This window comes from Adiantum capillus-veneris, chromosome 8 (genome assembly GCF_014529385.1).
Source record: "Adiantum capillus-veneris isolate H3 chromosome 8, ASM1452938v2, whole genome shotgun sequence".
Classification (NCBI taxonomy): domain Eukaryota; kingdom Viridiplantae; phylum Streptophyta; class Polypodiopsida; order Polypodiales; family Pteridaceae; genus Adiantum; species Adiantum capillus-veneris.
Genome location: NC_140938.1, coordinates 80,151,395 through 80,288,390, shown reverse-complemented (window position 1 = coordinate 80,288,390; position 136,996 = coordinate 80,151,395). Strand labels below are relative to the sequence as shown.

Here is a 136,996-nt window from a genome sequence, read left to right as displayed (position 1 = left end):
TTTAAGTAGTCTCACAAAATGAAATCACTTATGCCTACATCTTCAAGGAATATGCAAGATGCTAATATGGGCAAAAGAATGCATGATGATAGTGAAGGGTCGTTGAAAGAGAAGACGTTAAGAATTCATGATGATAGCTAAATCTCTAGAGGTGTGCCAAATCTACAACAAATATAAGTGTAGACAAACCTGCTCACTGTTTTCACATTTACCCTTGCCACACTTTGAGCCTCTACCCACCTAGTCATGTAGTCTACAGCCACTAGAATGTAGACTTTACCATTCTTTGTTCTATGCAGAGGACCCATAGCATCAATGCCCCACTTTTCAAAGGGTCCATTTGCAAGCACTATTTGCCTCGGACCATGCACCAGCCTTTTATTTCCATTTACCTGATAGTTGTGACAACTTTTATACCAATGTTGGACATCCACCTGCAAGCTTTGCCAAACATACCCCACAAGCAAAATCTTCTTCACGGTTAATTCTTGGGCAAAATGACCGCCACATGCCTCCATGCAAACCTTTTAGAATGGCTAGAATTTCCTCGATAGTTGGTACTCTTTTGCACACTTGATCCTTCCCTCTTTGATAGAGGGAGCTTTCTAGGAAGAGATAAAAACTTGCCTTCTTCATAAGTCTCCTCTTTTGAGATTTTGTGAAGTCTTGTGGAAACTCGCCCTCCAAAATGTAGTCAATAATGGGAGCCAATGACTCCAATCCCTGGTATCTCGGTTGCTTGACAGCTGCTGTCACCATGACCTGCACTTCTTTCTCAACACATGTAACTACTTGTTGTGCAAGTAGATCGGCATCTTCATTTTGTTTCCTAGGAATATGATATAGTTGTACTTCTTCAAACTGATTAAACAACCTAAGAATGGCATGAACTTTTGTCCTTAGGCTTTCATTCTTGCATGCCCAAATGCCTAAAATTTTCTTCACAATGAGAAGTGCATCCCCTTTACCATGAGACGTTGTATACCTTGGCCAATGCACATCTTTAAACCATGAAGTAGTGTGCCGTATTCTGCTTCATTCTTGCTAGTTGAACCTGGTAGATTGACCTTCTCTTTCATGACCACCTCTCCACTTGGGTTGAGCAACACTAGCCCTCCCCCTGCTTTTCCTATGGCTCGCTGAAAAGCATCATGAGTTCTGCCTCCATGTAGCCTCTTTGCAAAGCATACATGACTCTACTAACAAAGTAGATGGGTCACATCCTGGTACTGTGGGGATCTTGTTGTAGCAAAACAGCCCCAATTGTTTCTTTCCTAGCACTAGATCTAACAAAGAATGTGTACTCCCAACAAGGAGGCTTAAGTGTTGGTAGCTCTGATAGAATGATTTTGATGTTACAAAAATATTCTTCAAGCTCATCAGACCAAACAAACTCTACTTGTTGTGTCAACTTTTGCAAAGGGTGAAGTAACTCCGAGGCTAAGTGAATGAAGCGTGACATATACTTCACCTTTTGAATGAATGAGATGACCTCCTTAAGACTCTTGGGTGATGGTAACTCAATAAGATCCTTTGCCTTTGAAGGATCCACCTCAATACCTTTACAGAAAACCTTGTGACCAAGCAAGATCACTTCATCCTCACCTATGTGGCACTTGTCGGGGTTGAGTTGACCTCCCATATCGTAGAGTTTTTTTAAGCCTTCTTCTACCTTTTGTAGATGCAATGATTTTGAGCTATAAATACAGAAATCATCAATGAACATCCTAATTGACTTTCCAAAGAATGCTTGAAACATCATGTTCATGAAACGTTGGAAAGTTGCAGGAGTATTTGTCAGTCCAAATGGCATGACTCTGAAAGCATAACAACCCCAAGGAGTGATGAAGGTTGTTTTAAATTGGTCCTCCAATGCAATCCCTATTTGAAAGTAACCTGAGTAGCCATCACACACAGTGTACTTCTCATGACCAGCTACCTCATTTAGTATCTCATCTTGAAATGGGAGGGAAAAGTGATCTCTTTTTGTTGCCTCATTGAGCAGACGGTAATCCACACACACCCTCCACTTGCCGTTTTTCTTGGGAGTGACAACCACGGGAGAGACCCACTCTGAATTCTCCACTGGATAAATGAAACCTGCTGCTAGAAGCTTTCTTACCTCCTTGAGTAGAGCCTACTCCTTGATGACTCTAGCCTTCGTAGCTTTTGAGCCTTAGGTGGGGCTCTGGCTTCAACTCAATCTTGTGTTGAACAACATCTACTCCACGCATATTGGTGTATTCTTTAGCAAAAAGCCTAGGAAACTTCCTTAGCACACATTTGAATTCCTCTCTTTCGTCCTTTGTAAGTGTTGTGGACAACATACCTTTTAACGTTCCTTCATCTTGCACATCTTGGTTCTCTTGGGAACCTACCTCTTCCAAACCCGGGCAAGAGGTCTCCTGGTTGGTTGGATTAAACCTTACCCCCATGACTTCAATGGAAGACTCCTCTTCGGTAATGCTCCCGCTACTTTCTTCTTCTAAAGTGTTATCGGTCCACTCTTCTTCCGTCTCACTTTGAGATGATTCTTCATGGAGCTCCTCTTGGCGTTTCTCCTTCATGTCAAAGACAACCTTCTTATGATTGTCATTCCCGCAATTTAATTTTCCACTCTCCCAATCCTGCAAAGCTCGCATTTTCATTAGCCATGGTCTTCCTAGGATAAATGGGTAACCATTTCCTTTGGTAGACATAACATAGAAATCCACTACCTTCTTAATGCCAAAGGCCTCCACAAAAACATTTTTGCAAATGCCTACACACCTAGCCTTGCTATTGTTTTCCATTTTCACTTTAATTTTAGGTGTCTCATGGATGTGCATGCCTAGTATTTGCATGAGTCCCTCTGTCATCATGAAAATTTGTGCACCCCCATCCACTAAACCTTTCCCGATCAATATTCCTTTGATGTAACAATCTAGCACAGGTGGAATATCCTCATTCATTTTAGCGTGTGCAATTTTTACAACAGGCACACTCTCTTTTATCTTTCTCCTAGTGCTAACTGCTTTTGTTAAATCTCTCCTAACTTGTGGGAATAATGCAAGAAACTGAGGCCATGAGATATTAGGACCCTTACCTCCAACAAGTTGTATGGAGCCATACCATGTCCAAGGGGGAAGTGTTGGAGATGTCGAGTCCTCTTAGCTTCCTTGGTCTCCTTTGCCTTCTTGCCTCGTCCATGGTCACTCTCTGATGTGACTCCTTCTTTCTCTTTACCTTTTCCTCGGCCACGGTTAATGCCATTTGCTTCCATGTCAACCTCATTTGAATTTTTCACCTCTACCACATGCACATTTGGATCTGGCAAAGGTGGAACTCCTTCTACCCCTTGTGGAGGTGGTCGTGGTCCATTTGGCTTTTGTAGAAGCCTTGGTTGTTGACAAGTTCCTTCACCTACATTCATCACTGGGTAATTCAAGCTAGGTCTCCCTGGCTCCCCACGGGGCCAAGGACAATTATACATCCCATGTCCAGACTCTCCGCAATTCCAACATTGCAAGACTCTCCTAGGTCGTGGCTCTCTCTCTCTTTTGACTTCTTTGCTTGTCCCTTTGGAACTACAGCTTGGGCAAGGTGAATTGATAGGCTACTTAAAGATTCATTTAACTTCTCAATCACTTCAGTCGTTACCTCAGGAAGCTCTCTAGGTGTTGATGCGTGTGACTTACCTTTGGGTCTAAGACCTTCAAATGTAACCTCTCCCCTTAAGCACTTGAGTTTCCTATACTTCTTAGCAGCCCTAGTTTTCGCTGCATCAAAGGTAGCAAGTGCACCCGCCTCAACTTTTACCTTAAGGTCAAGAAAGAGTCCGGCTATGAACCTCTCTTTCTTTAGAAATTCTGCACCATCACCAGGATTAGAAACATTTAGTATCCATAGAGCCCAAAGACGTAGAAACTCTTGCTTGTACAAGTAGTAGTCATCTAAGTCCTTTTTCTTATGAGAAACAATGTCTTGCCATAATTTTTGAGTGTTTTGGGGATCAAACACTAAAACAAAAAAAAAGGTGTCATCGACGCAGATATCGACGCCCCGCGTTGATATCTGCGTCGATATCTACGTCCCTGTGAAACTGTCGCTATTTGCGTCGATATCTGCGTGGAAAGGCTTTATTTGCGATGCAGATATGGACGCAGTTATAGACGTAGATAGCGACGCAGATATGGACGGATATATAGACACATATATCGACGACCATAACAGAAAAAAAAAATTGGGCAGAGGGCAAGGAGCCTGGCCTGTGCCCAGTGAAAAGATGGACACAGCCACCACAACCAGACTTCCTACCCTCTGCCCAAGAAAGCGAGCAGCACCAAAATCAATCGTGCTCCCGCAGAAATTTCGGCAGAGTTTCCTTCGTTTTTACATAAACTTTTCAACAAAAAAAATCATGTATACGCCTCCTACATGCTATCCATGTAGGATCTCACATGAGATTTAAGGCCAATGACCATAACGAACCATAACCATAACGAACTATAACCATAACTTAAAAGCATAACCATAACTTAAAACCATAACCGACCAATATAACCACTTTGATCATAACCAGAAACAAAATTAACAATAACCATAAGCATAACCAGAAAGTTAAACATAACCATAAACAAAACCTGAACCATAACTATGTCTATACGAGAATAGGAGAAATAACCATGTCTATACAATGACAATGACAATAACCATAACCATAAGGAAAACAATAACTGTCTGAACAATAATCATAACCATATATATATGGAATCCGGTCCACTGATGATGAGGCGTCACAACCTGCACATAGGACAACTCACAAAATTAGTATTGATATTACTTCACATATACTTACTTAATTCAATCAACTCACACATATTAACGTCTCACCTCAAGCGATCAGCGAGACTGTAAGGCCGCCCAGTCTACAGGCTCTCCTGAAGCATCAAGATCATTCAATACTTCATAGATACCTCTGCGATATCCATCCGACTCCTCCTGACGTGTCGGGACTCCATGCATTGCAAGATTCTACGTTTATACAAAAATCAGAGTAATAACAATACATGATTCATCGCGTTTTAAAAAACGCCATAGTTAAGATTGGATTAGAAACTCACAAACTCATAGCGAAAGGTGTCGAAGCCTCCGCTGCCAAGATGAGATGTCCCCTTGGTCATCTGTCGTATCTGCCTGGCCTCACGCTGCTGTCTAAACCGCGTGGCCGCTGTCCGCTTATCCTCCCTGATCTGCAGCCACATCTCGTGTGGGATGCCCGAAGGCTTCGGCGAGTCGGTCCTGAAAGCCTTCCGAGATGCATCTCGTCGATGTTTCACGGTGTCCCGTGCAACACACTTGATCCACCTCCTCAGAACAACTTCAGAACCCGGAGCAGGCTGATACTCTCTCAAGATGGTCTCCACTATGTAAGTGACTTTGTCCTTTTCCTACTGATCCGAAGACGTCATAATGCTGGTCGAAAACTGTAGCTCCGCGAGCTAGTGAATCCGCTGTCTCATACTCAGTCCCGACTCTATCCATGTCAACAGAACCATCTGGCCGTAGAGTATAGAGCTTGGAGGCACTAGGATCGTGTGTCCCCCAAGGTGTCCGAGGTGTGCCAAGAGGTGTGTCGAGAGGTGTGCCTGGGTAGGACGGGGGTCGTGAGCGAGGAGGGGTCGAAGCATCTGTGGACCCTCCTCCACAGCAACCACCACCTCCACCTGATGATCGTCGAGATTGGCAAGTGCGCCTGTGCTGCGGAGATGAGTACGTACCCGCCTCTGTCCCACCCCTAGGTGTCGAAGCGGCCGTGATGGGAGAAGCAGGCGTCGTACCCATAGGCGTCCCCCCCCCCCCCCCCCCAATAGGTGTCCCTCCCTAGGCATCGGACCCTCGGGTGTGAAGCCCGGAGGCATAGTACCCGTGCCTCTGGCTACCCAGTACTGAGAAGCCTCTGCCATCTGAGCAGGCGTCATCCGTGTAACGAAGCCCATGAATGCATATGCACTCATAGAAGCGGGATCTGGAAATTGGTATGCCATACTAAAGTCCTGCAGAAAGAGAGTAAAATAAAGCGTCAGAACACAGTTGTTTAAATTAACTTTAAGCTTAATTTTAAATCAACATCTTCACACAAACACTTACAGGCCTAGGCCTCGACGAGTGAGGCATCATCGATAAGATCTTGCACCGTTTTATCGTCTATCTCTAATTGCAAACATAACTCTGCCCCAACTCGTTCTGGCAGATTGTCTTCATCCATTGCATCTTCATCTACAAGTGTCAATTCTGGCTCGTCTACGTCATCCCTCGTATATCTGTCAGCTTCCTCTGCCATACCTTCGTCCATTTCATCTAATGTCACAGTAGTATGGACGTCGTCTGACTGACTTTCCTCCAAGAGATCTTGCCCTTCAAATACTTGTTTATTTCTTGGAGCAACCTGAACCACAAACCACCATTGTCGCTCTCGAGGGTCCGGTACAAAGACCACTTGCTCGCAATGCTCGGGGAGAGCAAATGTGTCGTTCGCATCTGTCCAAACCTTTGTAGAATCTATTTGCACAAGTTTGTTTCCATCTCTGCATACCGTTGCATTGCGACCAGAAGTAATCACCTTGAACCACTTCACATCCAAAAAAAACATCTCAAACCGCCTGAAGCTTACTTTCAGGATATCTGACACCAGACCACAGTAACACCAGACCACAGTAATCTAGGTTGCTAGTGCTCTCATTCGTGTCTCTGGCACTAGCCTTGCTCTTTTGCATGAAACTAACCATTACCCCACTGTCAAACGTGTTTCTTCTGCTGTCAATTTTTTGTGTTCTGAAATGCTTTCCATGCGACCACACTGCCATGTATGTATGGTACTTCCAGTCACATCCAATAGCTAGCTCTTTCTCTTCTAGAGATATGGGTTCTCCGATCTGTTGAGCTGCTCTCACTGTTTTGTCCAACCATGCCATTGTAGGGAATTCATGTAGAGGAGCGAGATAGTCTGGCAAGGGTAAACCTCTAGTCGTTCGGCTTCGCCTGAAATCTTGTCGCTCCCTATTGAGTCTCTCTTTCTCTTCTTCGTACCTTTCAAGCCATTTTTGCATCGGCGTTGAATTTAGTATACAGAACTTCATGATCTTTTCTCGCATGACGTCGTTCATTTTCTTCGGCACCCCTTGCCCTTGCGGTTCCTCTCCCACCAGTCTTGCATCCTCCTCATCGCTCCACAATCGAGGCCTTTCTGGGTCAGAAACGGATAGAAATTCGATCGTCAATACAAGAGACTTTTGCACCAGCCATCCTTCTGCCATGCTCCCCTCTAGATGCGCTTTTTGACGAACAAAACCTTTAAGTGTTTTCATGAACCACTCTAGAAAGAACATCCAAGGACTGTGGACTGTGCCTGCTCTTGGAAGTTTTGTTTGGCCAGCTACATTGGTGAAAGGCCACAGCTCTGGCATCTTTCCAACTGATTGCAAATCATCTCATGAACCTCGATTGTCTTTCATTCCCATGATTGTCTTCCAGAGGAGCTCTCCCACATTCTTGAATATATGCATTGGATCCAGCAAATGGTTAATTAGTAGATCACCCCAATACGGCAACGTATGGAGAATGGACAAACGTTTCATTCCTGGAACAGTTTGCCCCTCATGTTGCTCCCATCGGCAACGCCACTCTTGTACATGCATAGGACGACATTCGATGTGACCAAGCTGACCTTCGCGCAAGTGATGGCCATCTGGAAGATAACGGTGGTGGCCTTGATAAATTGTCTTTCGAAGAGAGGCAGAATAGCGCACATCCAAAGACTGCCCGCAAATTGGACATGCATTGTATTCCGAAGTTGTTAGCCCTGCATATATTAAAGCATGAATCAGGCCAAGGCAAAGTGCTTGCAAATAGCGAGAATTTTGTAAATCAAGAACCATTACCAGAAGCCTCTCCGTATCCTGGCCAATCATGCATAGTCCACATAAGAAGTCCATGGATCCTTGCATGTTGTTGTCCTACTGGTTCAACCGCATCTGCTATGTCTATCCCATGCCATAACTCCTGGAGCTCGTCAACTAGTGGAGCTAGATAAACATCCATGTTTTTTGCCTTGAACTTACCAGGTACAATCAAGCTTAATATCAAATGACCCTTCTTGATGGCAAGCCACGGCGGGAGGTTGTAATTAATAAGGCCAGGTATCTTCAATGTGCCTCCAGGCCTTTGAATCAGCAGGCACCCTAAATGTTGTGTCAGTGGATCTATTCGTAGAATGCCACCGCATCAACTTTGCAATGGAACCACAACGAAACATGCTTTTTATCCTAGGAATAATAGGGAAATGCCGCAACACTTTAGCTGGCACTGTCTCGCCAACTGCATCTTGTTTGTAGAGCATTGCTCCGCACTTAGGACACGACAGACAATCTGCCAATTCATTGCGAAAAAGAATGCAATCATTTGGACATGCATGAATCTTGTTGTAGTCCAAGCCAACTGAGGTCAATAGTTGCTTTGCGTCTGGCCTGGAGGGGGGCATTTCATTGCCAGCCGGGAGAAGTTGCTCCCACAACAACCTGTTTAAGCCACATTAAATTAAAAAGCTCTCCAAGCACGTCACTGTTGCAATCGGAAAATCTCTTTTGTAAATTACGTACCTAAACAAAGCAGCAACGCTTGCATCTGACCACCCGTACACTGACTGAAGATTCAAAAATGCTAGATAAGTACGAAGCGTCGATATTTCGGCGCCTTCATAAATTGGTTGACGTGCCAACTTCCTCAACATGTCTTCAGGAGATAGGCGCACGGCTTCTTGTGCTGCTTCGTTAGCGTTCTCCTTGCTTGTCTGGAAGAAGGCATCTAGCATCTCCTCCATGCCGTCGTCTTCTGTCCGTAAGTCCTTTTCTGCTTCCATCCTTGGCTCTATATTGGTCGGACCTTCACGCATAATCCTTTTTCTCTCTCTCTCAGATATAGGTGCTATGTCGTGAAAATCAATGCCCGTTCCGTAGGAGTCGTATCGTAGATTCTGTACAGTTTCTTTAGCAAACTCTCCGTACTCGTGCACATGCTCATTACATATCCTACGCTTGCGCAGGATTTGATACTTGCAGAGCGTGCACGAGCATGCAATCTTTTCCTCCATGTTAGTTGATGACGTTGTCATCTACAATGATTATGAATGTTGTTTTAATATATATACTCCTCACAATGTAAACTACCTCGCATTCTCTAGTCTTGCCCAATCTCCGTACACCTCGGTCCAGAGGTGTACGGAGATCAGGACCACCGGGTCAAAATATCATCTTTATTGGTCAAATCCTATATGGGTAGACACATACGTGCACTCCTAGGTGTACATGGCAATGCATGTAGCGGACAAAACCCCTTTGCCTCTTTTAGTTCCATAGTTTCTTCAACATCCAACGGCTATCTCCCTTTCTCTCTCTCGATCTCACTCTTGCTATCTCTCTTTCTCTCTCTATTTTCCTATTTCCCTATCTCTCTCTCCGTCTCGCTCTCCACTTCTCTATCTCTCTCTCTTTCTATTTCCCTATTTGACCTACGGCTTGTGTATTTGGCGTTTCTTCTATCCGTTTGATCGACGGCTTGCCATACGTGCTCTTGACATTGCTTTAAGACTACCTAATGGACTACGGATGGTTTCAGTAGGCATAGAAGTCATTTCCGAAATCCGTTTGCGTTTTTCCGTAGAAAAACGCAATCAGATTTGACCTAGGGCTTGTGTATTTGGCGTTAATTCAAACCCATTGACCTACGGCTTGCCATACGCGCTCTTGACATTGCTTTAAGACTACCTAATGGACTACGGATGGTTTCAGTAGGCATAGAAGTCATTTCCGAAATCCGTTTGCGTTTTTCCGTAGAAAAATGCAACCGGATTTGACCTACATCTTGTGTATTTGGCGTTGTTGGGAAACAAGCAAACTGAAACACCTCTATAGCGATGTCACCCAAGAGCGTTGAAAGAGAACTAAAAGACACCAAAAGCTTTGCAAAATACCTTTGAAACACCACAAGCCCAATAGGAGTAGACCCTTGGGAATTTATTAGCCGTCGCCCACCCAAGAGACTATGTCACATAGGAGCAAAACCCTGCCAAAGCATGGATTTACAGCACACGCCGACCAATGCATATGAAGACAAGAGCCTCTCCTTTCACAATAAATCATCACAAACCCACAACTTCAACATCAATTCCACAATTCATACATACATGCCCGCCAATTCTGTCAGTACACAATTTGCCACTAGACTGCCATAGCCATAACCCTGCAGAGAACTAGTCGTAACCTGATGAGCACAACTCCAATTGGGGCACTTTAAAGCTTGAGAGAAAGCTTGAAAAATGACAGGCGAGAAAGCTGAAGATGACCAAATTTGATTCCATACTCCGCCATGAGCAAAATTGACACGAACAGAAAGCTGTCATAGCACGACTACACGTAGACAAGGCTAGTCGGGGCAAAAAACTGCATCCAAAAGCATCAAGAAGCCACAACGACCCAAAACTTGCAAATTTTTTATGTTTGGCTGAACTTTTTTTAGTTTGTACATGAGTTTTAGTTATATACAAGTCTCGCTTCAAAAAACTCACTCACGGGCACTTACAGTAGCCTGACAGTTGTCACTAGACTAGCGACTTGCAGTGCATGTACATGTGCTTGCTAAAGCAAGATAAAATACCCACAAAAAGATAGCCCACAAACACTTTTGACATCGAGATTCATGTCCGTATGTACAAATTTACAAAAAACGGGGTGTCAGAAATGCGTCCAACATAGTTTGCCAAACCCCCAGTCTGCTAGAGCATTCATGCTCAACAGTAGCATAAACATGTTGTCCACCTGGATCAAAAGGCCATACAACATAAGCAAAAAATACATGAAGAAACACCAACCATAGCAATTGTGTCACTCCCAATATCAAAGCATAAACCATATGTAGAATCCAAATCCTGTTTAGGCATAAAGTACTCTCAACAAATACAACAGAGAAACACCCTTTCATCATTATAGCATGTAAGGAATCCTTTAACATCTCATCCAAAAAGTCTTCAACTTTTATCTCAGCCATTTTTATATCCTCATGCATATCCATTTCATTCTCCCCACTCTTCATTAAGCCTCTATCCAATTCAACCATATCATGCTTGATAGGTAAGCCATCTTCCATATATGCCTTAGGCTCCTTAACAAGAGGATCAAACAAGGTAGCATCAACCATATTCACATAAGGCATAACAAGAGAATCTCCCTCACTTTCCATATCCTCTAAAACCTCAATATTCTCTTCATCAATTAAGGTAGGATCACCCATACCATCATGCACACCATGAAGCTTCTCATTGATAGGGTCCTCATCAACAACACAAGTAGTATACTTAGTTGCTGCATCACCCTTTTGCATACAATCACCCAAAGCAGATACTCGAGAGCCCTCGTCATACACATCACCCTCTTTGTCATTTTTATCTTCCTTGACCTCCATCCTGTGATCCTCAACTACCTCATCTACAAGAGAAGAACTCACAGCAATAACATTCGTACCAAAAGCATACTCATCCTCATTGTAACCTATATGAGAACCATTAGCCATGTGACTTGGACATTCAAAATGATCATCTCCTTGCATTTGAGACTCATTCATGACCATGGTAGCCTTCTTGTCTACATCCACCTTACTAGCATCATCATCTTTGACATGAAGGTTGACATCAAATCTCTTAAACAACAAAGATGGCATACATTGAGCATTCTTCTTGATCTCATTATGCATATGACATTCTTCTTTCACATGCTCAAGAGAATGAGAAACATGGAAGTCTTCATTGCATACGTTGTCCATATTTATGTTTAAAACATAAGATACATTTGGCTTCACATCTTCTTGCAATCCAAGCTGCCTCACTCTCTCTAGCTTCCATTCCTTATGCTTTGCAACCTTTACTGCATCATCAAATGTAAGTGGCCTTTTAAGATCAACCTTTCACTTCAAATCAGCTCTCAAACTTTGCATAAACATACACTTTTTAAGCATAAGAGGAGGAGCATCACTTCCCAAAGAAAATAACCATCTTCTCCACAAAGCATTGAACTCCTTGACAAAGGCATCTACACTTTGACCATCACATTGTACAAGTCCTTCAATGGAGTGCCATACATCCATTGGGTCCTCTACCTTTTTGAACTTCTCAAGAAAAGCCTTCTTTAATGCATCATAAGTCATCACCAATGGAGGTTGAGATGATTTCCACCAAGACTCATACTCATCATACAATATCCTTGCATCTTCTTTCAAGCAAAAGAACAAAATCTTGAGTATAATCATTGGATCTTCCTTATTTGCCATCAAACAAGAAAACTCCATCTTTTCAATGCATGCATCAGCATCCTCACCTACATGACCATAGAATCTTGGAAACTATGTCACCATAGCCATCAAAGCTGTCAATTGAAGGTCACTTGAAGAAGATCCTCCGTGGTGGGCACCAAAACACTGTTGGGAAAAAAGCAAACTGAAACACCTCTATAGCGATGTCACCCAAGAGCGTTGAAAGAGAACTAAAAGACACCAAAAGCTTTGCAAAATACCTTTGAAACACCACAAGCCCAATAGGAGTAGACCTTTGGGAATTTACTAGCCGTCGCCCACCCAAGAGACTATGTCACATAGGAGCAAAACCCTGCCAAAGCATGGATTTACAGCACACGCCGACCAATGCATATGAAGACAAGAGCCTCTCCTTTCACAATAAATCATCACAAACCCACAACTTCAACATCAATTCCACAATTCATACATACATGCCCTCCAATTCTGTCAGCACACAATTTGCCACTAGGCTGCCATAGCCATAACCCTGCAGAGAACTAGTCGTAACCTGATGAGCACAACTCCAATTGGGGCACTTTAAAGCTTGAGAGAAAGCTTGAAAAATGACTGGCGAGAAAGCTGAAGATGACCAAATTTGATTCCATACTCCACCATGAGAAAAATTGACGCGAACAGAAAGCTGTCCCAGCACGACCACACGTAGAGAAGGCTAGTCGGGGCAAAAAACTGCATCCAAAAGCATCAAGAAGCCACAACGACCCAAAACTTGCAAATTTCTGATGTTTGGCTGAACTTTTTTTAGTTTGTACATGAGTTTTAGTTATATACAAGTTTCGCTTCAAAAAACTCACTCACGGGCACTTACGGTAGCATGCCAGCTATCACTAGACTAGCGACTTGCAGTGCATGTACATGTGTTTGCCAAAGCAAGATAAAAGACCCACAAAAAGATAGCCCACAAACACTTTCGACATCGAGATTCATGTCCGTATGTACAAATTTACAAAAAACGGGGTGTCAGAAATGCGCCCAAGAGCGTTAATTCAAACCCATTGACCTACGGCTTCCATACATGCTCTTGACATTGCTTTAAAATTACTTAATGAACTACGGATGGTTTCGGTAGGCATAGAAGCCATTTCCGAAGTTCGTTTGCGTTTTTTCGTAGAAAAACGCAACCGAATTTGACATACGGCTTGTGTATTTGGCGTTTCTTCTATCCGTTTGACCTACGGCTTGCCATACGCACTCTTGACATTGCCTAAAGACTACCTAATCGTTTACGGATGGTTTCAATAGACATAGAAGCCATTTCCGAAGTCCGTTTGTGTTTTTTCGTAAAAAAACGCAATCGGATTTGACCTACGGCTTGTGTATTTGACGTTTCTTCTGTCCGTTTAACCTACGGCTTGCCATACATGGTCCTGACATTGCCTTAAGACTACTTAATGGACTACAGATGGTTTCGATAGGCGTAGAATCAGTTTTCGAAATCCGTCTACGTTTTTTCATAGAAAAACGCAATCGGATTTGACCTACGGCTTGTGTATTTGGCGTTTCTTCTATCCGTTTGACTTACGGCTTGCCATACGCGCTCTTGACATTGCCTAAAGACTACCTAATGGACTATGGATGGTTTCGGTAGGCATAGAAACAGTTTCCGAAGACCGTCTGCGTTTTTTAGTAGAGAAACGCAACCGGATTTGAACTACGGCTTGTGTATTTTGCGTTAATTCAAACCCATTGACCTACGGCTTGCCATACACGCTCTTGACATTGCCTTAAGACTACCTAATGGACTACGGATGGTTTCGGCAGGCATAGAAGCCATTTTCGAAGTCCGTTTGCGTTTTTCCATAGAAAAACGCAACCAGATTTGACCTACGGCTTGTGTATTTGGCGTTTCTTCTATCCGTTTGACATACGGCTTGCCATACGCGCTCTTGACATTGCTTTAAGACTACCTAATGGACTACGGATGGTTTCAGTAGGCATAGAAGTCATTTCCGAAATCCGTTTGCGTTTTTTCGTAGAAAAACGCAACCAGATTTGACCTACGGCTTGTGTATTTGGCGTTAATTCAAACCCATTGACCTACGACTTGCCATACACGCTCTTGACATTGCTTAAAGACTACTTAAATGAACTATGGATGGTTTCGGTAGGCATAGAAGCCATTTCCGAAGTCCGTTTGCGTTTTTTTGTAGAAAAACGCAATCGAATTTGACCTACGGCTTATGTATTTGACGTTTCTTCTGCTCGTTTAACCTACGGCTTGCCATACACGGTCTTGACATTTTCTTAAGACTACTTAATGGACTACGAATGGTTTCGGTAGGCGTAGAATCAGTTTCCGAAGTCCGTTTGCGTTTTTCCATAGAAAAACGCAACCGGATTTGACCTACGGCTTGTGTATTTGGCGTTTCTTCTATCTGTTTGATCTACGGCTCGCCATAAACGCTCTTGACATTGCTTTAAGACTACCTAATGGACTACGGATGGTTTCAGTAGGCATAGAAGTCATTTCCGAAATCCGTTTGCGTTTTTCCGTAGAAAAACGCAATCGGATTTGACCTACGACTTGTGTATTTGGCGTTTCTTCTATCTGTTTGACCTACAGATTTCCATACGCGCTCTTGACATTGCTTTAAGACTACCTAATGGACTATGGATGGTTTCAGTAGGCATAGAACTCATTTTCGAAATCCGTTTGCGTTTTTCCGTAGAAAAACGCAATCGGATTTGACATACGGCTTGTGTATTTGGCGTTAATTCAAACCCATTGACATACGGCTTGCCATACACGCTCTTGACATTTCTTTAAAACTACTTAATGAACTACGAATGGTTTCGGTAGGCATAGAAGCCATTTTCGAAGTCCGTTTGCGTTTTTTCGTAGAAAAACGTAACCGGATTTGACCTACGGCTTGTTTATTTGGCGTTTCTTCTATCCGTTTCACCTACGGCTTGCCATACGCGCTCTTGAAATTGCCTAAAGACTACCTAATCGTCTACGGATGGTTTCAGTAGGCATAGAAGCCATTTCCGAAGTCCGTTTGCGTTTTTTCGTAGAAAAACGCAACCGGATTTGACCTACGGCTTGTGTATTTGACATTTCTTCTATCCGTTTAACCTACGGCTTGCCATACACGGTCTTGACATTGCCTTAAGACTACTTAATGGACTACGGATAGTTTCGGTAGGCGTAGAATCAGTTTCCGAAGTCCGTCTTTGTTTTTCCGTAGAAAAACGCAATCGGATTTGACCTACGGCTTGTGTATTTGGCGTTTCTTCTATCCGTTTGACCTACGGCTTGCCATACGCGCTCATGAAATTGCCTAAATACTACCTAATGGACTACGGATGGTTTCGGTAGGCATAGAATCAGTTTCTGACGACCGTCTGCGTTTTTCCGTAGAAAAACGCAACCGGATTTGACCTACGGCTTGTGTATTTGACGTTTCTTCTGTCTGTTTGACCTACGGCTTGCCATACATGCTCTTGACATTGCCTTAAGACTACCTAATGGACTACGGATGGTTTCAATAGGCATAGAAGCCATTTCCGAAGTCCCTTTGCGTTTTTCCATGGAAAAACGCAACCGGATTTGACCTACGGCGTAAAAGCCGTTTATGAAGTCCGTTTGCGTTTTTCTGTAGAAAAACCCAACCAGACTTCAAAAACGTCTTGTATTTTGGGCGTTTCTTCTATCCGTTTGACCTACGGCTTGTTATATGCCCCCGCCCAACCTTTTTTGAGGAGGAAGCTTGTCTCGAAGAGCAACGACGGCGCTGTTGTTGCTCCCTAGAGGACTTTCATGTGTAAAGGTGAGAGTTGAGCTTCGAATGTATTTTGAGCTGGTCAAATGAAGTCATAGGCTGCATCAGACGATCCTGGTCACTTTGGCTCGACATGCACAACGCCCGGTCAGACTACCACACATGGAGGAGATTGATGAGATCCGCCAAAGACAAATGCTGGATCTCTAATGATCTACCTATCCCAGCTAACTGTTTTAGCCGTTTAGTCCACACCCAGCAGTTTAGGATTCCATAATATTTTATTCTGTCATTTTGTCATCTTTTTACTCTGACTTTGTATCAGATCCACCACATTGTAACATTCTTGTCTCATGGGTCACTTTGGCCTTTTGAAGACGTTAATATAACATTTTATTTCATTTCTCTCTTTAATTTTAATTTCCTACGCATACATTAATTCTCTCTCTCTCTCTCTCTCTCTCTCTCTCTCTCTCTCTCTCTCTCTCTCTCTCTCTCTCTCTCTCTCTCTCTCTCTGAGATTACCTACACACACACATCTCTCTCTCTCTCTCTCTCTCTCTCTCTCTCTCTGAGATTACCTACACACACACATTTCTCTCTCTCTCTCTTTCCTACACACACACACACTTCTCTCTCTCTCTCTCTCTCTCTCTCTCTCTCTCTCTCTCTCTCTCTCTCTCTCTCTCTCTCTCTCTCTCTCTCTCCCTCCTACACACACACACACCGCTCTTGGAGTGGTTTTTAGCGGACCTACATTCTCACTCAGAAGAGCAGCAGAAACCAGACTTACTAGAGCCCACGCAGCATTGGGTAGATTGGAGAGGATGTGTTCGCAGGTTCAGTTTCAGGGACCCCGGACGAAGCTCTGGCTCTTTGACACCTTGGTGGTTTCAGCATTGCTCTATGGAACCGAGATATGGGGACCTTCAGTGGATCACCACGGGAGGACGGGTCGCTCAGACGGATGGGGGAACATGGAGAAACCTCTCATCTCTATGATCTCGCGGCTCATTAGAGCCAAGGCATCAGTACCACAGGCCATTATCCGAGCAGAGCTAGCGGCCCCCCCACTTGTGGTGGAGGCGCACACCAGATCAATCTCCTTCATAAACCGCACATGGGAAATTCCTAGAGACAGATATGCTCGCATAGCACTTGAATCCTCTCGACAGTTAGCCATACAAGGGGATACAACATGCTGGTATGGGGAGATGACATCATGGTTTCAGGCACATGGGTTCAGCATAGACCGGCTGCCACCATTCCATTACTCATTGGATGCACCATCTCTCACTCTTACACAGTCAGAGATCACCAAGCTCATACGCCAAGACCTGACCCAGCTAGACACCAGAAGGACATGGATACAACCAACACAGGAATTGGGCACGAAGATGGCTTTCTACAAAGACCACCTTCTCCAGCTTACGGAAGATGGTTTTGTGGCAAGACCCAGATACATAGATACCCACTTGTCTCATGGGATACGATGTGCTATTGGCCAGTTACGCACATCTTCTCACCAGTTGTGGATTGAGACTAGGAGATACAGCGGAGTACCAACAGAGGACAGGACATGCCCCTTGTGTAACATGGAACCTGAGACAGAGCTACACTATACATGTCGTTGCCCCGTCTACTACGAGATACGAGGCCGCTTCCATTGCTTGTTCAGAGAAGGTTTTGGACCACTCTCAAGAGTCATGAGATACGAAGATCCGAGATATCTGGGTTTGTTATTGCTTGAGCTGCGCTGACACAGAGATAGCCTGATGAATGGCGAGGCTAGCCAGTCTCAAAGACGGATCACAGACTTCTTCAGAGCAGACACGGGACAGCCGCATGAGCCACTCCCACAGCAGAGCCCCCCTCGTCTCACACCAGAGGCACATTGATTGACCGAGCGAGCGATTGAATTGGGGAAATCCAGGCGCCCGCGACTGCGAAGAACTACACAGCATCGACGGAGGCTACGACAGAAAATTCGGAGCACGCTAGCCAGGCATGCACATCACCCGGTCAGACTACTAACCATGGAGGAAATTGATGAGATTCGCCAACGACCGATGCTAGATCTCTTGTGATTCAGCTTGTGATTCGCCAACGACCGATGCTAGATCTCTTGCTTAGTCTTTTGCTTGGTTCACATCAATCAGCTTAGCACCCCATAGTATATATCTTTGTTTTGTACAATTGTTAGGTTATTTTGTTACTCTGACTTTGTATCAGATCCACCACTTTGTACCTTTCGGGTCTCATAGGTCATTATGGCCTTCTGAAGACGTTAATATAACATTTCATTTCATTTCTCTCTCTCTCTCTCTCTCTCTCTCTCTCTCTCTCTCTCTCTCTCTCTCTCTCTCTCTCTCTCTCTCTCTCTCTCTCTCTCTCTCTCTCTCTCTCTCTCTCTCTCTCTCCTACAGACACACACGATGTAGAGAGAGAGAGAGAGGGGTTGGGAGGGGGGCGAGTGACATAATACCTCCGCAGCAGGTTTCGACCAAGATTTGAGCATGCGAAAATGGCCCCTATGCGCGCGGGTTTCCCTTTTTTCTCCCAAATTTTTTTGCGTCGCAAACAGCGTCGATATACCCGTGGGAATTTGCGTCGATATACGCGTGACAAAGAATGCCTTTCCACGTGTATATAGACGCGCATTGCGACGTGTATATCGACGCCTATATCGACGTGCTCTAATTACGTCGATATACGCGTGGAAAGGCATGGCCGTCGAGATATGATGTGTCGATATCTTCATGTTATGTTGTAGTGAAAGAAGTATTTCTTGAAACGATTCAAAACTTCCGTGTAATTCCCCTTAACTTCCTCAGGCAAAGAGTCAAACCAAGTGCTAGCATCTTTCCTAAGGACCACCTCAAACATTTCTACACGTTTTTGATCAGTTACTATCCTCTTGATACGGCAAGACATCTTGAAATTCGCTAAAAATAATTATGCATCCTCTCCAAGCTCTCCAAAGAAAAGAGGATATCCAAACATTTGGCGTTGTCTTTCCATTGAATTGATTTCAAAGTGACGCACGTTTTTTTTTTCTTAAAAAGATCTACACAATAAGGTTTTCTAAATGGCAATCTACTTTACAACAAAATAAAAATATGCACATTAAATGATCTATGATAATCAACAAGAGGCAGGATGACAGGGTTTGGTGATGCAAGAATTTCTCCTACTCTTTGGGCACCAAACATGAACACCATACGTTGTTGAAAATGGATATTTCTATTAATTACAACGTTTCTTCTAATGTGTAGAGTGAAATGGAAGGGGAAAACCTCTATTCCTGGGCCATTATCAATTGACTATGCATGACCTAATGCTTAAAATAAAACAAAAATGTTCACGTCCAAACTAAGGTCGTATCTAATGAGAGGCAAAATTAAAGGATTTACTGAAGCGTTTATCTCGGCCAACCTAAGAGGACCTAAAATTCTACGAATTACACGTTGAAATTGCAACTTAGTACTAACAATTATGTGTACCTTTTGCCTTGCAATGGGAATGAAAGGATCATACAAATTCTCGTGATTCATGCAAACTACTTGACTATGCTAAAGGTTGATGCTACACAAAAATACACAAGCCCTCTTCAGTGGGGACACCAAAATTGAGGCGATCCGGGGTGGGGCAACAAGAGAGACGACCTCTAAACACCCCTCAAGGCTCCCGTGTTGCTCAATTGGGACTGGGGCAACAACAAGGACAAACACAACAACAAACCCACAGCCAAACCCAAACAAAATAGGGGCACCACCTAGTTGAGGTATGCAAACTAGGACGCAAGAGAGATTTTGTCACAACCAAGAAGATGCGCCACAAAACACACACAAGCAACCTCACAACAAGACACACAGAAAATGGACCAAGGAGAGCTAGGGCAAATGGAAGAGAGAGAGGAAGGGATCTTTCCTTATACCTTATTTGTGACTTGCACATAGAGATGGTCTATTATGATGCTATCATTGAGCTTGTACAAAACTAACTCAATGCTTAGTGAATGCTTAACATTGCCAACACACACACATTGTCTTAGGGTGTGGGAGACCTCTCACCACAATACCCTGTTACAATGGACACAAAATTGGCAATGAAAACACACTAAAACACTTTCTAAAAACAAGATCAACTGATAGAAACTCAAAATATAGAAGTCACCTTGAATTCACCAAACCGTATTGCACAAGTGGAAGGACCAAGATTTGAACGTCGAATCATGTCTTTGATGCACCAAACCTCAATTTATTGATGATGGAGGAGCATATACAATATTGGTTTTGAGATTTTTGAACTCACACTCTCTCACTTGCAATGTGTAGCGTGAAAGCTTCTCAAACACCAAAAGTGAAGCTCACAAAGTGGTTGCTACGCCTAAGTCTCTCCTCACGCATAGAGTGTTGGGTGCTATGTGAGATATTGGAGGTTGTTTTATATGAAGGAGAGGGGCCTATTTATAGGTTGGAGACCCTCATTAAGATTATTTGAAAATCTTAATTTACAAGCTAACAAATCAAGATTATGATTTTTTTTTTAATATCAAAACATTGTGGGCCTTCTTTATCTGCTTGAGTCATGGATGTGGGCTTAAAAGAGAGCATTATTGATGGTAGATAAGGTGAAAGTAGAGTTTTAAGTAAGGGGGGAGAGAGAGGGAGGGGGAGAGAGAGTTACTATGCAAATCTATTGAGGTGAGGTGTCTTTTATGGTTAGGTCAATGGCTATTTTGTATTAGTATATTAGCGGTTAGTGTGTTAGTAATCACTAGAAAGTTAATGATATATTTACAATGGGTAGAATGAGGTGGATGGTTGAAGTAAGATGGTTGAATGAAGCGAGGAAATCCTTGTGATGGTGAAACTTAAAGAAGTACTTACTTGTGTAGGTTCCCAAAATGACTATTGATCATCTTCTTCTTCTCTTCTTTATGCCACCACCATCAAGGTTGATTACCACGATGAAAATGGCAATTTGGTTGTACTTTGGAAGTAATAGAGAGAGGCATAGAGATGGTGTATGTACATGTAGAGCTCATATGAAAGCTATGGAAATAAGAGGAGAGGTTAATGGTGAAGAAGGTGAGAGAAACCATGTAAGGTGCAGGTTTTAGTGAGAGATTGAGAGGAATGAGTGTGTGTGTGTGTGTGTGTGTGTGTAGAAGTGTGGAAAGAGGTGAGAGAAGACTATGTGCTACTAGTGAGAAAAGTGGGCAGATTGGGGTCCACTCAAAAAATCCTAGCTCATTGGTGATTGCTCCAAAAATCACCAAAATGTTTGAGGTGATTATTCAGCTCTTGGTCCACATTTTCTCTTTTGACCACCGCTTCAAATTCGGAGTGAAGATGGATATAAAAAATCCCACCAAAATACATGTTTTTCTTCACAAAAAAGTCTTCAATGGCCTCCCTTTTGTTGAATTTGCATATGGCTCCAGAGGTGAGCCCCTCCTTAAATGAGAGCATGACCTAATTGATTCTTAGGGGTTTGAAAATATGTATGGTTGTGAATTATGCATAAATATAATACATGGATATGATGGGGGAAAAACAGGCTAGTATATATAAACTATTCATGGAATATAGAATAGTGTCAACAATATATAAATAAAATGAAAAAAGAGACATATGAAAATATAAGGAATCAAATAAGGGGACCCTAATTTGTTTTTATTGAAGTATATTTATTTACAAGAGATAAGAAAAAATACCTCTAGGAAATAGGAATTTAGTGAAAGGCAATGACTGATGGTGAAAAGTATTTTTGAGCTTTTTCCTTGGAGTGGATTCTCACCCAAAAATAACTTGCATGAAATATTTCTATATGAATACATAGGTAAGAAAGATTATGGTAATGGTGAGTCAATGTACATAGCATACATAGGAAAATAACGCACACCTAGGTACAAATATTCAAATAAATACCAAAATAATTATGAAAATTTCTTATATTTAGGCCCTATGTACAATGAAATATTTACACACAAATGGGCCATAATATATTTTAGTTTTATTTTTTTATCTTTTTTTTGGCTCAACTAGCACAGTGACTAGCTAGCTGAGGGTTTTAAGAAGATATGGAAAAAGTCTCCTAACTCACACAAGCCTATGTACAATGAAAAGATAAGAATAGCCACAGTGTTTAGGCGACTTTGGTAGGGTGAGGTAACTCACTATGGCAATTACGGAGAGCCGAAAAATGGCTATCACTACATGAGCTCTTTGCTATTAGTACTAATAAGAGTCTTCTAGAGTACCAACTTGTGGTCTTTTGTAGCACCAGTTTTGGTACCTGAGAGTACCAACATTGTATCCAATGTGATTTTGTTAATAATAAAGTTATTCCTCTCATTATACCATTGTCTCTCTTACACATATGATTACATATTGGTTCTCCTCTCTCATATATATTGGCACAAATATCCACACACATTCTTCCACACTTTTTCACATGGTATCCGAGCAGGTTGCAGTGCTTAAGTAGAAAGATTTTGAGTAAATTTGAGTGGGAGCAAAATTCCTCCTTCATCACATTGTTAGTGAGAAGCCAAAGATACTACCTATATGAAGACAAGCTATTCTTGGAAGGAGTGAAGAAAGCATGGAGGACAATATGTCTCATACATCACCATGAAGGATTAAGAAGAAGATGAGTTCAACAATCTTGTGAAGAAAGAGACAAAGGCTGATTTGCACAAAAAATCAGCCACCTATGTGCATGGAGATGAAGTTTCACAACATGCAAAATCAAGAGTCTTCAAAGAGGAGACAATCAAGCTAAATCAAAGCTACATGAAGGTCTCAAATCAAGGAAAATACCAGCCATGGAAGCAGCAAGGATGACACTTCAAAGGACATGGAGATTATAGCATTTGTTACAGCCAAAGTCAAGGAAAGATCAGCCTCTCTTTCCCTCATGAAGTGTGGCAAGCGAATGCCACTTGTTCCTTTCTCAAATCTCAGCTTGAGGAAGAGGAAAAGCAACCACAATGATGTGTTGTTGTAGGTAGGAGATGCAAGCAATGGAAGATTTTGCATGAAGGCTGCAGCGAGACAAGTTGGAGATGAAAGATAGGATGCCCATCCCACAGAAAAATGGAGGCAAAGAAGCTATGGTGGACAATGGATCCCATCAATCAATCTTGAAGAGATACATAGTACTAGAAGGACTCTCAAAGAAAGGACATGGAATCTTGGAGACGTCTCATAGGAAGTAGACAAGGCAAACCTTTGAACAAGTTAAAGTTGGAGGTCAACAAGAGAATCTCTCAGAGAACCTAGGCACCAACACACAGTTTGTACCTATGGCTATAGAAAATGAGGCCTAGTATTGGTGCCTAGTTCCAAGATGATATTGGGCTAGGTCAAGGATGCCACGATAGCCAAAGAGGCCTAGTATGGGTGCCTAGTTCTAAGATTATATTATTGGGCTAGAGCGAGGATTCCACTACAACTTAGGTAGTGAGCTTAGCAAGGTTGTCAAGTGATGCTACTGGGAAGCACACTCACACCTTAGCAATGTGAAGAACAAGAGAGAACATAGTGAGAGACATTGTGAGGCATTAGAACATCTTGTATATAGAGTGTTATAGCTGGGAGACACACTACTTGTAATGGGTCTATGGATCAACCTGCCAGTATCTCTCTTAGTACCAGAACTGAGTATCTAGGTGGTTCACAATGCCTGCATTGGTACTTACAATACCAAACATTTGGTACTTCCAAATTATCTATTTGGTATTGTTATTGCTACTGTTAAGAGTCTGTTACAGTACCAAGTTTGGTGGTCTCTCTATAGCACCAATTTTGGTACTTGAGAGTACCAACATAGTATCCAAAGTGGGTTTCTTATTAATAAAGTTATCCTCTCACTATACCATTGTCTCTCTTATACATATAATTACATATTGATTCTCTCCTCTCATATATCTTGACACAAAGATCCACGCACATTACTCCACCATTTTCCACAGCTTCAAGTAGTCGTGCATTTGTGTGTATATCCGTCAAGTGAAGAATTGAACGATGCTCCATACTCTCCATGTAAAAAGCACTGTGAAGCATGCTTATTACCTTTTCTTTGAGCTCAACTAGTATTTCTTACCATCTCTTCATGAGGTGGTGACATGATTCCTCTAAGTAAAAGTTATGCATGATAGTAGTCACCTATTTACCATTCTCATCTACATGTTTTTCATATGCGGTAGGGTCTATGGTTTAAGAAAGCTCCAACCGTGTACTGCCTACTCTATCACTAGAGCACTGATCTTGTAATGACTCACGTGAGTTCCTGGTGGAGACGGATGGCTCAAAGCTCTATAATCACCCTGAAGATGTAGAGTGTGAAGGAGATGGATGAAGTGAAGAGCCATCACTATGGTAGTAAGTTGAAGGGGATAGTTGATGTGAAAGATCAGCGTCATGTGATGGTACTATTCATGGCATTTGTGATGGGCCAACCCCTTGAGGCAATGCAAAGTGAATGTCCTCATACCATCTCCTCTTTGTGGGTGATAGAGATGCTAAAAAATCATCCATGCCTCTTAACCATAGCCCCCCATGCGTGAATGTGTGTGAATGTAAAAAAAGAGAAAGAAATAAAAAGAAAGTGCAAGAATGAAGGCTAGCCTTCATAATAAACAATTAAACTTAAAGTTCAAAACCATTTTGCTTCAAGCTCTGAGAAACTATCATAACTTTGAATTGCATCAATATTTTAAACTTATTATTGAAACTCAAACTTGTGAAAAAGGGAAATATATGCTTTCATTGCACTAAAACATATTTAGCTAGTTACAGCAATAATAGGCCCCGTGTTTCAAATATAATGTATTGGCATTTTAAGCAACCTCTCTCTCATCTTGTCACAAGTCAACATTCTAAGCAGCATTTTAAGCAGCCTCTCTCTCATCTTGTCACAAGGGAACATAAATCTCTAAATCTATGAAGATCTCTCCCCATGATTCTCTAGAATATGTGCTCGATGTCCTTCATATGTTATTGAATGGCGTGTGGCAAGCCTTGGACCACACGTGATGCATGCATTGTAACCGCTATATTTAAGTCCTACACATGACCCAAATTATAATCTTCACACACATTAAACTAACATGAGAAAACCATAATTCATGGTTATCGTGCATTTCATGGTTTCTTGAGCATTCTCCAAAACCAAGATTCTCATGCATCGTCCACATTAGAATGCCTTTAATGAATACATTGTGTCAACCTACATGTCGACTAATGTCCACTACTATTCTTGTTCACAATTGTTGTAAATCTTCAAGAAGGGGACAAACATAAACATCCATATTCTTCACTTTGTACTTCTATGCATGTCCACAATGGTTGTAACTCAAAGTAGGGGACGAAGATATACATTCATATTCTTCAGTTTGTACCAACTCGGCACAATCAAGCTTAAGCATAAAGGTCCTTTCTTAGTTGCTAGCCATGGTGGAATATTGATTTTGACAAAGACAACTAGCCATACATTGTAAGATGATCACTGCTTGACTGGGTTGATGCCATCCATATCCAAGCCAAGGTGTATATTCCTTGAATGCTATGAAAAATTCAGCCACTCAATGTACTTCCAAGCCGCATGATCTGCAAAAAACTTGCGTGCACCATCTGAAGATTGGTTCTCCTTATGCCATGATCCGAGAGCGGCCACCATTGATTTGCATTAGAAGTAGTTCTTAATGCAAGGTAAAAGAGAAAAATGCATGAGCACCTTCTGCAACATTTTTTGTCTTTGAAGGTCTTTTATGTCTGCTTCACACTTAGGACATTTCTCCATGTTTACATACTCTTCTCTAAATAGAATGTAATCATTAGTGCAAGCATTAATGAAATTATAATCCATCCTTAATTTTTGTAGAACCTTTCTTACATCATCTCTCAAGGCTGGCATTAGGTTATAACCTAAAAATATGTGCTCTTTAAGTAGCTTACATACAAAGAAGCATCAATGCACTTTTGAAAAATCTTCATTACATAATTTCAATTTAAACAATATAAACACTCACCTAAAAAGTTTTGCGACACTTGTATCACTCCATCCAAACTTTTCTTCCATGTTGAGAAGAAAAAATAGCATCTACGATTTAAAACTCTAGCCCTTTCATACAGTGGCGAGTCGGTCCCATGTTTCATATCATCATAAACAAGCCTTTTTGAGTCCATGATTTTTTCAATCATTTCATCAATTTTTGTCTTATACATCTTGTGATCAGGGTGATGCTCTGTGTCATCACCTTCCAAGCTTGATGATGCTTCAAGCATAGCCGTCATGGTTTTTGATTGAGCGAATCACATGCTAGCATGCCTTATGGGCTGCAAGATTGTTGCATGATGTCCATCATCTGAGTCCTATAGAAATGAGAACTTACGGTTTTCAGTATAAGGTAGGTTCAACAAGCAGCAAGTGAAAAATACATGTTTTATAACACTCATTCTCACGTATCGATGCTATAATTTGATTTATAATTGATGGATCAAACTCGCTTTATTCACAAATATGCTACTTTGCAACACGTCGCATTTGACGCATAACCTATTTGCATTGATTGCAAGGGCATGAAACCTTGGTCGAGGGATAGGCATCTCAATCAGAAGATCTCACACTATCATCACTACTCATAATGCTTGTGTAAACAACCCTAAACATAAAGTTAATTTCAAACTCATAGCTAACGCAAAAAACACAACGGTAAATTTAATCTTGCAAAAAATGCAAACAAACTTCAGAAATGGCTTGTCCTCTTATTTCTTGTGCTAATTGCTTTGCATACACCTTGCCCAAACTATTAATAAGCAAGTGGGAAAGACGTATGCAAAGCGCGAGAAGAAATGGAGAAAGGGCAAGCCGTTTTTGAAGTCCATTTATGTTTTTTTTGTAACTTTAGAAACAGTTTGCGCTCTCATCATTTGTGCTTGCCACTTCACATACGGCTTGCTCTTGTACCCAATGACGGTTAAGGCATTCCGTATGCAAAGTGGAATATACAAAGGGAAAGTTGTTTTCAAAGTACCTTTGCATTTTTTAGATTAACATAAACAAACTTTAGAAATGGCTTGCCTATCAACTATTTTTGGTTGTTGCTTTGCATACATTTTGTTCAAACCATCAATAGGTATAAGGGAAAGCCATGTGCAAAGCAACAAGCACAAGTGGTGAGTGGGATGTTGGAATTAGGATTGCAGGGAAACACACACGGCTTGAAGAAGACTAAGGAAGCTGAAGGCACACAACAGAGAGTGTCACTTAGTGTGCAATGGAAGATAAGTTAGCCCTAGAGTGATGGGTGTATATACAATGCACGGGGAAAAAAGCCTCCTAGTGAGGGAAAAAATGCCCCGGTAGTCCTAGGTGTGTTCACACATCACTACCACATGTATATGGTAACAAATCCCCCTTGGAGTGATGCGGTGAATGAGAGATGGCACATAGAGTAAAGGGAAGTGCCATGCCCTGAGGACATGATCAGTCCACAAAGGGGAGTAAGCCCAATTTTTTGTGAAAAGCTTAGAACTTCTCACAAGACAATGCTTTTTTGTGACAAGAGATGTAAGGTTGTCTTGCATTGGCACATAAGCCAAGCTGATCTCTCCTACTGCTGAGAGCCTCTCCCTGCATGAAAAATTGGGTTCCTCGCAACTTCCAATGCGCTCTGACTGTTAGTGTAGATAGTGTTGGCAGTGTCCTGTCCAACACCCAAATTAACAATAAGGTGTCTGAGCCTTACACACTCAACCGTAGCTGTGAAGATTGCCATGTACTCAGCCTTACAATTGGAAGTGTCCACAGTAGGTTGCTTCTTGTTCAACCATGATATGCATGAGCTGCCAAGCATGAAACAAAAACCACTTGTGGACACTCGTGTGTCAAAACAAATAGCCCAATCGGAGTCCAAAATTTGAGCTATCGTATCCCAGTTTTGGAACATGCATCTATAAATCCCTAAGCTAATGTATTTAAATCCATGATTGACCTTGGTGGAATGTTTTGGAACCATGTCAAAGCTTTTCCTTCTAATGTCATTCCAAATCCCTCAAATTGAGTGTGGAAATCAAATATACGTTTTGCTTTTAGCACTTGCTTGAAGCTTGCTAAGTGGTCATATGGATCCCCAGATCCACTGTATTTTCTGACCCATTTTTGAAAATCAGCTGGTCTCACGTCTGTTTGGCTCAGCTCCAACTCTTCCGGCAGTTGGTCCTGTCTCGAGTCCTTCAAATCAATCTGTTGGAAATAATGACTCATGTAGCTCTGGATTGGCTTTAATGTCACTCGGTTTTCTTTGTGATGAGGTAGGTTCGGTTTTTTTAACATTGCTCCCAAAGATCTCTCATGGAGTTCTTCTCTTGAAATAGTTTCTGGTCCCTGTCCCAATATCCAATCTCTTATGGAGTACCCTTGGTATCTGATATGTTCCACCTCCTTAGGACTCATCATAATAAAGTTATTGTTATAACAATCCCTAAATAGATAAGTTGGTAGATTTGTTGAATCCTTGTTTTTTATTTTGAAGATATAGATGATCTTCATGGGTGTTAACTGGTCCATAAAAGATCCTTGACGTTCCTATCCTCCCAACAATAGACTCCAATCCTAGGATTATCCGTGCTAAGCCATTTCAAAGGTTTTAGATCAACTTGATCGTATCCCTCAAATTCTAAAGTTGGTGGACCTTCTTTTGATACCATATCTGGAATTATTGTATTCACTTCTAACCCCCATTTGTCTATTACATCACGATTTTCAACTTTAACATACTGAGTCCCGTTTTTATCCATATACATTTTGTTTTTGTTTGTTTTCTCTGATTTCCTCTTGAAACTCTATGTCATGGTCATCAATGCAAATGGCATACTCTTCATTAGGATCCAAGTAAACATGAGCTCCATGGACATTAGTCTTACAAAAGGTGAGTATCTGCTTATATCGCATTGTCGTTCCGGTTCTTGACTGAGTCGAATAAGAAGACATTTCGGATATTGAGTATAAATAAGTGTTTGAAACTTCTTCAAAGATAGTGCCCAATTGATCACCTTGATTCACGCTCTCTTCGGTGGATACCCTACTGGCGGTCTCTCCAAATATGCCTTGATTTACTAATATACGACCAGATCTAAGGTTCACATAGACTTATTAAGCCTTGGATAGAATACTTACCATCGGATTGACTTGTTATCCGTTTCTCCACTTGACTTGAATTCAACTCCTATCAAGCTCTCAATTCTTTGCCTAAAACCTGGTTCATGTATCAGTTTTAACCAAGTTAATTTCTCTCAAAAATTGTACAATTTTTGCTAACTATTGTGATTGGTATGTGAATATCACTTCAATCTGAGCTAAGTGAGTTAGCAAATGAGACTTTCAGATTCTACCCTTACAAAGAGCTAAAGGACTAATCTGCAACTAGGAAACTGAGTTAACATGTACTAATTTGGACCTGATGGAATCCAAACTTGACCAGTGGCCTTGTATTATGTTGTTCTAACACTGTACAAGCTCAAAAGTCCAAAAATCCTGTCTCAGGGTCTCAAAAGTAAATAATCTAATTATTTACTTTTCTCAGTTTTTCTCACTTTTTAGGCTTTTTTTTCCATATAAACACCTTGTTCAAGTCTCTAGACAAGTTTCACTGAGTTGAACAAGATTTGTCCAAGTTATCAATTGTTTAGTGTTCGCGCAGGCTCAGTTTTCAAGAATCTGGCTTAAGTCTCATTTTTGCTATCCAAATTTCACCAAATTTGATATGTGGAGTCTACTTGATATGCTTGACCTTGTGGTATACTCAATTGTGCAAAAGTTTTCAATTCTGGAGCAGATGTAAATAATCACGATTATTTACTTTTGGGATTTTTTTGCAACTTTTGTCAAAATGTTGATACAAACTGGTAAAGCAATTCAACTTAATCTCCCTAGCCAAGTTTCACCAAATTTGGATAAACTCTGCTAAAATTATCAATAGTTTTGTGTGTGCAGATTGACATTACAAATTTGGCCACAATTTTCACTTTATAAATCCAAATCTTACCAAATTTGATGTGAGTGCTCAATACAACATGAGAGAGCTAGTGGTATGCCAAATTTGATGTGAGTGCTCAATACAACATGATAGAACTTGTGGTATGCTTGGTTGGCCAAAAAAGTTTAAAAATTGGACAAAAGTAAATAATCATGATTATTTACTTCTGACAAATTTTAGCATTTTATCATCTGAGCATACACACATGTTCTACACCTTAAACTAAGCCTCTGAGTCAAGTTTCACCAAATTTGAACAAGATTTGTCAAGTCAAACTCAATTTCTCGACAATCAGTACAGCTTTCAATCTTTATCAAGTTTTAATTTGGTCTATTTTGTGATCAAAATTCTATGAGCCTTCACAAAAGAGGTTTGTAATCATGCGTAGAGTCTTTGGTATCAACCTTGGTCAATTTTGAGCTGAAAGTAAATAATCGCGATTATTTACTTTTGGCCTAAAATGAACACCTTTTGCAATTTTTTCAATGGTCAGTCCTTTTGTGACATGTTTTAAGCCTCTGAGTCAAGTTAAATCTTAATTTGGCCTAAATTCTCAAGAAAATATAAATAATATGAGTTTTTGCAAACTCTTGAAAATTTACCTCAAATGCGTCCTTAAGCTTACCCGTCATACAACATTTTTATAAGCATAATCTCGAGATGGATTCAGTGGTTTTGGTGTTGTTTCAAGCCGTAGACCTGAAATTCTCAGCTTCACATAAACAACTCACAAATGATTCTTTTGGAGTGAGCAATGATTTGAGATCCACCTCGGATTCTACTTACCCTACTCCTAAATTCTACTGCAATTGGGTTATAAAAAGTGTCCACAAACACTTGTTTTCTTGTTTTTTATGGTTTGCTGAGCATTGATCTTAAGACTTGTCTTGTCCATCAATCATTCTCAAAATCCTTACCTAATCATACAATCCTGCAAGGTACTTAGAAAGTACAATCTACTCCCAAGCTACCTCTACACAGCAAAAGAAACACTCTTAAGCTATGCGGTTTTAAAGAGAAAGTTTTACTATAGGTGATCCTAGAGGAAGTTAAAGCTCTTGTTTTTTCCTAGTTTAGGTCTATTCGTCCCCAAGAGTGGTGCCAAATGTGGATGGGTTTCCTAACCTCACTCTTATCTTATTGCAGACATAACAAGAATGACAAACATAATTGTCAATTTAAGTCATCAAAAGACCGCAAACAAAACATGACCGTTACAGCATCAAACAACATCCAAATGTTACAAGACTTCTAAGACAAGTATATAAGACCTAAGCAGACATGCTTATGGTCTCAAATCTCACTTTTGATGAAGTGCAAAAAACGTGATTATTAACAGCAATGAGATTTTGACCTACCTGTTTTTGACCCCAAATGCATCTTAATGCTTAGCAATGATGCCCCAATATCCCGCCTATGCTTACTTTGTGATTTTCTAGCTTAAATTCCTACATATATTGAAATTAGGTCACGGGTTGGTGACGTCAAAAGCTATAGTTTACCATGATATGTTTATGTCGATGCGTAGAGCTCTTATCTGCGGTTGCAATGCAACAGACGTCACTGCAATGTGACAACCGACAAGGGAGTAAAAGCATGAGAAGGAGAGAAGTGAGTGCCATTAGCTCACGTTGTGTATTACGTATCCAAAACTTGATAATAACTTTACAAATTGGCTTTTATACCTTAGCCAAGGTTTCTTTGGTCAAAAACTAATTATTTGGGAGCTCTAACTAGGGATAAATTGATACAATCTGGAAGCTTATAGGCCCGGCTCATCGATTACAATATCCACCTAGAAAATAGGAGTTACAATATTCTCAATTTATCAAAAGAATAAGTGTTTTTACAATAAAAGCTCCCGAAAAAGGGTACATGGGCTAGCTTGATGCTAACACAATCTCTTATCCTCACTAGCAACAAGGGAAAGAGATGGTGGTAGCAGTAGTTCATCGTTTGCAGCCAATGCATACTAGTTAGCCCTTGCAAAGTTTGTGAGCTTTGCACTATTGTAGGATTTCAAGCAGAGGTTGAGACACACGCATACACACACACACACACACACACACACACACACACACAGTGCACGGGCTACAAGATGGTGCTTGTGCAAGAGCAACATAGGGTAGGTGGTGTAGCTTGTGGCAAGGAGGGAGTCTAGGTAGGCGTGCGCAGGTGGTCAACTTGATTATGTGTCACATGTCAAGGTGGGCCATGTTTGCATAGCTGGTTAACAAGGCTTCCGAAGAGTGACTCTCTTGTTTTTGGCAGAGTGGAGAGACCCAAGCCCTCATGCAACTTTGCCACACATGTCCCGCAACACCAGAAGAAAATTGCATGCGGGGTAGCCCAAGGGTTGTGCCTGCTACATCAAGAGTGGACGCCCTATATAATCCATAGTGTCATAAAGTCCAACAACAGAGAGAGAGAGAGAGAGAGAGAGAGAGAGAGAGAGAGAGAGAGAGAGAGAGAGAGAGAGAGGGAGGTTATTTGTTTGACTTTATGTTTATAACCTCGTTTATAATTTATAATTTATTTCTTCTTTTGCTTAATGTAAAAGTCAGACTATTTATGGGTGAGCCTAACATCCTTTTTTGGCTATTTGAGCCCAGAATCAGCCATATTCTCCACTTCTTTGACGTCGAATCTTGCTAACGCATCCTACGATTACTCTGCACAAGTTTTCCAAATGCGTTCGCTTTTCATAGGACCCGCTTTACGAAGCTTATTTAATTGGACAACTAAGCACATCCGCTCTCTTTTGTTGTTTGGAGATGAAAATGTAGGTGTGCAAACCCATTATAACCTTACCCACTACGAGCTAGTTCACATCATGCTTGAACCTAACAGCATTGCAATCCTGTTCCATTATCATTTCCAATAACAAGATTGCACGATATACTCCAACTCACTGCGATGTTTTTTGTGTACTTGCCAACCCAACAAGACCTTCACCCATTTACCATAGCCACTCTAGATGAAAATTCAATTTAGTTGGGAAGCTTGTAGCAATTGAATTCTCCTGAGAGAGAAGAGATCTTGCCAACCAAGTAAACGACGTCACCCCCCTTATCATTGGAATTGATCATAGCAGACACTCAAGCCGGGTGAGAAAGCACAACAGAGAGGACGATGGTGGGCAAGCCATAGTCAACACAATGAATAGAGACAAGGCTCCATTGACGGCCAAAGTACTACTGGACAAATTAATGGTCGAATGAAACCCATGCGGACGTTGAGCTCAGATGATCTCGAGGGGTTGCTCACTTTGCCTAATATTGTCCTTGGCATCCATGATTTTCGACACACTGCACTTTGACATTTTCATGAAGTCTCTCGAGCCTCAACCCACTTTGGTTGATGCTTGGTGGTGTTTGCAAAAATCCATTGTCCGCCTCCATGACATCCTTGTGGTAGAATTGTTGTCATCCAGTAGAGGAAGCTTTGAACTACAATCAAGTAGCATGGGACTTTCACATGTTTGAAAACTTGACAAAGACATTGAAAGCCACATTTTAGTAGGCAACTTGAGACGGCTTGTGTCTGCCGATGACATAATCAAATATAGCAAAGAGAGGTGAGAGTTGCAATAGTAATAGCAAAGGACCGTACTTGATTACTTGGTTTGTGAAATGAGCCAACGAATGCTTTCTGTAGCGTAATACCAATCATTGGATACAACTTAACTTTCAAGAAAGTCAACCTTAAGTCAGTTGCATAATCTATAGAGCAGGGAGTGTTGGATATTACCACTAAGGAGAAGCATTGATTTGGAAGAGAAACTGGGCGTTTCGAACAATTCATCATCTGTAGCATTTATGTTGTTCTTAACTTGTTTCCCCTAAAAGCAAGAGTGCGGTGTTGAATGCGATAATACCTCAAGCTGTATGGGTCTTGTGCCCAGTTTGTATGCATGTACTAGTTGCACGGGTGGTGGGGACCAAGAGGGGGGCCATAATGCAGCAATTCAGCATTGAACCATTGGGGTGATGACAGTCAGATGGGCACAATCAAAAGTAGAATACATTTGCAACAATATGAATTTGTTTTAAGGAAAATGCATGTTGTTGTCTTATGGCAGCCATGCATCCAGTTTGTTGGTGGAAGCATGGCAACGATGAACACAAAGATTAAGCGGAAGCAATTGAGGTGCAACCACGACTCCAGCTCGACAACACTACAAGGCTCGTTATCTGCATCCAATCCCCCATGCCTATACATTTGCTTGGCGCAACACATAAATGCTATGGGGTAGGGCACGACTTTCGTTTCTTATAATTTGTAGAGAGACCACAATGCCAACTCTCCACCATACTTTTGTATGACACTTATGCATGACGTGCACTATATAATTAGCACTTTCACATTGCACCTGACTGTAAGACGTAGCGTTCAACTATTCACATTGCTTTTATGTAGCTCGACTCAAACATTGTCCTCCAGCTTGCACAATTGTACGACACCCATACACGATTATCAGGTTGATAGTGCATTTCAATTTTTATAGTCTATTGATGCTTTCTATATTTTTTGAGTTTGTAAAGGCTTCCTTAAGTTTAGTTTAGCTACACATTTTTCTCATTAGTGCATGCTCAATCTCCATCATCGTATATATTTATCAAATACACATGCATTTCTTTTCTCATAGTTTGGCAATTCAACTAATGTATTGGAATACTCAATGCACTCTGTACAAGTTTACTTTATTCCTAGGTGGTTGATGTGAATCTACGTATGTCCTTTTTTGGTTTGGAAATGCACATTATATATTGCAACCCAATGTTCTCCTCTGCATAACTATTTTGTAGCACGAGGACAACCCTTTACCCAAACATTTTCTTCCTCAAATATGTTTTGCACCAGGTTATGTGATCGATAGCCGGGACTCCTTTCTCCCTCCAACTGTGACAACACGTAACTCACACACTCTCTCTCTCATGTTTTATGAGAAATAAAGGAAAATTGACTACGCTTGATCGACAATAAGATGGATGTCTCAACGATGGGTCCACGGTGTAGAGACTAAATGGTCGATATTACTAGGCCGAATGGGTATCTGCAAATGCTACCAAAGTAGGTTAAGGAGTAGGTTAAGTTGCAATCCTTTTGCTTGATTCAGTTACCCTCTTTAGTGGCCCTATGTTGTATAGGGAGAGCTATGGGACACAACTTGCTTCTTCCCAATGCTCATCGAGTCTGAAGCTGAGCTATTATTGGTGCCTATCAATTGGTTCTACTCAGCTGCACAACAAAAGCTGAGGCGATAGCAATCACAACCTACTAACCAAGCAACCAATTCCGCTCCAAAATCTATCAGATCATGTACGACAAAGGCGCACCAAGCAAGGCTAGTTACCTTGATTGTGTAATATCAAATTGGAGAAAGGAGCAAAGTTAGATATGCCATGTGGCAAGAAGTGATTGGTCTCCTAGAATCAAAATTCAGAGAGGCATGGTGAAGAAAGCAATGGGGTAGAGCTTCCTGGCCCTGCCCAACGCAGAGCTTCCCGGCCCTGTCCCTGGATAGAATCTCTCTCTCTCTCTCTCTCTCTCTCTCTCTCTCTCTCTCTCTCTCTCTCTCTCTCTCTCTCTCTCTCTCTCTCTCTCTCTCACACACACACACACACACACACACACACACACACACACAATTGTTGCAGTGTGTGTAGGTGATCGAGTAGGTATGTGCACGATGAGCTCAAGAAGGCCTCTTCACAAAAAACCCTAAAGCCTCTCAAAAACCCTAGAAGGAGGCAAAACTCTCTCCTCTTGGGTCTTCTTCATAATCGGTGGGTGCCTCTGCTTTTCTTCAGGTCTCCTTCATCTTTTTATTATACAACAGTAGAGATTGCTATCACTTTCTGCTCTCAAATCATCACAGATTGTAATGGAATTGGCCTATTTAACTTGAGAGTAGCGGAAATTAATGAGAGTAATTTTGAGAAATGACTTTGTGAGCATAGAGGGTGAACATAATTGAAGATAGCAACATAATCATAGCAATTAGTTAACTTGGCATGAACAATACTTTTGCAAGAGAGAGAATTTAGAGAACATGACAACAGTTGAGGACCGGATTTATGTGGAGCCGGTCCCCCCTCTAATAGGCATTTGTATTATGATTTCTCCTATTAAGAGAGACTTGTTACAATACAATCTTTGTGTTCCTTGTAACTTAGGTGATGCAATGAAGATGGAAAGCTTCATGCATCACACAGATAATTCTGCAAGCTCTAGCTTTGGAATTTATATAGCAGGTTTTGCTTTATGTTGTGGGTCTTTACCGCGATGAGGTCTCCCTCCATTGTGTTGGCATCCTTGTAGTGGATCCTTTGAAGTGTGCACCTCTTTTGCAATTGGGTTTCCTTATTCTGTTTGCGGGGCCAACCACTCAATCAAAATCAGGTGAGTTTTGTTGATTATAAATTCCTGATCACTTTTGCAGAGAGATCGATCTCTTTAAGAACATTGAAATTCATTGTCCCATGCTATCATGTTCATCCCCCATGGCCAGGTGGCCCCATTAAGCTTGGAATTTCTTTAATGTTGACCATTTCTAGCTATGCACAAAACGTGAACAAGCCATTGAATATTGGAGGGAAAGCATAGGCGCAAACACACACACACACACACACACACACACACACACAGATCATTTACCAAATGGGCTAGAGAAACACCAAATGGGCTCAACCAACTTAGAGGTCTTCCCCATGGGCCCTCCACTCTATAGGGCCCTCTTCTAGAAGATGCACCCGCTACATAACTTTGCACACCCCATAAACCCCTCATCATCAAGTGGACGCTCCATGCATCTTGCCCATGAAGATGGTGGGAGCAACCTAGCAAGGTGAGGAGGAGGACCAGAAGTTGGTAGGAGTAGAAAAATTGGTAACATTCATGGACGGCAACGAGCTACAAGTCATGGGGCTTAAGGCATCGAATGCGGCACGTTGTTTGCAGGTCATGAGCATGACTCCACATCTAGGTTATTGTTCGCTCCAACCTAGCAGCAACTATCACCATGCTCGTCAAAAGACAACGTGTGCCCTATTAGGTGCACACACTTGACATACATACTGACCAACATGTTCCCCAAGTCGTGCATGTGCACTTGATTACCTATGGCCAACGACAACATAAGGCATAATTTGCAAGAAAGACTACACCCCTTGTCAACATACCAAGCTGAAGAGCTTGCCCTCTACAAATTCTCGAAGATTTTGCATGCAATTCAAGGGAAAGAACGTTCTGTGTGGTATGCCATAGAGGCCTCCTCCATGAGCCAACTTATGAGGAGGAGCTTGAGCATGGCAGGACATCAAGAAAAGACATTTTTAGTCAGGAGCTATTGCCAAAATTGGTGTGCTTAGCAATGCCTTGGTCGATATGTATACCAAATGTGGTGCTCCTATGTAGGGTGTCATCTCTTGGAAGGCACTGATTGCAGGAATGCCCAACAAAGGCAGGGTGAGGAAGCTCTGGGCTATTTTCAAGAGATGCGAAGCGAGGGTCTTTCTCCAGAATCTATCACCTACACATGCATCATGAAGGCATGTGTCTCTATACAAGATGCTATTGAAAAGAGATGTTGTACTTCTCATTTCCTTTGTCGACATGTATGCCAAATGTGGTGCACTTCAGAAAGCACAAAAAGTGCTTGAAGAGCGATCTGTTTGGAACGATGTGCACTGGTGCGGGATACACACAACAGAAGCAAGGACAAAAAGCTATAGGCTGTTTTCAACGGATGCAAAGTGAGGGTCTCTGTCCGATGCAATCACCTATGTGTGCATCTTGAAGGCACGTGGCTCTACGCAAGATGCTGATATGGGCTTAAAAATTCACTATGATATTGTTAGTCAGGGGCTGTTGCAAAAAATTGGTGTGCTTAGCAATGCCTTGGTCGATATGTATGCCAAATATGGTGCTCCTTTGCGGGATGTTATCTCTTGGAACGCATTGATTGGAGGATATGCCCAACATGGTTAGGGCCAAAAAACTCTCGGCTATTTTCAGTAGGTGCAAAGCGAGGGCCTCTCTCCAAATGCTATCACCTACGTGCATTTTCAAGGCATGTGGCTCCACGCAAGATGCCGATATGGGCAATTACACTAATATTGTTAGCCAGGGGCTATAAAAGATGTTCTTGGCAATGCCTTGGTTGACATGTTTGTTAAACGGTCGTGCACTTTAGAGAGCTCCCAAAGTGCTCGAGAGAGGCTCTTTTTGCTTTGCATCTCATCAAAATAATTCAAATCTTCCTTGCCATGTTGATGTTGGCCAGATACACTCAAGTTAATAGAGCATTTGGTTTGGACATTGATGGGTTGTAGGCTTGCTAGCTCTACTCTCGCTCTACTACACATTATGGAGTCTAGAGACGAGTGTCAGTTTGGGTGCTTGGTGCTTCTTGCTCCAAATACATACAAGCACTCATGCACCCTACAAGAATACTTTCAGAGTGGGGGAGATAGTTACAACTCAAGGATTGAAAGTCTTGAGAGTACACAGTAGTGGGCACAAGTTTGAGGGCTAACATAGGGGATGCAGAATAGGGACTAAGATGAGGCCAATGGCAACAAGGATTGCAAGGGCTGGATTGGTCACTAGAGCACCACCAGTGCGGGCCCAATGATGAGGTTACTGAATAGGGGTTGTTGGAGAAACATGGCCGTGACAAGGAAGGTATGGATTGTTTTCACAAGATGCAAAACAAAAGGGGCTCCTCTAGATGCAATACAAATGCATGAACCTTGAATGCATGTGGCATTGTGCGAGACATTGTCGTGGACAATAGTATTCATGATGAGGTTGTCAGTCAAGGGATGGTGGAGAAACATGTTGTGCTTGGAAATTATTTGGTCAATATGTTTGCTAAATGTGGTGCCCTCACAAAATCTCGAAAAGCTCTAGATGCGCCCATGATGTTGTGTTTTGGAGTGTCTTGATTGCAAGCTATGCCCAACATGGTTGTGGAAAGGAAGCTCTCGATAGTTTTCACTGGATGCGAAGCAAGAAGAGCCCCTCTAAAAATGGAATCACCTATGCATGCACCTTGTGGGCATGTATCTTGTTGTATCATATGCGAATTGAACATGATGTCACTCCATTTACAATCACCTATGTAGTGCAAGGCATCACCTTGGGAAAGTTTATTCATGATGAGGTCGCTAAGAAGGGGCTCTTGGTGAAACATTTTGTGCTTAGAAATGCTTTGATTTGTATGTATACCAAATCTAGCACTCTCACAAAATCTCAAAAAGTTTCAAATCATCTTTCTACATAGAAAGTGGTCTCTTGGAATGCGTTGAAACTTAACAGTGGTGTGCGGATTGAACAATCACGTGGCTATTTGTTAGCGCTAGGTGAAGGTGATCTATTCAAGAGTGAACAAGAAATCAAGGCTAGCTAAGGGGCATGAGTTGCCATCTAGAGCAAGAAGATTGTGGTTTTTAATAGCTAGGTGGGTTGCAGATTCCTCCTTTTCTCATCAATAAAAAAAGCAGGGCGTCCATCAATCAAAGGAGTAGGAGGCAAACCATCACATGCGCTATTACAAAGGGAAGTAGAAATGTCAACAACCATTAGAAAATTAGCTGAGTAGTGAGGATGAGGGCAAGGCTCCGGGCTTCATGAACAAGGCTACGATATGCCAAGTCGAAGGCCACGTTGCATCTTGAAGGCTTGTCACCTTACACAAGATATTCATTGATCACATGGTTGAGAACATTCACGATAGCATTGCTCGTCAAGGGCTGTTGGAGAAAGATGTGCTTGTTAGTGCTTTGGTCTATATGTACGCCAAATGTGGTGTGATCATGAAAGGACAAGAAGTTCTTCATGGGATTCTTCCTTGAAATGTCATTACTTGTATGTCCTGATTTCAATATATGCCCAACATGACTTTCTCCTACCTATGCTTGCACCTCGAAAGCTTGTGGCCTTAGGGACTCTTGAGAAAGATGTCGTGCTTGGCCGTGTTTTGATCGATATGCATGCCAGATGGGGCGGCCCAAAGACTGCGAGTTTATGTGTGTGTGTGTGTGTGTGTGAGCCTACGTACGGACAATATAGCAGTGCAAGTAATGGTAGGTATGATAGCAAATGTGAATGTGTCATTTGACATGTTGGCAAAATTTGTGGAAGGGATGACGATCACAGGACACATACTAGTGGGAAGGTGGTGGAACAATGTAAGTGTTATGAGCTCGTATAGAGCTAGAAGAGAGCAAGTGGAGGTGCTCACAATCTTGGGACTTGATGATAAGCTTAATCTTGATTACAAGACTTAATACTTTATCAAGAGAGCTAGATAGAAGACTTTGATTACATGACTTGAGTACAAGACAAGGCTTGATTGCAAGGACAAAACTTGAACATAAGACAAGAACTAGAAGAGGGATTTCCTCATAGGAGGCTCACAACTGGTGTTGGCAAGACTGAGGGGCTTGTGGCCCAAGACCCCTATTTATACTAGTGTTTGAGGAGGTTACTTGAGGAGGTTAGGACTTTCTAGGTTCTTCTTGAGGAGGTTAGAATCTTCGAGAACTTTCTTGATCCTTCTAGTTCTTCTAGAACCTTCTAGATCCTTCTTCAACTTTCTAGAGCCTCCAGAAACTTCTAGATTCTTTCGGAATTTTCTCCAAGCTTCTAGAAACTTCTAGAATCTCCTTGATACCTTTAGAACTTCTAGAATCTTCTAGATACTTCTAGATTCTTTTAGAGCCTTCTAGCGATGATGTAGGTGATGACATAGGCGACGATGCAGGCAGCGACTGACTCTCAAGCATCCATGACATTACCCCGAATAAATTGGTTGCATGCATATAAACAGCTCCGCTTGTTGGAAGAAGCCTCTAAGCTTTGATCCTATCCCATCATACTTTTCAGGTAGGTTGTCCCCATGCTCCTTCCTTTGTTGTGGTGAACGAGTTGAAACCACGACCAAATTTTGGCACATATTGGCTTCTTGGACTGGTGGTTGAGGCTCTTGCACCACTGGACTTGGAAAGCGTGGTTTCTCTACTTGAACCATTGGACTAGCCAAAATCATGGGTGGATTTTGGCACATAGTGGCTTTATGGAGTTCTTGCACTGGGGGTTGAACCTCTTGGGAATGGGATGGGGGTTGAAGCTCTTGCACCACTAGACTTGGCAAGTGCGATTTCTCTTCTTTCCGTTTTGCGTGTAGCTCTTGAATTTGTTGTTGCACCTTTTGCAAGGTGGATGCAATGCTTTCCAAAGTAGATTGTTGCATGGCTAGGTAAGCCATGATGTCAGTCTTCTAAACTATTATGAGCGCGTATAGAGCTAGAAGAGAGCAAGTGGAGGCGCTCACAGTCTTGGGACTTGATGACAAGCTTAATCTTGATTACAAGACTTAATACTTTATCAAGAGAGCTAGATAGAAGACTTTGATTACATGACTTGAGTACAAGACAAGGCTTGATTGCAAGGACAAGACTTGAACATAAGACAAGAACTAGAAGAGGGATTTCCTCATAGGAGGCTCACAACTGGTGTTGGCAAGACTGAGGGGCATGTGGCCCAAGACCCCTATTTATACTAGTGCTTGAGGAGGTTACTTGAGGAGGTTAGGACTTTCTAGGTTCTTCTTGAGGAGGTTAGAATCGTCGAGAACCTCCTTGATCCTTCTAGTTCTTCTAAAACCTTCTGGATCCTTCTTCAACTTTCCAGAAACTTCTAGATTCTTACGGAATCTTCTCCAAGCTTCTAGAATCTCCTTGATACTTTTAGAACTTCTAGATCCTTCTAGATTCTTTTAGAGCCTTCTAGCGATGATGTAGGCAGCAACTGACTCTCAAGCATCCATGACAATAAGGAAGGTTTATGAGCCGATCCATCCAAGATTGCACTTTGAGATAGACGACCAATACCAAAAGTACACTTATATTCCATATTTTGATTTCCTCTATGTGATTTCAAAAGTACTTAGATTACATCATGTACACATTAAAGCAATGAGAAAACATTATTTTCATTGAAAAGATTGTAGATGAAGGTGATAAGAACTGAAGAGTTTTTGTTATGTCCAACAAAGACACACATGGATGATACACTATGATATGGCAATGTGGAATGATACATATCTTTATAAAACATCGATAATGAGTTTTTCTTTGTATAATTGAAATATTTTTACAATTAAAAAGTCCTTCTTACAGTGGAAGAGAAGCATAAATCCCCTTTCAACACTGAAGTGGAGAAAAGTGATGAAAGAAAGACATTTTCCCTACAATATTATTATAAATGTGGAGAACGATGCCAACTCTTTTTTTTGAAACACAAACATCGCATTACAGTGAAATACATCTCTCTCCATCTTTATCATAATCCATACCAGTGTTACTCTTTTCTTTCTTACCATATACATAGTTACAATATACAATTAAGGCAAACTAATTGAATTTTTAATTAACTTGATTATCGGGGTAATTCGTTAGTTCACGCATTATAGTCAGCTCGGGCGATTGGGAGCTCGGAAGCGAGGATGCGGTGGGTTCAGTCTGCCCCGGGGGATTTCCAAGGCACTCCTCCCTCCCCAAGAAGGTCTCTCTCTCTCTCTCTCTCACACACACACACACACACACACAACACACACTCGCTAAGATTTTTTCAGTCGCATGCCCATGACATGTTAGTCAATTTGCACACTGTCACGTAAACATAATACCCGCCCGCTCTCTCTCTCTCTCTCTCTCTCTCACACACACACACACACACACACACACACACACAAGTAAAATCCCAACAATTGCCGTGCCATTTCATGATTCTGCCTTCTGATAAATTCAAAGTCACTGTCTCTTCCGTTGTTGCATGATCATTGAAGAGCATTTGAAAACTTCGTTTTCCTGATTGTATTCTCTTAACTGCATCTTTCTTCCTCAATGAAATGCGAGCAGTGGGCATTCAGCTGTGAAAATTGGATCCTCTTATGTGCTTATTTTTGGTGGTCTTGTGGACAAAAAGTTCCTGAATGATCTCACAGTGTATGACATCGGTAAGGTTTTCTCTGCCGCTGATCAAATGGTTTTATTGTCCTACATGCTGTAAGTTAATTTTGTTCTTACATGCATGAGAGAGAGAGAGAGAGAGAGAGAGAGAGAGAGAGAGAGAGAGAGAGAGTATCAACGTCCTTTGAAGCTGAAGTTGACTTATAGGACAAATCAAGTACATCTGATGGTTAAATTCAGCTCCGGGTATCTTGCCATAGAAGGCATAAAGAAAAGAAAAGTGTAACTAGCTTCTGGAAGATTATTATGACTCATAAGAGACATATGATACACCAAAGTGACCATGTTTATCTATATGTGAGGGATGAGATTATGTTGATGATGAATTTGGGGGTGGATTCTTAAACTCTTTGATAATTGCTTTGCCACATCATCACACTTGTGACATACCCCCCTCTTGAAAGAAAAGTAATCGCCCTCGATTTCGCCTACGAAATAGACAGTGGATAAAAACTAGCTCAGAGGACACTAACTCTACGCTCCCATGCGCTCGAGTGCACACATCTAGCACTTGCAAAAAGACACCAGCCATTGAACAATCACATCACATTTCCGACGATATCTTAGATACCATTGTAACTTATTTAGCAATCACATCCAAACAGAGTTGTGTTCATGGATGTCTTGATCTGCTAAATCTCGTCACTGTCACAATTTTGTGACGTGGCATGCCCAACTTAAAAGATGGGCCGATGGGACCAAGGGTGCTAGAGTTTAAAAACTCTTAACTTGCTAAAGCTAAAAATTGTGTGAGCATGATGACGTGGAGACTGGCCCGCGTTTTGCGCTGAGAATGTTGAGGTAGCAGCTATATGGACTTGCAAATTTACGGCATCAGGAGTAGATGCTGGCGCAAAAGCTTTTGGAGGCCAGAGCTTTTTGAAGAAGAGCTTTTTAGACTTGATCCTTTTGGGGCTGTGCATTTGGCATTGCATGTACTCTTCATAAGAGTCTCTGGGAGGCCACTCTGGAGAGTATGGGTACGCAAAGTCTCGGAGAGCTACCCTCTGGGAGTTGTACCTGTGTGAAGCAATAATAGAGAAATATCGGCGGAAGGGGTGCCAGTCTTTGGGGCCAGTGCATCTAGGGACGGAAGTCTACCGTTTGGTGTTGACTCTCCTCTGTCTCTATTCAAGTCCAGTTTGGTTATTTGCAATTTCTTGTGGCTCTTGATCTTTGGCTTGGGGTGTCCAAGTCTATTATTGTGGTATCATAGCTCATACGATTCTTCTTTTACGGAGGATCAAATCCTTTTCATAGCATGCATAGGCTCTAGCAGTGAATCTGACAAACACGACACCCCTTCAACTACTTGTCTACGGGAACATGAAGAAAACCCGAATCCCTGCGAAGGAACATAAGAAATCAAGGGAGATTCCAATAGAAGCAAGGCTCTTTCCGATGATTTGGGTGAGCATAGCAAATTTCCGGCGGGGGATCTCGACAAGACAGACTACCGACGTCAATTGTAAGTTGACAAGTGTGAAAAGTACTTGTCACAAACGGGAGCGCATAACAATATAAAATATACTCGGACAAATAGAAGTTATCACTTAATAGTGAAGCCAATCGATGTAGAGGGAGAAATAGAGAGAAAGAGTGAGAAGATCAACACAGTTCTGGACTAGAAGGTGGGTTGGTCATTTCTGGGGAAAAGTCTTTACAAGCACTTGAACTGAACGTATTACCATGTTCGTTCTAGAATCATACTTGGATGGTTCCAGAAGCCTCAACTTCCTATTCCTAGGGCAAGATCCTATTCCAAAGAACTTTTGTTTCTTATTCCGAATCCTCAAGAACCAAGGTTCTCGCCTCTGGATCTCACCTTCTAGACTCACGGCATGGCATCCCTACAAACTTTTTCTCGACTCTACTCTGAGAGTCCTCTTCTTGTGTCACGTGACACATCCAACCCTATGTGTCCGTGGACAAGCTACGACATGATCAGGGTTCAGTCAGTCCAGTCAAGTCTAGATTAGAAGTGATTTGGCACTTTTGTGAGTCTATTCGTAGATCGTGCATGCCTAGTCACGTGGTATAGATGCATATCCTCTAGTTGCACACAACATGATCATCAGAATTCCCATCAGAATCCATTAGGATCAGTTAGGGGAATTTTCCAGTGCATTTAGCCTATTTTTGACATTTTTCACTTATTATTTTTAAGTGACTTTCCAACAAAAGTAGGCAGGGCAATTTTGCTAAGTTTGTATATAAGAAAACCCAAGTTAGCACTAAATGGCAGAAGAGGCAGCAGGAGCTCCCCGCTCAACAGGCATCTTCTCAGCAAGAACCCCGCAGCACCCACAAGACTTGGCGTTTTCAGCTTTGCCGTCATCACCAACATCAAGCCTAGCGTTTTGGTGTCGCCAGCAGTCCCCAGAAACCCAGCGTTTTTCACTAACGCTACAAGGCAGATCAGCGTTCCCCATTTTCAGCCTTCGAAAAATGCAGCCAAAACAGTCATTTTCAGCCACCGAAACAGCCCCGAAATTCAGTAGATAGAAGACCACAGATTTCAGCCCTAAAGTCGTCGTCGTCATCCTCGTCGTCGTCACCAGCATAGTCCCAAGTTGCATCAATCCATTGCATACGCATTGTGCCACTTTGTGCAATCAAAAGTAGACCACTCTCGCCGACGAGAGTGGGGCCTTAGGAGGAGGGTTTTACAACGTCTGGTGTCGTATCTCTCTTCTCTCTCTCTATCTCTCAGTCTCATACACTTGCACGCACAGTGTCCATTCACTTTGTTTGTGGTCATAGCACTTTCCATTAAGAACGGAAGGCTCTCCCTTCCATAAGAACTAAAAGGAACCTTGAGCACAGTTCGGAGCACTCATCTTGAGCAAAGTGCAAACAATCATTTCGCTGCACCTAACATTGGTATTGGAGCTTTGGCAGTGTTCTGTATCACTCAAGGAAAGAACCACAAGAATTTTTTTTGCTTGTTGAGGTCGCACGAACCCAAGTTCGCTTGGGTGTGTCGATTCCTAATCGTGTTTTGTTGAAGAGTGTCAGGAATCTCAAGAAAGAAGGGCTTGTCCAGCCTCCCCTTGTGTCTCTTTTCACTCATTGAGAGCGGACGGTGCACTTAGCAGCCAGCCAATCGATGCGAGGTGGGAAGTGAGCGCAAGGCCGCCAAGGGGTGCGCCCGCGGAAAAGAGTAGAACTCGGGTGAAGAGAAGATCCTTCTCAAACGCGATTTGCAAGCGAAAGAAAACCTCAAGAACCTCAAGACCCGCAAGAACCTCAAGAACTCAAGAACCCCAAGAACCAAGACACCCAAGAACCCAAGACCCCCAAGAACCCAAGTTCCTCGTGGACCTAAGAACCCAGGACCACAAGAACCCACGACTTCAGAATGGTCATCACCCGAAGCGGCATGGATACTTCGCTTGGAGGTGATGAGCATGAGAGAGGTGAAGAAAAATTTTCCCCACTAGGAGGTTTTTCCGACCCTCCCCCTTTTCCATCTACAACAAGGATTGCACTAACTCCTATGGAGGCTTTGGAGCAATTGTTTTTGAAACAGAATTTAGAACGCCAAGCACGAAACGCAGAAAGAAAAGCAGAAATGGAACGAGACAAGCAGAAAGAGAAGCAGAAAGAAAGACCTACGAAGAACAAAGGGCAGCCATAGATCGTGACCACAAAGAAGGAATGGCAGCCATACAGCGTCAGTACGACTTGAAAGCAATACAAGAACAGAGCGATCGACAAAACAAAGAGTTCTGGCGACTCTATTCTCAAGTTCAGGCACAGATGCAAGAGATTTGGGAAAGGAGACTCTCTGTCTCTTCTTCTCCAAAGTAAGACACACAGGATTTGCATGATTGTGTGAAGCCTGATGATGATTTGATTGACCATGATAAGCATGATGATTTGAATGACAATGATGAGCATGATGATTTGAATGCCAATGATAAGCATGATGATTTGGATGATAATGATTTGCATGATGATTTGAATGACAATGATTTGCATGATGATTTGGATGATAATAATTTGCATGGTCAAGATGTGATTTCTCACAAGCATGATGATTTGCATGATCAAGATGTGATTTCTCACAAGCATGATGAGTTGCATGAAGATGATGTGATTGTTCACAAGGATGATGTGTTAGTGGATGCTTTTTCTAGCGAAGCTAACCTCGTTGTAGATTCGATCAGTCACGAAGAACCGATTTTGGCTTTCGAGTCGAGGTCCAAAGAACCCCCACAGGACGATTCGATCATTCAGGAAGAACCGATCTTGGCTCTCAGCCTAGGTCCAAAGAACCCTCACAAAAAGTATCGTGTTCGCATGATTGATACGCACGCATTGTTCGAGTGTTTCATTCGTGATCGTTTTCTGTATTTTAGTCAGCATCTTTATGTGATCCCTTTTCCTAGGCATGACATAATGTATGTTGAGCACGTTTCTCTCATGGATGAGCACGAATGTATGCGGATTTTTCATGAAATGCTGAAAAGTATGTATGTAAGGAAGTCACATTCCATGTCTGTTCCTTGGCATGACACAGTTTCCGAACGAGCACACGAAAGTATGAGCACCAAGCGTGGGCATGTCCATTGTCAGTTGATTGCTCTAGATCAAAAGACAAAGATTCGATCTCATTGTTTGCGTGTATGTGGTGAACGGTTTAGCACTCCGTCTATTTGTTCATCTACGTTGCATGCACAGTCTTTGAGGAAGACAAGATTTTTTCCACTCACTGTACATGGAATGGGTATGTTCATGGTTTTGTGTTGGAAATGGTTTCAGGAATTTTCAGCCATGGAGATTCTTGAAGATGGAAGAAGCACGACTCTATACGAAGTTGAAGCATCGAAGGAGCCACAAAAGACTGTCGCTTTCGGCGCGGCCCAAAGAAGCAAGCGTTGCAGACCTTTATGAAGTTAAAGTACTGCATGATCCACATATCAGAGTGGGCCGGCGTAGAGTCTCTTCCAGGATTCTGGATGCTATTGGCAATCTCCCTTGACGCCATACAGTTCGGTACCAGTACCTCACTTTGAAAAGGAGGGGATGTCACGTGACACATCCAACCCTATGTGTCCGTGGACAAGCTACAGCATGATCAGGGTTCAGTCAGTCCAATCAAGTCTAGATTAGAAGTGATTTGGCACTTTTGTGAGTCTATTCGTAGACCGTGCATGCCTAGTCACGTGGTATAGATGCATATCCTCTGGTTGCACACAGCATGATCATCAGAATTTCCATTAGAATCCATTAGAATCAGTTAGTGGAATTTTCCAGTGCATTTAGCCTATTTTTGACATTTTTCACTTATTATTTTTAAGTGACTTTCCAACAAAAGTAGGTAGGGCAATTTTGCTAAGTTTGTATATAAGCAAACCCAAGTTAGCACTAAATGGCAAAAGAGGCAGCAGGAGCTCCTCGCTCAACAGGCATCTTCTCAGCAAGAACCCCGCAGCACCCACAAGACTTGGGGTTTTCAGCTTTGCCGTCATCGCCAACATCAAGCCTAGCGTTTTGGTGTCGCCAGCAGTCCCCAGAAACCCAACGTTTTTCACTAACGCTACAAGGCAGATCAGCGTTCCCCATTTTCAGCCTTCGAAAACGCAGCCAAACAGTCATTTTCAGCCACCGAAACAGCCCCGAAATTCAGCAGATAGAAGACCACAGATTTCAGCCCTAAAGTCGTTGTCGTCGTCATCCCCGTCGTTGTCACCGGCATAGTCCCAAGTTGCATCAGTCCATTGCATACGCATTGTACCACTTTGTGCAATCAAAAGTAGACCACTCTCGCCGACGAGAGTGGGGCCTTCGGAGGAGGGTTTTACAACGTCTCTGGTGTCGTATCTCTCTTCTCTCTCTATCTCTCAGTCTCATACACTTGCACGCACAGTGTCCATTCACTTTGTTTGTGATCATAGCACTTTCCATTAAGAAGGAAAGGCTCTCCCTTCCATAAGAACTAAAAGGAACCTTGAGCACAGTTCGGAGCACTCATCTTGAGCAAAGTGCAAACAATCATTCCGCTGCACCTAACATCTTGTAGAACAACTCTGCTGTCCTGGATGCGAAGTCCTTCCTTGCAAATCCGGATCCCAACTCGAGAGTCTACCACTCTCATATCAGTGGGTCTACTCCCAAACTCAGGGTGCGAAACCCTTGGGCTGATCTTGCTCTAGTTCCTGAGAGCGCTTTTCTCCTGTAGAGGCTTATGCCTTCCTCTGTCCTACTCCCTCACAAAAGAGGAAGTACTCGTGCAAACAAAGACTTAGACTTCTTTGCAGAAAAAATCGTCGTATTTCTTTAGCTCAATCTGATCCTTCAAAGTGATCCTTGAAACGAGGACATTGGCAAAAAGGTATCCCAAAACCTATGGCAGTAGTCATCCAAAGTGTCTTCCTTCTTCATTCTCAAATGGCGCAATGCCACGAAGACATCTTCCTCATATTCTTCTGTGCAGAAATGAAAATTCTCTTGAATTTTACTCACTTCTTTGATGCTTCGTTGTGCAACAACAAAGTAGACCACCATATTGTGTGTTTCCTTTCAAATAAGACCCCACCCTTTGTACTTTGGAGTGTTCCGAGATATGACCTTCCGAGAAGGCGATGTCAAACTGTTGTATGAAGTCTAGGGCTCGATGGGTGTCCTAATAGCGTGAAAACGTATCAAACTTGACTGCTTGACCCTGATCCTTGGAATTCTTGGTCTTTTTCTCACTGTCTAAACTGTTAGAAGAGGACCATATCTCCTCCTCTGAATTGCTAGATTGCTTCTGTGCTTTCTAGACTCTTCCTTAGATCTACTTTTTTAGATCTACTTTTCTTGCTTTTTCTTCGCTTCTTCCGCTTTTTCTCATCCTCACTGGAACTAGAGGACGATAAACTGTCAGAACTCTCTGAAGACGAAGAAAAATCGGGGTCATCTGCGAAACAAACATGCTTCTTGTATCTTCTAGCAACCTTGAAAGTCGATTTCTGGCCCAAATAACTAGGGAAATCTATTGATGTACTCTTCTTTCGAGAGTGCTTTAAGCTTTTCATCAAGTGGTTTGTCTTCTTTTCAAAAGCTTCGTCAAACTCTTCCTGCAAGTACAGTTTCTGCTTTTCTGCAAGTCGGCTTTGCTTTCTGTTTCATTATTGACTTGACAGGACAATGGATGGCCTCTCATCATTTGGAAAAAACCTCATCAAGCGGGTAATTCTTCGAGTGATTCACATATTACGGGTCTTTGGAGTACTTGATCAATCTTTTCATACCCACGTCAACGTACAGTTGATATTTGTACTCCACTTTGTCAAGATTCCCTGTCGGAACTTCTCGAAAATTTTTCCAAAATCTCCGTTGGTTTCTTCTATTCCCACGTTGGGATTTAGCTTTTCTTCATCTCCCGGCAGACCAACCGTTGAAGGGGACACGGGTGCCGTATTCTCCACGAGAACTCATGTGTGTTGCAGAAAGGATCGGATTTTCCGTAGAAGAAGAATCGTTCTGAACTCTGATACCTTTGTAATAGACTTGGACACTCCAAGCCAAAAATTTGATGCAACACACGTGAGAAACTGCAAAGAATTGAGCAAAACTTGAAGAGAGAAGAAGAAGAAGAAGAGAGTTTTAATGTCGTAGGAAACTATCCCAAGAGACCTTAAAGATCTAGCTGAGGAGGAGTTGAGAGAGAGAGAGAGAGAGAGAGAGAGAGAGAGAGAGAGAGAGAGAGAGAGAGAGAGAGAGAGAGAGAGAGAGAGAGGAGGAGGAGGAGGAGGAGAGAATTTCAACGTCGTAGGAAATTATCCCACGAGACCTTAAAGATCAGAGAGAGTCGACACGGAATGGCGTAGTTCCGTCCCCGGATGCACTAGCCCCAAAGACTTGCACCCCTTTCTGTATTTCTTGACTACCGCTTCGCCAAGGTACAATTCCCTTAGGGTCCCCAACTCTGCCAAGACTCCCCGTCCAGATGCTCTCCAAAGACTGGCATTCTGGGCACTTATAATAGTACAAGGGATGCCCAAAAGCAAAGTCCCAAAATCACTTGGCAACAAAAGCACTTGCGAGGGGTAGCCAAAAAAAGCCAACTCAAAACACGGAAATCTGTACAGCCTACCACGTCAGCATGTTAGCGCAATTCGTAGAGGTTCAGCCGAGCCTTCACGCTTTTTGGCAAGGGCTTAGGTTTTGTAAACCCTAACCCCTTAGGCCTCTTGGCCACATCTTTTGGGCTAGACTTTTTAAACTCTAACATCTTGTCCTCTCGGCCATTTCCTTAAATTGGAAATGCCATGTCACCAACTTGTGACATCTTTCCCGCATTGAACCTCTCTCCTCTTGATCCAACACCATTGGAACAATCTTGAAATAGCATTCAATCTACCACTCATAATCAACAAAGAATAGATATTGGAATACGAAAGGTAAATGGGCCAAAAGCTGGATGGCCATGTCCTCTGAACCGATCAATTTTTCCATATGAAGTATCTCCTGTTGGAGTTCCTGCATCTTGTTGATATTATCCCTCATGGATGATTGCTTGGCATCCAGGGTCCACAACTACACCTCCAAAGCAATTTGCTTCATCGAAGAAAATCGATCATATAAAGATGAAAACTGATTTCAAATCTACTTTGCATCCTTCATCAAGCGAATGGGACCAATGACCAATGATATTGTGTTGAGGATGATAAATGATCAAATTCGAGCATTGGCTTTTGAAAGTTATTGTTGATAAAGTCTCCAAGCGCGTAAGAGTCGAAAACTGCCGTCATGGTTGCTTTCTAAATGGTATATTTTTCCCATCGAACAGCCGATCCAAAGGAAAGGTAGGTATCTTAATTGGTTGATCCTTGCGCCAGAGCAGAGCTTGGACCAATCTTTCCACTCCTCGTTGAATCATGAACTTCCTCTCATAGTATTTCTTCATCACGGACCAAGTTAAAATTAGAATCCTCACCACTCTCCATTGAATGAGAGAACTTGGGTTTGTGTCGAGGCTACTTCAAGATGGATGAAGCGAACCTTCAAATCAGGCCACTACAACCAAAATCAGCCCCAAAAGAGTGAAAACAGCAAACCATCTCAAAGGTGAGCGGAAAAGGGTGAATTCGGTGATGATCTTGTCTGCAACCGCGAGCAAACCTCTCGGGACCGGGCAACCAATGGATCTCAGATCTATCATGACATATATCCTCATAAACGTCCTATCACATACCGCCCATCTAATGAGCACCGGCACTTTGATTTGCAAGTGAACCTGTAAACAGGGGAGAGGGAGTAGAGAGAGAACCTAGCTCTAGCTAGAGATAGATAGATTGATAGATTTTATTCTCGTTCCTCGGAGGTTAAATATGACCTATGGGACCAAAGTCACATGTGATGTAGTATGTGTGCGGCTGATGAGTGATTCTCGATGCTCCAAAATTGTGGTGATGAGAGTCGCAATGGGGAGACCACATTGTGACAGAGAGAGAGAGAGAGAGAGAGAGAGAGAGAGAGAGAGAGAGAGAGAGAGAGAGAGAGAGAGAGAGAGAGAGAGAGAGAGCAGTGCATGAGAAAACGCTACAGAGAGGATAGACATTAACTCCAAAACACTAAAGAGAGAGGATGTGGCCCAAAACGCTGGCAAGCTCTGCAAACACTGATATGCAAAATATACGAGGGGGAGTCCTCCCTATGTAGGGAAGGCATAAAAATGCCTACTTAGCTAGAACCACCCCACGACCCTCATGAATAATGCTAGGCCTAATAAAATGTGTAAAAGTCACTAGTGACATATTGCCCACATTTTAGTAGGGAAAATGCAAAACACTAGATATTGACCCGGGAAACCCTAGGACCAAGGGTCCCACCTCATGCCAGCTAAATGAGTGAGCAATACAGTGCAGTTAGCAGTCATCGCGATTTACGGCGGCCTCAGCCAGAGTTCAAGTTTTTGGCGTTTGGGTATTAGGCCCCTCGGCCGCTACTCCATAAGTTCTTTAAGATAGAAGGGGTTAGGTTTATAATTTCTAACCCCTTCTAGGCCTCTCGCCTAAATTTTCAGGGTTTAAAACTTCTTCTATTCTTCAGTTTCTCTTGTCCTTTCAGCCTTTTCTTTCCAGTTGGGCAGGCCACATCGTCCCTTTCTGACATTACCCCCTCTTGAGAGAATTGTAATCGCCCTCGATTACGCCTACAAAATAGCCAAAGGTCTGAAACTTTCTTCAGTAGACACAGACCCTATGTACCCATGCACTAGACTCCACCAAATTAAAACTTCTATAAAGACATCAAATTAAAACTTCTACAAAGACATGAGGCACTGATCAATCACATATCTGTCAAGGGTCTTAGATACAAATCATGATAAGACCACGGTGATCTTTTCATAGATGTCTTGATCTATCAATCTTGTTAGTATTGGATTCATATCCTTTCTTTTCACATTTCAATCAATCCAACCATGCCCATGATCATCCCCACAAGATAGTACATCCATATGGTGTTCAATTCACAAAATCACACACTTAGTTCACATTGAACACCATGTGTCACGTGCACATCTAACCCTACGTGCATGTGGACAAGCTGTAACTCCTATTACTAGGGTTTAGGACATCCTATGCAGTGTTCTGGCAACCTTGTGAGCCTGTACGTAGGAGGTGCATGTCCAGGCACTTAGAGTAGTTGCATACCCTCTGATTGCACAACCCATTAGCATTTAGCATCGGTATTTAGCACCTAGCATAAGCATATTCACCGCATATGAACCCATTTCCTAACTACGCGTGAACCACCTCCAGTAGGGCATTTTTATTATTAAATGACCCTTGGATGTTCAAATCGTGGAGATTATTGGCAGCCTGCTCGACCTAGCCTTGTACACCTATATATGCAAACCTTGGGGCACCAGTATCAGGCAGAGGAGCAGTGAAGAGAGCCTCTACCAACAGTATCAAGCACCTGGTGTTGCCAGCAACACCAGCGTTTTCTCAGCCCCTTGCATCAGGGTTTTTAGCCACCAAAACGCCAGCATCCTTTTAGCCTCGATCAGCGTTTTCAGCCTCATCATTGCCGTCAGCACTCCGTCGCCACAGCAGAGCATCAGCGGTCAAATTGCAGCCCTCAAACACCTCAGCGTTTTCAGTTTTCAGCCATCGTCGGCATCGGCGATAGCAGATCAGCCCTTAGCCTCATGAGCTCCCGAGTCGACTATGGGCTGCCCTGATTTTCTTGCTCAATTTCGAGCTGCTCCCTGTTGCTTTGCTTCCAATGCTAGCAAGCTTCTCAAGCTTTGCTACTTGAGGTCGAGTTCCGCTCTGCCTATATTCTTGCTCGATTACTGCTGTGGCTGCCCGCTTTGCCTTTGACTCCTGCTGTGCCGATTTTGCCCACCTTCAAGCTCAACAAAAAAGCTCTACAAAGCTCTCGATTCTGTGCTACTCTCGTAGCTGCTCAATCTGCAGATCCGGATTGCTTTGTAGACTACCAAGCTGGAGTTTTCCACGCTGCTCGGTTCTCTGCTCGATTTGATGTGCGCTCTCTACAGGTCCACACTGCAGGTGCTCTCCAATGCTCTCATTCAAGCTCGATTTTGTGCAGATGTGTTGTTGCCCGCCTTGGAAGATTCCAATGCTCACTTCACTTGATGCCCGCAAGCTCCTGATCTCCCAATTGAGCTTCTGATGCTTGCTCTCAAGCTCAATTTCTGCTGCATAGAGATCTACTTCTTCGTTCCTACTTGCTCTATATCCTGCTGAGATGCCTCAAGATTCCATTGCATCTCCCCAGCTCCAAGATCCACCAAATATCCTCCTGGTGCCACCAATCCTTGTTGGATCCGTGCTGAATTACCCCGGATCCAATGGCGCTGAGGGAGCACTGTCGACCGCCGCGATTTCCGCCCCGGCATGATACCAGTTGAAAGAGAGCATGGTGTGCAGAATGGTGTGTGCACAGTGTGGTGCGGGGAAGAGAAGAGGAGAGGAGAAGAGTGCACGGTGCCTGTGTGGGTGGAGCAAGCCTCAAAGCGAGGATCCCCTTATTCATTGTGTATACGTACATGAAGAAGGTAGTGGTCAGTGGGCAATGTCCGGCCTCGGGCAATGCCTTTACCCCAACAACACCGCACAGATTCTACCTGTTGATCGGTAACTTTTGGCAGACATTGCTTATATTCCAAAAGCTTCAAGGTACAGCTCTCTTTGAAGAGAATTTGTGATGTTCTTCTCCTCCATCCACTTTGCATCAAGGGCCAAAAAGTACCCTTGACCAAATTATCCGGTGGACCTAGCTTACCTTTCTGTTCTTTTTTCCTGTGGCACGTGACCTGTAGCCTATTGGCCTCCCTTTTCCTTGGCACCTCAATTTGGATCTTTGGAATTCTCTGATCTACCAACTGATTCCCTTTATGTTTTTTCCTTGTGCCTTGGGACTTGTTGGTAGCCTTGGTGGCCTCTCTATCCGCTGGCATTTCAATCTCAATCGTCGGAACCCTCAGATGCACTATCGTCTGATTCCCTTTCTTCTCCGGAATCCTCTGATGAAATGGCATTTGGTTCCCTTAGTTTGTCGGAACCCTCGGATGCACTACATTCTGATTCTCTTACTTCTCCGGAATCATTTGATGAACTTTCATCCGGTTCCCCCGGTTCATTCTCTTCACTGGAAGACTCTTGCCTTGTTGAGGTGAACACTAGCCCGTTCGTAGGATAAATCAATGAGCCGGCATGCATTCCAAAACCTTGCTTGGCATTTCCCATAAGTCTCTGAATAGAGTCAGACTTCTGTTGCAAACAATAGTGTCGAATCTCTTTTGGCAAACCACAACAAACCGCTCAATGTGGTCCCTCAAATTGACCCTCTGAAATGAGGACACTGGCAGAAAGGTATCTCAAAACCTTTGGCAATAGTCATCCAACCTGTCTTTCTTAGTCATTCTCAGGTGATGCCAAGTCATGATGACATCTTCTTCAAATTCTTTTGATATCCAAGTTGAAGTGAAAATTCTCTTGAATTTTACCCACTTCGTAGGAGCTTCTCTGCGTAACAACAGAGTAGACCACCATGTCTGTGCATTTCCTTTCAAGTAGGATGCCGGCCTTCGTACCTTGGAGCGTTCCAAGAACCGACCCCCCGAGAAGGTGTTGTGGGAACTCAAGGGCTCTATGGGTGTCCTGATAGCCTGAAAATGTGACAAACCTGACTGCTTGACCCCATCCATGAACTCGATATCTTGTTCTTTTGTTCACTGTTAGAAGAGGACGAGCTTTCCTCCTCTGAACTGCTAGATGGCCTCCCATGCCTTCTAGACTTTTTCAAAAATCTGCTTTCTTGCTTTTCAAACTTTTCTCTGCTTCTTCCCCCTTTTCTCATCCTCTGTGGAACCGAGGACGACGAACTGTCAGAACACCGAAGACGAATAAAATTCTGGGTCATCCTCGAAACGAATATTCTTCTTGGTTTTGCTTACCACCTACTTGTGGCCCAAATATCCAGGAAAATCCCTTGATTTCCCCTTCTTCCGAGAGTGCTTTAAGCCCTTCCTCAACCGGTTCATCTTCCTTTCAAGAGCTTTATCAAACTGTTTCTTCAAGTATAGTTTCCGCTTTTCTGCACTTGGCTTTTCTTTCAGCTTTCTTCCCGCTTTGAGAGGAGAATCCACAACCTCTCACGATCTCGAATGAATGTCATCAATTGGGTAATTTTGCAGATGCTTCACATATTTCAGGTTTTTGGAGTACTTAATCAATCTTTTTACACACGTATGAACCTGCAATTGATGTTTGTACTCTGATCTGGGGAAATTCCCCATCGGAAATTCGCCTAGATTGAGAACTGAAGAAACCAATTGGGATTTGGAGCTCAACTTTTCTTCATCTCTTAGCAGAGGAGTGTTGTCTTTTCCAGATTCTTCGCGAGAACTCATGTGCGCTAGAGAAAGGATCTGATCCTTGTAGGAGAAAAGTTGTTCTAAGCTGAGATACCACTGTTACAGGCTTGGGCATTCCAATCGAGAAATCAATAGCCACACACGAACAAAAACTGCAAAATCACTGAACGTGACGAGCGAGAGAGAGAGAGAGAGAGAGAGAGAGAGAGAGAGAGAGAGAGAGAGAGAGAGAGAGAGAGAGAGAGATGATGAAATGAAATTATATTAAACGTCTTCGAAAGGCCAAAATGACCTATGAGACCAAACAGATACAATCCTGGTGGATCTAATCCAATGTCTGGGTACAAAAATAAAAAAGAAGTGAAGTAAAGCGAAAGGCTAAAATCATCATCATCATCATTATCATCATTATCAATGCCCGAGGATTACCGGCATCAGGCGTAGTCCGAGAAAGTATTGCATCGGTTGCTTAAGAGCTTCGTCAATGTCCGTCTTTGTAAAGAGTCGTACTGGGCGTCTCTCATGTCGTGCTAGAATAGTCCTGATTACTGATCTAGTAAGAGCCAAGCTAGTAAGCAGCAGCTAGCTCGGCTCGAATAGTCTCATGTGGCACTGAGGCCTTAGCCTGAAACATCGGAGAGATCATAGAGACTAGAGGCCTCTCCATGCATCTCCATCCATCAGTGCTACCAGATCTGCCATGGTGGTCCACCGAGGGTCCCCAAATCTGAACCCCATAAAGCATAGCGGAAGCCACTAGAGTGTCAAAATGCGACAGCTTTGGTTGATTTTCTTGAAACTGAACATGCGAACACATCTTCTCCAATCCTCCCAAGGCTGCATAAGCTCTCGTCAATCTAGTTTTTGCTGCTCTCAATGATGAAAACACCGGTCCACTGAAGACTACCCCAAGATAGGTATATGCATCTGTATAGTCCACCGTCTTCTGGCCATACGTAAAAGTGGGTGCTGACCTCCTGACCACTGTGGTGTGGTGTTAAACACCATAACCTTGGTTTTCCCCAGGTTAACAGACAGTCCACTATCGTGGGCAAACGTGTACAAATCATCCAAATGACGTTGCATCCTCTCCGGGAGTCAAAAATCAACACAATATCATTAGCATATAAGAATAGTGGGATTCCAACTGTGCTCCTCTATCACCATCCCTCTCAATGTAGTTAGCCACCTCATCCACATACATGCCAAATAGTGTAAGAGATGCGGGTAGCCCTGTTTCACCCCAATAGTGGAGTGAACCAAATCAGAATTCCCCTCTAGAGTGCGTACATGTCCCACTACGGACTTGTATAGAGTCACGATCCCCCAAATCAACTCTTTGGGTACCCCCATCTCCTGTAGTCTACGCATCAATCTAGCTTTGGGCACTGTATCGAAGGCTTTGCGGAAATCCACAAAGCAACAATAGAGCCCTCTCCCACGTGATCTCCCCTCCTTGATAAGGGCTCTGAGTGTCACAATATGATCAAGAGTAGAGAAACCTCTCTTGAAACCCACCTGTCCTGCTGCCCGTACACCCTCTCTCTCTGCCCATCTACTCAATTGTTGCTCAAGGATGGATGCGTACAACCGTGCCAATGTGTGTCCAACCATGATAGTGCGGTAGTTCCCAGGCTCCATAGGATCTCCCAACTTGAAGATAGGTACGATAGTGGACAAAGCGCCAAGTATTAGGTAGGCCCTCGCACTTGGCATGATTGAACATCACTGCTAGAAGTTGTGCAAGCAGATCTCTGGTACTAGGCCATCGTGATCATATGCTCTTGTAACAAAAACTTGGACACTCCAAGTCAAGATTCTACCGCGACACAGCAGAGATTCACTTCAAAACAGTTCAGAGTTCACAATTGATTCGACACGGTCCGGCAGAGCTCCGTGCCTAGAGATATTGGCCCTAAAGACTGGCGCCCCTTTCGGTATTTCTTTTTGTATTAATCTGTGCTCAAAGTACAAGGGAGTGGGAGGGGTCTCACTCTCAGACTCTGCGTCCAGATGCTCTGCAGAGTGGGAGCCCAAACCACTTATTTATTTGTTTACAAGGGATGCCAAAAGCAGAGCCCCAAAAGCTGCCATTTTTTAAAAAATAAAGCAATTTGTCTCATAAGCCTTGCTTGAAAATTAAAGCAAAGTTCAAAAGCTACCCAAAAATTGTGTAGAACTTCCAACTGCTTTTCCCAATGCAAAAAGCGGAAATTCTGCCGTACAGTCCAGCGTGAAACGCGCCGCGTTTTCTGGATTCTGTCGTACGGTGCCATGTCATCATGTCTGCGGGTTTTTCGGGATTCTGCAGCCAGCCAGGGGGTGTGTGTATCTGCTGCCCACTAGCCACACCACGTCACCGGTTTGTGACATACCCCCCTCTTGAAAGCATTGTAATCGCCCTCGATTACGCCTGCAAAACAGACAAAAGCCATTGTCTTAGCAGACACTGACTATTAGTACCAACGCGCTAGGAACACACATCTAGCACATGTACCAATCGATAGAACATCACAGGACAAATCACATTCAAAATTCATTCGGATCTCAGACCATGATTAATGGGCAACGTATTTAGCAATTGCATCTAGATCCACTCGGGACCTCATTGATGCCCGATTAACTAATCCTTATTGCAACCATGTCTATCGAGATCTTTCAGACGGAAATGCTGCAGACATTTCGTATATCAGCTCCTGCACTTAGACAAGTCAAGAACAAATCAGTATCATATTATCGGGAATTCCAGTTCATAAAGTCATACAGCAAAATATTGTCAGCCCACAGTATCCTTGAAACTCCAAAAGAAACATCAATGACTTTAGTATCAAAAATCGGGGTAATCTGTTGACAAAGGAGTGGAGCGACTCCCCTCTTGTGCATACCCGCTGCACCAAATTCCGCCCAAGCTGAGTTCGGGGTTCTATTTGGAATAGACTATGCTGAACCAAATGCTTCAAGGTAAAGGTTCATAATCTGAGGAGTATCTGCCAGGTCCTCCTCCATCACTTTGCATCCAATGCGGGATAGTTCTTGAATTTAACCAAGAACCGCCTTATCATTTTACCTTTTACCTTTCTATCTTTATGTGCTAAATTCTGTTCTTGAACGAGTATCTCCTCGTTTTCCTCCACTTCGGGTTGCTCATCAAGCTCCCCATCATCGGGCACATCGCCTTTAAAAGGCTTCAGGAGACTCACATGAAAAGTATTGTGAATCCTCCAAGTATCAGGCAACTTCAGTCTAAAGGAGACATCATTTATCTTTTCGGAAATCTGGAAAAGTCCATAGTATCTCATGCTAAGCTTTGGAAAAAGATGCTCCTTTCCCTTTTTCTTTCTCAGACGTGCCTTCTCAAAACGTAAGAGCACCTAATCGTTCTCCTTCAATTTCAAATCGCGACGATGTCGATCTGCTGCCTTTTTGTGTCTTTCCTGAGATTTCTCCAAAGCTTCCTGGACCTTGGCAAAAGTAGTGTCCAAGTACCGTGTATACTGGTCAGCTTCAAAAATCTTATCTTTAGTGCTTAGGAAGGGTGGAACCTTCGTAGCACCTTCAATAATCTGAAATGTGCCTTCCCCGTCGAAGAGCGAATCGTGTTATTGTAGGCAAATTCCACCCAGGGCAAATACTTTTCCCATTGAGTCTTCTGATCCGAGATGTAAGACTTCAATAAATCCAGTACAACTGAATTTGCAATTTCCGATTGCCCATCTGTCTACGGGTGGGAAGATGACAAGAACTGCAACCGCGTGCCAATGTTCTCCCAAATAGCCTTCCAAAACAAACTCGTGAATCTGGGGTCTCTATCGGAGACAATTGTCTCAGGCATGCCATGTAATTTGAATATCTGGGCCACAAACAGTCTTGCTAAGTGATCTGGCTTGACTGTTTTCTTCATTGGAATGAAATGAGCTTGCTTGCTAAATTTGCCAATAACAGTCCAGATACCATCGTGCCCACTCTGTGTTCTTGGGAGATAAAAAATGAAATCCATTGCAATACTTTCCCAGGGGCAGGTGGTATGGGTAAAGGCTGTAACAGTCCCTGTGCTTTATGCGTGTCAAACTTGACCTTCTGGCATACCAAGCAACTGCGTACAAAATCGTCCACGTCCTTCTTGAGTCTCCGCCAAAAGAAGTATCTCTCAAGGTCGTAGCAATGCCACGGTGACCTGTAAATGGTGGACAGTGGCATTCGGTTAGAACCTTTTCCCTCAACGGCTGTGTAACGCACAACATCGTTTTCTTCATCAAGTAGCCATCCCGAATGGAATATCCCGCTACCACCTCTCCATTCTGTATCCGAGTGAAAATATTTGCAAAATCTGTATCTGTGGCATACTGATTGGCCATATCCTCGAAGCTCCTATGATGTATCGTGGAAATAGCCAGAACCAACGGCTTCCGGGACAAAGCATTTGCCACCAAATTCTTTTGTCCCTGCACATGGACAATCTGGAAGTGAAACTGTGACAAGATGTTCGCCCACCGCATTTGCTTTTCTGATAGCTGCTTCTGTGACAAGAAGTAGCGTAAACTCTGGTGATCTGTGAAGACCGTAAAATCGGCTCCGAGTAGGTAATGTCGCCACTAAGTAAGAGCATGGATAACCGCCAAAAGCTCTGTCTCATATATCTGTGCTGTCAATTTCGGCCTTGAGAACAATCGGCTCTCGTAGGCAATGACATGGCCTTCTTGCATTAAGACCGCACCTAGACTACCACCACAAGCATCACAATATTCTTCAAATGACTTCTGCAAGTCCGGCAAAGTCAAAACTGGTCCTGTAGTCAATTTCTCTTTCAATGTCTGAAAGGCAGTCACCTCTGTGGGTCCCCACGAGAAAGGGACTCCTTTCTGTGTCAAAATATGCAAAGGGGAAGCAACCTCTGCAAACTTTCTAATGAACCGCCTGTAGTACGAACATAAGCCCAAGAAGCTTCTAACTTCATGGACATTCTTCAAATCGTGCCAATTACAGATAGTCTCTATCTTGGCCGGGTCCATTTGCACTCCTGCTGTGCTGAGACGATGTGTCCCAAAAAGTGTATCTCTGGTAGGAAAAATTCACTCTTCTTTGCATTGATCACCAACTTGTGATCCTGCAATGCCTGAAAGACCTGTAGCAGATGTTCTCTATGTTCTGTCTCATCTTTGGAGGAAGACAATAATGTCATCAAAGAAAGTGCCAACAAAAGATCTGTACTTTCTGAAAATTATGTCCATCATTCGGTTAAAGGTCGCTGGAGCATTTGTAAGCCCAAAAGGCATCACCAAAAACTCGAATAAACCGAAGGTCGTCCGAAAAGCTGTCTTGTAGACATCTCATGGCACGATTCGGATCTGATGATATCCGCTCTTCAAATCGATCCTACTGAAACAAGAAGATCCCTGTAGAATATCATCGATCCTTTGAATCGGAAATTTGTCCTTGATGGTGATTTTGTTGAGAGCTCTATTGTCAATGCACATTCTCCAAGATCCGTCTTTCTTCAAAACCAACAACACTGAAGAGCATAAGGTGAAGTACTCGGCTAGATAAGACCCTTTTCCAAGAGGTCTTTCACTTGGTTCATAATCTCTTCATTTTGGGTTCGGCTCACACGGTAAGATGGCCGGTTCGGTGGTGTGCTTCCAGGTATCAGATTAATGGTATGATCCTCAGGACGAGCTGGTGGCAACTCGCCTCGCAAGCCCTCAGAAAAGCAATCGGCATGAGTGTGAAGAAAATCTTGGTGTTCTTTTTCTAGATCAGACATATTTGTTCTATGATCATCATTCAACTCTTTCAAAAAGATCGAGTAAACAAACAGACTTGATTTCATTAATTTTGAAACGGCCGAAGCCAATACAATAGGGACAGACTCGCCCTTAAGTTTCACATCAAGTACAATGGTTCGGCCCTTTTCAGTAGTTAGTGTCACTTTCTTCGTCCGATAATCGACCACGGCGTTTTCCTTATGGTACCAAGGGACTCCCAAGAGAACATCACAACCTTCCAAGGGCATTATGTAGAAGTCTCGTGCCCCAAATACCCCTGACAATGCAACCGAAGCTTGCCAATGACAAGTGTAATGGCTACATCCCTGCCGGGTGCCGCTAGAACTACCTATGCTTGTGGTCCCATCCGATCGGGTGTAATCTCGAGCTGCGCTGCTAGTTCAGGTGAAATGAAGTTGGCCTTGGCTCCTCCATCAAAGAAAATCAGGGCTTCTTGATCTTTCACTTTGCCCCAAGCTCGGCAAAGTTCTGTACTCTCATCAATCGTGCTTGGGTCAGTACCCATGCAATGTGGAACCAGTCCTGCTTTCATCTTGCCTTTTCGTCCACGTTCCTCAGCTGCTTTCGACCTCTATGGCCTTTCTTCATCTTGTTCTTTCTGTTCCTTTTTAGGGCATTCGCGGAGATGTGTTCTTGTTCCCCGCATCCAAAACACTTCCCCTCTTTGATGTAGTTGGCTCTCTCTGGAGGAGTGAGCCGGGGTCGTGCATCCTTACCTTTCTGATCTTGGGGGCTCTTCTTCTTTCTACTTTCATTTTTAGAAGTTTGTTTTGTTTTCTGCGTCATGATCTCATCTGTGGGGTAAGTCAAACTGCCTGAATGTATGGCAAAGCCCCGTTTCGCATGACTCATCAGACTTGAATAGAATCTGACTTTTGCTCTAAGCAGTGATCTCGGATCTCCGTAGGAAGTTTGCAGCTAAACCGCTCAATCTGTTCTTTAAACGAGATCTTCTTAAATGAAGAAGCAGATAGAATAGAGCTCCAAAATCTCTCGCAGCAATTGGAAGTTCTATGCAATTTTGGGAAGCTTTTGGACTTTGCTTTAATTTTCAAGCAAGGCTTATGAGACAAATTGCTTTATTTTTAAAAAGATGGCAGCTTTTGGGGCTTTGCCTTTGGCATCCCTTGTAAACAAATAAATAAGTGGTTTGGGCTCCCACTCTGCAGAGCACCTAGACGTAGAGTCTGAGAGTGAGACCCCTCCCACTCCCTTCTACTTTAAGCACAGATTAATACAAAAAGAAATATCGAAAGGGGTGCCAATCTTTGGGGCCAATATCTCTAGGCACGGAACTCCGCCGGGCCTTGTCGAATCAATTGTGAACTGTGAACTGTCTTGAAGTGAATCTCTACTCTGTCGCGGTAGAATCTTGACTTGGAGTGTCCAAGTTTGTTACAGTGGTATCAGAGTGCGGTCGATTTCTCTTCTACCGGGAAAATCGATCCTTTTCTCGCGACATTTATGGATTCAAACAGAGATTAGTCGACTTCCTCTGCTTCTGGGGATGCGGGAGGAGATCATGATGAAGATTCTCACGAGGAGTACTGCCCACCTTGGCCTACTCAGGCGGAGATTGAGGAGATGGAACGTCGACAATTGGTTGACGATGCGAGAAAGATGATGATCAATCTTGCGAAGGACCCGAAATTTGCGAAATTTTTTACTCAGACATCCTTCGACGAAGTGCACTCTCAGTGGGGCAGAAGGCCACAGAACCACCCCTCAAACCGGCACTCAAGGAACCTCCTACTCCGAGGATGTTTACAGAGCAAGAATTAGAAGAGGTGGTTGATACATGGATTACCCAGCTTTTTGACGCAACCAACAAAGCCAAAAAGCACGACAAAAAGCAAAAGAAAGGAACTGACTTCCCGGGGTTTTTGGGTCGTCAATCTACTTTTGCCTCGGCACGAAAGCAGAAGCATGTGCGATTTGAAGGAGTATCCAATTCTTCTTCTTCTTCTTCTTCTTCTTCTTCTTCTTCTGACAGCTCTACTAGCTATTCTGACTCGAGCGAAGAAGATAGGAAAGGAAAAAAGCGAAAAGCTTCGAAAAGGGCAAGAAAAAGGCAAAGAAGCCTAAGTTTCGCCCAGTTTCTGACAGTTCTACAGAGGACTCGTCTTCGGATAGTTCGGACTCCGATGATCACAGATTTTATGCAAAGAAGAAGAATTTCTATGAAGCCAACCACTATGACTTTCTAGAGGATAAAAGCAAGAAAGTTCGAGAATTTAAAGAAGGTGGACAGTCAATTAAATTTGACACTTTTTTTGGATTCCGAAATGCTCGAGGGCTTGGCCTTCATACAGCAGTTTGATATAGCTTTCTCTGGAGGGAATTACTCAGAGCACTCCAAGATTCGGAGGGCTACCTCTTACTCTAAGGGAAATGCTCGAACATTGGTGGTCCACTCTTCTATTGAACAAGAAAGCGCAAGTTAAATGGCTGAAATTTAAAAGGCTTTTTATTTCTTCTTGGTTGACTCGGGAGTATGAACGATACGAACTGCTTGGAATTATCTCCGGATGACCAAGAAAGATACCTTGGATGCTGAGCTTGGGGCAAAGTGAAAGATCAAGAAGCCTTGATCTTCTTTGATGGAGGAGCCAAGGCCAACTTCATTTCACCGGAATTGGCGGCGCGGCTCGAGATCACTCCCGATCGATGGGACCACTAGCGGAGGCAGTTCTAGCGGCACCCGACAGGGACGTAGCCATAACACCTGTCATTGGCAAACTTCGGTTGCATTGTCAGGGGTATTTGGGGCATGAGGACTTTTACATAATGCCTTTGGAAGGTTGTGATGTCCTCTTGGGAATTCCCTGGTACCACAAGAACAACGCTGTGGTCGACTATCGGGCGAGGAAAGCAACATTGACAACAGAGAAGGGTAGAACCATTGTACTTGACATTAAACTTAAGGGCGAGTCTGTCCCTATTGTATCGGCTTTGGCCATTTCAAAGTTAATGAAATCCAGTCTGTTTGTTTACTCGATCTTTTTGAAAGAGTTGAGTGATGAGGATAGGACAAATATGTCTGAACTTGATAAAGAACGCCAAGATTTTCTCCACGCTCATGTCGATTGCTTCTCAAAGGGCGTGCCAGGCGAGTTACCACCTGCTCGTCCTGAAGATCATACTATTGATCTGATACTTGGAAGCACACCACCGAACCGGCCACCTTACCGTGTTAGCCGAGCCCAGAATGAAGAGATTATGAACCAAGTGAAAGACCTATTGGAAAAGGGTTTTGTCCAGCCTAGTACTTCACCGTGTTGCTCTCCAATGTTGTTGGTTTTGAAGAAAGACGGATCTTGGAGAATGTGCATCGATTATAGAGCTCTCAACAAAATCACCATCAAGAACAGATTTTCGATTCCTAGGATCGATGATATACTCGACAGATTACAGGGATCCTCGTGTTTTAGCAGGGTTGATTTGAAGAGTGGATATCATCAGATCTGAATCGCGCTGGAAGACGTCTATAAGACAGCCTTTCGGACGACTTTTGGGTTATTTGAGTTTTTGGTATTCCTTTTGGCTTAAAACAATGCTCCTGCGACATTTAACCGGATGATGGACAGGATTTTCGAGAGTACAAGCTATTTGTTGGCACTTTCTTTGACGATATCATTGTTTTCTCCAAAGATGAGGCAGAACATAGAGATCATCTGCTTCAAGTCTTTCAGGCATTACGAGATCACAAGTTAGTGATTAATGCGAAGAAAAGTGAATTTTTCCTACTAGAGATACACTTTTTGGGACACATTTTGTCAACAGCAGGAGTGCAAATGGATCAGCCAAGATAGAGACTATCCGTGATTGGCCCGATTTGAAGAATGTCCATGAAGTTATAAGCTTTTGGGGATTGTGTTCGTACTACAGGCGGTTCATTTGAAAGTTTGCAGAGGTTGCTTCCCCTTTGCATGTTTTGACACAGAAAGGAGTCCCTTCTCGTGGGGACCCACAGAGGTGACTGTCTTTCAGACTTTGAAAGAAAAATTGACTACCGGATCAATTTTGACTATGCCGGACTTGTAGAAGTCATTTGAAGTATATTGTGATGCTTGTGGTCGTAGTGTGGGTGCGGTCTTAATGCAAGAAGGCTATGTCATTGCTTACGGGAGCCGATTGTTCTCAAGGTCCGAATTGACAGCACAGATTTATGAGAAAGAGCTTTTTGCGGTTATCCATGCTCTTACTCAGTGGCGGCACTACCTACTCGGAGCAGATTTTACTGTCTTTACAGACCATCAGAGTTTACGCTACTTCTTGTCACAAAAGAAGCTATTGGAAAAGCAGATGCGGTGGGCGAACATCTTGTCACAGTTTCACTTCCAGATTGTCCATGTGTAGGGACAGAAGAATTTGGTGGCAGATGCTTTGTATCGGAAGCCGTTGGTTCTGCCTATTTCCGCGATACATCATAGGAGCTTCGAGGATATGGTCGATCAATATGCCACAGATACAGATTTTGCAGATGTTTTCACACGGATACGGGATGGGGAGACAGTAACGGCATATTCCATTCGGGATGGCTACTTGGTGAGGAAAACCATGTTGTGCATTACACAGCCGTTGAGAGAAAAGGTTATGATCGAATGCCACTGTCCACCTTTACTGGTCACCGCGGCATTGCTATCACCTTGAAAGGGGTAGAGAGATACTTCTTTTGGCCGAGACTCAGGAAGGATGAGGACGAGTTTGTGTGCAGTTGCTTGGTTTGCTAGAAGGTCAAGTTTGACAGGCATAAAGCACAGGGATTGTTATAGCCTTTGCCCATACCCACCCGCCCCTGGGAAAGTATTGCAATGGATTTCAATTTTGATCTCCCGAGAACACAGAGTGGTCACAATGGTTTGGATTGTTATTGATAGATTTAGCAAGCAGGCTCATTTCATTCCAGTGAAGAAAACAGTCAAGCCGGATTATTTAGCGAGACTGTTTGTGGCCCAGATTTTCAGATTACATGGCATGCCTGAGACGATTGTCTCCGACAGGGACCCCAGATTTACGAGTTTGTTTTGGAAGGCAATTTGGGAGAACATTGGTTGCAGGTCTCGTCATCTTTCCACCCGCAGACTGACAAGCAATCTGAGATTGCCAATTCAGTGGTTTTAGATTTATTGAAGTCTTATATCTCGGATCAGAAGACTCAATGGTAAAAGTATCTACCTTTGGTGGAATTTGCCTACAACAACATGATACACTCTTCGACAGGGAAGGCGCCATTTGAGATTATTGAAGGTGCTGTGAAGGTTCCACCCTTCTTGAGCACGAAAGATAAGATTTTTGAAGCTGATGAGTATACGCGCGACTTAGACACGGCTTTTGCCAAGGTTCGCAAGGCTTTGCAGAAATCTCAGGAAAGACAGAAAAAGGCAGCGGATCGCCATCGTCGCGATTTGAAACTGAAGGAGGATGATTGGGTGCTCTTACGTTTTGAAAAGGCACGCTTGAGAAAGAAGAAGGGAAAGGAGAGGCTTTCTCCAAAGCTTAGTATGAGATACTATGGACCTTTCCAGATCTCTGAAAAGATCAATGATGTCTCCTTCCGATTGAAACTGCCTGACACTTGGAGGATTCACAATGCATTTCATGTGAGTCTCTTGAAACCTTTAAAGGTGATGTGCCCGAAGATGGGGAGCCTGATGAGCAACCCGAAGTGGAGGAAACCTTGTTCTTGAACAGATTTTGGCACATAAGGACATAAAGAATAAGGGTAAAGTAAGAAGGCAGTTCTTGGTTAAATTCAAGAACTATCCTGCATTGGATGCGAAGTGGATGGAGAAGGAGGACCTAGCAGATACTCCTCAGATTGTGAAACTTTACCTTGAAGCTTTTGGTTTAGCATAGTCTATTCCAAATGGAACCCAGAATTCAGCTTGGCTGCAGATCTGGTGCAGTGGGATGCACAAGAGGGGAGTTACTCTCCTCCTTTGTCAACAGATGCCTTGATTTTTTAATACTAGAGTCACTGATGTCTCTTTGAGCTTCAGGAATACTGAGAGTTGACAGTATTCTGCTGTATAACTTTATGAAATGGAATTCTTGAATATGAAACTGATTTGTTCTTGACTTGTTTTTAAGTGCAGGAACTGATAGACGAAATGACTGCAGCATTTTGGTCTAAATGATCTTGAATAGACATGGTTGCAATAGGAGTTAGTCAATCGGGCATCTATGAGGTCCTATGTCACGTGACACATCTAACCCTGTGTGTTCGTAGACAAGCTACAGCATAATCAGGGTTCAGTCAGTCCACAATCTAGACTAGAAGTGATCTTGCACTTTGAGTCTATTCGTAGACCGTGCATGCCCAGTCACTAGTGTAGATGCATATCCTCTGGTTGCACATAGGATGATCATAAGCATTCCCATCAGAATCCATCAGAATCAGTCGGGAATTTTCCGGTGCATTTAGCCTATTTTCCCTATTTTCCCTATTTTTGACATTTTTCACTTATTAATTTAAGTGACTTTCCAACAAAAGTAGGTAGGGCAATTTTGCTAAGTTTGTATATAAGCAAACTAAAGCTAGCACTATTTGGTAGAAGAGGCAACAGGAGCCAAGCTCAGCAGACAACTTCTCAGCAAGACAAACAGCTTGGCGGTTTTCCCCCACCAAGCAAGAAGGACCTCCCTTAGCGTTTTTGACAGAAGCATCTCAGGCTGGCGTTTTTGCATCATCAAACCATTGCCAGAAGACCTCAGCCAATCGCGTTTTGCATCACCATCCATCGCCAGCAGAAGAAGTCACAGGCAAGCTAGCGTTTTTGACTTCAGCAGCTCTAGCGTTTTTGGTCCAAATCTCAGCCCTTTGCAGATCCAGCATATGCAGCGTTTTCCATCATTAGAAGACCATCAAGATCAACCATAAAGAAGTAGCAGATTCAGCCCGGATAGACCTCAGTTTTCAGCCCTAAACCTGCAGATTTTCAGCGTCAAAGAGCCCTTGGGCAGTCTATGCCTCACGTCAGTGGATACAGATGGGAGACAACCTGCAGTGAGAAGAGATGATCAGAACACACTGACACAGAGGGCATGGCGCAGGGGGAGTGGCAGTGTTATTCAGGGAGGAGTTGCAGCCATTGATACATATAGCCCGCAGGGACGAGCAGGCTAGGTACATGTGGGTGAGATTGAGAGTAGAGACAAGTATATATCTCTACATTGCTATTTGGAAATTCCTCCCAAGTACGTCAGTATATGCACCCACCTAGAGGACAGTCCCCCTTTGCTATTTTGGATAATGACACATGGGAGTTCCCTAGAGATGGTGACATTATCATCCTAGGGGACTTCAATGCTAGGACTGCCCACCACCAGACAATATTTTATGATACTTCAGAGGAGATGCTAAGGGAGCTGGATGTTGCAGAGACGAACCTGTTTAGACTATCACAAGATGTGGAGCATACTGAGTATGGATGACACTTGATAGACATGGGGACTGCACATGGACTGGCCATCTTGAATGGCCTATAGAGATTTCCCGCTGTGGAAGGTTTTACATGCTTTCCACACAGACACGGAGCAAGCACAGTGGATTACGTCATGGCACAACCGAGCTTCATCTCTAGTATCCAAGATCTCATGGTTGGATCTAGACCTGTTGGTGTGGCAGTAGATCATGCCCTTGTGTCGATGACCATCTCTTTCCAGTTTAGTGCAACACAGAAGCCATGGGTAGTAGCCCCTACTCACTACACCTTCATGCGGGAGACGGACTTTGTATACATAGATGTGATCTACAAACGCCTGTGCACGGAGGAGCTAGTGCGACCTCTGGAGGAGCTTACTACTATACTGACACAGACATAGCATGACGCAGCAACAGAGGCATACCCACACACCCAGCCTGAACAGAGATGGCGTTCTAGGAGCATGTCTCAAAACAGCTAGTATGATGAGGAATGCCGTAAGATGAGCAGACTTCAGAGAAAGATGCTTCTAGGGGACATCACTCACAGACAGTCACGGATTGACTTTCGACGCTTAGTGCGGAGGAAGAAACTGTCATTTTTGGCTCGACTAGAGCAGGATCTATACCAGCTATTCTTGAGTCAGGACTCACGTGAAGCATTGCGACTCTTTCATGAGCACTCCCCACCCCCTGCCATTACCGCTATAGAGGCCTGGGGCTAGTACGCATCATCTTTCTACACAGTTCTTGGACAACTGCCCCTTCTCGACCCCCTCGATCCATGCCCACACACATGTGCTTTTTTTCACCGCTGAGATGGTGAAGAAGGCCATTGATAGGATGAGGATTGGGAGAGCATATGATCATGATGGCTTAGTGGCTGAGCATTTTATACATGCCACAGATCTGCTCGCAGAGCTTCTAGCAATTATGTTCAACCGTGCCATGTGTGAGGGCTTGCCTGATACTTGGAGCTTATCTACTATTGTACGTATCTTTAAGTCAGGAGACCCTATGGAGCTTGGAAATTATCGCACTATCATGATTGGACACACATTGGCACGGTTGTATGCATCCATTCTTGAGCAGTAACTGAGTAGATGGGTAGAGAGGAAGGGTATACGCGCAGTCGGGCAGGCAGGGTTAATGAGAGGTTTTTCTACTCTTGACCACATCTTGACACTTAGAGCCATTATTGAGGAGAGCAGATCACATGGGAGACGAATCTATTGTAGCTTTGTGGACTTCCGCAAAGCATTTGACACAATACCCAGAGCTAGATTGATGCGTAGACTACGGGAGATGGGATTACCCACAGAGCTGATTTGGGGGATCATAGCATTATACACAGGTCAGTAGTGGGGCATGTACCCACTACAGAGGGGCTATCTACATTAGTTCACTCCACTATTGGAGTGAAGCAGGGCTGCCCGCTCTCTCCTACTCTATTTGGTATGTATGTGGATGAGGTTTCCGACTATATTGAGAGAGATGGTGATAGAGGTGCATAGCTGGCAGGGACATGGATAATGGATTCCACTGTTGTTGTATGCTGATGATATTGTGTTGATCTCCGACTCTCCAGAGGGGATGCAACGTCACTTGGATGCTCTACATAGGTTTGCCCATGAAAGTGGTTTGTCTGTCAACCTTGGTAAAACCAAGGTTATGGTGTTTAATACCACCCCACAGTGGATCGGGAGGTCAACACCCGCATTCACATACGGCCAGGAGACAATGGAGTACACAGATACTTACAGCCTTACACCTACCTCGAGGTGGTCTTTAGTGGACAAGCATTTTCATTGAGGAGAGCAGCAGAGACTAGACTGACCAGAGCCTATGCGGATCTCGCGGCTTATTAGAGCCAAGGCTTTAGTACCACGTGACATTATCCGAGCAGAGTTAGCTGCCCCTCCACTAGTGTTGAGGCGCTCACCAGATCAGTCTCCTTTATATACCGCATGTGGGACTCAGAGACAGATATTGTCATGAGGACGTGGCAACTGCTAACCTTGGTTGTTGGTTTCTTTCCGATGATTTTTGTTTAATTTTTGAGACCCTCTTTTTGAAGTTGCAAATGGCCGGACATTGCATGGCCAGTGTGAAACGGTAGTTTCACCCGCAGACGGGAAGTTGGTCGGCACTGGAATTCTAGTAGTAAAAGGGCGTCTAGGCTCAGTTCAAAGTCATCTAGGTCTCCTCGTCACACTTAATAAGTTGGTGGATACTAGGAAACTAACTCAAATGAGGCATAGTGCCAAGGTGGGGTCACCCAGAGAAAATCACATGAGAACTGGGCTACATTGCATTTTTAGACGTGGTCCCAATGGTGAAAGATGGTCAGATGACCAATGAGAGTCCAATGGAAGCATCTCCTAAAATTTAGGGAACTTTTATTTTGGGCTACGAAATTTGTTAGCATCATTAGCTTCAGAATGACAAGGGGAATATTTTATTACTCTGTTGCAAAGTCAATTGATGCACGAATTGAGAGAGTTTTAAGCGGGAAGCCCAATGCGGGGAAATTGCATGCATGAGTGCCAAGTGGCACTTTTTGGCCAATTTATCAAAAATGTGAAAAGGGGGCGAGTAGAAATTAGCAGGGGCCTCATTATTGAGTTTCCTATCACAGATTAAGAGCTATTGTGTGCAAACTTTCCCTCTCATGTGCAGTGTAGTGCAAGAAGTGATGTCCTGTACACTCTACACTGCCCTCTCTCTCCCCTACGCGCAGTAACGTGATGCCCCACAAGAGGGCTCTTCATTTGACCTATGTACAGTTGTGTGGTCTTATGCTTCTGTGCTGAGGCAAGAGCCTCTTTGAGTAGGCATAGAAGTAGCTAACTGCTACTCCAAAAGCAAGCACTGCTTGTCATGGTGATAACCTCACCTTACAGGCACATTTTCAGCACTGGTTATGCACTGTTTTTGGACTGTCTTGCAGCCGTATGGATGCTAGAAGCATTGGGAACAGTGCCCCACTGTTTAGGGCTGAAAACAGGGTAAAAACCAGTGAATACAGCGAGCTGTAATTGCCGTTTTTGGGCTGAAAACAGAGGGTTTATGTCTTTAGATGCGAGTTCAAGTAGGGGGATTTATTCAGGGCGAGTTTTGGAGCTGTTATGTTGCTGAAATTTTACCAGAACAAGTGTGATCCAGTTGGATACAGGTGAAGATCCCCAAGACTCTAGTTTTGTAACTTTACCCTCTAAAGGAATAAAGAAACACCGAAAGGGGCACCAATTTTTGGGGCCTACAGGTTGTCAGCACTCGGAGCATTCTAGCTTCCGAGCCGTGTGTGCTTTGAAGTGTTAATTCTCGTTACAAGTTCCTTCTGCAAGGTTTCTCTGTGTGTCAAAGCTTTAAGTAAAGTTTCTGGTGAAACCAAAGTCTACCGCCCTACAGGCCCGTTTCAGATATGCCCGCCTAGCACTTGAGTCCTCCCGACAGTCGGCCATGCAGGGAGATACAGCATGTTGGTATCGGGAGATGACATCATGGTTTCAGGCACATGGGTTCAACGTGGACAGATTGGCCCCCTTCCAGTACTCATCGGAGGCACCCTGTCACGTGACACATCCAACGCTATGTGTCCGTGGACAAGCTACACCATAACAGGGTTTCCGTCAGTCCAGTGAGTCTAGATTAGAAGTGATCTGGCACTTTTTGTGAGTCTATTCGTAGACCGTGCATGCCCAGTCACTTAGTGTAGATGCATATCCTCTGGTTGCACACAACATGATCATAAGCATTCCCATCAGAATCCATTAGAATCAGTTAGGGGATTTTTCTAGTGCATTTAGCCTATTTTTGACATTTTTCACTTATTAATTTAAGTGACTTTCCAACAAAAGTAGGTAGAGCAATTTGGGTAAGAAAATATATAAGCAAACCAAAGTTAGCACTAAATGGCAGATGAGCTAGGAGAACAGCAGGCCATTGGCGACAGGTCCTCCCCTCTCAGCAAGAACCATCAAGCACCCACTGCCCTTGGCGTTTTTCCTTACCCTCAGCCTAGCGTTTTTGTTGCATCCTCACCAGCCCTTAACCTTGGTGTTTTCAGCATTTGCCGCGCAGTTACACACCCTTGGAGCCAGCGTTTTTCAGCATCGCAAGGCTGCGTTTTCAGTACCAGATCAGGCTGCGTTTTCAGCCATCAGTAGCATCAAATCATCAGGCAGCGATTTCAGCCCTAATCACAGCAGCAAAACAGCGTTTTTCATCACAGCATCTCAGCGTTTTCAGCATTTGCCGCGCAGTTACACACCCTTGGAGCCAGCGTTTTTCATCATCGCAAGAGGCTGCAGAATCCAGCGTTTTTCAGCATCAGAAGGCTGCGTTTTCAGTACCAGATCAGGCTGCTTTTTCAGCCATCAGTAGCATCAAATCAAGCAGCGATTTCAGCCCTAATCACAGCAGCAAAACAGCGTTTTTCATCACAGCATCTCAGTGGTTTTCTGTTTTTCAGCAGCCCAAAACAGCCCCGAATTTCAGCACTTCACCCGCAGCAGATTCCAGCAGTTAGCGTTTTTGGACAGCAGTTAGAAGCATTCCATTTTCAGCCCTATTGTCGTCATTGCCATCCCGGTTGTCGTCGTCGACATAGCCTAGATCTGCATTAGTTTTATGCATCATCATTGTACCCGTTGGTGCAATCAATCGTAGACCACTCTCGCCAACGAGAGTGGGGCCTTCGGAGGAGGGTTTTACAACGTCTCTGGTGTCGTATCTCTCTTCTCTCTATCTCTCAGTCTATTACACTTGCACGCACAGTGTCCACTCACTTTGTTCGTGATCATAGCACTCTCCATTAAGAACGGAAGGCTCTTCCCTCCATAAGAACTAAAAGGAACCTTGAGCAAAATATGGATCACTCATCTTGAGAAAGTACAACATTCATTCCGCGGCACCTTACATTGGTATCAGAGCTTTGGCAGTGTTCTGTATCACTCAAGGAAAGAACCACAAGAATCACAAGTTTTTTTTTGCTTGTTGCGGTCGCACGAACCCAAGTTCGCTTGGGCGTGTCGATCCTAATCGTGTTTTTGAAGAGTGACACGAATCCCAAGAAAGAAGGGCTTATCCAACCTCCCCTTGTGTCTCTTTTCACTCATTGAGAGCGGACCGTGCACTTAGCGGCCGGCCAATCGGCGTGAGGTGGGCAAAAGCAACCTTGGTGTCAGCGCATGGCCGCCAAGGGGTGTGCCCGCGAAAAGGAGTAGAACTCGGGTGAAGAGAAGATCCTTCTCAAACACGGTTTGCAAACGAAAGAAAACCTCGAGACCCTCAAGAACCCAAGTTCCTCGTGGACTAAAGAACCAAAGATCATAGTGCATGGTCGTCACTCGAAGCGGAATGGATACTTAGCATACAGTTGATGAGCATGAGAGAGGCGACGAAGAATTTTCCCCACCAAGAGATTTTTCCGACCCTCCCCCTTCGCTATCTACGCCACAAAGTGTACCAAACCCTATGGAGGCAATGGTCAAGCAGATGATGGACATGATGGCCAAATAGGAAGAGACTCGCATTGCCTTGAAACGCGAACGTGACGAACGAAAAGAAAGAAAAGACCTAAGAAAAGAAGAAGCGGCAGCAAGATGCGCGGTTTGGGAGGCCGAGCGTGAGGCTCAAAGAGAACTACGCACTCAAGAGTTGGTTCGACAAGTACTTGCCTCGAAGTCTGAACCAGCCAAAGATCGTGGGAGTTCCTCAAGTGGCGCAAGCCACGATGCGGATTGCAACAACTGAGTCACAGAGAAGTTGACTTTCAGTAAGTATGATAGTAAGATGGATGCTACGGTTATTCATTCTTGGTTGCATCAATTTAATGCTTATTTTGTGACAACTAAGAAGACAGGGAATAGCAAGGTATTGACGGTAACTATGTAGCTTGCTGGTGATGCCATCAATTGGTACCACGCATGGCAAGAGGCACAGCTAGCCGCGCACCTAGAGGAAGCCGACGAACTCACGCCCGTGTCCTTCAGTTGGGTTGATTTCCAAGACAAGCTCAAGGCGCGGTTTATGCCACCTCAGTACCTCGCACGATTGAAGTACGATCTCAAGCAAAATGGTATACCGGTTATGTCTTTCTCTAATTGTGTTTTGCAGCTCGGCACTCAATTACGCAAATCGGATTCGGAGCGCAAAGAGGCATTTCTTTACGGATTGGACGAGTATATTAAGTATGATGTCGAGGTACTTGATCCAATCGATCTCAACAAGGCGGTAGCGATTGCTCTCGCACACGAGATGAAGCACAACCAGGGAAAGCCTAAGGAAAACGACTTCTCAAGGGACCCCGCAGAATTCTCAGAACACACAGAATGGTAAGAACGGTAATTCTTCTAGCCCTTCTTCCTCTAATTCTCGGAAAAGAACTCTTAACAATGAATCTAAGGGTAAAGCTAAAGCGCCTGTAAAACCTAAGCTAGCCCCAGATGAAAAAGCTGCACAAGGAATTGTAGGTGGATACATCACGGCTGAAGAACAAGTGATTTATGCTAAAGAAGGTAGATGTTTTCAATGTCACGTCAAGGGTCACATTAAGAAGGCCTGTCCTAAGACAGTCTCACCTAAAGAACAAAAGGCACCCACAGCAACCACAAGCACTATCACACACCAACCTGCATCTTCTCATGACTCTGATACACACATTGATGAGTCCCTCATGAAGTGTTATGGTCATGTAAAGGGTCAACGTTTTATCAAATTGTTTGATCCAGGCAGTATGCATGATGTGATTACTAATTAGTCCCTCTCTTGTTGAGAGAGCCCGCCTAGAGGTTAGTCAGAAATCTCCTCTCGAGGTTTCTGGCTTCGCTCTTGGTATGGACTCTCTCATCAGGAAGGAGTGCCTTGATGTGATGTGATTACATTTCAACAAGCTTCTTTCAGTAGGAAATTTCTTGTGTCTCCTCCTCTCTCAGGATGTGATATGATTTTGGGCATAAGATGGTTTCGTGAACTCAACCCTCTCATTGATTGGGAGGCTAACACTTTCACTTTACATGCCAAAACTGATTCCCCCCCTCATCATTCGTGTTGAGGAGGGCTTGCATTCTTTGCCTATCATCTCTCATGTGCACGTTAAGCGTGAATTACGACGAGGAGCACAAGCGGCATTCATCTATGCTGCTCCAGTTTCCCAGAGCATTCAGGCTCCAGCTAAGTATTCAACGTTGTTTACGAAGTTTAAACATCTCTTTTTGCAGGATGATCTTCCACCTCGTCTCCCACCGGAGCGGCTGGAGGACCATCGCATCGAGCTTATGGAGGGGGCACAGCTTGTCAGTAAGGCTCCCTATTGATTGAACAAGACACAGGAGGAAGAGTTAGAGCGACAACTCACGGAGTTGGTGGCTAGAGGATTCATACGCCATAGTGTAAGTCCTTTTGCTGCCCCTATTTTGTTTGTTCGCAAGAAGGATGGTTCGTCTCGTTTGTGTGTTGATTACAGGGCATTAAACAAGATGACCGTCAAGAAGAAGTTTCCGATGCCTCGCATTGAGTATATCCTCGATAGGCTCAATGGGGCAAAGGTTTTCAGCAAGATCGATCTCAAAAGTGGATACCATCAGGTACAGGTATTCAAAGGCGACATTTTCAAGACTGCTTTTCGCATCGAGTGAGGGCAATGGGAGTATATTGTTATGCCTTTTGGATTGACAGGTGCCGTCGGTATATTCAATCGTCTCATGGTAGGTCGTTTTGGCGATATGTTCTGTGTATGCGTGTTCATCTTTTTAGATGATATTCTCATTTTTTTTGCATCATGGGAACAACATGAAAGAGATGTTGAAAGGGTACTAACTCGCTTGGATGAGTGTCAGTTGTACATTGCAGCTAAGAAGTCTGACTTTTTTCTTATTGAAGTAACTTATCTGGGTTATATCATTTCTGCAGAAGGCGTCGAGCTAGATCCCGTGAAGGTGGAACAAGTTCGTAATTGGGATTTGCCCAAAACTGCAAATGATGTGCGTTCTTTTCTTGGTTTATGTCAAGCATATAGTTCGCACATAGAGAATTTTGTACGCATTGCTGCACCTATGACTGATGTTTTTAAAGGGGTAAAGACTCGCCGTCAGCGCGTAGACTTGCCCGAGGCAGCCATTGAGGCTTCCGCAGCTCTCAAGGTTGCGGTGACAAAAGCACCGTGTCTTATCCTTGCCTCTTGGGATGATCCCTTTGAGGTATGGACGGATGCGAGCAATGTCGCCATAGGCGTTGTGCTTCAACAGCATGGTCGTCCTGTAGCTTTCCTTAGCCGGAAGCTCAATAGTGCGGAAAAGAATTATTTAGTCTGTCATTTACTCTCTTAAGCATTGGAAGCATTTTCTGTATGGTAGAGAGTTTACAGTGCGCAGAGATCATCAAGCCCTCAAGTGGCTCCAGTCTATGCCTAGTGTACATTGGAGTGATTGCCAAGCACGGTGGTCACAATTTTTTGAGCAATTTGGAGGTTTGATTGAGTATGTGCCTGGAAAAGCTAACCCTGCAAATGCATTGAGTCGCAAAGGACAGATTTTGGCTCTTGAGCCAAGAACCACATTTTCTATTCAGGGTGAGTCTTTTGACAGCATGAAGAATCAGCATGCGGATTCCGAGTTTGGTAAGCATTGGTTGCAGGCTCTTGCTTCCAAAGGGCCAAGCAACTATCTCATTCGTGATGGATTGTTGTTTTTTCGTCAATGTTTATGTGTGTTGTCCTCTCTCAGGCCAACCATATTGCATGATGCACATGATTCTCTCACGGGTGGGCACAGGGGAATGAACACCACTTTGGAAAAAATTGAAGATTCTTTTATTTGCCTAAAATGCGAAAAGATGTGTTTCGTTATGTCACACAGTGTACTATATGTCAAAAAGTAAAAGCTCCTCAGGGTAAGCAGCAAGGCCTCTTGCTTCCGCTGCCTATTCGCGATGGACCTTTTCAGGTATTTCCATGGATTTGTGACTAATCTACTACCAAGTTTGCATTCAAGGAACACTCAATGTTTGACAATTGTTGATCGTTTCAGTAAGTTTTGCATGTTGATTCCTTGTAAAGCAACAGTTACTACACAAGATGTAGCACGATTGTTCATTAAGCATTGGTACCCCCTCTGTGGTTTGCCAAAATCAATTGTTTCGGATAGGGATGTTAAGTTCACGTCCAATTTTTGGCGCGCACTCTTTGAAAATTTTGGCACTAAGTTGAATTTTTCATCGGCTTTTCATCCACAGTAAGATGGTCAAACAGAAATTTACAATCAATTGGCTGTTGATGTTTTAAAGTCATATGTGTATGATCAGCAGTCTCAGTGGGAGCTCTATCTTCCATTGGTACAGGCTATTTTGAATGACTCTTTTTCTTTTGCTATTGGTCGAACTCCGTATGAGGCAGCTTTTGGCCGTCCGTTCCAGTCACTTTTGACTCGCTCGGTCAGTCAACTGCCTGATGCCAATGTAGAAAGTCAGTCATTGGATGAGATTTCTGAGAGTGTGAAGCTTCGGCTAAGCAAGGCTCAAGAATCTTATTCACGGCAGGCTAATAAGCATCGTTAGGATGTTTCGATCAAGGAAGGAGATCGGGTGTATTTAAGAATCATGAAGCAACGTCTTAAGCAAGTTGGAAAGAAGTGTCCAAAGTTGTCTTTTCGTATGTATGGTCCATTTCCAGTCATTAAAAAGATAAATGAGGTTTCAATGAAATTGTAGTTGCCTAACTCATGGTCAATGCACAACGTTTTCTATGTTTCTTGGTTGAAAGTGTTTCAAGGAACACCTCCAAAGGACATTTCGGAAGAAGAAGAACCGGAGATCATCGATGAAGCTGAAGTCATGGAGCCGGAGCAAGTGTTGTTGCATCGGTTTTGACATGGTTCGAAGAAGCAAGTGAGACAATACTTTTTGAAGTTCAAGGATCGAGGAACCCACGAAGCGATGTGGGTAGACGAAGAGTTTTTCAAAGATTATCCAGAGTTGTTGGCAGACTACAAGGAAGCCATGCAGTTCGGTACCAGTACCTCACTTTAAAAAGGAGGGGATGTCACGTGACACATCCAACCCTATGTGTCCGTGGACAAGCTACACCATAACAGGGTTTCGGTCAGTTGAGTCAGTCTAGATTAGAAGTGATCTGGCACTTTTTGTGAGTCTATTTGTAGACAGTGCATGCCCAGTCACTTAGTGTAGATGCATATCCTCTGGTTGCACACAACATGATCATAAGGATTCCCATTAGAATCCATTAGAATCAGTTAGGGGATTTTTCCAGTGCATTTAGCCTATTTTACCTATTTGACATTTTTCACTTATTAATTTAAGTGACTTTCCAACAAAAGTAGGTAGGGCAATTTGGGTAAGAAAATATATAAGCAAACCAAAGTTAACACTAAATGGCAGATGAGCCAGGAGAACAGCAGGCCATTGGCGACAGCTCCTCCTCTCTCTCAGCAAGAACCATCAAGCACCCACTGCCCTTGGCGTTTTTCCTTACCCTCAGCCTAGCGTTTTTGTTGCATCCTTGCCAGCCCTTAACCTTGGCGTTTTCAGCATTTGCCGCGCAGTTACACACCCTTGGAGCCAGCGTTTTTCATCATCGCAAGAGGCTGCAGAATCCAGCGTTTTTCAGCATCGGAAGGCTGCGTTTTCAGTACCAGATCAGGCTGCTTTTTTAGCCATCAGTAGCATCAAATCAAGCAGCGATTTCAGCCCTAATCACAGCAGCAAAACAGCGTTTTTCATCACAGCATCTCAGTGTTTTTCTGTTTTTCAGCAGCCCAAAACAGCCCCGAATTTCAGCACTTCATCCGCAGCAGATTCCAACAGTTAGCGTTTTTGGACAGCAGTTAGAAGCATTCCATTTTCAGCCCTATTGTCGTCATCGCCATCCCGGTTGTCGTCGTCGACATAGCCTAGATCTGCATCAGTTTTATGCATCATCATTGTCCTCGTTTGTGCAATCAATCGTAGACCACTCTCGCCAATGAAAGTGGGGCCTTTTTACGTCTCTGGTGTCGTATCTCTCTTCTCTCTATCTTTCAGTGTCATACACTTGCACGCACAGTGTCCACTCACTTTGTTCGTGATCATAGCACTCTCCATTAAGAACGGAAGACTCTCCCTTCCGTAAGAACTAAAAGGAACCTTGAGCAAAATATGGATCACTCATCTTGAGAAACTACAACATTCATTCCGCTGCACCTTACACACCCTCTTTGACTGTTACACAGTCCAAGATCACGAGGCTCATCCGCCAGGACTTGACTATTCTAGACTCAAGAGAACATAGATACAACCGCCACAAGAGCTGAGCAGGAAGATGGCTTTCTATAGAGAGTATCTTCTCCAGCTTACGGAGAACAACTTTGTGACGAGACCCAGATACATGGACACTCACTTGTCTCACGGGTACAATGTGCTATTGGCCAGATATGCACATCTTCACGCTAGCTTTGGGTCGAGACTCGAAAATACAGCGGAGTACTAGTAGAGGCCAGGACATGCCCCTTGTGTCACATGGAGCGTGAGACAGAGTTGCACTACACATGCCACTGCCCAATCTACTATGAGATACGAGGCCGCTTCCGTTGATTGTTTAGAGAGGGCTTTGGACCACTCTCTAGAGTCATGGGGTACGAGGATCAGAGATGTCTGGGATTGTTTTTGCTCGAGCTGCGCAGATAGAGAGAGCCTGATGAGAGGAGAGGCTAGCCAGTCTCAGAGACGGATCACAGACTTCTTTAGAGCAGACATTGGACATTTGGAGGAGCAACTACCACAACAGAGCCCACATTCTCCTCACACCAAAGGCACGTTGATCGACCGAGTGACCGAGCTAGGGAGGTCTTGATGCCCACGACTGCGGAGGACTACACAGCATCGACGGAGGTTGCATCAGAGGATTTGGATCACTTTGGCCCGACATGCACGACGCCCAGTCAGACTATTGACCATGGAGGAGATTGATGAGATCCGCAAGAGACCGATGCTGGATCTCGTGTGATTTACCTCTTTTTGAGGATACACCCACACTGTGTTGTCTTAGTCCCCCACTCACTTCACCCCCTACCCCCTACTCATATCCTACACAAGCCCAGCTAGCTGCTTAGCTCACATCTAGCAGCTTAGGATTCTATAGTATTTTTATTTTGTTACTCAGACTTTGTATCAGATCCACAACATTGTAAGTTTTTGGTCTCATAGGTCACTTTGGCCTTTTGAAGACGTTAATATAACATTTCATTTCATTTCTCTCTCTCTCTCTCTCTCTCTCTCTCTCTCTCTCTCTCTGAAAAGTTTCCTATGACGTTAAAATCCTCTGCTTCTCGGGTGTGTGTGTGTGTGTGGGTGTGTGAGTGTGTTCATAAAAAGAGGAAAACGGTGTAACCTTTCTATCACCCAAGTGTGGTAGATTGGTTATGACATTTCCCTCTTGAATAAGTGGTCTTGAGTTCAACTCTCGTCGAATAGATCTTTGAGGTCTCTTGGGATAGTTTCCTACGACGTTAAAATCCTCTTCTTCTTCTTCATCCTCCTCTCTCTCTCTCTCTCTCTCTCTCTCTCTCTCTCTCTCTCTCTCTCTATTGTTTCCACGTTTTTTCACAACCTACTTTTTCTTCATTTGCAAGGTAAAGTTTTGATTAGATAAATTTTGGAATGATCGACACTAAGCTACATCAATTTGTCTTTTGAACAGAAAACAAAGCTTGGTTTCAGCCTGAGTGTACCGGGAGTTCAAGTGACGACGAGAGTGTTGGGCCAAGTCCACGAGCGTTTCATGTTGCCGTGGCAATTGACTGTCATTTGTTTATATTTGGAGGCCGATCAGGGCGTAACCGGTCTGCACCTTTTGCCTTCTCATTTTGATTTCCACTTGTTTTGGCTGATCCGGTCTTTAAAAGGTTAATTGTTTTGAATTGCAAGATAACCTGATAGACAGTAGTTATATTGCTCTTCTGATTTGTTGTAAATGCAGATTGGGAGATTTCTGGATGCTTGATACTGGTAAGGGCAGAACATGTACATACAGGCAGAATTGTGAAATCACTAAGTAATAAGAAAGGTTGTAGGCACTCAATCAGCAGGTCAGCCTTTTTATACTGATCCATCAATCAACACAGACACACGCACACACGCACAGAGTTGGGTTTTTTTTTTGTGTGTGTGTGATCAGTTGGCCTTGTGAGTTGCTGCCATTTTTTTTTGTTCAAGATTCTAGAAAGTAGTCTACTCAAGCAGCATCTTAAAGGAGTCAAAAGGGCCTTTCTGTTTTTTCCATTGCTCACAGTACTCTCTTGAGGGTCAGTTAGGGAACTTAAATTGGTCGGGTCAGTATGGCCTAAATAGAATGCGAACTTCTGAGGTTCATGATTGCTCTCAATGTCGGAGGAGATATGCCCGTCTTGAGCAGCGCAGGATAATTCCAAAGTGTGGCGTACATATGTCCTTAGCCTACTTATTTGGTTCAGCTTTGGAAAGATGGTATGCAAAGTATGGTTGTTGGTACTCGTATCGAGTGCAGTTTCCCTTTGTCTCAAAAGCCTGAGTTCCTTACGCCGTCATTGGTGTAGTTGAGAAATGTCTCCCCAGGTTTTTTTGGCATCTCAGAGAGGTTTGTGAAGCTCCGAATGTCTTTTAAAGCCTAGTCACATTATGCAGATATTTGGCAGTGGGCAGAGCTGACTGGATTTGGAGACGTTCCGTCCGCTCGTGATTTTGCAGCAGGTGCCTCTATTGGCAATGGCAAAGTCGTGCTGTAAGTTCTTGATCTTACACTTCAGACTCTCATGCATTTCATGCTATATTGAAGTACCAAAAACTGTGGGATACACTGACCGTGTTGTTTGGAATTTATATTCAAACTTTGGATGTATAGATATGGAGGCTGGGATGGGTCCAAATGGCTATCTGATGTCTACATTTTAGATACGAGTAAGTATCTATTATGTGCATCATCTGTTCATGTTTATGACCAGTAGATCATTGTTGTGCATTAAATTCTGTTAATAACTCTCTCATGTTCAGGGATGTCTAGCAGATGCTCTTTGCATTGATTTCTGTAAGCCCATATAGCTCATGACAAGTACTCTGGTGCAGTTTCTTTAGAATGGAGGCAGCTTCAAGTTACAGGACCAACACCACCTCCGCGTTGTGGGCACACAGCAACAATGGTTGAGAAGCGTTTGCTTGTGTTAGGTGGCAGAGGTTAGTGTGGCAAATTGAGTTGCTTTATCAAGATTTGTTTCTGCTGGAAGCTTGCTAGATGTTTTGATTGTTTTCATTTCATCAAATTACATGCAGAAACTTGTGTCCAAGCTATTCATGAGCTTTACGAATCAGATTTCAAAATATTCTCTTTGCAGAGACAAATACCTTAAAAGTATCAATGGCTGAAGTCCATTATAACAAACCCAAACAAGAGCTTCTTCCATGGTGACCTTGAAACATAGTGTTTGTTGTGTTTGGAATATGTAGGAGGTTCTGGGCGGGTTTGGCTCCCATTTTAGCAGCATTCCTGTCCCAGAGTGTGTTACAGGCTGTCCCAACTGCCAGACAGCAGTTCCAGTTTTCTTAAAATAATATCAGATTAGATGTGGTTTCTTTTGGATTATCCTTTCACTTTCCGGGCGGCTTTTGTCACCATTTGGCATTTGGGGCCTATCATGATCCCCCCCCCCCCCCCCCCCCCCCCCCCCCCCCCCCCCCCCTCCTCCCCCCCAAAATCCCCATCATGACCTCTGGTCTTACTCCCATCCTTATTCTTGTTCCTGTTCTGCGGCTCATGTAACCGTAGAGCTTTGTTCCATTTCTAACTGGGTTGAAAATCTCCCACTTATCTAGTATTTACCCCTCCTAAAAGTCTACACAATTATCGAAGCAACATGTTTCTTAGTGTTCACAGTTGTCACGTGGCTTTGGAAATAAGGAAAATGCTCTTTGGTGCACACCCACAAGATGAACTCGGGCAACTTACTACATTATGATGCAAGTGGAGGAGCAAATTTTCTCTAATCTTCTAAAGGTTCTATTCCACTTATTGAAGAATTTGTAAATGGGTTGAGGTCTCCCACATTTCCAGTTTTCTTGTTATTCTTCTTGACATCCTTTCTAATCATTGCAGCAACATTGTTTCCGATGGTCACTGCTGGCACATGGCTTAGGAAATACACGCATGAGACAAGATCAAACAACATGAGAGTAATTAGTACACGAGAATGGAGGAACCCATGTAGGTGGCAAACTTTTTTCCCTATCCCTAGCTCGAGTTTTACCCACTGCTTTGCAGGCTCCTCTTTTGGGCTCCTACAGATTGTTCTCTTGCCGAACACGAGTTGTCCTGGTTGCCACTTACGCTGTTGGAGATACAATTGCAGGGATGCATGCGAAGATGGAGAGGATGAAGGAGAAGCTCGAGGGCACACGCCACAGGAAGTAGTATTACCAAGTGTGCCAATTCAAAGATAAGGCTTTCTCTAAAGTAATGGGCATGTATACAAGCCAGGGCAAAAAAACCTCCTAGCGAGGGAAATAAGTGCCTAGGCCGTCCTAAGTGTGTTCACACACATCGCTACCGAACTATGGCAACAAATCTCATCAGTCCTCAAAGGGGAGTAAGTTGAGGCCAACTACTTCATGGATATGAGACAATTCACTGATTTGTTTGAGAGTTAGTTTAGTGATGTCTTGGGCAAGTTGGTTTGGTCAAAGAGATGTACATCTTGGTACCTTCCCTTGGGGTGGATGACGAGTGGGTCCCTCATGCCTTTCTTACAGTATCCTTGTGCTGTAGATTTGCATCCTTTTTTGGGGTACATCATCAAGAAATGTTAAGAGTGGATGCAGATGACTTTGGAGGCATGGCCTAGGGTTTCATAGTCCCTTGGAATTTGTGAGATGATATAGAGTTTCTCCCTCCCATTATGATAATGCACCTCAATGTGTTTGGTGAGTGCATGGAACACTAGGTTCCTTGCAATTGTCAAAGCATTGTGACTCTTAGTGAAGATAGTGATGGCAAATTGTTGTCCATTGCCTAAGTCATTCATTAAGCATCTTAGCCAAACACACCCAGTTGTAGCTGTGAAAGTTGTCTTGTACTTAGCCTTACAACTAGAAGTGACCACTGTAGGTTGTTGCGTGCTCAATCAAGATATGCATGAGTTGTTGAGCATAAAACAAAAGCCACGAGTGGGCACTCGTGTGTCATAGTAATCAGCCAAATTCGAGTCCAAAAAAGCATGTAAATTTGGTGGAAATGATCCCCCCTTGGGATAAAACGATCCAAGATGTTGACCCCAGTAAGTTCTTTTCTCTCATGTGTATTCTTTAAAGATTAGACTCTAGACTAAAATAACAAGTCTTTTATTTTTTATCGTACGTAACATCCACAATATGTTATAATTTTTGTAGTTCAATTAGGATTGTACGTCTTTGTACGTGTACTAATGGCACGTGACCGTACATGTGAACCTTGCACACATGCAGAGCGACTCCTCGGTAGTTGTGTAGTCTGTGGAGTGATAAATATATAAAAAGTAGTGAAAGGAGCCAATGCACGTTGCGTTGTATCTGACTATAGTAAAGTTAATTTGAGGTACAGGTGTGATCTAGTTTTTAAGCTGCTCGTGTGTTTGCTACTGATTCATGGCCTCACGAGTGGCTTGTTGGTCAGAGCCATGATAAGCTTCCAATTTACAAATGCTAGAAATGGTATTCATATGACAAGTGGATTCAGAAGTCTTATAAAAATCAATGCCCTTCTCTTGATGCCACTGCTAACCTTAGTTGTTGGTTTATTTTCAATGGATTTTATATAATTTTTGGGACCCTCTTTTTAAAGTCACAAATGGCCGGACATTGCATGGCAAGTGTGAAACGGTCGACGGGGCTGAGAGTTTCACCCGCAGTTGGGAACGGCAGGTCGCCACGAGATGGTCGGGCCAGCCGACATTGGAATCCAAGCAGTAAAAGGGTGTCTAGGCTCAGTTCAAAGTCATTTAGGCCCCCTCGCTACACTTATAAGTCGGTGGGTAGTAGGAATTAACTCTAAAGAGTCAAACTGGACACATGGCGGCCCTGCAACAATTTGCCACTTTTAGTCAGAAGAGGGGGCGCCCAAATTGAGAGGGGGCTGATTTGCAGTGGGTGCAGGTGATCACAGCTTTAATGGAAAGCTTGCCCTCTCCCTTGTCTCATGCAATGCGATGACTTGCTCTCATGTATCTCTCTCTCCCCTTTGGCACATATGGTAACGCCCCACTAGATGGGCTACTCAGTTAACCATGTACAATTCTGACGGTTTATGCGCGTTTGCCAAGGCAAGAGCCTTCTGAACAAGAACCGGATTAGCTAATTGCTAATCCCCCACAGGTACGTGTAACAAACTACTGACGTGTCGACCTACTGAAGAACGGAGCTATCGGCCGAGGCCTAAATCCTAAGAAGAACAAGTAACAGAAGAAGTGTCACAAAGTGATGACGTGGTTGCCCGAAAGCAGAAACCCTAACCCTAATTTTTGCCAGAAACCCTAACTGTTGAAACCCTATTTCTGGAAACCCTAACCCTAAAACCTGCAAACCCTAATTCTGTTGCCAGAAACCCTATAAACTGCAGAAACCCCCTAACCCTAAGGACAGCAGGGAAATTTCCGAAAATTGCATTGGTTGATGACGTGGCAAGCTGTATGGATTTCCGTGATTTTCGTTGGTAGCTTTTTGGCTTTGCTTTTGGACCAAAAGCTTTTGAGTTTCAAAGGCTTTTTACTGTAACTGCTTTTCAGGCCAAGGGCCTTTAAATATGAGGTTAGGGCTCATTCTCCGGCATGCTTCCTGGAGGAAGTGCAAAGTCTGGAGTATTGGCTTGTACTTTGATGATGCAATATAAAGAAATACCGAAAGGGGGGCCAAGGTTTGGGGCCAATACTCTTTGTGGTGGAATTTCGCCACTCCGTGTCGCGTGTCGTGTCTCTCTTTCAGTTCAATTGTTATTGAAGTGCTAAAAATCTATTCAGTCTGCTCTTTTCTATTGGCACGTGGTGCCCGCCTTATGACAGTGGTATCAGAGCATCAGGCGTGTGCTTTTCTGAAAGCATACCGGTCCTACAAAAGAGCAGACAAAGCTATTGGAATTATTATGTGAGGTATCTTCGCCCTCCAACCCGGACTTATTAGCCACTCCCACCCATACTTCATCGCGCATCGGGCGCGCTTCCGTCTTCACCGCTCATGTCTTACAGGTCATAAGCCAATTAAGATCACTTGCAGGAGAAGTATCCAGATTTGTTTCAAGTCACTGTTTTTCTCAAAAGCAGTGTCATGTAGATGTTGATGTCTACAACTACCAAGCAGCATACTCCAAGTACTTGGCAAGCTTTCAAGAAAAAATAAAATTAAAAAATTTGCCCGAAGTTATATGGTGTCGGACATCTTCCTTTGGAGTGCAACTTCTGGCAGAGTGGGGTATCCTGAAATGCTTGCCATGGAACCCTAGTAGATCATAACTTGAAATTTCTCGACATCTCTCAGTAGATGTCTCCTCACGAGTAGATGACATTGGAGGTCCAATGCGATTGCTATCTTGGGACTACCATCGCCGTTAAAGAAACACTGTTTGTCCAAGAGCTGATGGACCATGCTGTGCTTGGCTACGACTTCATGGAAGGAACCTAACCCTAATTTTTGGTGCAGGCTTCAGGATGAAAGTCAGCCGACTTTTCGAGCTCGACTGATGTCAAGATTGCTTTTTAAGTTTGAGTTCTGTTTGATCTTGTTTGGTGATCCTGATTGGAATTTGTTTGAAATGGATGGTATATGTTTTGAGCCTGTCTTGGTGCCGATTTGAATTGTTTGACTTTGGTTTTAATACTGGTTTCAATGATTGGTGATTTTACTCCCGGGTGGAGAAGTGAGAAATACTGTTTTGGTATTGTTTGAACCTCGGAACGACGCAGGCTGATGTGTGGGGAGCGTTTCGTTGTATGTTTGAAAACCTCTGAACGACGTAGGGCGATGCCTGGGGAGCGTTTTGTTGTATGTTTGAAAACCTCCAAATGACGTAGGCCGATGCTTGGGGAGCGTTTGGTTGTGTGCTTGTAAAATAATTGTTGTTGTGACTCCCGGCCCGGACCTGGATGGTTATGCGGGAGGAGTATTAAGAAGTTTGAGCAGTGGTTACTCTCAGCACCTCCAAACGACGCTGGCTGCGGTCTCGGGGGGGTTTGGTTGTAAAAGGCCTCTATATCTCCTGGCCCGGACCTTTTTAGGTTATGCGGGAGGAGTGATGAGAGAGTCGTTGAATATCTCCCGGCCCGGACCTTGTTAGGTTATGCGGGAGGAGTGTTCATCGGCGGCTTTATGTTTCTATGTCTTGTAATATGCATATGTAAGCATTTGTGCTGCATTGTGATGTGCCAACCAGTGAATATTCCTAATTGGATGAGATTGCCTGGGTATGTAATTTTAGTGCATCAAGACACCCGTGGAAGATCATTACGGTCTGCGTGTGATGGCTAATTTTACTACGCCGGAATATCAAGAGTTCTGATATGGACGAAAGGAGAAGCTAACTCCTTGATCAAAACAACCGAAAGGAGAAGCTAACTCCTTAATAAAAAGAGCAAACTGATTGTCCCTCGAAATGTCCCTCGGAAATTTTTGAGCTAACTTCAGTTGTTTTGCAGATATGCTGTAATCGAGGACGATTACTCTCTTTCAAGAAGGGGAGATGTAACAAACTGCTGACGTGTCAACCTACTGAAGAACGGAGCTACCGGTCGAGGGGCCTAAACCCTAAGAAGAACAAGTAACAGAAGAAGTGTCACAAAGTGATGACGTGGTTGCCCGAAAGCAGAAACCCTAACCCTAATTTTTGCCAAAACCCTAACTGTTGAAACCCTAATTTTGGAAATCCTAACTGTAAAACCTACAAACCCTAATTTTGATGCCAAAAACCCTAGAACTGCAGAAACCCCAACCCTAACCCTAAGGACAACAGGGAGATTTCCGAAAATTGCGTTGGTTGATGACGTGGCAAGCTGTACGGATTTCCGTGATTTACGTTGGTAGCTTTTTTGCTTTGCTTTTGGACCAGAAGCTTTTGAGTTTTAAAGGCTTTTTACTGTAACTGCTTTTCAGGCCAAGGGCCTTTAAATATGAGGTTAGGGCTCGTTCTCTGGCATGCTTCCTGGAGAAGGTGCAGAGTCTGGAGTACCGGTTTGTACTTTGATGATGCAATATAAAGAAATACCGAAAGGGGGGCCAATACTCTCTGGGGTAGAATTATTGAAGTGCTAAAAGTCTGTTCACTCTGCTCTTTTCTATTGGCACGTGGTGCCCGCCTTGTGACAGGACGCACAGTTCCATCGCGAAGGATTGCGAAATCCAAGAGTTTTCTCGCGTGAAAACTTGTCTGATGCAAAGGGAAACTGTCCCATTGTGTGCGGAAGCGTTTGAGACATACATAGACGTGTTCGCTCCACTCGAAACGGTCCAAAACAGATAATTACAACCTGCTGGGTTTTTCTGCAAGTTTAGGGTTTCACACCTAAACTTCACGGAATTGCCAGGGGAGCCTCGGAGAGGCCTTGGGATGCGTGTACACGGCTGTAGGCACCTAACAGTGGCAAAACAGAAAATTACAGCACGCTGAAATTGACCTGCAGCTCACCATAAAGCTTCTAGAATGCGGGGAAAAGCGTCCTAGGCGTGTACTTTTGACCTACAAGGATTTTGCGTCGTTATTTTGGCGAAATTGGGTCAAAAACCTGCGATCACAACCATGGACAGGTCCCGACAGCTTGGTGGGACTTAAGTGAAAGTGATCGGATTATTTCTTTGCATTAAGAATAAAGAAATACCGAAAGGGGTGCCAGTCTTTGGGGCCAACAAGTGTCGGCGTCTGCTTGGTAGCGCTCTAGCTTCCAAGCCGTTTGTGTTTGAAGTATCAATTTCCATTACAGGTTTTTATTTGCAAAGTTTCTCTGTGTCCGAAAGTTTAAAGTAAAGTTTCGGGTGAAAGCCAAAGTCTACCTCCGTAGGGGCCGGTTTCATGGTTCCATCGCCGGGACAGAATCACTTTTTCCTCAAGAAGTGAGCCTCGGTTGGTTTGCGGCGAAGACACAGAGTAAACGAACGCGGGATTACACTATGACCGACAAAGGGAAAGGCATCATGGAAGAAGTTTCCTCTTTACGGGACAAGCAAGCAAATTCCTACAGTATTTGAGGTTGGCGAGAGTTCACGGCCACGTCTGTCTGTACCTCTTGTTGATGTGAATGCTCCACCAATGCAGGGCTTTATGACTGGGCAACTGGAAGATGATACGTTCAAGACTCAGTTGGTTGCTGTTGTGAATGTGTTTTCTCAGTTGGTGCAGAATCCAAGGTTTATGGAGTTTTTGCAAGGGCCACCAGTGCCACAGCAGACAAGGCAACTCACACAGCCAGTAGAACCCGATGAGGATCAAGCCCAAGTACTTCATGCGTCCCAGCAGGATGGGGAGCACTCGCACGTTGCGGAGTCGGGGGCTCCAAAACAGGTTCGTTCCGTCCATGAACAAGTGGTTAGGACACCAATTCCACAGGTTTTGCTAGTTCAGCCCGCCACCTTTCAGAGTCCACATGTTGCATTAAATGGACAAGGAATCAGTTTCCAGGCAATGCATCAAGTTTTTCCACCACCTACAGTATATCTTGGGTATTTTGGGGGTGGATCTGTGTTCCAAAGTATGTGTGCCTGGAAACCAACAATATATGCCGGGAATAGTGTTTGGGGGTATGCACGGCATGATGCCAAACGCCATGTATGGTAATATTGGCATGCAGCAAGGCTTTTAGAGCAATCAGGGCCAGTATGGGGTGCCACAGGGCAATTTTGGCATGGCTGGTTTTTCTGGACAGCAGCCAGATATGGCACTTACAACACAAAATGTCAATGGCCAAGGAATGCCGATGACCCCTACTACAGTGCCTATGTTGCAGACAATTCCCTATGACAATTTGGGGGCACTGGAAAAGCCAAAAGCTTACAAAGAAGATGGTGCAGCTGTAAAGTTTAGCACTTTCAGCGGCTTTGAGGATAAGGCAAAGGCTCTTACTTTCCTCAAGCAGTTTGATACAGCTTATGCAGGAGAGAATTTTACAAAGGCCTCTAAGGTCAGGAAAGTTGCCACCTCTTCAATGCGCTTACATGGTGGACGACATTGTTGATGCAAGGACAGGCACCCACCACATGGGTATACTTCAAACAATTGTTTGCATCTGCGTGGCTATCAAATGAATTTGAAGCTGATGTCATGATGGATTGGCACCAACTTACTGCAGCTACTTGCAAGAGCCTACAGGAGTACAATCGGAGGTGCTGTAAAGCGTTGCTTTCAGTAACCTCCTACAGGTTTGTGCCACTGACAGAGCAGATTGAGAAGTATTGTTGTGGGCTACCTAAAGTGCTTCGAGATTATTGTACAAAGAACAGAGTGGCTACCCTCACTTAGCTTATGGAAGTTGCCAACACTGGTCTTGCCTTGTTGAAGGGAGAGGATAGTGGGTTTCTGGGCAACGTGAAAGGGGGGCAGCAAAAGAAAAATTCAGCAATGAAGCCCTTTGTGAAAACCGCCCCTGAAACGTCACAGGGGTCGGAAAAGGTCAACAAGGATAAAAACTTAGCTTGGACTTCTGGAGCGTAGGAAAAGAAACAGAAAAGGAAGCCATTTGTGCGTAAGTCATTCGAGGAAAATAAGGTCTTGATGGCTGAGAATAAATGCTTTATATGCGAGCAACTTGGTCACGTTGCTACAGATTGTCCACAAAGGAAAAGAACGGCTAACTCAGATGATAAAGAGGACAAGAAAGAAAGAAGCCCAAACCCATGGGAGGTTTAGTGCCAGACATGGTGGATGAGAGGCCAAGAACGGATGCCAGCGAGTTATGCAGAGCATGGAGTAAAGTCAGAGATCACACGGGAGGTGCCAAAGCAAACTTTATCTCACCAGAGTTAGCTATGAAGCCAGGCATCAGAGCTGAAGAGATGGGGTACACGGCAGAGGTGGGGTTGGCGTGTAGCCCACCAAACACTCCGTATAGGGTTAGTGTGGCTCAACAGAAAGAGATTATGGGCCAGGTTGAGGAGCTTTTAGAGAAGGGGCTGATTCAGCCTAGTTCTTCACCTTTTTGCTCCTTAGTGCTCCTAGTGCAGAAGAAGGATGGCTCTTGGCACATGTGGATTGACTACCGTGCGTTGAATAAGAATACCATCAAGAACAGGTTTCCTATCCCATTGGATTGATGATATTCTTGACCGTTTAGAGGGTGCTGCAATTTTCAGCAGGATAGACCTTAAGCGTGGGTACCATCAGATTCGTATAAGGCCAGAGGATGTGCACAAGACTGCGTTTAGGACGACATTTGGTCTCAATGAGTTTTTAGTGATGCCATTTGGTCTTACAAATGCTCTTGCTACGTTCAATAGGATGATGGCCGGGTTTTTCGTTCGCATCAAAAGTTTGTTGGCACATTCTTTGATGACATGATAGTCTATTCAAAGAATGAGGAGGAGCATAGGCGTCACTTGACCATTGTGTTCGAAGAGTTACGCAATCACAGGTTACGTGTCAATCCTAAGAAAAGTGAATTCTTCTTGGAAGAGATTCACTTTCTTGACTCGCAGAGTGTCAAAGGATGGTGTCCGAATGGATCCTGCAAAGGTTGACGCTATTAAGACTCTGCATGATGTCCGAAGCTTCTTGGGATTGTGCTCATACTATAGAAGGTTTATCAGGAATTTTGCAGAGATAGCTTCACCTCTTCACGCTTTACAAAAGAAAGAGGTCACTTTCAGATGGACCCAAAAAGAGATTTCAGCTTTCAGTCTCTTAAAGGAAAAGTTGACTTCAGATCCCATGATTGTTTTACCAGACCTCAAGAAGTCATGTGTGGTCCAATGTGACGCGTGTGGCAATAGCATCGGAGTGGTGTTGATGCAAGATAGTCGAGTAGTAGCTTATGAGAGCAGAATCTTGCAAGGGCGAGAGGAGACTGTGCAAACCTACGAGAAAGAGCTTTTGGCCATCATTCATGCGCTCTCTAGCTGGAAGCACTACGTGGTGGGTGTTGATTTTGTTGTCTAGACAGATCATTAGACCTTGCGATACTTCTTAACACAATCAAAGCTATCTGAAAAGCATATGCGATGAGCAAACATTCTTTCTATGTCCCACTTCCAGATTATGCATGTGGAAGGTAAGAAGAATGTTGTGGCGATGCGTTATCAAGGAAGCCACAAATTTCAGCTGTGTCAATTTCTTATCATCATGAGCTTGATGACATGAAGGAACAATATGCTTCTAATGAGAATTTTGCAAGGATCTTTGAACAACTGAAGACGGGCAACGTCATGAGAACTATTTCCTCAGAGACGGTTTTATGATGATGCATGGCAGACTTTGTGGCCATTGCGACATAAGGTCATGGTAGAAGTCATGTCCCACCGTATGCAGGGCAATGAAAGTGGTAGAGACATTCTTTTATTGGCCTACTTTGAGGAGAGATGTGAATGCCTTTGTGCGAGCATGCGTGATTTGCCAAAAGATCAAGTTTGACAGGCAAAAAGCACTAGGGTTATAACAGCCATTGCCGATTCCGGATAAGCCATGGGAAAGCATTGCTATAGATTTTATCTTTGATCTTCTAAGAACGCCGATAGGAAATGATGGTATATGGACCATTATTTGCAGGTTCAGCAAGCAGGCCCATTTTATTCCTGTCAGGAAGAAGATAAAATCTGATCAGATGGCACAGTTGTTCATGTACAATGTGTTCAAGTACCATGGTATGCCACAGTCTATTGTCAATGATCGTGATCCTCGCATGACAAGTTTGTTTTGGAGAGGATTATTTGAGAACATGGGCACTACGCTCAAGTTCTCATCTTCATTTCATTCACAAACTGATGGACAGCCAGAAGAGGCTAATTCTACTGTCTTGGATCTGTTGAAATGTTATGTGTCAGATAATAAGGGCAAGTGGGAACAATATTTGCCTATGCTTGAGTATGCGTACAACAATACGGTGCTTTCGTCCACAGGCAAGGCACCTTTTGAGATTGTTGAAGGTGGCAAAAAGGTTCCCCCCATTTTGCATACAGAGGACAAGATCTTTGAGGCAGATCTATATGTTGAGAACATGGATGAAATGTATAAGGAGATTAAGCCTGCCTTGGAGAAAACTCAGGCAAAGCAGAAAAGGGATGTTGATCGTCATCGTTGTGAATTACTGTTTTCACCTGGTGATTGGATACTTTTACGGTTTGAAAAGGCAAGGTTAAAGAAGATGAAGGGCAAGGAAAGGTTGTTTCCGAAGCTCAGCATGCGTTACTATGGGCCCTTTCAAGTGCTTGATAAGATCAGTGATGTTACCTATAGGCTGAAATTGCATGACACTTGAGAAGATTCATAATGCGTTTCACATGAGTCTTCTAAGACCCTTTGTGGGTGATGTGCCAGAAGATATGCCACAGGAAGATCAGCCAGAAGTTGAGGACCTTGATGAGATCTTGCTACCTGAGCAGATTTTGGCACATAAAGAAAGAAAAGTTAAGGGACAGGTTGCAAGACGCTATTTGGTGAAGTTACAAAACTATCCACCTATGGATGCAAAGTGGATGGAAGAGCATGCTGTCAGTCACCAAATGTATTGTAGCTTTACCTTGAGGCCTTTAGGTTACAACCTACGTATGCCCCAACCCAACGTGTTCAAAGGAGGGGTAATGATACAGCTAGCAGATCAAATGTACATACGGATTCAATGCAATAGAAGTGTGCATCTTGCTACCTGAGCAGATTTTGGCACATAAAGAAAGAAAAGTTAAGGGACAGGTTGCAAGACGCTATTTGGTGAAGTTTAAAAACTATCCACCTATGGATGCAAAGTGGATGGAAGAGCATGCTGTCAGTCACCAAATGTATTGCAGCTTTACCTTGAGGCCTTTAGGTTACAACCTACGTATGCCCCAACCCAACGTGTTCAAAGGAGGGGTAATGATACAGCTAGCAGATCAAATGTACATACGGATTCAATGCAATAGAAGTGTGCATCGCTCTTCAAGTGTTAAAGATATTATGCTCACTTCTATCATAGATGGAAATAACAAAAGTATAAAGGTCTCATTAAGTCATTTGTATCTATGTGTTATGACCTTTCTTGCGGGTACATGCGATGATAAAAGCGTGCCAACAACACAAGATCATCAATGGCATGTATATATGGCATGCAATCGAGGACGTTTGCGTATGTCACGAGGATGTCGCAATTGCTAATTACTGTCACGAGGACGTGGCAACTGCTAACCTTAGTTGTTGGTTTCTTTCCGATGACTTTTATTTAATTTTTGGGACCCTCTTGAAGTCACAAATGGCCGGACATTGCTAGCCAGTGTGAAACGGCCGACGACTGAGAGTTTCACCCGCAATTGGGAAGGGCAGGTCGCCGCACGAGATGGTAGGGCCAGTCGGCATTGGAATCCAAGCAGTAAAAGGGTGTCTAGGCTCAGTCCAAAGTCATTTATGCCCCCTTGCTACACTTATAAGTCGGTGGGTACTAGAAATTAACTCTAAAGAGGCAAACTGGACACATGGTGGCCCTGTAGCAATTTGCCACTTTCAGCCAGAAGAGGGGGTGCCCAAATTGAGAGGGGGGGCCTGATTTGTAGCTCAGTGTGCTCTACAGTGTGTGGGTGAGTAGTGGGTGCAGGTGATCACAACTTTAATGGAAAGCTTTCCTTCTCCCTTGTCTCATGCAATGCGATGACTTGCTCTCGCGTATCTCTCTCTCCCCTTTGGCACATATGGTAATGCCCCACTAGATGGGCTACTCAGTTGACCATGTATAGTTCAGAGGGTTTATGAGCGTTGCCAAGGCAAGGGCCTTCTGAACAGGAACCGGATTAGCTAATTGCTAATCCCCCACAGGTACGCACAGTTGCATGGCGAAGGATTGCGAAATCGGAGAGTTTTCTCACGTGAAAACTCGTCCGATTCAAAGGGGAACTGTCCCATTGCGTGCGGAAGCACTTGAGACACGCGTGTTCGCTCCACTCAAAACGGTCCAAAGCAGAGAATTACAGCCTGCCGTGTTTTTTTGCAGGTTTAGGGTTTCGCACCTAAACTTCAGGGAATCGCTAGGGGAGCCTCGGAAAGGCCTTGGCATGCGTGTACAGGGCTATAGGCACCTAACACTGGCAAAACAGAAAATTACAGCACGCTGAAATTGACCTGTTGCTCACCGTAAAGCTTCCAGAATGCGGGGAAAAGTGTCCTAGGCGTGTACCTTTGACCTACAGGGATTTTGCGTCGTTATGTTGGCGAAATTGGGTCAAAAACCTGCAATTACAGCCATGGACAGGTCCTGACAGCTTGGTGGGAGTTAGGTGAAAGTGATCGGATTGTTTCTTTGCATTAAGAACAAAGAAATACCGAAAGGGGTGTCAGTCTTTGGGACCAACAGGTGTCGGCGTCTCCTTGGTAGCGCTCTAGCTTTCAAGCCGTGTGTGTTTGAAGTGTCAATTCCCGTTACAGGTTTTTATTTGCAAAGTTTCTCTGTGTCCTAAAGTTTAAAGTAAAGTTTCGGGTGAAAGCCAAAGTCTACCCCCCTACGGGCCGGTTTCAAGAGGACTGCTTCTAGGGGAGGATCCTTGGAAGGAGTTGTTGCTTCAGCGGCTGAGATCTCGAGTGCCTCATGCAGGAGACCCTTGGAGTCCTTCCATCCGGTGGATCTTACAGAGATGCGCAAAGTTGGTTTGAGCAAGAGACTGGAGGATCGATTTGCTGCGAGCCTGCTGCGCTCTTGGGTGCAGCTGCGGAGTGGCCTAGAGCAGCACCAGCCGACGTGCACGGAGGAGCGCTTGAGAAAGCCCCTTATTTCGAACCCCATGGTTAGCACTCAGAGAGGCCACTTGGTTGGTAGTAGGCCTCATGTTTCTTGGGGTCCCATGGCAGTGGGTCCGGCACGCACTTTAGGCGACTGGCTTCATTTTTCAGGTTTGCCAGAGGAGGTAGAGAGCATTTAGCCACATTGCATAAGAGGGGTGCAGAGCATGTGCCAAGACATCACAGAGGCCTTACCAGCTGAGTGGCTCACTCCTCTAGAGACGGCAGCTCCCATATGGATGGGGGCCTTCATGCGACTGGAGGTCCTCATTGCAATTCGCGCTTGCTCAGAGTCCGTACTCTCCATGTTCTTCGAGATCCAGGGCGAGGGTCGACTACACAGAGTCTCAGTAGAGGCTCCGCAGGTTGCAGAGTGTTGTTTTCAAAGGATACGAGTAGTGCATCTGTGGGCAGGACTTGTGTCATAGATCCTGGCCCAGCTGATCTTGAGACAAGCCACTGGAGGCTTTGGGCTTGGGAGAGCTGCCCTCTGGCACGAGTGCAATGGGACCTTGGAGAGTGGTTTTGAAGAGACCCCTTCTCTTCAGTTGACCACCCAGGGATCCCTTTCTTTCAGTACAATGCTCGATTGGGGCGTCACATACTGGCAGATCGGAGAGAGGCTCGTCCTACTGCAGCACTTCATTGGCAGGAGGAGTGTCTCACAGCTGAGTTCTTGTCAGGCTTTTGGGCGCGGTTGTGGGACTCCAGATAGCCGAGGCGAGTCACTTTGTTCCAATGGCTAGTTGCACACAGAGCTACAACAGTTGGGAGTTGGCTAGTGCATAGTGGCTTTTTGGCAGCGTGTGCAGCTTGTGGTCACCTTTGGAGAGTCAGTGACACTGTCTGTGGGATTGCCTCATGGCACAACAGGTTTGGCTTTGGGTTCTTCGGCTGATGCCGGCTCTTTCCACAACCCGACAGTACACTTGGGGTGTTGCAGCTTGGTCCACACTTACGGGCCCTGCGCTCTAGTTTGAGTTGGCTTCCATCAGCAGGATGATAGGGCGGTCGACCTACACTTCAGCTAGCCACATAGCTTACCCCCCCCCCCCCCCCCCCCCCCCCCTTCCCCCTAGGAGTGGTGCAGTGAGAGAGGTGTGTTGGGAGCTCATCTGCGGCTTGACACTCTGGTTCATTTGGCGGGCCCGCTGCTTTTGCATCTTCGAGGCTCGCCTTGTCCCTCCGACAAAGACTGTTCGTGATTTTGGTTGGAGCTGATTCACACTCGCAAGTTCGCGAGACTCCAGGGTAGCTCCAACCGCATGCGGGAGCGCAGAGAGGCTTTCCTGCGACTCTGGCGCCCATGGTCTTTTTTCACCATGGTCCAGGGGACACCCAGATGGCACTACCATCCACCTGTGTGGCTTTTTCCTCTTCCCATCTCTTGATTTAGCCCATTGTACATATTCTGTTTTTTCATTGGGAGAGTCTCCCCTTGTTTTGATGTAGCCCTTTGTAGCAGAGCTGGTTGTAGCCCTATGGGTAGTTTATTAACTAATGGAAGGATCTCTTTCTCGGGAAAAAAATAAAGTACATTTCAGAGCCTTATCATCCAATTTTCTAGCATTGTTACTTATGAACTAAAGCATAAGCCAAGCAACTGAAGACACGCAAGTGAGCAATAGATGGCTTCTTGTTATGCCAAGCTTTATACAGAGTGATAAATTGCAATGCTTTAGTGGGACACCACTTTAGTATATATGCATCACACATTACTAACTCATGCCAAAATGTGTGTGGCAAAGCTTGGCTTTTGACCATACATTGTACCATCTCAAGAAGTGACTCGTTTTTTTGCTTAGCAGCACCATTTTGCTGAGGGGTATACGACACTATATGTTGGTGTTTTATTACGTGATGTGCAGAAATGTGTTGAACTCTTTAGACATATACTCCATCCCTCAATCAGAACTTAGGGTGCCCACAATACAATCAGATACATTTTCAATCATAAGCAAAAAAAAATTCAAGCACATAAACACTTCTGACTTTTTCTTAAGCCGATATTACCCACACATGCTTGGAGTAATCATCAATAAAATTTATGAAGTGCAAATGGTTCCCAAAAGATGAAGCATGCATCGAACCACAAAAGTAGCTATAGACAAGCTGCAATTTGCAAGTAGCTTGCGTAGAAGCATCCTCACAAAATTTAGAACGCTGCATTTTTTCCTAAAATAAAGCCTTCATTGTATAGGTTTCAATGGTGTCTCAAGAGAGGGCAAGGCAAGCTCTGATCTCAGATTCAAATGAGGCAATGGTGTTTCTGTAAATAGGCCCTACCTACACACATAACAACAAACAGTCAGGGATGTTATGTGGTGTCACATGAGATGAATAATTATGTCTCCATCCTTAAAGCAACATGAAATCAGTAGAAAATTTTAATATTTGTGAAATAAACGTGTGCTGACACAATTTTCTTTCCAACTCTTAGGAGGTGGGGGCCCAATTATGGGAGATCTGTGGGCTTTAAAAGGATTATTTGATGATGGTAAGCACTGTATAATATGTAGGCTTTTCAAACTCAGCTCGTCTATTGGCTGCTGATTAGCATTGTTTCTGTAAGCAAGAAAAGGACTCTCCTGCATGGACTCAGCTGAAGCTGCCTGGGCAAGCTCCTGCTCCTCGCTGTGGTCATAGTGTCACTGCTGGTGGCCATCAGGTTATTGGGATTTCATTTTTAACACGTTTTGTCCCATGGTATACAATGTTTTTCTGTAAAACTTCTGATCAGCTTTGTGGTCTTCAATGTTGAAATCACGTCTCTATGACTAGACAGTTTCACACAGGCTTTGATCATAGCACACTTATGTTTACACAGCTGTTGGTTTATGGGGGCCATGGAACTGGAGGATGGTTGACTCGATATGACATCTATCACAGCGATTGTGTTATCCTGGATCGTGGTATGTGCTGCTGAAGACTGCATTAGTTCATTGTTTCCTTGAGGGCTTAAAGATCTATTGTCTTGAGTAGCATCTGTGCAATGGAAAAGGCTTTTGGTAACTAGTGAGTCTCCACCTCCACGGGCATATCATACAATGACACGAGTTGGAAATCAGTTTTTACTCATTGGTGGCTATGATGGGAAGTCTACCTTTGGTGACTTTTGGTGGCTAGTTTCAGAAGGTGATTTTCTGCTACAATGTATGCTTTCCCTTAGATAAGTCATGTGCTGATTTTGACTACTCCAGTGCAGATGATCCCATGGCAAAGAGAGCGTTACAATCAGCTCAAAAGTCACCTGATGTTATGCCCATGCCCTTGGAGAAACATTCAAATCTATTGCCAATCCCATCAGTAGCTTCACGGGAAACTGCAGTAAGATTTGCAAATTTTCTGTTTTCATTTCGTTTAGATGAAATCACATTGTAAACCTTCAATTTTACAGACTGTAGAGGAAGGTTTACTTTCCCCTCTTGTGGAGCTGCGTAGGCGACTAGGACTGTCTCCTGTTCCCATTACACCAGAGGTCTCTGATTTCAGAGCAGTGGATGAGCAAGTGGAGAAGCAGTTAGTAGCATTAGGCATAACACTCAATCAGCAAGGTACTTCTATCAACAGAAAAAGCATTGTAAAGGTATTGTTCGTGAATTTATGATCAGTCAGTGAATATTGAACTTTTCATATTTTTGGTCAATGGCTCACATCATATGCTTCCTTTTGTGAAGTCCATTCGCGAGCATTGGAGTGTGTGTGATCCAAAATTGATTCGCTTGAAGGAACTGGGGCCATTGCTTCTAGACTATCAGCATCTTGTTGCTTTAGCTCATGAGTAGGCTCTCTGAACCTTCATGGCTTACTGATGAATTGTTTTTAATCACGCACCTGGATTTGGTCTGAAACATTGTCAACTATATTGAGAGACTATGTTGATTTTTTATTAAACTTGGAAACAGACATTTGTGGATGGAACCGAACTCCAATAATGTTGAGGCAGAAGTACCAAAAATCAACTATCGATTTTTCCATCTGAAAAATGTTAGGCAGGTATGTGTTGATAAAAAAAAACTTTATCTTGCTGTGTGCCCATCCCGTGTCTTTTAGACCAACCTGTAACATTTGTGTAACAAAGCCACCTTTTCTCTCTAAGAATTTTAAAAAAACCTCGCACCTCTTCTTCTCTCTAGCACTTGTTATTGGATTGGTGATCCTGCACTAACTTTGCTTTTCAGCTCTTGCTTTTATGTCCCATTGTGTGACGGGCTTTGGGTTAGGGTTTCTGCGTCGAGGTCGTAGACGGAATGGATCATTTTTTTGGTTTGGCTAATCACACTCTCTCTCTGCCCTCTGCCCCCCCGCTCCCCTGCTCCCGCTCCCGCTGCCCGCTGCCCTCTGCCCCCCCCGTTCCCCTGCTCCTGCTTGCTGCCCTCTGCTCTCCCGCTGCCCCTGCCCCGCCCTCTGTTCTCTCCCGCTGCCTCTGCGCCCCGCCCCTGCTCGCGCGCTGCTCCCTGCTCCCGCTCGCTGCCCCCTGCTCGCGTGCTTTGCTCTCTCCCGCTGCCCCTGCCCCCACCCTCTGTTCTCTCTCATGCTCTACCTGCAACCCCCCCAAACCAAGCCTAACCTAACGCATAGAGAGAGAAAGAGGGGAGGGGAAAGTAAAGTAGAGAGAGAAAGAGGGGGAAAAAGTGGCGTAGAGAGAGAAAGAGGGGAAAAATGGCGTAGAGAGAGAAAGAGGGAAAAAAATGCGTAGAGAGAGAAAGAGGAAAAAACAAAAACAAAAAACCAAAAAACAAACAAACCGGCGTTGAGAGAGAAAGAGGGGGAAAATCACGTAGAGAGAGAGAGAGAAAAAAAACCGGCTTAGAGAGAGAAAGAGGGGGAAAATCGCGTAGAGAGAAAAAAAAAGGAAGGAGAGAGAGAGAGAGAGAGAGAGAGAGAGAGAGAGAGAGAGGTGCATAGCGTAGAGAGAGTCTGCTCGTGTAGAGAGAAAGAGAGAAAAAAAAAACTTTTGTATCCCTCTCCCTCTCCTGCTGCGGCCCGTCAATCATGAGAAAGCAGAACGGCAAGGATGACCCGTTGGAGGATGCCATCCAAAAATGCAAAGAAGAATTGAGCAAGTCCATCAGCAAGATCAACCGCCACCTCCTAGGTACTATTGACGAACTCGACGCACGCGTAGTAGCACAAGGAAGCACGATACACTCGAGGATCGTGTGAAGGCCCAAGATGAAAAAATTTCATTACTCAAGAAAGAGCTTGCAGAGGTGCGATCGCAGATTGTCCTCGGAGAAGGAGAGCGTCAATCCTCTGTCATTGAAGAACTTAACACGATTAAGGAACAAGTACGGGCCATCAAGGAAGGTAGGGAGCAACAAAAAGAAATGACGACCTCGTGGTTAGATGTCATCACAAAGACCCAACAAAAAGCAAAAAAGGCCAAAAAATGGATCGAGATTGTCAAGAAAGGAAAAGGCAAGGAAATAACTCCCACTCCCACGCCAACCGTCATCAACTTGACACTAGAAGAGGAGCAAAGGAGACGTGTACGGGCCTTACACGTAAGGATATGTGGCCTCAGAGACCAAGATAATGTGGATAAAGAGGTGAAAGAACTCATGACTCTGGTGGGAGTCAGCGAGCAGACGCATACAAGGGCTTGGAGAGTGGACACTAAGAAAAGTGGGAGCACTGAGACGCATCAAGCACCTGGACAATCCATGCCACAAGGTGAGCGGATATAGATGGGAGACAGCCTGCAGACAGGAGACCAGATTGGAGCATCGAGGACGGGGCTCAGGGGCAGTGGCAGTTCTATTCAGGGAGGAACTGTAGCCACTAATATATATAGCATGCAAGGATGAACAGGCTTGGTACATGTGGGTGAGGCTCAGGGCAGAGATGGGCAGATACCTCTACATTGCTATTTATTACTTTCCTCCTAGTACGTAAGGATATGCATCACCTAGAGGACAATCCCCGTTTGCTATTTTGGATAATGACATATGGGAGTTTTCCAAGGATGGTGACATTATCATACTAGGGGATTTCAATGATAGGAGTGCCCACCACCAGACTATTTTATGATACTTCCGAAGTGATGCTTAGAGAGCTGGAAGTCACAGAGACGGGTCTATCCAAACTATCACAAGATGAGGAATACACTGAATATGGCAGATACTTGATAAATACAGGAACGGCACACAGATTGGCCATTGTGAATAGCCTACAAAGATTTTCAACAGCTGGAGGTTTTACTTGCTTTCCACACCGACATAGTGCCAGCACAGTGGATTATGTTATGGCCCAGCTAGGTCTCATTCCATTCTTTCATGATTTCATGGTGGGCACTAGGCCGGTTGGAGTAGCAGTTTCATCATGCTATCGTGTCTTTCACCCTGACCTTTCAGTTCAGCACAGCTCCATTAGGAGAGGTCCCCACACACACTCGGTATACCTTCATGAGGGAGACGGATTCTGTGTATATGGATGAGGTATACAGGCAGCTATGCACCCAAGAGCTAGGACGGCCACTAGATGAACTCACTCAGATACTGACAGAGACGCTCCATGATGCGGCATCAGAGACATACCCCCACCGGCAGCCCACACGGAGACGATCTGGGAACATGCCCCAAAACAGCTAGTATGATGAGGAGTGCAGAGAGACGAGGATCAAATTACAGAGGGAAGTGCTCACGGGTATTACCACACATAGACAATCACGGATTATCTTTCGCCGCCTAGTGCGACGAAAGAAAAGGGCCTATCTATCTCAACTAGAGCGGGATCTATATCAACTATTTATAAGTCAGGACTCAGGCGAAGCATGGAAGCTATTCCACGAGCATTCACCACCACCAGCGATCACCTCCACCGAGACATGGGGGGAATATGCCACATCTCTCTACACAGCATCGGGGCAACCACCTCTGCCAGACCCACTAGAGACATGCCCGGAGACATGTTCTTTCTGTACGCCAAGAGGGTAAGGAAAGCCATTGACACGATGAAGACAAGGAGAGCACATGATCATGATGGTCTGGTAGCAGAGCACTTCATCCATGCCAGAGATATGCTTGCAGAGCTCCTGGCTATGACGTTTAATCGAGCCATGTATGAAGGCTTCTCGGAGACTTGGAGTATGTCTACGATTGTGCCTATTTTCAATCCAGGAGATCCCATGATTCCCGCGAATTATCGCACCATCATGGTTGGTCACACATTATCTAGGTTGTATGCATCCGTTCTTGAGCAGGAGCTGAGTAGATGGGCAGAGCGAGAGGGCATAAGAGCACTAGGGCAAGCAGGTTTCAGGAGAGGTTTCTCCACTCTTGACCAGATTCTGACACTCAGAGCTATTATTGAGGAGGGTAGACACCATGGCAAGAGGATCTATTGTAGCTTTGTGGATTTCCGCAAAGCTTTTGACACAGTGCCAAGAGCCAGACTTATACACAGACTACACGACATGGGTGTGCCTACAGAGCTGATATGGGGTATTCTAGCTCTATACAGGACAGTGATGGGGCGGGTACGCACCACTGAGGGAATGTCTGACATGGTCCACTCCACTATTGGAGTAAAGCAAGGATGCCCCCTATCCCCGACTCTTTTTGGGATGTATGTGGATGAGTTTTTGGACTATGTAGAGCATCAAGGGGATAGGGGGGCTCAGCTAGCAGGGACATGGATTCCGCTATTACTATATGCTGATGATATTGTCCGATTTCTGACTCTCCAGAGGGGATGCAGCGTCATTTGGATGCTCTGCGTACATGTTCTCGTGACAGTGGATTGTCTGTCAATCTGGGGAAAACCAAGGTTATGGTGTTCAACACCACACCACAGTGGGTCAGGAGGTCGGCACCCACATTTATGTATGGCCAAGAGACTGTGGAGTACACAGATGCAGACACTTATCTTGGGGTAGTATTCGGTGGACCGGTGTTTTCACTAAGGAGAGCATTAGAGACTAGACTGACGAGAGCATATGCAGCTTTGGGAGGACTGAAGAGGATGTGTTCGCAGGTTCAGTTTCAGGAACTGCGAACAAAGTATAACCGACATGTACAACGTAGAGGGCGGTACTATTTCAATTACCTGTTAACTTTACACAGAGCACTGAGAAGGGAAGAGAACACAGTTGTGTCCAGCGACTAGAATGTCACTGCGCACACGAGACCGACACCCTGTAGGCCCCAAAGACTGGCGCCCCTTTTGTTATTTCTTTATTCAAATTAAGATGGACGATCCGCTTACTTAGCATAAGCTTTCACGAAGCTGTACAAACCTGGCGAGGGCTGAAAACGCAGGTTTTCGACCTGATTTCGGCAGCATAACGGCACAAAAACCCCTGTAGGTCAAAAGCACCTGTCTAGGACGGATTCCCTCGCTATCTGGAAGCTTTCTGGGGAGCTGTCACAGAAATTCAGCGGGCTGTAATTCCCTGTTTTTCACTGACGGGTTCCCAAAAGCCTGTACACACATCCCAAGGCTCTCACGAGGCTCCCCCGGTGTTCCCTTGTAGTTTAGGTGCGAAACCCTAAACCTGCAGAAAAACACAGCAGGCTGTAATTCCCTGTTTTGGATCGGTTTTAGCGGAGCGAACACGCCTACGCGTGTCCCAAGGGCTCCCGCACACAATGGGACAGTTCCCTTGTGAATTGGACGAGTTTTCATGCGAGAAAACTCTCCGAACTCGCAATCTTTCGCGATGGAACTATGCGTACCTGTGGGGGATTAGCAATTAGCTAATCCGGTTCCTGTTCAGAAGGCTCTTGCCTTGGCAAACGCGCATAAACCCCCAGAATTGTACATGTTCGTCTAAGTAGCCCAACTAGTGGGGCATTACCATATGTGCCAAAGGGGAGAGAGAGATGCACGAGAGAAAATCATCGCGCTACATGAGACAGAGGAGAAGGCAAGCTTTCCATTAAAGCTGTAGACCTGCACCCACTACTCACACACACACACACACTGTAGGTCACTTATGTGTAAAAATCCAACCCCCAGCCTCAAATGGGCGCCTCTTACTGAGGTGTCCTGCAGGCTGTTGTGCTCCTGCCAAGTGTCCAGTTTGCCCCTTTGAGTTAATTCCCTAGTTCCCACTGACTTATAAAGTTATAAGTGACTTTGCGAGTGGCCCAGACTTCATTTGGCGCACACAGGCTTCCATACTCATCAGAATTCAGTGCTAACTGGCCCGACCAGTCCCAAACTGACCAACCCAGACTCCCGATGTGAGAAACCTATTCGGCCACAGCTGTTTCACACTGGCCATGCAATGTCCACTTGCACCTTTTCAAGGGTTCCGGGGAAAACAAGTAAAAATAAAAATAAATAAAATTATCTAGTACTTATTTATGGAAGGCAACAGGAAAAATTAAACTTCTGGTGACACACCCCACCCTTGAAATACTGCAAGTGACCTCGCTTGCATGCCAATAATACATGTGGTATCTCTTGATATCACACATATTCTATGATGGGAATCCAAGATATACATGCTTCCGGAAATGTAGCGTTGGGCGATTAAACAATCCCACCAACTTGGCCACAACACATATATCAAGCATAGAAGTCTTCTAGTGTACTCTCAAGCACAAACTTCTCTAGCTAAATTCTGTATGGAAAGAGTAGGTACAATTGCTTAACTACTCTCTTGAGCATCATGAACCATGCTCTTGCCTTGCTCCAAAAAGGCTACATCAAGTCACTGTGGGTTCCATCTGAAAGGCTTCAAGATACAATTGCAATAGCTGAAGTGAATCAATCAATTCAGACTCTTCCATCCATTTGGCATCCAAGGATGGATAGTTCTTGAATTTCACCAAATAGCGTCTTGCAACTTTTCCTCTAACCTTTCTTTCCTTATGTGCCAATATCTGTTCAGGAACAAGGATCTCATCCAATTCTTCCACTTCGGGTTGTTCCTCATCAAGCATATTCTCTGGCACATTACCAACAAAGGGTCTTAGAAAAGCTGACATGAAAAGCATTATGTATATTCCAGCCTTCTGGTAGCTTTAACCTGTAAGCTACATCGCTGATCTTTTCTGAAATCTGAGAAGGACCATAATATCGCATACTGAGCTTAGGAAACAAACGTTCCTTGCCTTTCCTTTTCCTTAACTTGGCCTTTTCAAAGCGCAAAAGCACCCAATCACCAAGTGAAAATACAAGTTCACGACGGTGACGATCAGCAGCTTTCTTTTGCTTAGCCTGAGTCTTCTCAAGGTAATCTTTATCTTCCTGTATGTTTCATCCATATCTTGCACATACTTGTCTGCCTCAAATATCTTGTCCTTAGTCTGCAAAATGGGCGGGACTTTCTTCCCTCCTTCCACTATCTCAAATGGTGCCTTACCTGTTGACGTATGCACAGTGTTATTGTAAGCATATTCCACCAATGGAAGATGGTGTTCCCAAGTTGCCTTGTGCTCTAACACATAACATTTGAGCAGGTCCAGGACAGTAGAATTTGCCTCTTCTGATTGTCCATCAGTTTGTGGATGAAACGAAGAAGAGAACTTTAGTGTAGTGCCCATGTTCTCAAACAGTGCCTTCCAGAAAAGACTCGTCATACGTGGATCCCTGTCACTGACAATTGACTGAGGCATCCCGTGATATTTAAAGATATTGCTCATGAATATCTTGACCATGTATTGTGGCTTTATCTTCTTCCTCACAGGAATGAAATGGGCTTGCTTACTGAACCTACAAATGATAGTCCAAATCCCATCATTGCCTGTTTGCGTCCTTGGAAGATCAAAGATAAAGTCCATTGCTATGCTTTCCCATGGCCTATCTGGGATCGGCAATGGCTGCAACAATCCCGGTCGCTTTTGCCTGTCAAATTTGACTTTTTGGCAAACTAAGCATGATCTCACAAACGTATCAACATCTTGACGCAAAGTTGGCCAATAGAAGAATGCCTCAACCCCTTTCACTGTCGCATCAATTCCGCGATGCCCAGCTAAGGTGGAGCATGACTTTCCATCAAAATCTTTGGCCGTAACTGTTTAGTAACGCATAACTTTCCATGCATCATGAGAAAGTCATTCTTAAGCATATAGTGCTCATGATGTTGCCCATCAACAAGCTGGTCATAGATCCTTGCAAAATCTGAATCTTTAGCATATTGTGTCTTCATTTTGTCTAGTTCACAATGGTATGGAATGACACTGCTGAAATTTGGGGCTTTCGTGACAACGCATCAGCCACCACGTTCTTTTTCCCTTGCACATGCACAATCTGAGCCACCACGTTCTTTTTCCCTTGCACATGCACAATCTGAAAATGGAACATTGACAAGATGTTTGCCCATCGCATGTGCTTCTCAGACAACTTCGTCTGTGTGAGAAAATATCGCAAGGTTTGATGATCCGTTTGGACAACAAAATCAGCCCCTAGCAGATAGTGTTTCCAACTAGTGAGAGCATGAATTACTGCCAGCAATTCTTCTCATAGACTTGCAAGTTTCTTTCAGTCTTCAAAAGAATTCTGCTTTCATATGCGACTACTCAGCCATTCTGCATTAGAACTGCACCAAGACTATGGCCACACGCATCACATTGAACCACAAAAGGTTTGGAAAGATCTGGCAAAATGATTACCGGATCTGAAGTCAGCTTCTCTTTCAAGTGTTTGAACGCTAAAATTTCCTTGGCTGTCCACTTGAAAGTAACTCCTTTTCCTTGCAGTGCATGGAGTGGAGAAGCAATCTCAGCAAAATTTCGGATGAACCTCCTGTAGTAGGAACATAAGCCTAGAAAGCTTCAAATGTCATGTACGGACTTCAAGTCTGGCCATGACCTAATTGCTTCCAGTTTGGCAAGATCCATGCGTACCCCATCCTTTGAAACAATGTGCCCAAGGAAGTGAATCTCTTGCAAAAAGAACTCACTCTTCTTCGCATTAATGAGTAGCCTGTTCTTACGTAACTCATTGAAAACTGCAGTCAAGTGATCCCTATGCTCCTCTTCAGACTTTGAGTAGATAGTCATGTCATCAAAGAAGGTACCCACGAAGTTTCTATGTGGTTTAAAAATTATGTCCATCATTCTATTAAAGGTGGTAGGAGCATTTGTGAGACCAAATGGCATAACAAGAAACTCATAGAGACCAAATGTTGTCCTGAACGCAGTCTTATGGACATCTTCTGGCCTAATGCGTATCTGATGGTAACCACTCTATAGGTCTATCCTTGTAAACAATGACGCTCCCTCAAGCCGATCAAGAATGTCATCTATCCTCGGTATGGAGAACCTGTTCTTGATGGTATTCTTATTCAAGGCGCGATAGTCAATGCACATGCGCCATGAACCATCCTTCTTCTGCACTAAGAGTACAGGCGAACAAAAAGGGAATGAACTGGGCTGAATCAGCCCCTTCTCTAAAAGCTCGTTGACCTAACTCATAATCTCTTTCTGCTGGGTTGCACTAACCCTGTATGGTGGTCTATTCGGTGGACTAGAACTTGGCACAAGATCTATGGTCTGATCCTCAGGTCTCTCAGGAGGTAACTCCCCTGGCAAAGAGTCCGAAAAACAATCAATGAAACCACTAAAAAAAGTTGACCTGTCTTTATCTAAGGTAGACGAATTAGATACAACTTGAGGTACTTCTTTTGCAAAGATCAAGTACGCAGAAAGATGATTCTTTATTACAGATGAAATAGCAGAAGCAGAAACAACTGGAACAGACTCGCCTTTAGGCTTTACATCAAGGACATGAGTCTTTCCTCTATGTACAAGGGTAATCTTTTTGCTGTAAGTATCCACCATAGCATGCAACCTGTAACACCATGGGATACACAGTAACACATCACAGCCCTCAAGTGGCATAATATGAAATTCTTTCGCATCCACATAGCTCTGAATGTGCAGACGAAGCTTTTCCAAAATATGAGTAACAGGCTCTGAATGACCTGGGCATGCCAAACCTGCTTCCCCTGTCATACCCATCTCCTCTGCACGAATGCCCAACTTTGATGCCAATTCTGGTGATATGAAATTTGCACAGGCTCTCGGATCAAAGAAAACCAGCATTGTCTGGTCTCTAACTTTGCCCCAAGCTCTGCACAACTCCGTGGCATCTGTGTTTGATTGGTCTCCAACCAAATCTGGAACAAGTCCTGCACTTGGCTTTGGCTTCTTCCCTTTATGGTCTGACTTGTCATCCTTATCCTGTGACTTCTTCTATGGGCATTCATTTGCAAAATGTCCTTTTTGTTCACAAATGTAGCATTTCTTGGCCTCCAAGAGCTTTCCTTCTTCAAAAGTTTTGCCAGAAAAATGCCTTTTTTGCCCTTGTCCTCGCTCCGAAGAAGATTTAGACTGCTTCTTGGACGTATCACCTTCTTCAGTGGAGGGCTTCTTTGTGGGAGGCTCAGAAGGCTTTGATGCAACATTGCCCTTGGCTGAAAACTGTTTGCCCTAGGACCCTTTCTTGTGGCTATTAAATCCATCGGAATCTCCCTTCGACAGATTGTTGTCCACTCTTGCATTCTCAATCAACTAAAACATATTCATGACAGTAGTCTTCGTGCAGTAGTCCCTGATTTTCTTGGGCAATCCGCAACAGTACTTCTCAATCTGTTCTGACAATGGCACAAACCTGTAAGAGGTGACTAGCAACAGTGCGGCCCAAAACTCACACTGTTTAGCATTCAACTCGTGCCATTCGGTCATCACTTCCACTTCAAAAGTGTTTGTCAGCCATGTAGGCGCAAAAAGCTGTTTGAATTGGACCCACGCTGTTGGGGCTTGACCCTGGTTCAACAATGCGGTCCACCATTGAAGCGCATTCCCTTTCAAGAAAGTGGCAGCCTTGCGTATGTTTGAAGATTCCGTGAAGTTTCCTCCAGCATAAGCTGCATCGAACTGTTGTATGAAGGTCAAAGCCTTCAATTGATCCTCAGTTCCTCTGAAAGTTTCAAACTTCACTCCCTGCCCACCTTCCTTGTAATCCTTAGGTTGACTCAAAGGAGCCACATTATCATAAACAGGAGCCGGTAACAGTGGTGCTCCATGATTGTTCATTCCAGCACTCACATCAACTGTTTTCCCTGTCGTATCTGCATTTTGTACGTATGGCTGCGAAAAACCAGCCATACCAAATTGTGTTCCAAGCACTCGAAACTGGCCATAGGCACCCTGAAAACTGGTTGGACACCCATGTTCCCGTACATAGGGTTACCCATGCCTGTTTGCATTGTCCCGAACACATTCCTTGGCATATAACCTGTGGAAGGTCCAGCCATAGCTTGAAACACTGAACCACCTCCACAATAACCACCTCCAAAATAACCAGGATAAGTAATAGGTAATGGAAGGGTCTGACGCATAGCGTGTTCATTACTCCCTTGACCATTCACAAGCGGTTCCTGTCCTGCTAAAGCAAGTTGCTTTGGATCATTGGACACCGCTAGTTGCTCAACCACATGGGCTTTCCCTCGAGCATCATGAGTCCTCTGCGCATTGGAAATCTCCTTTTCCTGCAACGGCTCAGTCATGCCTTGTGTGGGAGGCTGAAAACCCTGTGTCGGAGCCTGTAAGAACTCCTGCATCCTTGGGTTGTTAGCCACCTACTGAAACATGTCCATGCAGCAACGCAGTTGAGTTCTAAACAACCTGTCCTCTTCTTGAAGAGTTGAAGGAATTTTCTCGGTTCGGACCTTTTTCTAGAGTCATGAGATACAAGGATCAGAGGTGTCTCGGATTGTTCCTGCTAGAGCTGCGCAGACTTAGGGAGAGCTTGCTGAGGACATCAGGGGAAAGACAGTCTCAGAGAGGAATCACGGATTTCTTTACACCAGCCAGAGGAGAGCCAACGAAGCAGTCATTACAGCAGATCTCAAAGCCTACTCATACTAGAGGTACACTGCTTGACCGAGCTACTAAGCTTGGTAGATCCAGACGTCCACGACCTAGCTCGACATGCAAGACACCCAACCAGAGTACTGACCATGGAGGAGGTCGATGAGATCCGATAGCGACCGATGAGAGATTTCATCTGAACCCACAAACAACCCCCCCCCCCCCCCCCCCCCATTTCCTTTCTCCTTAGTGTTTTAGTGTTAGTTCTTTGTAACTTTGTAATTTCCGTACTCAGACATGGTATCAGATTCACCAATTGTATATTTTTGGTCTCATAGGTCATTTTGGCCTTTTGAAGACGTTAATATAACATTTCTCATTTCTCATATCTCTCTCTCTCTAGATTCTCTCTTCTCTCTTTAGAGGGCAGATTTTTTTTCTCTAAACCTGAATTTTTTATTTTCTTTTTCTAGAATCTGCTGATTTTCTCTCTCTGAAACCAGAGACTCTCTGTAAAATGACTTATTAATAAATAAATTAAAAGGTACTTTTTTTGCTATATTTTTTAAGGAAAAGCTGGTAACCTCTAAATCTGGTACAAGTTTACTTTTTCTCGGCGCTTTGCTTTCTCCTTGCAGCCTCTATTTGTGCTGGCCCACGAGGCCTATGAAAGCAACCCTTGCCCCTTCACTTCACACACGTAGGATTTGTATTGACCTCGCGTGATTACTTGGGCACCAACTCTTGGATTTCAGCCCTTTAACTCCTTGTACGAGAAGAGTTTTAATCAAATAAAGAAATACCGAACGGGGCTCTAACAATGGCAGTTCAAGGCCACTATATGTGTAACAAGTGCGGAATCCTATGCATCGGACGCCACTTGTGATGAGCTCTTTACGAGGAGCTCTCTGCATGGGAACACTACTTATGAATGACCACCTAACCATATGAGTCCTTAATAAAGACTTAGACCTTGACCGTTCACACTTGTCCGGACAAGACCCAAGGCTTTGGTGTGCTGGGCTACATAGTGCACCTCTCTGGCCATTCTAGGCCTTTTGAGATCCCGTGTGGACTCCACCCCCTTGCTTTGCACGAGCAGTGTGCACTAAGGATCCTACCTATGCGTGCCACGTGTGCTCCATGGCCTTGATGCTATAGATGGCGTGACATTGCCTCCCTCTAAAGCAAAGTTTACGTCCTCATAAACATCCTTGGACCCCTAAGGAGAGAAAACCATAAGTTAAAAACTCTCCTTACCTGAACTCAACTTTGAACTCCTTTATCCTCTTCAAGTGAGTTATCTCATTGAAAACTCCTTGTTACAGAGTTTACTGTTGTAAACTCCTCTCACATCTTGATGGGAACCCCTAACCTCTTAGTGTTTCAGTGAAAACAATTACCTGTGGCACTTTAGCGCTTAAAATAGATAGACCATGCATCCCATACTACCTAGTTGGACCATATGATGCCCGAGAGAGCCATACAAAATTTCTTTCAAATTGTTACCAAACTGTTTTTGGATGTCTCAATAGGCGTTTCAGCTCTAATGCCTTTATTGAGGGTGAGTTTATAGACCTCGTCTTGCTTCCCATAGTCCAGATAGTTACTTACAACTAACCTTATAAATTTGTATGATAACAACAAATACTGTTAGCATTCTCCTCACTAGGCATTTGAGATGCCTACTTCATTTGTAATGGAAGATATTGGGTGAAGGTATCTTTCCCCCACCCTTGATAACTAGTGTTGAGTCCTCTTGACCATAGTCGTTGCCAATTTTAAGAAATTGGCCTTCATCTTTAAAGTACCACCTTTAAAGTGCTCAATTACGTGCATAGATGCTCCTAGCATCTTGCTATATGCACATGGTTTTATAATGGGATGTTACTTGATGCCTTTTCATGGGTTTCCTAACCCTCTTTGATCATATATGCACAGATCAAAAGAGTTGTGCCATACTAAGTCTTTGGAGATCCCATGTGGATTTCACCCCTAGCTCTGCATGAGTAGTGTGCACTAAGAACCTACCTGTACGTCCCACGTGTGCTACATGGCCCTGATGCTATATATGGCATGACAATCTGTGTAAAGGGGCATCTAGCTCCAACAATTTTATTTTATTCTTTTGGGGCTTTGATCTTTTGCATTACTAAAATCAACCATAGGTCCATATACAAGAAATATGGAAAAACCCTTGAAAGATATACAATGAGATCATGGGGTAAAATCAGCCAGTGGGATACATCAGCAGGCTCTTCCAAGGTAGCGGGGCTGCGTAGATACTCCTATCTTTGGTTATAGGCATCGTCCTTTGTAATCCTCAGTCTCGATCAAGGACACATTACATGGTGCCATGCGCCTCCTCGGTGGTTAATACTGCATTCTTTCTATAGGCCACCATGATGTATAGCTAGCACTCACACTGTACTCTTCTTGGAGGTTGATCTAAAATCTGATATTGGAGACTTTTTGGTGAAGTTTTCGGCCTTTTCGTTGTTATTTTTAGGGGTTTTTTCATTGCGAGTTTTAATGATGCCTTAGGCGTATGTAATGCCTACAAGCCATTACATAATACGGAAGAATCAAGCTCTGCTTTTTTTGCACGAGAGAGAGAGAGAGAGAGAGAGAGAGAGAGAGATGAAATGAAATGAAATGTTATATTAACGTCTTCAAAAGGCCATAATGAACTATGAGACCCGAAAGTTACAAAGTGGTGGATCTGATACAAAGTCAGAGTAACAAAATAACCTAACAACAGTACAAAACAAAGATATATACTATGGGATCCTAAGTTGATCGATGTGAACCAAGCAAAAGACTAAGCAAAAAATGGGCGGCTTGTTGGGATAGTTGAATCACAAGAGATCTAGCATCGGTCGTTGGCGAATCTCATCAATTTCCTCCATGGTTAGTAGTCTGACCGGGCGTCGTGCATGCCTGGCCAGCGTGCTCCGAATTTTCTGTCGTAACCTCCGTCGATGCTGTGTAGTTCTTCGCAGTCGCGGGCGCTTGGATTTCCCCAATTCAATCGCTCGGTCAATCAGTGTGCCTCTGGTGTGAGACGAGGGGGGGCTCTGCTGTGGGAGTGGCTCATGCGGCTGTCCCGTGTCTGCTATGAAGAAGTCTGTGATCCGTCTTTGAGACTGGCTAGCCTCGCCATTCATCAGGCATCTCTGTGTCTGCGCAGCTCGAGCAAGAACAAACCCAGACATCTCTGATCTTCATATCCCATGACTCTTGAGAGTGGTCCAAAACCTTCTCTGAACAAGCAATGGAAGCGGCCTCGTATCTCGTAGTAGACGGGGCAACGACATGTATAGTGTAGCTCTGTCTCAGGTTCCATGTTACACAAGGGGCATGTCCTGTCCTCTGTTGGTACTCCGTTGTATCTCCCAGTCTCAATCTGCAACCGGTGAGAAGATGTGCGTAACTGGCCAATAGCACATCGTAGCCCATGAGACAAGTGGGTATCCATGTATCTGGGTCTCGCCACAAAACTATCTTCCGTAAGCTGGAGAAGGTGGTCTTTGTAGAAAGCCATCTTCGTGCCCAATTTCTGTGCTGGTTGTATCCATGTCCTTCTGGTGTCTAGCTGGGTCAGGTCTTGGCGTATGAGCTTGGTGATATCTGACTGTGTAAGAGTGAGAGATGGTGCATCCAATGAGTAATGGAATGGTGGCAGCCGGTCTATGCTGAACCCATGTGCCTGAAACCATGATGTCATCTCCCCATACCAGCATGTTGTATCTCCTTGTATGGCTAACTGTCGAGAGGATTCAAGTGCTATGCGAGCATATCTGTCTCTAGGAAGTTCCCATGTGCGGTTTTTGAAGGAGACTGATCTGGTGAGCGCCTCCACCATAAGTGGGGGGGCCGCTAGCTCTGCTCGGATAATGGCCCATGGTACTAATGCCTTGGCTCTAATGAGCCGCGAGATCATAGAGACGAGAGGTTTCTCCATGTTCCCCCAATTGTCTGAGCGACCCGTCCTCCCGTGGTGATCCAGTGAAGGTCCCCATAACTCGGTTCCATAGAGCAATGCTGAAGCCACCAAGGTGTCAAAGAGCCATAGCTTCGTCCGTGGTTCTTGAAACTAAACCTGCGAACACATCCTCTCCAGTCTACCCAATGCTGCATGGGCTCTAGTAAGTCTGGTTTCTGCTGCTCTTCTGAGTGAGAATGTAGGTCCGCAAAAACCACTCCAAGGTAAGTGTAAGTGTCTATGTACTCCACAGTCTCCTGGCTGTATGTGAGTGTAGGTGTTGACCTCCTGATCCACTCTGGGGTGGTATTAAACACCATAACCTTGGTTTTACCCAGGTTGACAGACAAACCACTTTCGTGGGCAAACGTATGCAGAGCATCCAGTTGACGTTGCATTCCCTCTGGGGATTCGGAGATCAACACTATGTCATCAGCATATAACAAAAGTGGAATCCATGTCCCTGCCAACTGAGCACCTTTATCCCCATCGTTGTCAATGTAGTCAGAAATCTCATCCACATACATACCGAAAAGAGTCGTAGAGAGCGGGCAGCCCTGCTTCACCCCAATAGTGGAGTGAACCGGTGTAGAAAGTCCCTCCGGGGTGCGTACATGCCCTACTACTGATCTGTACAATGCCATGATCCCCCAAATGAGTTCTGTGGGTACTCCCATTTCCTGTAATCTGCGCATCAGTCTAGCTCTGGGTATCGTGTCGAAAGCTTTGCGGAAGTCCACAAAGCTACAATAGATCCGTCTCCCATGAGATCTGCCTTCCTCGATGATGGCCCTGAGTGTTAGGATATGGTCAAGAGTAGAGAAGCCTCTTCTGAATCCTGCGTGCCCAGTTGCACGTATTCCTTCCCTCTGCCCATCTACTCAGCTGTTTCTCAAGAATGGATGCATACAACCGTGCCAGTGTGTGCCCAATCGTAATAGTGCGATAATTCCCAGGCTCCATGGGGTCTCTTGATTTGAAGATAGGTACGATTGTAGATAGGATCCAAGTGTCCGGTAGGCCCTCACACATGGCACGGTTAAACATAACTGCTAGTAGGTCTTTGGCATGCATGAAATGCTCAGCTACTAGGCCCTCATGATCATATGCTCTCCCAGTCTTCATCCTGTCAATGGCTTTCTTCACCATCTCAACAGTGAAAAAGACACATGTATGTGGGCATGGGTCGGGGGGGTTGGGGAGGGGCGGCTGTCCAGGTACTGTGTACAAAGATGATGCGTACCGACCCCACGTCTCTGTGGAGGAAATAGCGGGGGGGGGGGGGGGGGGGGGGGGGGGACTGCACATGAAAGAGCCACCACGCCTCACGCGAGTCTTGACTCAAGAATAGCTGATATAGATCCTGCTCGAGTCTAACCAAAAAAGCCCTCTTCTTCCGCCGCACCAGGCGTCGGAAGTCCATCTGTGACTGTCTGTGAGTGACGTCCCCCAACAACACCTCCCTCTGAAGTTTGGCTCTAGTCTGGTGGCACTCCTCATCGTACCAGCTGTTCTGAGGCATGCTCCCAAATCGGCGGCTCTGCTCAGACTGGGTGTGTGGGTATGCTTCAGCTGCTGCCTCATGTAATGTCTATGTCAGTATAGTAGTTAGCTCCTCCAGAGGTCGCCCCGGGTCCTCAGTGCATAGGCGTCTGTAGATTCCGCCCATGTATACAGAGTCCGTCTCTCTTGTGAATGTGTAGCGTGTAGGGGCTGCTACTCGTGGCCTGTGTGCTACACTGAAATGGAAGGAGATGGTCATTGACACCAGAGCATGATCCACCGCCACCCCGACCGGTCTGGGCCCAACTGTGAGATCCTGGATACTAGAGATGAGATTCGGTTGTGCCATGACATAGTCCACCGTGCTGGCTCCATGTCTGTGTGGGAAGCATGTAAAACCTCCCGCAGCAGGAAATCTCTATAGGCCGTTCAAGATGGCCAATCCATGTGCAGTGCCCATGTCTATTAGGTGTCGCCCATACTGAGTATATTCCATATCATGTGATAGTCTGGAAAGGCCCGTCTCTGCCACATCTATCTCTCTTAGCATCTCCTCTGAAGTATCATAAAACACTGCCTGGTGATGGGCAGTCCTAGCATTGAAGTCCCTGAGGATGATAATGTCACCGTCCCTAGAGAACTCCCATATGTCATCATCCAAAATAGAGAAAGGGGATTGTCCTTTGGGTGGTGCATAAACTGATGTACTCGAGGGAAAGTAACAAATAGCTAGATAGAGGTATTTGTCTGTCTCTGCTTTTAGTCTCACCCACATGCACCTAGCCTGCTCGTCCCTGCAGGCTATATGTATCAGTGGTTGCAGATCCTCTCTAAATAACACTGCCACTCCTCCCGAGCCCCGCCCTCTGTGCTCTGAGCGTGTCTCCTATTTGTAGGCTGTCTCCCACCTATATCCACTGATGTGAGGCATGGATTGCCCAGGGGCCTGGTGTGTCTCAGAGTAGAAGATGATGTCTCTTTCAGTAAAGCTATCCTCAAAAGCACCCACATCAAGACGCATAGATCCATTGCAGTTCCAGGCAGCTACTTTGAGTGTGGTCCCATAAGTCTCGCACCGTCATGTGGAGCATCGCTCAAGTATTACCACTTTTCCGTCTCGGTAAAAAGCGATCTTGCCTTTTCCCCTTGCCGCTCTAATCTCCGGCATTACTTCCTGCATATGAGCGATCTGCGAGAGGGTGAGATCGTCTCCGAGAAAGATGCCAGTCTCTTTAAGAGTTGGTCTTTTCTTCAAGAATGACTTCTTTGCTTCCATGGAGGGAAAACGGAGGATGAGCGCTCTTTCTTTTGAGGTTTCTCCACTACCTCCATTTTTCTTTATGTTGCCCACTCTCCATGCCCTTGTGTGTGTCGGCTCATGAATCCCCATCAAGGCTGTGGGTTCTTTACTTCTTCGTCCACATTGCCTTTGTCTTTAAGGCCGCAAATTCTCACATGTAAAGCGCGCACCCTTCTCCTCTGCTCCTCCTCTAGTGTCTGGTTAATGATGTTGTTGGGTGTGGACGTGGGCGTTATCTCCTTGTCTTTTCCTTTCTTGGCCACCTTGATCCATTTCTTGGCTTCGTCCGCCTTCTGTTGGGTTTTGGTAAGAAGTTAAGAACATCCACCCAAGAAGTCGTCATTTCTTTGTGCTGTTCTTCTCCCTCTTTGATGGCCCGTACTTGTTCCTTGATCGTGTTGATTTCTTCAATTACTGAGGGTTGCAGTTCGCCCTCTTCCAGTGTGTTTCTTGATCGGGCTTCGGCGAGTTCTTTCTTGAGTGACGTGATCTCTTCCTCTTGGGTCATCACTCGGTCTTCCAGCGTGCGTATCTTGCTCTCTTGGATCAACACACGTCCTTCGAGAATGTTTATTGTGCCCCAGAGCTTGCGGTTCATCTTGGTGATGGTCTCCGTCATTTCCTCTTTGCATTTTTGAATGGCATCCTCTAGGGGGTCGGCTTTATCGTTCGTATTCCTCATGCTTGATCGCTGTCCGCAAGGGGGTTAGATGCGCGTGTGCACCGCACCCACCCTAGCAGCGGGTGCGGTAGTTGGGCGTGTGGGGGAGTCGTCCGCAAGGGAGTCGCTAGATGCACGTGTGCACCCCCACTAGCGACGGTCTCGGCGAGTGGTGGAGCGCGAGGCGGTACGGCGCCCGGGGGGAAAGCGGTAGTTATAGGTTGGGAGAGAGAGAGAGGGGGGGGGGGGGGGGGGGGGGAAGTATGGTAGATAGAGTGGGGGGAAGGGGAGCGGGCCAAAAAAAAAAAAAAAAAAATTTAATTCCTACGCGTAGAGGATGGACGTCCTACGCGTGAAAGAAAAAAGGGGGGGGGAGGAGACATACTACGCGTAGGAGAGGGGGGGAGACATACTACGCGTAGAAGTTGGGGGGCAGCGTGCAGCGGGCGCCGGGGGGGGGAGCAGTGTGCCACAGGGGTGCAGCACGCGAGCAGGGCAGGGCAGCGGGGGGCAGGGCAGGGCAGGGCGGGCGCGATGGTGCAGCTCAGGCAACGAGGGGCAGAGGCGGGGGGGCAGTGAGGCGGGCGTGTGGGTGCAGTACAGGGGCGGGCGCGAGGGTGCAGTGCAGGCAGCGAGGGGCAGAGGCGGGGGGGGCCAGGGCGCAAGCCAAGCGGCAGCACAGCGCGGGCAGCGAGCAGGGCGGACGCGCGAGCAGCACAGCAGAGAGAGAGAGAGAGAGAGAGAGAGAGAGAGAGAGAGAGAGAGAGAGAGAGAGAGAGAGAGAGAGAGAGAGAGAATGAAATGTTATATTAACGTCTTCAGAAGGCCAGACTGACCTATGAGACCAGAAAGTTACAATGTGGTGAATCTGATACAAAGTCAGAGTAACGAAAATGACAAAATAAAATAAAATGACATAATAAAATGCTATGGAATCCGAAACAACTAGGTGTGAAAAGCTAGGTGGGATAGCTAAATCACAGATCACAAAAGATCCAGCATCGATCGCTTGTGGATCTCATCAATCTCCTCCATGGTCAATAGCCTGACCGGATGTCGTGCATGTCGGGCCAAAGTGATCCGAATCCTCTGATGCAGCCTCTGTCGATGCTGTGTAGCCCTCCGCAATCGTGGGCGTCTTGATCTCCCTAGCTCGGTCGCTCGGTCGATCAGTGTGCCTCTGGTGTGAGGCGGCGAGCTCTCCTGTGGTAGTAGCTCCTCCGGTTGTCTAGTGTCTACTCTACAGAAGTCTGTGATCCGTCTCTGAGACTGGCTGGCCTCTCCCCTCATCAGGCTCTCTCTGTGTCTGTGCAGCTCGAGCAAAAACAGACCCAAGCATCTCTGATCCTCGTACCCCATGACTCTGGAGAGTGGTCCGAAGCCCTCTCTAAACAAGCAGTGGAAGCGGCCGCGTATCTTGTAGTAGACAAGGCAGTGGCATGTGTAGTGCAACTCTGTCTCAGGCTCCAAGTCACATAGGAGGCATGTCCTGGCCTCTGCTGGTACTTTGCTGTATCTCCCAGTCTCGATCCGCAGCTGGTGTGAAGATGTGCGTATCTGGCCAGTAGCACATCGTATCCCATGAGACAAGTGGGTGTCCATGTATCTGGGTCTTGTCACAAAACGTCCTCCGTGAGCTGGAGAGAGAGAGAGAGAGAGAGAGAGAGAGAGAGAGAGAGAGAGAGAGAGAGAGAGAGAGAGAGAGAAATGAAATGAAATGTTATATTAGCGTCTTCAAAAGGCCAAAATGACCTATAGGCTATGAGACCAAACAGTTCCAACGCGGTGAATCTGATACACTGACCAAGTACTAAAAATAAAAAAGGTACTGAAAAAAGGGGTACTATATAATCCTAAACTGCTGTATGTGAGCTAAGCAGCTAGCTGGGGATGTGTGTGGGGGGGAGAGAGAGAGAGAGAGAGAGAGAGAGAGAGAGATTCCTTTCCTTTTATTACCAGCTGAGACTAGAAGACATTCCGCACCTTCTCACTGAGTACAAGCTGTTGCTCCAGCAGAGCACAATTTTGGAACCTTGAATAGGTTTGTAATCCGTCAGCCTTTCGCTCAAGTTGTGGAGGTTGTATCACATCTGCAATGCATTGCTCTTGACTTTACTTCTTACCAGTTTTGCTGTATTGCAGGTACAACTCTATTGAAATAGGTCAGGCATTTTCCCTTCTCAAACAGATTCTTCCATGCAGAAATTCATAAATTTTGACACACCTTTTGGAAAGGTGTTGTTGGGTCATTAATGCAAAACCGTTTTTCAAAGCATAATACTTTGCATCTCTTCATAGGGATGCATTCTTTCTGTCATGCATTTATGATTCACAATTTCCTTGTCAAGAAGGCCCAAGATTGAAAGTACTGTTCCTGGACTTTTCGAAATAGAGTTATCCATGTGGCGCAAGACATCCGTCGATTACCATGCTTTATATGTGTGTAGCAGATATTTTTGTTTTTATATATCTGCCCATTGAGCCTGTACAGGCAAGACTGGAAGCAAGTTTCTGTTGATGCTATACTTGGCTCACAAAAATGCATTCATTCTAATCAAATACGAAGAATGTGTACAATGTATATTCTTTTAAGATTATTGTGATGCCTTGGTATTTATAAGGAGATTTGCCATTCAAAAATGCTTCAGATTTACGTGATTGGACCATTTAACTCTTAACCTATCAGGACCATTTAACTCAAACCTTTCAATGCTTCGAATCCTTGCATAAGCAAATCCATCATTTAAAACCTTAGTTTCCATTTGCACTGCCATAATAAATTTTCTATTTTGATTGGACCATAAACTGAAACCTGTCAATGGTTTGGCAACTCTACATAATTTTAATAGGCACATGGTTTTGTAAAGCTCGATTCATGTAGCTTGAATATTTCCTAATGGATTGGAGTAGCTTTAGCTTTAAAAGCGGGATTTTGGTCAATGTGCAGCACAAAGAATCCTGGCCTTAATGTGGGGGCCTTCGTTAGCACATGGAGCATTGCCAAGTACTTCTAATTGAACAAATTTAAAAAGCTTATGAGTTCCAAGGGGTACAGATATGCCACAAGCAACTAGAAATTATTGTTTGCGAATTGACATCGAAGGTCGTAGCAGTTGAAGATGGGTTTACTAAAGCATTTGAAGATGGGGCCTTTTTCAATGATCTTGATTCATTTATTGGAAAAATGCCGAATTTAATTAGCATTAGTGTAAGCTCACATCACTGATCTATATTTTCATCTCTAATGGGCAAAAACCAATTAAATAAATATTTGTTATGCTTGTCGACATGCAATTGTTCTAGTATGCATAGATGCAATTGCTTGCTAGGATTAGTGAAAACAAAACATTTTCCTCTTTAGCAGAGCTTTGTTTTTTTTGCTTGAGATTTTTTCATTGTTAGAAAGGAAGGTCAAGTTTGTGTGCAATAAAAATGTGTGCTTGTTATTCTTCATGACCTGAGGTCTGCAAACATTGGAACCAAACATGAAAACAATGATTTGTTTATGTTATGGAGGTGGTACTTATCAAGGACCCCAAATAAGATTGTTTAGCAGGTTTGAACAAATGTTTCTCTTTAGTGAACTATTCTTAAAGGAAATGTATGTACTCTAAAATCCATTCATCATGAATTATTTCCTAGATAATCATGAATGTCGTGTCATTGTTGGTTCCAAAGCATACTTGAAAGGGAGTAAGTAAATTGCAATGGAGTGATGCATTGTAGCCACCCTCTCGAGCGTGTGCATGTAGTAGTCGAACGAATGGAAGACGGCGACAGTGGCAAAGAAATCTCGGAGGGGCACACCCTTGTGCCCCTCCTTCTTTGCAGTTGTCTACAAACGTTCGAAGCTGAAGTCCCTTCTCCCCCACCAATTGAAATGGCACCGTTGCCTTGAGAACTAGTTGTTGTAGGTGACCCAAGGCAACTATTGCTTTGAGCGACGTCAGCTAAAACAACTAGGGCAGCGGAGCACCGTTCATGCTTCGAGACTCTCTCTCTCTCTCTCTCTCTCTCTCTCTCTCTCTCCCTATATATATATATATATATATATATATATATATATATATATATATATATATATATATATATATATATATATATATATATATATATATATATATAGGGAGAGAGAGAGAGAGAGAGAGAGATGGGGGCGCCACTTGCATGTACATGGAAGATACATGCAAGTGGCGCCCCCATCTCTCTCTCTCTCTCTCTCTCCCTATATATATATATATATAGGGAGAGAGAGAGAGAGAGAGAGAGAGATGGGGGCGCCACTTGCATGTACATGGAAGATACATGAGCTAGTTGCATCTGTTGCAATCTTTCGATGGTGGAAAGAGAGCAAAAGCCTTGCATGTACATTGTCCATGTCTAACATTGTCTCTCTCGTCTTGCACATAAATATGCTTCTAATTTTGAGAGCCCCATTGCTTGATACCAGTGCATTTTCCTCATTACCTTCCTACTTTTATAGGCTATAAGAGTTGAGTGTGCAAAACACAATCCTAAACATAACTAGAAGGTATAGCCTGAGTTAGCTTACACCTGCAAGTAGATTGGTCTTCTTTTACACAATTTTGCTACTTCTCAATTATCCAAGTTGTAATTCTTATGCATGGAGTTTCAACCTTTGCCCAAATATGATTTTTGGTGAACATTTTTGTTTTGGACATCTATTAGTTATGTCTCCTTATGAGCTTCAGGTTTTGGAGCTGACTTTTTGAGCATTGATCCCTCTCCTATTTCAATTCTTCAATGCAAGAAACTTGCTCAATGGTTATGGCCTATGTCTCCTTATGAGCTTCAAGTTTTTGTAGCTTAATTTTTGAGCATTCCCTCTGCTATTTCAATTCTTTAATGCAAGAACTTGCTTAGTTGTTATGACCTATGTTTATTAATGGCCTTTCTATTGTATGGTATTTGAAATGTCCCTTATAGAGTGTGTACGTTGCATGCACGTGCACACACATTGTGTAACTCTCATAGTTTTTTTCTATTTGTCTATATGAACCTCCCCTCAGGATTTCCAAGAGATGTATGTATGGGCCATAGTCTATGGACTTCGGAGTCGAATGATGTTTGGTAGGTACAAAATTTGTCTCTTGAAATGTATTTATTGTAAGGTATGGCCAACATGGGTACAATGCAAAGAAACTCTGGGCAATTTGGAGATGATGTGAAGCAAGGGTCCCTCCCCAAATGCAATCACTTGTGGTTGTCTTCTAAAGGGCCAAGTCTGAAGACATACATGAAGTTGACATGGGTAAACAAATTCCTAATGATATTTCTGTCAATGTTTTTTGGAAGAAATTTTGTGCTTAGCAATGTTGGCAACACACACACATCAATTGTGATGTATTCATTAATGAACAATATGGTTGTTATGGTCTTTAGGCTTGGATGTTGTCTCTTGAAATGGGCTTATTACAATACATGCCCAATAGGAGAAGGGTGAGGAAGCACTATGATATTTTGATAAGAGGCAAAGTGAGTATTTCTTTCTAGATGCAATCACCTCTGCTTGCATCTTGAAGGCATGTGGCATTATAGTAGCTATTGACATGAGAAAACAAGCATTGTGCTTGTAAGTGCTTTGAAAGATCTAAGATCAACAAAATTTAACCCAATTTCATTAAAGAATGCTACAGATGGCCTCAAACGCATGTATATTTAAGCCATTATCGTGCTTCAAGCATCTCTCTCTTTCTCTCTCTCTCTCTCTCTCTCTCTCTCTCTCTCTCTCTCTCTCAAATATGTATGCTAAATCTAGTGTGAGGATTTCTATACAAACGTCGTCTCTTGAAATACAAGGATGCATGGGTCTTCCTCGTGATGCAGTCGACTTTGTTTCATGTGCTCCAAGCAATCACTCATGCCTTCTGGATGAGGGCCAAACAAAATATAGCTCATAAACTTCGAAGTCTTGGGAAGGTTAAATATTCCTTGCATGACTGATCAACATCACATTCATAGTGAGTCTCTCTCTCTCTCTCTCTCTCTCTCTCTCTCTCTCTCTCTCAATATTCTTTATGCCCTCTTAGCATCTATATTCTTTTCAAATTCATCAATGTTGGTTTTGAGCGAGGTTTTTTTTTTCACTCCACCACCAAGTTGTGACCAACCTGTAGCTCATCCCACTCCCTCTCATTGCCACCGGCCAACCTCCAATGCTGCCACCCAACCACCTCTCTCTCTCTCTCTCCCCCCCCCCCCCCCCCCCCCCCCCCCCCCCCAACAACACAATACACACCCAAAGGGAAATGTTGAATTCTTGAAATGTTGTTTCCATTATTTGTCAACATAATACCGTTGAATGTAAAGTTTTTAAAGTTAGTTGATTGATGAATGCTATGTTGTGACCACAACCAAAGGAAACAAAAAGAGAGTTGTTCTTTTCAACTTTGGCATTTTTCTAATTCATCTAGTAGCTTTAGCATCCTAAGTAAAGAAATAGCTCAATTTAATGTATGTCGACAATAACTTGTTCATTTCCAAGGTTGCATTGCAGATGCATATTATCAGTCTTCCCATAGCGTATGATAAACATCTCCCCGTTGATCGCCATGCGGTCGCAACGATTACTGAGAATGGTTAGTGAAGGACCATTCTCTACACCTTCATTATTGAGGAATATAGAAAAATGCACAAATTTGGCACAAGTCTTGTGGAAGAATGTTGTGATACTAATCTTTTCTTATTAGAAACTTTGGCTTCACCTTAGGGTAGAGGAGCTAGTAGTGGGACAACTAAGAAATAAATCATAGTTAATCACCTACTAGGGGGATTTTAAGTATCCATCCATACTTGAAATTTAAAGATTCCGTTAGATTCTTCTTGAAAAGAGTAGGTGTGTCTAATTTTGTAATTGGGGTTCGTTAAAGGTCTTTAGTTATTCACATTTTTTGGATTTTATCCAGATGGTCTATTTGAAAAAGTTCAATTTTGAAGGTTTTTAAGAGACTAGCGACACTCAAGGGAGAGTGCATACTTGTAACTATTCTGAATAGGACACATAAGAAAGATTTCAAGCATATTCCAAATTTTTGTCTCTCTTTCGAGGTAGATACGTTTACCATTTGGGGGGCATACCTTGATTGGCCCGAGACCCATTGTGCCTCAACTTAGCCTTGAACCGGTTGAAAAACCAAATCAATTGGCTGAAGAGAGAGGGAGAAGGAGAATATACGTTTAAAAAAATTAAGAAAATAGAGTTGAATTGCAAAAAAAATGCGGTTATATTGCAAAATCTCCTCCTGAATCTCTCCTAAAGGGAATTTTGTATGTTTGTGAAATTGATTTTTTCCGAACATCACCCTAAATATAAGGTCTAGAGCAGATCTCGAAGCTGAGTTATGATCTTTCAAGCCACATAATGGTAGGAGAAAAGTTCATTTTCAACGTCCCCTCCCCACTCCACACGGAACTGCCACTACCGCCATGTCCGCCGCCCACACGCCTTTCCGTCCTCACCTACCACCTTACCATCTCCCTTTCCTTCCTAACGAAACCTCTTTACCAGAAGTACACATACCATATCCATACACCCATATTTTTAATTTGTCTTGAATATTCCCTCCCTCCCCCCTACCCCTAAGAAAAAGCGAGCTGCCCTACTCCCAACCGGCCCTGAAGCACGATGGCTGTAGGGCAACTCCCTTGCATCAAACATAGCGATTCGGACAAGTATCCCTCCTCCCTTGCATCAAACAACATGAATCAGACAAAGAGAAACAAGGCACTCTTGAACTGTCTCTCAATAGCGAAGAAACAAGGTACGAGAGAGAGAGAGAGTGGTAGCAACCGCCTCGCCAGCTGCAGATCCTTACAAAGCATCTAGCCAAGATTCTAGCTAATCACTCTGCCTCCACAATCGTCCTCCCACCACACGTCGACTATCCCACTCTGCCACGTACCTCCCTCGTGACTAAATGGCACGAGTCCTTAAATGACCCCTCAGCCATCGGATTGACGATGGACGGTTGAGGGCAAGGATCTCCTCGGAGGAGATCCGACGGCAATAAAAAATTTGGCGGCTGGTGCTCAGCTTCGGATTTGGACTCAGACGGGTGTTGTGGTAGCCCAATGTCCTAACACGGTGCCATAGGCATTTCGTTGAAAAATAGGTGTGTTCACATTTACTTATGCTTGTATGAGTTTATTCTCTAGACGTTCGGATTTACAAAATCTGTCCGAGTTTACTTTTTCAAAATTCAACGACGCCGCGCATCTTTGCTTGTGTGCGTGCACTTCTCCTCCATGGATCCCATGGCTCGGGGGTTTATTTAAGACCCCGTGTTCTTTAGTCTTGAGGACCTACCTCCCCCCTCACCTTTTCTTTCTCATCAACCAAAAACATCTTGCAAGATTCTACCTATTAAAATCATACCCACATGTTTTGTTTATAATAACAATAGAAAACAAACATAAAAGCTGAAAACTTCAAAGTTGAAGCACAATTTTCACTCCTTTCTCATTCTTTACAATGAGAATCAAAGATGCACATTAACTTCAAAATTGATTTAGTACATTGTTTGCAAATAGCTTACTGAGATATCAAGCTGAACATGGTACACTTGGATGACTTCTTGCCTATATTTATCAGTGGCATGAGGTAGCAAACACAAGGATTATCACCATTTGTACTACAGTTGGACTTCACCGACATGGTATGCCTATCAAGAGTGATATCTTAGCGTGCCAGCTCACTTACTTGCATTTTTGCATTGATCGTTGTACAAAATCTCCTATTATATTATTTTCCACTTATGTTTTGTAGATCTCATCTACATTTTGAGCAGTGCAAAAAGAGAAGCAGGTTTCACCCTCCATCTCCTTCGTGTATGCTCTCTTGGTTACGTGTGTGTGCCATAGCTCAAGCATTCTCCTTCTCTAGCTTTTTACATGGTATTAGAGCCTAGTTGTGACTAAGGAGTTGTGAACAATAAGCAAGAGTAGCAAAAAAAGCAGTTAAAGGTAAGGGTTTCTCCATTTTCCTCATTTGTGTTGTTATTATACTCTCCCTTGAGATTCTCTAAACATCGGTAACAATCTCTAATGTTGGTGATTTATGTGAGAAACAGTGTCGTTCAGGGTCCAAATTAGTATTTTGGACTAAGCCTATACAACCACATTTCTAGTGTGGGCTCATTTTGGCCCCCGTTCTGGAGTAAGAGTGCATCCAAATGCAAGAGCGCAAAGGTTCAGATTTTGGCAAATCTCCCATTTTGGTGTTGTACAAAGCTTGGTTAGTGTTTCCATTTTCATAGGCACTATAGAGTAGTGTGAAGCATTGTATGGGATATATGTACGCATAATGTGTTCGATGGTCGTTATAGATACATATTATTTTTTATCCACTGTAGGTTTTGTGTAGAGTTTTATTTTCTACAAACATGTCTAACCATGATGAATCACTGCTATTGTTATTGAGAAGCTGAACAAGAACAACTTTCATGCTTGGAAGTTTAGAATGACCAATTTTGTGATAGGTAAAGGTTATTGGGAGTAGATTGAAGGTAAATAGGAAAGTCCAATGTTGCCCAAGGAGAATCCTACGCCTCAATAGGTGAAACCTTTTAAAGATTGGAACCATGGAGCACGGAAGCTCATGTATAGGTACTAGTGTGAAAGATACCACGATTAGGCATATAAAGGATGTCAATTCTTGCAAGGGGGCATGGAAGAATTTGGTCTCACTAGATGTGACCAACTATAAGGCAAGGAAGCTACATTTGAAGGGAAAGCTCAACACTATGAAGAAAATGTGTATGTCAGTGAATGATTATGTATTGAAGATTCAGGACATATGTGAATCCCTTACATCTATTAGGTGTCATATCGATGATGATGAAAAGGTGAAAGCATGCTTGTGTGGTTTAAGACTAGTGTGGAAGTTGTTCAAGACCTCCATTCATACCTATAAAAACCTTCCAAGTTTTATAATTGTTTCTCCTTGCTAATTGTGATTCACCTTCACAAGGTGTAAATAATTATGAGCAAGTCTTCTACAATAACAAAGGTATAGGTAGAGGACATTTGCCGGGTCGAAGAGGTGCTTGTGATCATGGACGCCAAAATGAAGGCAATCAGCATATAATTGATAATCAAAGGCAAAATACAAGTGGAAGAGGATGTTTTCGAGGTGAATTCCTTTAAAGATTGGAACCAACGATCACAAAAGTTCATGTACTGGTTATATGTGAGTATGGAGAAAACCATGAGTGGGCATCTACAAAATGTAAATTCCCCCAAGGAGGTATCGAAGAATCTAGTCTCACTAGATGTGACCAACAATTAGGCAAGGAAGTTGCAGTTAAAAACGGAGCTCAACATTGTGAAGTAAAAGAGGCTCATCAATAGATGATTATGTTTTAAAAATTAAGGACATGTGAATTTTGTGCATCTATGGCTGGATGCAAGTGTTATCTTACCATCATCAATGACACTAAGGTCAAATCAAGGGAGAGAGGACTTCTCTACTTCCCCAAGTCCATAAAAGTGTCCCAACCTCAGGCGGCCTAGTGATAAATCACCTCACTCGGCAGCCTTCACCACATCCACTTCTACCTAAACTGCGCCCTCAACCAAAAACCTTCAATGTGTGCCCCTTTTTCTTCCTCTTCAACAACAACAAAGTTCAAGTCACTAATCCTAGTAAAATTAAAAACCTCTCCCTTCTCGGTGCGAGGTAATCTCCGTATCGAACCCTTCCTCCTTTTTTTATTAATCTTTATGGAGATTCCTTCCCCCGCTTCGGCATCGGCATTGGGATCAAACCCTACCCCAATGACAATAGAGAGTAATCCCAATGCTTTGCTTCCGGCGCCGTCCGTTCCAACCTCCCCTATCTCCAATATGGCGGCTCACACCACAAACCTCCCAATGCCCGCATCCGCTTCCCCGGCCCTTGTAATTCCATTGAAACTCAACACCCTTTCTAAACGTAAATCTACTTTTCCCGGATTTACCTCGGCGGCTAACCTCATCAACCTACCTTCTCCAACGTCATCTCTTCTTCTCCAACGTCATCTCTTCCTACTTCCTCAAAAAATACCCTTTTTAGCTCGGAAGAAATCTTTAGCCTCACTGCTAACCTACCGCTTGAAGATCTTGATCAACTCTCCCTTCCCATGACAAAAAACATCGTATTCACTAATCCCCCTCTCTCACATAATCCCGGCCTTGCTCACTCTCCACAAAACATACATGGTGACATTTTCTCCACCTCTCCACAAACCATGCATGGTGGCATTCTCTCCAACACCTCTCAAGGCGGCCTCCTCACTAGTCCTCCCCTTGCCTTCCCCTCCTCTTTTGGTTCTCTCTCCGCAAGCTCTTCCTCCCTTGCGGTGGCTCCCTCTCCCATTCTACCCCAAATTGAAAAGCCCTTAGAATTCGATAAAATTGTTTCCCTCTCCTTGGTGGAGTTTAAGGCCCTCAATCATAACCTTAGCAAAGCCAAATCACACCTTTCTCATTTGCAAAACCTTCACTCCTTTCAAAAATCCCGGCATAGCTTGTGTATGAAACCTCCTCGCCTCACGTTGGATGACTCTCAAGCTCAAGCACTCTTAAGCACCAAGCTTAACATTCTCAATATCCAATTCCAATTAGATTGCACTAAAGCTTACATCCAAGCCCAAGAGTTACTTGTCAATAACCTCCAAAAAACCTTTGATGAGTACGTCGATCTTGTGAAAGAGAGGCTTTCGGACCTTACCAAAAAGCTTGCACCCATCTCTTTTCCAAGGGTACTACCCACAACTTGGGAGAATCAACTCTTTCTTTGGAAGCAAACCCCCCTCAATGAATTTGATGCACATCTTCAAAATGAGATTCTCCAAGCTCATTTAGCCTCTTCCTTAAGTTTAGCGGCGCACAATGCTAGGAAGAGGTCCCAATCTTCCATCTTGGAAGAAGTGGAGTCTTTGTCTAAGGAAGAAATGGTGGGTGAATTGGTACTTCATGAAGTCACCACCCAAATGAAAAAACTTCTTTCACCCCCCCTGAAAGAAGCCTTCTAACAACTCCCACTCAACCTCCTACAAGCCCTCTCCTTTGAAAGTTGTCTCACATAACACTCGACTACCTTTCAAGAAGACTCCCCCTTTGAATAAGACTTCCCATGTAAATTTCACTTTTCAACCCTTTAAAAATCCCAAGCCCTCTTCCACATTAGGCCACCCTTGCACTACTTCCCCCTTCTACAATCCTCCCATTTTATCCACTCCAAAGAAATCTTGCCCTTCCCCTTCCTCATCTATCATCGCACCCTTACCCTCTCTACTCAAAACTCCCCATTACCCGCTCAACTCTTCCACACCACAACCCAAGCCTCTGCACCCTAAGTATAGCCTACCTAGAATTTCAAACAACTTGCAATGGAGGAGGGAGAAGTAGGGAAAGAGAACCCTACCACTTGGGTCCATTTTCTCTTCTCTCAAGCCCCTCTCTTTCCTCAAATTTGGACCCCTCCTCCTTGTTTGTTCCCTTTTCTTTCTCACCCCCCCTACATAGGTAGAAAGTGTTGTCAATTTTGGATACCCCTCACTAACCCCCACCTCTTTAAGATTTTGACTCTTAGCAAAATTACCACGTTTTCCCTTGAGCACAAGTTTACCAACCTCTCCTTCCATAACTTTTCCAATCGTTCTCACTCTCCCTCCGAACAAAGGCTTGTAGGCCTTGGGCTCAATTATATTCCCCCCTCTCCCCCACCCCCCCATCCTCTATTCTTCAAGCTTATTCTAATTTAGAAAGGAGTTTACAACTTAAAATGTTTTTTAATAAAGAACCCTCTCTTCCTCCCTCTCCTTTTTCTATCCAAAATCCTCTTTGGAATCCTCCCTCTCCCTCCACAACTCTTAACCAAACCTTTAATATTATCTCTTCTCTCCTAAAACCTCTTCTATCCTCTCTTCCTCTTTTTCACTCTAAACCTCTTTTAATGAATTCCATCTTATTCTTAAGAAATGATCGTAACATCATTATCAAACCGGCAGATAAAAATCTAGGACCTGTTATCGTTTCTAAGTCTTGGTACTATAACGAAGCTTTTCGTCACCTTATGGACCCCCTCACCTATTCCAAAATTTCCATAACTCCTTTATCCTTTGTGCAATCCCTCCTTGCCTCCATCGTCACCAATTACCCTCTTCTTCCCTACAACGAAAGAGTTTTTATCCTCTCCTCCTCACTTGAAAACCCCAAGCCTTGCCCGTTCTTCCTTTTACCTAAGATCCACAAACCCATCCTCGTAGACCATCCTATCTGCTCTTACAAGGGTTACATCTTGGAGAACGCCTCTAAGTGGCTCCATGCACAACTATACCCCATTATTTTTTCCAAAACACAGCACCTTAAAGACTCTCACTCTCTTGTTTTAGACTTAGCTTCTACTTATTTTCCTCCCAATATTATCCTCTTCACCTTTGATGTTGAATCTCTCTACCCGAGTATCCCCATCCGCGAAGGCCTCTTTGCCCTTAAAAGTTCTATCCAAGGTTTGTTCCCTTCCCCTAAGGTCAACTTCATCTTGTTCTTAGCCTCTCTTATCCTCAACCACCATTATCTCTCTTTCAATGGAGAATTTTTACACCAAATTAAAAGCACCGCCATGGGGTCAAACTTTGTGGTTGTGTATGCTTGACTTTTCCTTTGCTTTTTGGAAGAAGGCATGAATCTCGTATCTTCCCCTTCCCTTCTCTACTTCAAGAGATTTGTAGATGACGCCTTTGGAATTTGGGACGGTCCTCGCTCTAGCTTAAGCAAACTCCTTCAAAAATATGGACACCCTCTCCAAGAACATATCAAAATTTCCCTTTCAATCTCCTCTCAAGAATCTTTTATTTTGAACATCCATTTTTTCAAGGGACCCTCTTTTTTCGCTTTTGGGATCCTTGATACCCATTGTCACCAAAAAAACCTAAACTCCTACAACTATATCCCTTGGCAATCTTGGCACCCTACTCACCAAAAGATTGCTTTTATTCTCTCAAAGCTTAAGAGGTACATTATTAGGGAAAGCTCTCTTTCAAGCTTTATCTCTATTCATAACCTCTTCTATACTAGGCTTAGAGCAAAAAGATATCCCTCCCCCCTATCAAAAGCTTGCTTTCTCTACCTTTCCTACGATCTAAGACCCTCTCTCCTTCAAAAGTTATACAATACCAAACCTTCTCCTACCATCATCAAGATTCCCTTCTCACCTCAAATCTGCCATCTCAACCTATCTCGTTCCATTAACCAACCCCTCACTAATCTGCTTAAATCCAACACGGACCTCGTACACTTGCCTAGACCTTTGATATGTTGGATGAATACGCCCAATCTCGGAACCCTTCTCTCTCTTTTCTCGCTCAAACTCCCCCCCCCCCCCCCCCCCCCAAGGGAATTCCACCCATAATTGATAAAACCTTATCTCAGCTAACTTCGGCCTCATGTATATATGCAACCCCTCTAAAATCCACCCATTCCCTAAGCTAGGTCAAATTCATTTGTTGACTAGTCCCTTTCTTGTAAAATTTTTCCACTCCTTTAAATGCCCTGATAACTCTCCACCATTCCCCCCCTTTTTTTGTAAGTACCCACTTAAGATGAGCCATAACCTGTCTTTAAGATAACCTCTCCCTCTTGAAATATGGTACCACTACAATTTTTTGAGCCACACCACAGTTCACTATTTATACCCCCTCCATATCCTCTTTTTTGTTTATATCACTGATGAGCTAATGAAAGCGAAACACATTTGGTGCAAACCTGTCTCTTTCTTCCTCTCCTCTCCTCCTCCTCCCCCTCCTCTCCTCCCCCCCCCTCTTTTCCTTTTTTTTCTCTTCCAACATATTTGCCCAAGCAAGATTTCGCTCGCTAAATCGGTTTTACTTTTAAAATTAGGAGCTAATAGTGGAACAACTAAGAAATAAATCATAGTTAATCACCTACTAGGGTGATTTTAAGTACCCAGCCATACTTAAAATGTAAAGATTTCGTTAGATTCCTCTTGAAAAGAGTAGGTGTGTCTAATTTTGTATATGGGGTTCGTTAAAGGTCTTTAGTTAATGCCAAGATTCACATGTTTTGGATTTTATCCAGATGGTCTATTTGAAAAAGTTCAATTTTGAAGGTTTTTAAGAGATTAGAGACACTTAAGGGAGAGTGCATACTTGTACTCTTTTTAACTATTCAAAACAGGACACATAAGAAAGATTTCAAGCATAGTCCAATTTTTTGTCTCTCTTTTGAGGGTAGGTATGTTCAATGTTTGGGGGGTACCTTGATTGACCCTTGATCCATTGTGCCTCAACTTAGCCTTGAACCGGTTGAAAAATTGGCCCTAGATCCATTGTGCCTCAACTTAGCCTTGAACCGGTTGAAAAACCAAATTAATTGGCTGAAGACAGAGGGAGAAGGAGAATATATGTTTTTAAAAAATAAGAAAATAAGGAAAAAATGCCGGTTATTTTGCAAAATCTCCTCTTGAATCTATCTTGAAGGGAATTTTGTATGTTTGTGAGATTGATTTTTTCCGAACATTGCCCTAAATATAAGGTCTAGAGCAGATCTCAAAGCTGAAGTTCTGACCTTTCAAGCCACACAATGGTAGAGGAAAAGTTCGTTATCAACGTCCCCTCCCCACTCCACACGGAACTGCCATGTCCGCCATTCCACCCTCACCTACATGTTGCTCATCTCCTCTCCTCCTCTGCTGCTTATATCCTCGCCTACCACATTACCATCTCCCTTTCCTTTCTCACTTAAGCAAAGGGGGCATCTTCCAAGATCCCCCCTAACGAACATCTTTACCAGAATTACAAATACCATATCCATACACCCATACTTTTAATTTGTCTTGAATATTCCCTCCCTCCCCCCTACCCTAAGAAAAAGCGAGCTGCCCTACTCCCAACCGGCCCTGAAGCTCCCTTGCATCAAACAAAGCGATTCGGACTAGAAGAGGAGTGTATCCCTCCTCCCTTGCATCAAACAGCATGAATCAGACAAAGAGAAACAAGGCACTCTTGAGCTGTCTCTCACAATGCGACTCAAATAGCGAGAAACAAGGTACGAGAGAGAGAGAGAGAGAGAGAGAGAGAGAGAGAGAGAGAGAGAGAGAGAGAGAGAGAGAGAGTGGTAGCAACCGCCTCGCCAATTGCAGATCCTTAGAAAGAATCTAGCCAAGATTCTAGCTAATCACTCTGCCTCCACAATCATCCTCCCATCACACGTCGACTATCCCACTCTGCCACGTACCTCCCTCGTGGCTAAATGGCACGAGTCCTTAAATGACCCCTCAGCCATGTGATCGACGACGAACAATTGAGGGCAAGGATCTCAAGGAGATCTGACGGTAATCAAAAATTTGGCGGCTGGTGCTCAACTCCGGATTTGGACGCAGACGGGTGTTGTGGTAGCCCAATGCCTAACAGGGCGCCATAGGCATTTCGTTGAAAAAAAGGTGTGTTACATTTACTTATGCTTGTTTGAGTTTATTCTCTAGACGTTCGGATTTACAAAATCTATCCGAGTTTACTTTTTCGAAATCCGACGGCGCCGCGTGTCTTTGCTTGTGTGCGTGCACTTCTCCTCCATGGATCCCATG

General features: G+C 43.9%; 1 protein-coding gene across 2 annotated transcripts; it reads left to right on the top strand.

Annotated features, from left to right (window-relative positions):
* Positions 1 to 42,592: 42,592 nt before the first annotated feature.
* Positions 42,593 to 123,043, top strand: LOC147452429 (Galactose oxidase/kelch repeat superfamily protein). Of its 2 annotated transcripts, XM_086518131.1 has the most exons (17): positions 42,593 to 42,741; positions 43,098 to 43,195; positions 82,955 to 83,096; positions 83,234 to 83,262; positions 83,917 to 84,013; positions 84,134 to 84,189; positions 84,355 to 84,462; positions 100,614 to 100,670; positions 100,750 to 100,841; positions 101,001 to 101,085; positions 101,156 to 101,308; positions 101,379 to 101,500; positions 101,571 to 101,759; positions 101,851 to 101,954; positions 102,079 to 102,169; positions 122,350 to 122,431; positions 122,533 to 123,043. In XM_086518131.1, exons 1-16 carry the CDS (start codon positions 42,683 to 42,685, stop codon positions 122,425 to 122,427), a joined length of 1,560 nt encoding a protein of 519 aa, XP_086374257.1. In that variant the 5' UTR covers positions 42,593 to 42,682; the 3' UTR covers positions 122,428 to 122,431; positions 122,533 to 123,043. The 2 variants fall into 2 exon arrangements, with proteins under 2 accessions (XP_086374257.1, XP_086374259.1); XM_086518133.1 differs by lacking the exons at positions 122,350 to 122,431; positions 122,533 to 123,043 and having other exon boundaries at positions 102,079 to 102,241.
* Positions 123,044 to 136,996: the final 13,953 nt, after the last annotated feature.

Bases quoted from the DNA above. Each gene is read 5' to 3' on its own strand.
- LOC147452429 (XM_086518131.1), top strand. From the start codon at position 42,683: ATGCGGTGGGTTCAGTCTGCCCCGGGGGATTTCCAAGGCACTCCTCCC. The intron at 84,190-84,354 runs GTAAGTATCTAT...ACTCTGGTGCAG, and splicing joins TGTCTACATTTTAGATACGA to TTTCTTTAGAATGGAGGCAG. The intron at 101,760-101,850 runs GTATTGTTCGTG...CCTTTTGTGAAG, and splicing joins ACAGAAAAAGCATTGTAAAG to TCCATTCGCGAGCATTGGAG.